Source organism: Myodes glareolus, chromosome 25 (assembly GCF_982192425.1).
Source record: "Myodes glareolus chromosome 25, mMyoGla1.1, whole genome shotgun sequence".
NCBI lineage: Eukaryota > Metazoa > Chordata > Mammalia > Rodentia > Cricetidae > Myodes > Myodes glareolus.
In genome coordinates this window covers 12,062,589-12,206,767 of record NC_142050.1, presented here as the reverse complement: position 1 = coordinate 12,206,767, position 144,179 = coordinate 12,062,589, and the positions used below count along the sequence as shown (strand labels likewise).

The window sequence follows — 144,179 nt, the reverse complement described above, 5'->3', positions numbered from 1 at the left end:
GATACACACTCATCCACACACTTGAGATGCTCATATTAAGTACTAAAATGAAAGGAATAAAATACATGCAGGTGCCCTGCCCACTTCCCTTTTCTAAGCCTGGTTCAGTGACCCCCCCCACCCCTCTACAGCACAGACCAATCCCTCTACAGCACAGCCATCAAAGGGACAGTGACTAACCTAAAAGTGCAGATTCTGTAGTTCATGAGCATAACACAGTTTGCATTTCAAATCTCTACACACAAGGCAATTTTTTTTTTCAAAATTTCCATGCATCTAACTAGATTCCTTAAATCCCATGGGAATGATTAACAACCCTTTAGCTCTAGCCATGCCAGAAAACAGCTGTTTGAAATTACATACCAGCTGCCAAAACACGAGTTTTTGATACTAGATCAGATAAAGGAAGAAGAAAATCCCAAACGATACTCCACGGTGAAAATCATGAACCACACTTTTGGTCATTGGGGCCTTTGTTTTCAGTTGGGAACACTGCTCTGCATGCACTGTTGAAAAGATTATAAACTATCATCAACTTTGGCCTTTGTTCAAACTGAGGTGACTTAAGGAGTGATTTGGCTGGTGGTTTTTTAAATACCGTATTTAATTAATAAAATGAAACAGCAATATTTTATATAAGAGCTTTATTTTTAGCTCTAATATATGACTATGAAGAAAGGAAAATACTTTCCAAAAGGAAAACAAAGCACGAGAAAACCCTTTCCTGCCATTTACCAAAGAGTCATATCATTTTATAAAGTCTTTATCAAAGTAGGTAAATAAGCAATTTCTGTTTTAACCTCTTTTCCTTTTTCTCCTGTAAATAATTATGAGAAATTCACCAACAAAATCAGAAAAGACATTATTATTAAAAGGAAGCCATTACAAAATCAAGTTAGCAAAGTTTGTTTACACTGAGAAAAAAAGCAAATCATGTACTGGGCAGTGCGCAGAACCATAAGAGTTTCAGCAAAATCTACACTAGGCACGCTGCATTTACTTACAGGTAGAAAACAAAAGTGTGGTGAGCAAATGCCCTGGATCAGTCGTTGGCATGACGCATTGAGGCATTTGCCTCTTTGAGTGTGGTCTGAGCAGTTGACAGCCTGGTATTGACTGAAGCTCAGCTTCTGACATTGGGTGGGACTTGGCGTCTTGTTATAACAATAAAGACTTAGGTTTGTTTATATATTAAGGCAGGCTGTGGTTCACTGTAATACAGAGATAGCATCAGGTCACATTTAGTGAAACAGTGATGACCGTTTAAATGGTTTATGTTATTGTGCATTTCACTTCTGAACTGATTTATCAGGTTGGATTTTTTTGTGTCTTTGTTTGGTTGCTTCCTTTTTTAATGCATTGTCATTAAAAGATTAATGGTCATGTATATAAAGGCAGAATGAGACTATAGGTATATATTTATAAAGACTATACATATGTTTATTATATATTAATACATGTATATTTATAAGACTATGTATATTTATTTCTATATTTGATTACCAGTTTAATGATTAAGGAATAAAGTATTTGTTCTTGTTTTATAATCTACATGAGGCATTAGAAAATAGTATGAAATACTGAGTTCTAATGCAAATAAGAAATCATGCAGATGCTTATGTAATAATGTTAAAAAGCAAACTGAACTCCAAATCCAGAGTGAATCCCTGGCCAAGACAACCTTCTATCCAAAACACAAATAAGTATCACAATTTCATTCAATTAAGAAAAATGTGGAGCCTCCTTTGAGCTTAAGTCACTACTCCTTCTTGAAGAAGGGATATGCTATATTCATTTAAATAACTGCCACTTTGCTCATAAAGTATCAACAGAATTCATTAAATCCTATGTCACCAAGACAGTGCTGTGGTTAACAGTGCAATAGTTTCTTAATCTAACGTTACAAATCTTTAAGACTGTGTCCTTACTTGTTAATCATACAAACTTATCTTTCATGAGTTGCTTACCTTACTACCAGACCCAAGGGTATCTTCTCATTCACTATTTGTCTAAAGTTCTGAGTCACAATTTGCATGGATGACCACTCCTCACTAAAAGTCTTTATCCCAAGGTACCCCTGACATTAATGTTTTTCCATTTCTCTAGCACATTTATAGCCCTCCCCCATTTTTGTACTAAGTGGAATGGGAATAAGAAACTCTCTTGACAGTTTCTAACTGGCAATGTCATACATCAGTTTATGTTACTCTACGATCACCCCCCTGGTACTGGCTGAACTAGGTCTTCACTTTTGGCTGTATAAGACATCAACATTTGGAGTACCCATCAACATTTAGCATCCCGGATGTCTTAAAGAACTCATTATATTCATTATTAGATGAACCCCTTTCCATTTTTATTTTTGCCACCCTCGGTTACTAGTTCTTTTGTCTCAGTTATTCAGTATGAGAGTTAACTCTTACTTTTCTCATTCCTTTTGCTTCCCTCCACTTGGCAAGCACTGTGCTTCCTCAGATCAAGGCCACCCACCCCTTTGCATCCACTACTTCACTGCTTCTTCTGATTTTCTTCAGAAGGATGTGGCTGCCTCTGAACTAGTCCCACCACCTGGCTTTTCATTTTATTCAAGATCCACCCTGTGCCTCATAAAGAATCAGTCTGACAAAAGGGTTATGAGATGCGTTAAATAAGGGGACAGATCTTAAAGTTTTCAGAGAAGGAAATTTTCTAGACAAAGGTCACAGAAAGTAAATTGCTGAGTTTTCAAAAGTCTGCTTCTTAAACTAAAAACATACTAGTTCTAAATTAAAAGTGAATTATAGTAACACTTTAGACCCTGTTTTATGGCAGAACAGAAAGAAAAATCTAACAAATGAACCTCTTAGCGATGTGGAAAGAAATATACCCGATTTTTAATCTTTTTAAAACCTATTAAAATTCTCAAGAAATCTCATTCCTTATTTTGAGATGTTCACAATTTCACTTATTCCAAACACCTGAGGCACAATTTTAAAATTTGATCATCATTTTTTAGGGCTAGAGTCCACAATCCTATCTTTCAAGTATTTAAGTACAATGCCCTAAAAACTTTTAACTAATTATATTACTGTGAAAAAGTTAGCTTCTTTGAAAAATGTTTTTAAAATATAAATGTATAATTTAGCTATTAATTACTTATGCTGAATTAGCTCTTATTTCTCAATAATCTGTCAAGAAATGTTTCTGTCCAAAAGGGCTCAGCGGGAGTCTATCTTATCAATAAAACTTCTGGAAATCACAAGTTCATAACTCTAAATTTACATGTTTTCTAAAGTTTTAGTGACAAGCTATACACAGAACAAGTGACATTTTAAATGAACAACTAGATATCATTTTGAGACTATTTTATTGCAGCTTATTGTTTTATGAATTCAAATCCTGATGGATTTTCACACAAGCAATGCATAAAATACAACCACTGAGCCCATAATGAAGCTGAGTATCACAGGACAAAAATCTAAAATAGGCTAACTCCAAAAAGAGGGTAGTTTCTTTTTTAAAATAAAATGGTCTTTATTGAGTATAAAGACCAAATTGAGCAAATTGCCTCAGTCTCCTTAAACGCAAATCAATATACTAAATGTAATATGTTAAATACTGGAAACCTTTGAAATCCTTCAAACCCAAGGATTAGGGTAGAAAGCACCTTGCTGCGTTTGCTTTGTTCCTTTATTCTTAACCTGAAAATCAATTTTTCTAGGTTTGGTGATACAAGGAATCAAAAAAGAAATTAGCTGAGATCAAGTCACCCTACAATGCAAGCATCAACCTGCAGTAACAGCTACATGTCTGAGAACGTGCCGACAATAGGAAGCTTTGTCCAGCTATTAGGCATGCCTTTAAAATCTCTATTGTTGGAAGATGCAAAATCCAGTGTTTTCTCCTGTAGTGTTAATGAGTTAAATTGAAAATTATCTCATTAGTTTTGAGCCCCCTTGCAAGGCAAGAAAATGACATTCTCATCTAGCAACTGGAGAAGACAATGAAGTGGGTGCCACTGTACTCAACTACAAAGGAAAAATAGTTCTAATATAGCTGGAAGTTGATAGGAAAAGGGTATTTTATATACATATCCTTTTCTGTTATCTAGCTCAGTCCTTGGATCACAGCCCTGTAATCTTTGCCAGAGTGGATTATTGCTTTGTGTGCTGGCCATGCACTTTCCCCTTTCATTTACTTTTAAACTTTTTAATCTGGGCAATCTAACATCTGGTCAATGGTGAATGTTCAGCAAACTTACTTGAATCATTTATTCTATTAAGTTTTTCTTTTTATCTTAAAGGTCCAATAGATCACCATTCTTTGCAAAATGCAGGGAGGTATAATTTAAGAAGTAGGAAATTTGTAGTTTCATTAAAAACAGTTTGAGATTGCATTTAAAATTGTTTTTTGCCAATCATATAGTTTCAAGTTCTTCAGAGTCGTGTTCCCCTAAAACTGGGATGTCATATTGGGGCAGAATACGTTCAAGTTACTTGCAGTTTTGTTGCAGGGTTGACTCTCAAAAGTAAAGGAAATGGCAAAAGCAAGTGCCTTATGGATATCCAAAAGAACACAGACAGACAGACAGACAGACAGACAGACACAAACACACACACACACACACACACACACAAACACACACACAGAGCTAATAATTTTTTTTTAATTGTCTAAGAAAAATCTCCAGTCAAATCAGGGCAATTTAACATCATTTCAGCATTACTAACATTGGTCTTTGTGTAACGACTGTGACATCATGACAGTGAAGTATTCATTTTTAAGCCTTAAACATTTTACCTCTATGTGTCCAATAGAAATACAATATGTAAATTAACCTATATTATCTGTATGCTGATTGGCTTGACTTCCCCTGAATGTCACAATCTCACCACCCAGCGATGAGGTATTTTACTGCTGTCTCGAGATCAAATTATTACTGTAGAGAGATTTTTTTCTGTTTCATTAACAGATTATTATAAAGCAATAAGCCTGCAGCAAGACAAGCAGACGTTTTACCTTGGGAATTAACAAAAGCATGCCTGCTACCGTTGAAGGGGTGGAGAGTCGGTAGTTGATTAAAATCTTACCCCACCCTCACAAAAACTCTTTGGAAATGGGAGAACCGGGACGCGGATGATTCTAGAGGCGTGCCTAATCACCAGGTGTCAGACTATGTGGTGTTTGTGGTGTAAGTTTTCGGTATTCATCATATTCCTGGTATTTTTTTTTAATGTCTAATAACAAAGGAGAGGAATGGGGGAAACTCATACACTCCCCAGCTTTCACATCAGCAACCTATTTATTGGTCAGCCCAGCTTGGAGGAGAAAGGAGAGGCTTGTAGCTTGGTGGGGTGGGACGTGAAGAACAGCCATGTAAAATCTCTGTACTCCCGATCCGCTAGTCACATTCGAGAAGGTAGAATGAGTGTAGATGGTTTTTGCACTGGTCGTCTGAACTTAGCTTCTCCTTCCTTACACGCAGATCCGCGTGCCTTCGAGAACAGAGGGCGACTAACAAAGATAGAACTGCCCTAGCCCGCTTCCCTTCTTCCCCCATTGACAAGATTTTTGACTGTGTTTAATCTTTTTTCCTTTCTTTTTTCATTCTTTCTTTTTCTTTCCCCAGCTAACGTGCCAAATCAAAGAGCAGCAGTGAAAATCATTTGAGAAGAATTCTCCAAGGCGCATCCAATGCTTAGCAGGACCACCCTGACAGAGAGAGGAAGACGATGTTTCGGGAAGGCGAGGGTTCGGGGCAGCTGGGGCGGAGGCGGCCGTCCCCGGCACGGAGGCTTCGTGCGCTGCCCTAGGGGAAGAGGATGGGCCTGAGGTCCGGGAAGAGCCTTCCCGAGCCCCCCACTTCCAATGCGGGGAGGGAAAAGTTGCGAAGCAGCCTCGAGGGAACAAAAGCCTGATTTGGGACCGGCTGAACTGGACAGGACCTTGAAGCAAGCCAGCCTGCTCCGGGGACAGGCAGGGGCTCCCGCTGGTTCGCGGAGGCCGGAGCTACCCTCGCCGCCGCCGCCCTCGCCACCGCGCCGCCGCCGCGGCCCCTGCGTTACTGGGGGAGACGGTGCCGCTGCGACAGGGGAGGACGCGGCTGGAGCTGAAGGAGGCTCCAACGCGCAGGCGCCGCCGAGCCCTGCCTGGATGCTCAGTCAAGGCACTCAGGAAAAAAAAAAATCAGCAATTTATAGAAAGAAGAAGCTATAGTCTGTCGGGATATCCAACACCAACAGGTAGGAGGATATACTCTCGGTTAAGTTTGGGGGATGGGGGGGTTGCACCGTGTGGATGAAACTGCAGGTTCACCAGGATACAGCCCTTCCAGAGGTTTTTTTTTTTTTTAATTTTTTTATGACAATAAACTGCATAATGGAAGTACATTCAGACAATGCATCTTCTGTAAGGCTTATTGGGAGTTCGGTTTCTGGAAAGCTTTGCAAAACTGAGGAATATCAGACTGCGAATCAACGGGAACCCTTCCCTTGCAGCAAGGAAGCAATCTCTCCCCATCTTCCAGTATGTAATGCATCTCTCTCTCTCTCTCTCTCTCTCTCTCTCTCTCTCTCTCTCTCTCTCTCTCTCTCTCCCCTCCCCCTCCCCCATCCCCGTTATAAACCCAGGGGTGGTGGATTTCAGGTTTCGTAATGTTGCATGATGTGATCGGTATTTACCCGGGGATGCACCGGTTGGAAAATTAACATCATCGGCTGCAGTTTCTGCTTGGGCTTCCATCAGCATATTCCAGGCAAGTGAGAAGTGGCAAAGGATATTCGCTTCGTGGGAATAACAGAGGAAGCTGATTTCCCTAGTGTGGCTCCCGGGCACCTAGGTGACAATGTGCATTTTGTTTGAAAATAAAGCACTTGTGATTAGCAGCAAAGATTATCACTGTAAATGAGAACGGCTTAATTGCCTAAGAAATACCAGTTCATGTTATATTCATTTGAATTCAGGCAGGCAAGGTTTGCAAATGGAAGTGCATTATCCCTCTGGGTGTGTTTCCCTGGCCAATATTTACATTAACCATTTTTAATAATCATGTAGGCTTAAAAGAGACAAGATTTGCCAAAAAGGGGGGGGGGGGGTAGGGAGAGAAAGACAAAAGATTATATCACATCAAAATCTTGGGACAGGTTTTTATTCATTTTGAAGTCTGGTGTTGAAGTCATGCCTCAAGATGAATCAACAAATACTCTTATGCAGCATGAATGGTGACACTTGACTTAAAAGGTCTATTTTGCAGAGGTTCTCTGGATGCATATGAACAGAGAAGCTTCCTTTAAAATACTGATGGTACTGGAAAAGCCCAAATATTTGTACGCAGCCTCCTCTCTGTCTCCTATCAGTAATCTCGCAGATTCCACTGCAAGGCTAGTGATTAATTCTTGGGCTGGCATATTTTACAACTGTGAGACCATTTATTCCCTTCCCTCCTGAAGGTACCCAAATCTAACCGTATGGTGTCTAGAATAGGGCATTGTTATGTTCACCTAGCTTAGGACACTAATGCAGCCAGTACCCTGACATCCCAAACACATAACTGCCGAAGCAAACAGTAGTGTTTAAATGGGAAACTTCATGTGCTTCCTCCTAAAGGGCTCGCTTCATGCTAGCCCCAACAGCACGGCTTATTAACTTAAGAACTGATAGTTCTCTTTTTTCTTCTTCAGATATTCTGATGGCAAATCAAACGGAAGGAAAGAGGAAGCATGACCACAGATTGGATCAGATCTCTTTGTGGATTACATTTTTAGTAAAATGTATGGATCTAGCTTTTCCTTGTTCTTATATCTAGATCATGAGACTTGACTGAGGCTGTTTCCTTATCCTCCATCCATCTATGGCGAACTATAGCCATGCAGCTGACAACATTTTGCAAAATCTCTCGCCTCTAACAGCCTTTCTGAAACTGACTTCTTTGGGTTTCATAATAGGAGTCAGCGTGGTGGGCAACCTTCTGATCTCCATTTTGCTAGTGAAAGATAAGACCTTGCACAGAGCTCCTTACTACTTCCTGCTGGATCTGTGCTGTTCAGACATCCTCAGATCTGCAATTTGTTTTCCATTTGTATTCAACTCTGTCAAAAATGGCTCTTCCTGGACTTATGGGACTCTGACTTGCAAAGTGATTGCCTTTCTGGGGGTGTTGTCCTGTTTCCACACTGCTTTCATGCTCTTCTGCATCAGCGTTACGAGGTACCTAGCTATCGCCCATCATCGCTTCTATACAAAGAGGCTGACCTTTTGGACGTGTTTGGCTGTGATCTGCATGGTGTGGACTCTGTCTGTGGCCATGGCATTCCCCCCAGTTTTAGACGTGGGCACTTACTCGTTCATTAGGGAGGAGGATCAGTGCACCTTCCAACACCGCTCCTTCAGGGCTAACGATTCCCTAGGATTTATGTTGCTCCTCGCTCTCATCCTCCTAGCCACACAGCTTGTCTACCTCAAGCTGATATTTTTTGTCCACGATCGAAGGAAAATGAAGCCAGTCCAGTTTGTAGCAGCAGTCAGCCAGAACTGGACCTTTCATGGCCCCGGGGCCAGTGGCCAGGCAGCTGCCAACTGGCTAGCAGGATTTGGAAGGGGTCCCACACCACCCACCTTGCTGGGCATCCGGCAAAATGCAAATACCACAGGCAGAAGACGGCTGCTGGTCTTAGATGAGTTCAAAATGGAGAAACGAATCAGCAGAATGTTCTATATAATGACTTTTCTCTTCCTAACCTTGTGGGGCCCCTACCTGGTGGCCTGCTATTGGAGAGTTTTTGCAAGAGGGCCTGTAGTACCAGGGGGATTTCTAACGGCTGCTGTCTGGATGAGTTTTGCCCAAGCAGGAATCAATCCCTTTGTCTGCATTTTCTCCAACAGGGAGCTGAGGCGCTGTTTCAGTACAACCCTTCTTTACTGCAGAAAATCCAGGTTACCAAGGGAACCTTACTGTGTTATATGAGGGAGCATCTGTAAATCTTTAGCCTTGTGAAACACTAACCCTCTCTGCTAAGCAATTGTGGCTTGTAGCCATGTCTCGAGAAGAAAATCAAGGATGGGATCAGCAGTCATAAGGATTTGGGCAACCTTCTGCAGCCTTTGCAATAGTTCACCTATAATCCTATTTTAAATCTCAGAGTGATCCTGCTGACTGCCGCCGAAGGTTTGTAATTAAGAAAGGACAGAACCACTGCCCTAAGTTTCTTTCCGTGGTTGAACACTAGGTAACGAAAGTAGCAGGTGCTAAGTATCAGTGCTAAATGCTGTGTATATCATTACATATGAGAAAACTTAAAAACAATTAGTATTGGACATTTTAATAAATTAAGTTGACATGAGGTAAATGTGTTGATAAAAGCTAATTTTAGAAGTTTGAAGACTTTAAAACATTTCATACTATTTTTGTTTTGCAAAGACTTCACTACTGGGGGAACTAACAGTACTGTAATCCTCTAAAGATGTGCCATGAATTATTGGGGTACAACACTTTAAACACGCCTTGTATGTTTGGGGGAGCATTCCAAAGCAGTATATTGGTTCCAATTAGAGTTTACCTTTTTTGTATTAATATATTGCTGTTTCTAAATGCCACTTTACTTCCCTACCAGTGAAATTGCTAGCATTGAACTGTATTATGTGTTTTCTGTTCATTCAGTAAAAGAGTTTCCAGTTTGTTTCTATTTTACAAATGCTAGATATCTGTCTGGGAGGCAACATGAATGGTATCACCTGACCACAGATGAGCAGTTCTAATGATACAGAATAAACACGTGTTGCCTTAAAGGGTTATCTAGTATCCTTCATATTCTTTAGCAGTGGAGCAAAGAGTCAGGAGGCATTGAATCAGTGACTGGCCCTGGCTGTTTATCAGGAAGTACATGGGAGAGCATTGAATACTTTTCCATTTTTCCTCACATGGTTTGAAAATGAAGGTGCACATCAGTGGGATAATGAAATTTTCTTCCGGGGTGTGTTACCCATCCTAGTGTGCTCTGAGAAGGGGACAGTTGATATTTGTTTATATTATAAGTCAGCTGTCAAGGGGAGCCCACAGCCTTGGATGACACCTGGCACGGGTTGTGAAGCATATATTCTATGGAAGGCATAGTCTTGTTTATACTTTCTGCACATTCAGTGTATTGGTCGCTTAAATTATTTCAGTTTTAACTTGTGAAAGCTTATAATATAATTTCTGGTATTTTAGAAATACATTAGATTCTGTGAGTCTCATTCTTTAAGATACAGATGTGTGAACTTCAATATAAAGTTGCATTTGCCAAAATTTATCTGTGTAGCCTGTTAATTTTGGGGGAATAAATTTTACATTTTTTGGCATATAACTTTCTTTAATCTACAAACAAGCACAATTTAGAAAAATTAGCTTTATTATGATTTTTTTATTTTTTTGTAGTTACCATATTCTGCAACTGGAAATATATGACTGACAGCAGAAAGCTGACTTAATATTTCTAAAGCATTTTTGGGTAACTTTTCAAATCCATCCCTTTATTTATTCTTATGTGGCTGTAGTATTTACAAACAAATACATGACTAATTGTTTGGTTTGGAATTTTCATATAATGATTACACTTTAGTGTACAGTTGAATTTGAGTTCTAAATCTATAACTTGTTAGATGGTTTGCAGAAACATATGACAAAGCCAGAGAAAGCTGTTATTAGTTCTATTGGCTTTCCATTGTTTTGCTTGTTTCTGGAGGGATTTTTGTTTGTTTGTTTTGTTTTGTACTTGTATTTGGAAATAAGCTTAAGAACCTCATGAAACAGAATTTCTTATTGATATAATACTTCTATAAACAGAATTTTTAATATAAATAGAAAAAAACAAAAAATTGAATTTTTTCGATGGTCTATGCAATGACTCAGTTTTGCTGAAGCCATGATTAGTGAGTACTAAAACCTCATTTCTACACCAAAGCTTATTTGACCTGAGACAAAGTTAGGGAACAGCAGTGAGGTAGATCTAGCAATAAAAGCTCCTTGTTCATAATAAAACTAGTACCAAAACACAAAAAAAGACAATGTTGCCGAAACATGGTCTCCTAACATGTTTCCATCTCAAAATTTATAGGAAAGACATGACATAGATTATTTTCGTGAAAAACGTTGCATAAAGTTTCAAATATCAATCAGAAATTTCAGTAATGGTCTTAAGGCCAGTGAGCATAGATTTCACTAATCCATACTTCTATTATTTATAAGTAAATAGATGTGTGTTGTGGGGGGGGGCATTAGGAAGGAAGAGAAAAGCAAATGAGTTTGCCTGACTCTACCTAGTTACTTGAACTAACCAGTCACTTGGTATAAATGACTAATCCAGGGAGTTAGTGACTGTCACTCTTCCCCAACTTCGCCTTTATAGGTAAAGAAAGACTGAAGCAGCAGATCAGAAACAGCTCCAGGTAACAATCAAGTTTGTAAATCAACACATAATAATAGTAATCATAAAAATGAAAGTCTGTGTCTTTATGACCAAAACATATTATCTCTTATGCAACCATTTCAATAGTCAATTAAAAAAAATGATAATTAATTCTACTTGAAATTTTTACTAATCTTCAATCCATAAAAATATATCCTTATTGAGAAAGTCGCATCATCAATAAATAATGGGTTCCCCTTGGACTCTTTACACTAAAGAGTTGGACAATCTTTACGTTGTTTTCCATCGTAGTGGCAATGTTTTTCAGTGGATATGCCTGTACTCGGTCATCTGGTTCCTTTTATACACAGTGGATTTGTATGTTTGTGACTGTGGAATCCCATGCAGATATTAACTAAGGCAGAGGTGAGTAGCTTGCCTGGTTTTCTACCTAGGCTTGATTGGAAAGACAAAATTAATTACAATTGAAAAACATTAATTGTAAATAGGAGAATAAATTGACTGTCTTCTTCAGACGTTAGCTAATTGTATTTCAACAGCACCGTTCCCTATAGAATGCGCTGATTTGTCATTGTTAACACTTGGATATGGCCTCTTTCCCAATCATCTACATTTCTATGGATGCTTACCTGAGTAGTTTGCTCATTCAGTCACTTGTTCAGTAAATTCATCCTAGGTCCTGGCTTCATGCTGTGAGGATTGTGAAAAACAGGACAGAATGAGCTTTCCTTGAGCTTAGTCAAGTGGGAAAGAATCAACAGCTATGGAGTAATGGCAATGGTGAGTTGTGGGTACTCCTAGGGAGGGGTCGGAATTAATGGCACAAGTTAAGTTTGTTTCCACTTTCTCTATAATGCCTTATCTCCGGGTTTGCCTTGGAATCTTTCATATATCGTACTCCCTCAACTCTGGGGCACCTTTTGCTATATTTCTTAATGAAAATGACAGGACCTTTGCCACTCATGCTTAGATGAGTCATCATGCTGTGTTTTGGAAATAGCTCCCATGTTGTTCACAGTTTGTGTAAAGTCACAGAGAAACCTACACGTCAAGTCTCTCCTCACCCCACTGTGCCCTGTTTACTTCCACAAGAGATAATTCAATTTCTTCAAGAGACTTGAAGGTGAATCTTTTCTGCTAGAGTCATACTTCTCTCAACTTATCATGAAAATAACTGGGTAAAGTGCAATCAAATGACAGACTTGTCCCGGTGCATTTTAGTGATCAGGGTGTCTTTCCTGGTGCCAACCAAAAATAGAAATAATATATGCAATGAGTTGTATTTTTATTATTAAAGCCTGCCACCCCTTTAAGACTTCTATTGCTCCTTATTGGGGTGAAAATCCAACTCCTGAGTGTCTTAGAGCTGAAAAATTGGTTTGGCTTCCAGCAGTTATTACTATTAAAAGTACAATGAAACATCCTCATAATTATGCAGATACACACCTTTCATCTAAGTCCTTTACTTGCTGAACTGGGCTGCATCTGGGATTGCTGCTGGGAAGTTGTAAATAGAACCCACTTCTCCATATTCACCATTAGACAAATTTGAGTTTTTATTCCATCTTATCCCATGGGTAGCATAGACTATAACTTGTTTATACACAAAATTCCACCTTATTTCAATCCCATACTAAACAGAAAAAAGGGGGGCTCTAAATAATGACATGCTTCAAACAGTGGCTAGTGATGCTAACTAAAATCAAGATTAAGTTTGTGATCTGTGAGTTATTTACTGTTCCCAAGTCTTGTGAGTTTGTTTTTCCATAAAAAAAGATTTATTAGTTTTGTGTTTGGTGATAGAGTTTATGAATATTTTGAATAGATATTATAAGTTCTATTATCTATTTATTGGTGAAATTTTATTGTCCTTTGCAATTATAGACATACCATTAATTTTGTGACTTTTCTAGACCTTCCGAAACTTTATTTACTTCACATTAAAGTGATAGAATTGCTCAATATTGAGGTATGAATCCATAGCCTGCACAGTGCTTAAAATAAAATGAAGATACCATTTGTAGATGGCAAGTAAGTTAAAAGTGTAGAAAAAAAACGAGAAACAGAGGGGAGGTTTGGGGTGAACCAGACTCACAAATAGTTTGCCTTATGATGCAATGTGACAGATTCCAAAAATAAATAGTAAAACCAAAAGCCTTTAACGTTATAAAATATTACATAAGTAAAGCCTTGTTTTTAAACAAGGAGGGAGATTTTTCACCATCTCATTTTGCCAAAGGATGCTGTCCATTAGCCGTTCAAACCCTTTGGGTTAAAAGGCTTTTAAAGCCAGTTTCCTCTCCCCAAGCCAGAAAGTTGATCAACCAGTAGATCTTCTAATGCTCCAAGAATGGGGACAGCTAGGAAAACGCCTTTCCCTAAAAGTGCCCTGTGCAAACAGGCCTCGGGGAAACCACAGGTCAGTGGGAGGATAGAGCCATTCACACCTGACCTTCACAGCCTGCTCCCTGCTCCTTCTGATACCTAAGGACATATCATCCTCTGAGTGGGGGAAATATTAGATTCTTGTCAGAAATATTAAATCTGATATTGCAATTCAGGACTTGTTTTATAAAATTTTGGATAGTAAAATACTGAAGTAGTTCAGTTATGTGGGTACCCAAGATCATTGGATGAGGAAGAAAGGTACCCACTATACCACTGGCAAGGGGGATTATACTATAAAACATGTTGAAGATGCAGTAAACATTGTGTTTGAACTAACCACAACTAATCAGTTGCATCTTTTTTATAGATAAGAAAAGAAGAAGCAATTAAATAGATGAAGCAGAATTTGTTCCTTTCTCTTCCATCAACAAATGCTTAATTTAATGTTGATTTTTCTCCCATGAAAATGACTTTACTCTCCTTTACACTAAACATTTGCTTCTTAAAACATAACATTAATGTGATAACAATTCATTATGCCCCATTTTAGATAGACTCTCTGTCAAATAATTTGGCCTTTCTGCCTTAACAACAGAAGTGGAATTACAATAGTGGGTGAATTCTAGAGCCGTTGAGAAGATTCAGTGCGGGCATTCCTGTGATGTCCTGGCAGAGAGTCCACATTTTAAATAAACTTTACTTTGTACTGCAAGGAAGTTCGTCATCTCGCACTGAAGCCATCAGCAGAGAATGAGACAATGTGATAAGTGCTGTAAGGGAGATAGGTGAGGTAAGTGCTAGAAAGACACAGGCAAGCAATTAACTCTGTGAAGGTGGGAGGAGGGAGGTGAGGGGAAAAGTGGCAACTCAACAGGCCTTGCAGGGTAATTTTAATTTCATTGGCTCAACAATGCTAATAAAGCTATTCAGAGAGAGGTGTAACAAGATGGGCAAAGGAAGGAGACATGTGAAAACTCCTGATGTGCCCCACAGAAAACTAATCAAAATCAAAGATGTGTATGTGGTGTGAGTGGAGCTGAGGGGGTCAGCATAATGGAGTAGCTAAAAACCAAAACATTTGAAGATCTAAGTTCTTATTCTGTCTCTTACTAGCTCTACAGTCCTAAGCCTGCAAGTTAACTATTTTTTAATCTCAATATGCTTATCTGTAAATTTGGGAATAAATATACAACTATTAGTTTTAAACTTTTGCTTTGAAAAGTACATGAAATAATAAGCATTTATTACAATATGCCCAGTAATATTTTAAACATATTTATAGTATTAATTCATTTGACAGTCAAAAGTAGATGCTATTAACATTTATAATTTGTGAATTTAGAAGCTGACACAGAGAATTAAGTAACTCACACAAGTTAGTAAGGACAAGGGTGGATGGCAAGTACATCATGCAGTAGTCAGCCAAGCTAGACATTCATTCATGCGATCTTCAGCCAAGCTAAATATTCATTCATGCTATATCCAGCCCAGCTAAGCATTCATTCATGCAATATCCAGCCTCACTGGATGCTCACAAATGGTGGCTGTGGTTGTTTCTACTACTGCTGCTGGTGTTAAGAACATCTTTATTGAAGGTCAGAAACTACAGAAATAGAAGGAGCACAGGAGAGACAGAGCTCTGGGCCTTTGGAATTCAGCTCCACTTTGCTTGCCTGCCTTCCTTTCCCACAGAGACTCTGAAAGAAACAGAGGACTAGGTTACTAAAGCCCACCTCTGCTTTCATGTAGGATCCTGCTATAGCAGGAAGGAGAATCCATCAGGACTTTTTTTGATGACTTTTCAGAAGGACACTCCTCAGATTTGAAAAGGGGGTTACACAACTCACACCAGGTGGACAGTTTTACCTAGATCTGGCTATTTTTCTGTACTATACAAGTTTTGTCTCATTCTCAAAGGGAAGATTTAATATAGTGGACTGTTGTAGGCTGCATAAAATCATTTCATTCAGTCTATCCAGTCTCTCTTAAAGGTCTACCTCCCAGGAACACCATTCCTAGTCCCCGTGACAACTAATGACCTTTATTTCCCTACCCTCAAATCTTTCACAGCTTCCGTGCCAGTGTTTATACTTCTGTTTAGTAAGGGGCTAATTCATAGAGAGTGGGGTAGAATTGCCTTGTGGAATTATTTATGTGGTGTTCGTGAAGCCAGACAATTCCACACCTTTATATCTACTGAAGTTTGGACAGTCGCTTGCATATCAAGTCACTCTTTGCTGATTTCAATATGTTGACTTGCCAATTTCCCATTTCCATAACGGCTGTGCTTCATTCTTTCCATTTGATGTCTTCAGTAATCATGGTCAAGGTGGGTCCATCTTCTAAAGTGATAGGTGTCTTCTTCTGTCTTCTTCCAGTTCCCATACACTGTCCTCTGTGGTTTCAGTACACGTTCATCACCCTGTGTATTGGGAAAGAATAATCAGAGTGAGTATTAGGAGCTGGTCTGCTGGTCAGTTACAAGCTATGATCAATTTTTTTTTTGACCTCTTAGTTCTCTCACTATATAATGAAATTCCTCTGGCTTGGAAAAATCTATACTTTATCTATCTGGGTCATGGATGTTTCCAGGATATTAATGCCATGGTTATTCCTATCCAACAGAATTTCCTACAACTGGCAGTGGTTTGCTGAGAGTCAGTTCGTTTGTGTAATATTTGAGCTAACTAGGTCTCTAGCTAAGCAACTGAAGACCTAAGCTGGTCCCAGCATATTGATATCAACACTGGCTACCATCTATATATAACACATTAACACACTCACTAAGCTTTTGCTTTATTCATGTGCTAACTTCATAACAGCACTTTTAATTTTAATCAGACAGATCTGATGCTCTGCTTCCATTGCAAATGACCAAATTATGGATATTTGTGTCCTGTTATTCCTTTTTATGGTTTGTCTTCAATTATAAATAATTCATGGATTTCTTTTTCAGGGAGCCAAACCTGCTTCAATTTCTATTCCAATATATGAGGAATAGAATCTAGGGAGATATTTTAATACTTACACAGTTTGTGATTTCAGAACCACCCACCTTTGAACAGATACTTCATTAGCACCTACTGTGTACTGAAAGTTGTACAAAGTACTTAATAAATCCTTTCATTAAATCTGGTATTGGCTCGGATTTTAGTCTTCAGATTTGCAAAATGAACATAGATCAACTTGTCTTTTGTTTCTGTGTTTGCTGTGTCAAATTTGCATGAAGACCCTGCCTTTCAAATACAATACAGTGCACTGGTGTTTTACAATGATTTTTTCATCACATTCAAAAACTGGGTAAACTGTTTAGAAGTAATTATGATTTTTCTAAATTTACACTTCTTACTTGGAGCAACAAAGTGATATAATTTTTATGAAACATCATTTTAGGTTTCTGAAAATTTGTGGACTTTTTGACTTTTAAGAGGATGAAGTAGAAAAGATTCTAAGTTGTATCATGGTAATGATTTTAGGTACTGATTTGGTAGATTGAATGAGAAAACATTTATGCACCCAAGGGATCATAATTCAAGAGAATAAATGTTTCTATTTTTACATGGTCTTTATACACTGCAGTGCATTGGAAATTCTGCACAATTACTGCACCAATGCCTTTAGACGTGATGTAACTCAGTTCCCTGACACAGAAGTTGTGTTCTTCTCTGTGGTGCTGTTATTTGTTATGCAGCGGGTGAGTTCGAGTGCTTTGTATTTCCATTGTGAGCATGAAAAATCTGTCATTTCCAGAAACTACAAAGAAAAAGACATTTCCCATTGAATTGAGTCTTGTTAAGGAAAATTTGCTCGGTACTATCATCTGTTTAGGAACTGAAGAGATGGCTCCGGGAGTAAGGCTGCTATCTATGCAAGCATGAGGACCTGAGTTCAGATCCCAGCAACCACATAAGCAGGCAGACTTAGCTGCAAAGGGATCTGTAATTCTAGAACTGTTTGGGGGAGACACAGGAAAAGCACTGGGGCTTACAAACTGCTAGTCTCCCCCCATGCTCAGTAAGAAAACCTGCCTCAAAAGGAATACAAGGGAGTGTGATAGACCAGGGCACTGGCAACCTCCTGTATCATACATACACACATGCATTCATACACATGTGCACAAATGCCACACACACCTACACACCACCACAAGAACAGCAATAAAAAACTTAAAAGATCAGTTTACATTCTATTAACATTGCAAAAAATGCCTTCTCAAATATTCAACTAATAATTATTCTACTTTGAACTAACAGAAATTAAATTTCCATTGATAACAATAATCATGCATAGTGTTTTTATTATAAGAAAAGTTAGATATCCAATTTTGTACCTTAGATATGAATCCATGAATATGTGTACATGAGTGTGAGTAGGAAATATTCACCATTATATCATAAATCAAGATATAATGTGTAATCAGTCACCACGAGAAGATACAGAAAAAATGAGAAAGAATGGTAGGACCTAGAGATACCATGAAAAAATTAAAATATTCACCAGCAGGGAAGTTTGAAGCACTTTCATAAGTGGTTTAGAATTTAACACCATTGTTTAAAAGGACCTCCTTGTGTTTCGTCTGTATATGGATCAAATCCAAAGCACCAAGAATTTTTGGGATAGGTGCCTTCTCATCTACCCAGATTCTTTGTTTATTTGTCATTTTTCTATGCGGTATCACTTCTTTCATGCAACACAGAGCTGTATACATTTCCCACTGAGCTCTCCAGTCTGGTCCTTAGACTCATTCTCACTTTAGCTATCATTGATTTGACCCACATATATTTTGCAGTTTTCTGAAAATCTAGACTATATGTTTGTCATGTTTTATATAACTCAATGATTTCTTTTTTTTCAAAGTTTATTAAATTATGAAAGTTTCCATTTCCGCCCCTCCTCCCAACACCCTCCCCCTCTCCCCTCCCCCTTCTCCTCCCTCGCCATCCCTAAGAGCAGTCAGGGCTTCCAGCCCTGTGGGAAGTTCAAGTTCCTCCCCCTCCCTCCAGGTCCAGGAAGGTGAGTATCCAAACAGACTGGATCCCAAAAATCCAGTATATGCAGAGGTAACAAGTCCCAGTGTCATTGTCAGTGGCTTTTGAGAAAGGCTCCGGGCCAGCCACATTCAGAGAATCCGGCCACATTGAGAAAATCTGCTTGAATCACATGCTTGTTCAATCCCAGTCCAACTGGCCTTGGTGAACTCTCATTAGATCAGTCCCCTTGAATCAGTGGGTGATCGCACCCCTCGCGGTCCTGAGTTTTTTTTTCATGTTCTTCCTCCTTCTGCCCCTCATTTGGACCATGGGGGGGCTCAGTCCGGTGCTCCAATGTGGGTCTCCGTCTGTATAGCCATCCATCGTTGGATGAAGGATCTAAGGTGATAAGCAAAATCTTCATCAGTATGAATATAGGCCAAGGCCGGTTCAGGCACTCTCTCCTCTGTCTAGAGAACAATCTGGGGATCTCTCCTTGGACCTGGGATCCCATTTATAATCAAGTCTCTTGTAAACCCTAAAATGACTCCCTTAGTTGAGATATATTCTTCCCTGATCCCATATTCATCCTTCCTCCCTCCCCCCATCTCAGTCCCCCAAGTTTTCCCCATTCCTCCCCTACTCCCTTCTCTCTAACCCTCTCCCCTTCCAACAACCCTCCCACCCACCCACCCCCATGCACCCGAGATTACTTGGGACTCTTGTCTATTTCCAATCTCCAGAAGGATAAGTACATGATTTTCTTCAGGTTCACCTTATTTAGCTTCTCTAGGATCTCGAATAATAGGCTCAAAGACCTTTAATTATGGCTAGAATTCACTTATGGGTGAATACATACCTTATTCCTCTTTTTGGGTCTGGCTTACCTCACTCAGTAAAGTGTTTTCTATGTCCATCCATTTGCATGCAAAATTCAAGATGTCATTGTTTTTTACCGCTGAGTAAAACTCTAGTGTATATATGTTCCACACCTTCTTTAATCATTCTTCTATTGAGGGGCACCTAGGTTGTTTCCAGGTTCTGGCTATTACAAATAGCGCTGCTATGAACATAGTTGAACAAATGCTTTTGTAGTATGATAGGGCATCTCTTGGGTATATTCCCAAGAGTGGAATTGCTGGGTCCTGAGGGAGGTTGACTCCCAGTTTCCTGAGAAACTGCCACACTGATTTCCACAGTGGCTGGACAAGTTTGCATTCCCACCAACAATGGATGAGAGTTCCCCTCTCTCCACATCCTCTCCAGCATAGGCTATCATTGGTGTTTTTGACTTTAGCTAATCTGATCGGTGTAAAATGGTATCTCATGGTTGTTTTGATTTGCATTTCCCTGATCGCTAAGGATATTGAGCATGACCTTAAGTGTCTTTTGGCCATTCGGAGTTCTTCTGTTGAGAATTCTCTGTTCAGATCAGCACCCCATTTTTTAATTGGGTTAATTAGAGTTTTATTGTCTAGTTTCTTGAGTTCTTTGTATATTTTGGAGATCAGGCCTTTATCTGATGAGGGGTTGGTGAAGATCTTCTCCCAGTCAGAAGGTAGCCTTTTTGTCTTACTGACGGTGTCCTTTGCTTTACAGAAGCTTCTCAGTTTCAGGAGGTCCCATTTATTCATTGATTCTCTTATTGTCTGTGCTACTGGGGTTCTACCTAGGAAGTGGTCTCCTGTGCCTATGTCTTGTAGACTACTTCCCACTTTCTCTTCTATCTGGTTCAAAGTGGTCAGATTAATGTTGAGGTCTTTAATCCATTTGGACTTGATTATTGTGCATGGTGATAGATATGGATCTACTTTCATTCTTCTACAGGTTGACATCCAGTTATGCCAGCACCATTTGTTAAAGATGCTTTCCTTCTTCCATTGCATGCCTTTAGCCCCCTTGTCGAAAATGAGGTGTTCATAGGTTTGTGGGTTAATATCTGGGTCTTCTATTCGATTCCATAGGTCGACTTCTCTGTTCTTATGCCAGGACCAAGCTGTTTTCAATACTGTAGCTCTGTAATAGAGTTTGAAGTCAGGAATGGTTATACCTCCAGACGTTCCGTTATTATATAAGATAGTTTTGGCTATCCTGGTTTTTTTGTTTGTCCATATAAAATTAATTATTATTCTCTCAAGGTCTGTGAAGAAGTTTGATGGGATTTTGATGGGGATTGTATTGAATCTATAGATTGCTCTGGGTAGAATTGCCATTTTTACTATGTTGATCCTCTCAATCCAAGAGCAAGGGAGATCTTTCCATTTTCTGGTATCCTCCTCAATTTCTTTCTTCAAAGACTTAAAGTTCTTGTCAAGTAGATCTTTCACTTCCTTGGTTAGAGTTATCCCAAGATATTTTATGCTATTTGTGGCTATCATGAAAGGTGAAGTTTCTCTGATTTCCCTCCCTGCTTCTTTATCCTTTGTGTATAGGAGGGCAACTGATTTTTTGGAGTTGATCTTGTATCCTGCCACATTACTAAAGGTGTTTATCAGCTGTAGGAGTTCTTTGGTAGAGTTTTTGGGGTCACTTATGTACACTATCATATCGTCTGCAAATAACGAAAGTTTAACTTCTTCCTTTCCAATTCGAGTCCCCTTGATCTCCATATGTTGTCGTATTGCTATTGCTAGAACTTCTAGCACTATATTGAAGAGGTATGGGGAGAGTGGACAGCCTTGTCTTGTTCCTGATTTCAATGGAATGGCTTTGAGTTTCTCTCCGTTCAGTTTGATGTTAGCTGTCGGCTTGCTGTAAATAGGTTTTATTATATTTAGGTATGATCCTTGTATCCCCAATCTCTCCAACACCTTTATCATAAAGGGATGTTGGATTTTGTCAAATGCTTTTTCAGCATCTAATGAGATGATCATATGGTTTTTTTCTTTCAGTTTATTTATATGATGGATTACATTGATGGATGTGCGTATGTTGAACCAGCCCTGCATCTCTGGAATGAAGCCTACTTGATCATAATGGATAATTTTTCTAATGTGTCCTTGGAATCGGTTTGCCAGCATTTTGTTGAGAATTTTTGTGTCGATGTTCATGAGTGAGATTGGCCTGTAATTCTCTTTCTTGGTTGTGTCTTTATGTGGTTTTGGTATCAGGGTAACTGTAGCTTCATAAAAGGAGTTTGTCAATGACTCTTCTGTTTCTATATTGTGAAATACCTTAAGGAGTACAGGTATCAGGTCTTCCTGAAAGTTCTGGTAGAATTGTGCATTGAAATCATCTGGCCCTGGGCTTTTTTTGGTTGGGAGGTTTTTGATAACCGCTTCTAATTCTTCGCGACTAACAGGTCTATTTAGATTGCTCACCTGGTCTTGATTTAACTTTGGTATATGGTATTTATCTAAAAACCAATCCATTTCTCGTACATTTTCCAACTTTGTGGCATATAAACTTTCGTAGTAAGATCTAATGATTCTCTAACTTTCCTCTATGTCTGTTGTTATGTCCCCCTTTTCATTTCTGATCTTATTAATTTGGGTGTTCTCTCTCTGCTGTTTGATTAGTTTGGCTAGGGGTTTGTCAATCTTGTTGATTTTCTCCAAGAACCAACTTTTTGTTTCGTTGATTTTTTGGATTGTTTTCTGTGTTTCTATTTTGTTGATTTCAGCCCTCAGTTTGATTATTTCCAATCTTCTACTCCTCCTGGGAGGATCTGCTTCTTTTTTTCCAGAGCTTTGAGGTGTGCTGTTAAGTCTCCAATATGTGCTTTCTCCGTTTTCTTTAATTGGGCACTTAGTGATATGAACTTTCCTCTTAGCACTGCTTTCATTGTGTCCCATAGATTTGAGTATGTTGTGTCTTTATTTTCATTAAATTCAAGAAAGACTTTAACTTCTTTCTTTATTTCTTCCTTGACCCAGGGATGATTCAGTAGTTGACTGTTCAACTTCCACACATTTGTAGGCTTTGTGGTGTGAGAATTGTTATTGAATTCTAACTTTATTCCATGGTGATCCGACAAGACACAGGTGGTTACTAATATTTTTTTGTATCTATGGAAGTTTGCTTTGTTACCCAGTATGTGGTCAATTTTTGAGAAGGTTCCATGAGCTGCAGAGAAGAAGGTATATTCTTTCCTTTTGGGTGGAATGTTCTATAGATATCTGTTAAGTCCATTTGATTCATTACCTCTAGTAATTCTCTTTTTTCTCTGTTGAGTTTCTGTTTGATTGATCTGTCCATTGGTGAGAGAGGAGTGTTGAAGTCTCCTACTATTAGTGTGTGTGGTTTGATGACTGCCTTGAGTTCTAAAAGTTTTTCTTTTACATAAGTGGGTGCTTTTATATTAGGGGCATAGATATTCAGGATTGAGACTTCCTCCTGATTAATTGTTCCTGTTATGAGTATAAAATGTCCATCTCCATCTCTTCTGATTGATTTTAGTTTGAAGTCAGTTTTGTTAGATATTAGAATGGCCACGCCCACTTGTTTCTTAGGTCCGTTTGCTTGGAAAACCTTTTCCCAACCCTTTACTCTGAGTAGATGTCTGTCTTTTTGGTTGAGGTGTGTTTCTTTTAAACAGCAGAATGTTGGATCCTGTTTTTGTATCCAATCTCTTAGTCTGTGCCTTTTTATAGGTGAATTGAGACCATTAATATTAAGTGATATTAATGACCAGTGGTTGTTGATTCCGGTTATTATTTTTTTTGTGTGTGTGTGTAGTAGAGTTTGTGTGTTTCTCTTCTTTGAGATGTGGTTGTGAAGGGTCGCTAAATGTCTGGGTTATTGTAGGCAGTGATGGCAATGTTGGATTCCTTGGGTTGTGATTTTCTTTCGATTACTTTCTGTAAGGCTGGATTTGTGGCTACGAATTGTTTAAATTTATTTTTATCCATGAATATTTTGTTTTCTCTGTTGATAGTGAACGATAGCTTGGCTGGGTATAGTAGTCTGGGTTTGCATCCATGGTCTCTTAGTTTCTGCAGTACCTCTATCCAGGATCTTCTGGCTTTCATGGTTTCCATAGAGAAGTCTGGTGTAAGCCTGATAGTTTTACCTTCATAAGTTACTTGACCTTTTTCCTTTGCAGCTCTTAAAATTCTTTCTTTAATCTGTATGTTTTGTGTTTTGATTATTATATGGCAAGGGGATGTTTTTTTTTCTGATCCAGTCTATTCGGTGTTCTGTATGCTTCTTGAACCTTCATAGGAATATCGTTCTTTAGGTTGGGAAAGTTTTCTTCTATAATTTTGTTGAATATATTTTCTGGGCCTTTGATCTGCAGTTCTTCTCCTTCTTCAATCCCCATTATTCTTAGATTTGGCTTTTTTATTGTGTCCCAGATTTCCTGAATGTTTTGTGAAGAGAATTTGTTGGATTTGCCGTTTTCTTTGACTAGAGCATTTATTTTCTCTATGGTATCTTGAGAATCTGAGATTCGTTCTTCTATCTCTTGTATTCTATTGGTTATGCTTGATTCTGTAGTCTCCGTTCGTTTACCTAGGTTTTCCATATCCAGCCGGTTGTCGGTTTGTGTTTTCTTCATTGCCTCCATTTCAGTTTTCAATTCTTGAACTGTTTCCTTTACCTGTTTGATTGTTTTTTCTTGATTTCTCAGGGTATCATTCACGGATTTACTTAGTTCTTCAAACTTTTTGTTATATTTATCATCTATTTCTATACTCATTTCTTCAAACTTTTTGTTATATTTCTCATCCAATTCTTTAAGGGAGTTATTCATATCCTGTTTAAGGGAACTCTATTGCTTTCATAATGGCACTTTTTTTCACTTCTTCTGGGTTAAGGTGTTCAAGTCCTTCTATTGTAGGGTCCTTGGGATCTGGTGTTTTCATGTTGTTTTTCAGATTGTTGGATGAGGTCTTGCCTTGGCGTCTGCCCATCTCTTACTTCAAATGCTTTCTATTGGAACTTCTGGTACTGGGTCAGGTTCCCTTCTTGGGCAGGGACTTCACTGACAGAATGCCCACCTTTCCTCAGGCAGGCTATTGAAGCACAGGCACTCCCTCTTTCCGGGATGCGCTTACAATGCAGGCCCAGCCCGCAAGGCAGCTGAGCTGGGGAAATTTTATGGCCCCAGGGGGAAGGGAGAAATATAGGAATTCGTACCTGGATGGGAGCTGGGATGGCAGGCGGGACGGGGGAACCAGTACTGCAGGGTGACCTGGGCGTCTATGGGGTCGGGGAACGCCCGAGCTCCTCTTCACAGGGACCCTGCCAGGGGCCCGAAGCAAACTTACCCCTCGGATGGCCCTCTGCTAGAAGTCCAACTCAATGATTTCTATAGAAGTAAATTCTATAGTCATTTAGATTGATGAAAATTTAAAACAGTTGTAAGTTCATTTTTCTTATCTTGCAGTTTTACATACTATCCCCCATACACACACACATGTACGCATGCACACACATACACACACACAAAAAGAACCTTTAGTTTAGGCAATAAATGTTTAACAACCAGAAATACTGTTTACATATTAGACAGAAAAGCAAAACAATATATGTTTTAGAAATTGTGTCTACCTATTGTTATCTTAAAGATGCATTTTATTTTTAATTATTTGTAATTAAATTATAATTACAAATATTGTATTCATAATTGTATACAAATATTGTAATCGTAATTATATATGTGTGCATTTGTGCCAGACCTGTGCAGGTGAATACAGATGGCCACCAAGGCTAGAAATTAGCAGATGCCTGCATGGAGCTGGAGTTACAGGTGTTCATGAGCTGCAGAACACCGCTGCTGGAAACTGAACTCCAGTCCTCTGGAAAAGGCAGCAAATGCTCTTAACAACTGAACCAACTCTTCAGCACCCCCTATTGTATTCTAAAATATTAGCACTCACTTTGGTCTTGTCAAAATTGAGATAATAACTCAAATATTATCTGCCAAAGAGGTTGTGTGTGTGTGTGTTATGAATACTTGGGAACATATTGTGCAGATGTGCTCACCTGGACTGACATGAAAGCCAAATAAGAATTTCAAGTGTTTTCTTCTATCTTTCATCGACGTATTTTTGAGACAGGATCTAGCGCTGAACCTGAACTTGCCATTTGAGACTAAACTGGTTGGACAGTGAGCCCTCAGGATCCTGCTCTCTCTACCTCCATTCCAGTGCTGGGTTAGAGATGCATGATGCCATGGCCAGTTTTTGTCATGGGTTCCTAGGATTAAACTCAAGTTCACAGCCTTTCACTGCAGGCTCTTTGCTCACGGAGCCCTTTCCCTAAGCCTCAGTTGAAAGTTTAAGAGTGATGAAATTTGAACTATTCACACCTTATTTTTCTCCCTTGTGGCTTTGGATAAATAACTTGGGTGGTCATAAAGGCTGTGTGATAATTTATAGTAACTACAATTCTCATATAATTATGTAGTCAGTATTTCACTGTATTCTGTTGTAGTATATTAACATGGGATAACATTCATATATGAGCATGTATATTATCAAGAAGAGTTCTTTTATCTATATTATAATATAGATAAAGACCTATATTATAATCTGTTACTCATCATGTGTTGCAAAATGAGAAATGAGTTAAACTATAGCCAAAGTTCCTGAAAATTGACAATGTCATCTATTAGATTTTGGAGAACAAGACAAAAATATGAGTTAAACTCATCAGAGAAGATATCAGTATATTTTCCATAATGCCTAAAGTACTAGAAAAGTGTACCTACCATAATCAGACATTACACAGACTGAAAAACCTAGGAATACTCAGCCCTAAACCGTATACGCACATAAATTTCTCCTCTCAGAGCTCAGGCAGCCCTGCAGAAAAAGAAGCCGAAAGAGGGCAAGAGTAGATCAGGGACACCTAAAAAACTAAAGCCTTCTAAATCAACACAATCGAAGTCCATAAAAGACTGAAGTAGGATGGACAGGACTGGCACAGGTCTGCACCTCATCTGTGCATACATTGTTGCTTCCATTTTAGTGTTGTTATGGGATTCCTGAGTGTGCAGACGACTGGCTCTCTGATTCTTGAGACTTCTCTTAGATTCTTTTTCTTCTGTTGGTTTATCTTGCTCAACTTTGGATAATTTTTGCTTTATCCTATTATATTTTATTTGCTATATTTTTAAAAACTGAGTGAATGAATACCAAGCCACTTGACTAAAGGTTAACAATTAAACTAACTGTCAATTATGTCTTTTGGGGAGAGGAAAAATCAGTTTTCTCCACTAGAGTGACTCTGGAGAACACTCACTCCAGGACAGGTCTCATGTTCAGAAGTAGCTGATCAACATAGAATGAACTCCACGTTTTTTTGTTGGTGGTGGTGCTTTTATTTTGTGTGTGTGTGTGTGTGTGTGTGTGTGCGCGCGCGCGCACTCTTATTTGGTTACTGTTTGGTGTCTTGTTTTTCTTTTTCTTTCTTTTTATTTTTAGATGTGGTTTTATTGTGATTTCTTGTCTGGGTTTTTATTTCGGTTTTGAGAAAGAACATAAAGTTGGGTAGATAGGGAGGGGGGATGGTTCTGAAGGTACATGAAGGACCGGAAGAACATGATTAAAATACAGTTGAACTTTAAAATTGTTTTAAATAATGAAAATTAGTTGAAAGAAAAAGCAATAAAATTAGGTCTAGAGTAATCTAAATTTTAACAGAGGTTTCAAATGTAGTGATTAGAAATACTTCTGAAACGTTAAGACTGTGACCCTTTAATTCTGTATTTCAGTTTTGTGTGTCAAGAATGTTTATCCAACAATAGCTGAATTTTATATGTTGAAAGGTACTTTAGAATATTAGTTATTTTATTTAAATAGACTTTAAGTAATGCTGTTTGTACACAAAGGCATTATTTTTTATCATTATCATGGTCATATTTTTTATTATAAATTTAATTTATGGAGACAATTGGAGTGTCAGTTGAGTAGGCAAGAGAAAGACATAAACTCATTTTTTATAGAAAAATGAATGGGTTTATTAGTGATAAATAAAGCTAAATGCTTGGATTTCTTAATTTTATAATTATTTTTTCAAATGGAAAATTTTAAGTTGTGGAGATGTAAGCCTAATTTTACAGCTGAAATTTATTTTTACACAAAAACCAGTTAAGGGATCTTTTGAGACTTAAATAATTTTAAATGTCAGAGACAGTTACTGAATTTTTATTTTATTAATATATTAATATTGAAAACATTGTCATTCTTTATTCAACTAACTGAATTTAATGGTGCCTTGTTTCTGACAGACAGACAATTTTTTAAAAATCTATTGGTAAGTCTGTGTGTATTTGTGTGTCTATTTGTGTGTGTGTCTGTGTCTGCCTGTGTGTCTCTCTGTATTTGTATGTGTTTGTCTGTCTGTACCTCTGTGTGTGTGTGTGTGTGTGTGTGTGTGTGTGTGTGTGTGTGTGTTTGCTTGTCTATCTGTGGGTAGGTATGTGTACATATATGTAGCTGTAAGCAGAGACCGGAACAAAGCATTGGATCCTCTGGAGCTGGAACTACGAGTGTTTGTGAGTCATCTGATGTGTGGGCTAGGGATTGAATGCAGGTCTTCTGCAAGAGCAGTACAACCTCTTGAGCCATTTCCCTAGCCCCAAGAAGAATCCTTAGTCTAAATTTTGTTCTATACATTCATTCACACAAAATTTAAGTAAAACCTATGTATACATTACATAGTAATGTTTTGCTATGTTCAGGACATGGTTGAGGAAATACAGAATCTAATTCAAATGGCTCTTTTTTCATAAATATGGAAGTGCTTCATTACATAGTTTATCAATTTGAAGAGCTGAATATCTCAACTCCAAAGAGGAATTTTATCATTTAAAAAGCATTGCGTTTATTAAAGTTCTCACCCACTTTAGATTTCAGTCATTAAGAATTTAAGAGGAAATCATTCCATAGACTCATATCTGAAACAGTTGCTTCCTAAATCGAGAAAGAAAGTGCTCCAACCTACACAAAAATTAATTTTGGTTTCTTAACTTTAGTAGATCAGATGGGTCTTAAAGCTACATTCTCAAACAGGCATCTTTAGGGGGATGGGAGCACTCACTCACAAACGTGTGGTAGTTTCTGACAGGATATGTGTGCAGATTTCTGCAATGATTTAGTAAAGATGCTGTGCTGGACAGCTCTTCAAATGTCCTCATGAAAGTCAAGCTGGAACAACATAGTCCATGATGGGACTGCATAATTTGGCATTTGCTCTCTTTAGCAGGAAGCAATTACATTGTTATTGAATTGGATGACAATGCTTTTTAAATTACAATGAAAGGTGCCTAAAATTGAACTCTGGCCTGAATTGCCTTTGTAACTTAGAAATATCTACAATGTAGTCTCATTTTCGGTGGATTTGGACAGTGTTGGCCAAGCAGGAGAGAGGAACAGATGTCCAACTCGAGTGTATTGCTGGGAACGTTCTTGAACACTGTTCTATGATCACAATATGGACCTTGAAGAATTAAAAGTGATCTCACGGTGTGGTTTCTAGTCAATTTTCAAAGTTTTAATTTTTGGAACTTTAGCTAACCAAGAGTGACATGGTAAGGAAATGAAGCAGAAAATATGTTCCTAGCTTTAGCTCTCCAGCCTCAAATTTACTCACAATCTTTTCATAAAATAGTTAAAGGCTGTTTAGTCTGCTCCATCTGGCTGATGATAAACATATCAGAAATACTAGGATTTTCTTTTAGAACAAGAGATACAACAATGTTTTGAATCATGGTGCTAAACACCAGGATTTCTACACTAATTTTGCTTTCAAAGTGTTCCTATTTTGCCCAAGTTTATATTGTTACACTTTGAATTTCTACTATTGCCTTTGAGTTTTTGCTGCACAGGCTTAGAATTCACATCCAATCACACTCACTTTCAGAGGAGAATCGTGAAAGTGTAGCTTCCTCTTTCACCTTCCTCTTCATCACAGACTTAGGTATGCCAGGCACCTCTCACTTGTTAGAGGCACACCCTAAAATTATCTTTGCAAGATGAATTTTTTCATGAGAGTCTTGCTTTGCAACCCCGACTATTAAGTTAATCATTGCATAGTTCAGGCTCTTCTTGAATTTGATGCCGTTCCCCTGCTTCAGCCTCCTGATTGCCAGGTAATAGGCATGTCTCATCCCAACTGGTTATATTATTTTAACGTAAGGAATTTAAATATACCTAAACATACTAGGTGTCCACAGAGGAGCAAATCATGGCCACAAAACCATGCTTTGGTTGTCAATAATAACAAATAAAACAGAGACCATGATTCCTGCCGGTAAAATGAACCGATGAATAAAGGAAGCAGCTGGTTTAAGTCTGTAGATCTTAACAGGCATTCCTAGGGGACAAAGCTACACCAAGATGAGTTCATAGTAAAGGTCAGTGTGAACAGCTCTGAAGAGAATAGATCTAATCATGTCTAAGCTTATGAGTCTGATAATTAATACTATGCAATAGTACCAGAGAAGTTTGAATTCTTATTATAGCACATCACATTGTTTCAGGAAAATAAAAGAACTGCAAAGTCATGGGTTAGAGTGAAATTTTAGAGGCTCAAGAAAGATATTTGTCTACCCTCAAAAACTTTTCAAGAAGTATGTGTGTCACCAATTCTCAGACATTACCAATGGATCGGAGTAACTTCAGTCTGCTTAAAGGAAACTTTAAGAAAAACATAGAAAGAAAAACATAGTCCAGTAATAGGCATTGTGCAACCCAGCATGTGTGTATACTGCACATGTATTCAATTTTAAATGATTAGAATGACGTGCTTTAAAAACATTTTTCTCCCACCAGGTGGTTGTGGCACATGCCTTTAAATCCCAGCACTCAGGAGGCAGAGCCAGGTGAATCTCTGGGAGTTTAAGGCCAGTCTGGTCTGCAGAGCAAGTTCCAGGACTAGTTCCATAGGTACTGGGAAACCCTGTCTTAAAAAACAAACAAATAAATAACAAAACACAAAAAATAAGAATGTTTTTAAAAAAGAGAAAAAAATCTTTCTAGATATCACAGTATTTTAATTGTGATGCTGCTAACCTTAAGTGACAGAGCAAATGTCACCTAGTCTTTCTCTGCCTCAGTTTTAAATTAAAACAAAGGTTTTATAAAAAACCCTTGATAGACTGATACACATTCCATTAAGCCTTCTTCTTTTATTCCTCCTTTCACTTTTTCTTTCTTTCTTTCTTTCCTTCCTTCCTTCCTTTCTTTCTTTCTTTCTTTCTTTCTTTCTTTCTTTCTTTCTTTCTTTCTTTCTTTTCCTCTTTTTTTCCAGATCTTGCTGACCTTGCTCCCACAATTCCCCCGCCTCAGCTGTCTAAGTGCTTGTAGTTACAGGTGTGTGAGACCATGTAGCATCAATTCTGTATTTTTAATCTAAGATTATTGAGGTAAAATTGTCACTTCTATTTACAACTATTTCTCTCTTTTTGTTTTTTTGAGACATAGTTTTTCTGTTTATCACTGGCTGTCCTGGAACTCACTCTGTAGATCAGACTGGCCCCAAACTCACAGATATTCTCCTACCTCTGTCTTCCCGAGTGCTGGAATTAAAGGTGTGTGCCACCACCGCCCGACTCTTTTACTTTTTATTGAAAATATAGATTCATCTCTCATATGATGCATTCCAACCACAGCTTTTTTTCTGCCTTCCACTCCTCCTAGTTTCCATCACTTCTTTTTTTTCCCCAGATTCTCCCCCCCCATAACTATTTCACTTAACTATACTAAAGAAGGAGGGACTCATGATTAAAATACTTTCTTCTTTCATAAATGGTACCCAAATGGCTGAAAGAGATAATGGAGATTTCAAATGCATGTAAAAACTGTACCTTCCACACTAATTCCTCGACTTGGGGAAAGAAACTTGAAACAAGACACATATACATGTGTCCTAAAATTGTGCACACTATGAAATGACAGGAAAGTACACTTTTGATGTTTGAAGAAAGATTGGGAGTCGTATCACTTTTTCACTCTTAAGAAGGTGGTAGAGAGTGACTGAACAGCACATCGGAAAGCAGAAAACAAAGATGTATCTGGATCCAGTTCTTGTGGTGATATGGGGAAAGAAAGCCACTCACTGTTTTACTTATGGTTATAAGAACCGAACAGTGGTAGAAACCAAGAATGTTCAATGAAATATCGAGAAAATTCTACAAAAGACGTCACGCCCACAATCACACATCTGTATTAAAGCATTGTGTTCTCTGTGTATCTTCCAGCCCATGAGATAACACCATTGCAATGAAGGGACCTGCTGGTGATGGATGAAAGTTAGCTGTATCTCAGTTTACAAGAGACAGATGATCACTTACAACTAGATGTTTGAAAGGTCACCAGATAATAAATAAGTATAATAAACATAATAAATAAAATACATATTCTTTCCAAGTATATTTTGTTTCTTCTCAATGGGGCTGAAATTCATGCTGCACATGAAGGGTCATTGTCAGAACAAGCATTTAAATTGTGAGTTCCCCATATTAGAAATTTAATTCTGAAAGCCTATGTCCCATCCAACCTTCTCCCAGACTTCAGAAAGACATTTTTATCCATTTTTCTCATCCTTCTCCAGGAACTTAATAGCTTTTACTGTTTTTATCTCTTTCTTTACTGTAATCAAGATTTGAAGTTACTCATGGCTTTTTGCTTCAAATAAAGTGTAAAAAAAGTATTCGATTCTTCACCTCTGTTCAGCTCTTGTGCCATCTCAACTCTTCACAGATAAGCATCTTCTCTTCCTTCCTCTGTACATGGTGACTGTTTCCTGCACCATTCTTTTCCCATGTGTTTACTTTAGTAAAATCTACTAAAGATGTGCCTTCCTTCCTTAACTTCTTCCAGATAATCATGTGATGACTATGCATGTGTCTACAGCATCTTTGCTGTTAGTTACGTCAAATATGTGACACATTTGTATACTGCCCACTTAAACAATATATACAAAACTCCTAAATATGTATTCTATTTACAAGTTCAACAATAGCTAAACTTTTGTAAGACTTTGTTTCTAAGTACTTAATGTGTATGTTGAACCAAGACATCTCTGTTCAGAGTACAGAAGTATGTCTCAATGCAGTACCAGTCACTGACACTTCCTTGCTTGATATGTTCTAGTATAACACACTCAGCTGTGTTATAACAGCTTGAGTTCATTTATACAACTGAGTTCATCACTTCTTCCCAAGCTTGTTTATCTTCCCACTTTGTCTAGATACTGGTTTATGTCACACTTCTTTTGTCATCTCTGACCCTAGACTCCTGTTGACAGTCATGAGTTAAGACTAGAAAGGACACTTTCCACTGAATGTACGACTGCAACCTGAGGACTTTCCTCTTTTTCTGTTGCTCCTTCTTCCATACTATGAAGGCACCCAGTAAATGTTGAATAAGGGGTTCCCCTCGGAGTTTGCCTTTTATCTATTTCCCTTGGCTTTCAGCTGACCTCTCCATGTCCCTATCAAATTCCTACCCTGAAATGCCTAAAAATATTCTAAGCATTATCTTCAGATAGTCAGGATCTCCCATGAGGAGCTAGAACTAGCTTTTCCTGTTTATAATTTAAATTCCAATACATAGCACAGTACCTAGCACAACATCAATATGTATTTATTGCATAAACTTATAAATGGACCCGTGAAAGTCATTGCTGATTTCCTCCATGTTTCTGACTCAAGCCATTTCACTATTCTCCCAAATCATTGTAGAATTCTTCTAACTAGATAGATTGTGTCCAGTCTTGCCCTCCTTCCACATCGTTGTTTGTGCTTCTGCCAAAATAAGCCTTATAAAAGCAAACTTGACAATGTCTCTGTCCTGTTTAAAACCCTTGAATGGCTCATTAATGGTCTTCGGATTAAATCACTTCCCTGTTATAATTTACAAAGCCACTTGTATCCTATGCCCATACATGCTATACCTGATATATTTTCACTGGCTGCTTACTCTCCAACCACCCACAATGTTGTCTGCCACTGTGAACAAATTGTGTCCTCTCATCAGTGTATTTGCACTATCTTTGGACTGGAATACTGATTCTTTCACCTGGGCCTTTCTCTTGGATAAGGCATTGTTCCTTCCAGGAAGTCATGCCTGCATCGGTTGGGTGTGGATTACGTTCACGGGTTGCAGTTTTCCTCTGCAAGAAACTATCACCACATGAAGTTTTAATTGTCAATTTACCTTACTCTATTCCATTCTAGACTTTAAGATTTATGCATCCATGAACCCTTCTACAATGCCAAACACCTAGTAAGTTCTTGTAATATTCAGGTAGTATGAATAATATACTCTAACTTTTTTTGTCTTTTCCTGAGAGTTTATCAAAGTAGTTCTTTTTTTTTACATTGAATAGCACAAGAACCTAAATCTGAAACATGGAAATATAACTTTAGGGAACTGGTAGAATATAAGCAAAATGTTCTAGGTTGAACTTACAGTGAATTAGTTGTAATTGAGGAAGACAAGCTTAAGGATTCAGTGTCCATGAGACATGAGCCCAACCACCACAGCAGAACAAGGGTCAGTGAGAGATGTGAAGCAGGATTCTTCAGAGGCAGGCTTTACTGTCAGTTCTGAGAGGAAGTCCAACATACAGAGGTTAAAGAAAGGACAGACATGGCTATGAATAGATATTTTTGGCATGCATGAATAAATAAGTGGGTGGATGAATGAGTTTAGATTTCTTCCAGTTTCCTGGATAGCATGCTCAGTTTTCATAAGGTTCAGGAGACACCATAGCAAAGTCTCTGGGAGGAAAAAGACACAGCACTGAAGAAACCAAGGAGGCAATATAAAGTAGTGTGTACTTGTTTGTTGACTCTTTTCCTGGGTTAAGACCTGGAGTGACAGCTGATCCCTCATTTTACTAAGTCCTCTGAAAAATGGTACTATTACAGATGAGAAAAATGACTTCTAGTGATGTCTCCCACCATAATCCAAATATCTTTCTTCTTGTCTCCCAAGGCCAAGCTCCTGTGCTCTTCAGACTCTCAATGTAATCTACATCATGTATGAAAGTTTCTTCTCTGACAGATCCTTTGCATGAATTATCTACTTAGGCCTCCTTATGACTCTCAGAAATAGAATCCTTAGAAAGAAAAAGTATTTTGTATAGTGTTGAATAGAAAATAAAAGATAAAGCTGAATTTTAAACTGAGATCTTCCTGTTTCTAAAATTTCTTACTCTTTGTTGTTTATTCTGCTTTGGAAAATTTATCACCATCAGAAGAGATGCTCAAAAAATAGAGGTCGTGTGTATGTGTGTGTGATCCTAGAATCTCATTGTTCTGGGATGAAAGATACAAGGATGGAAAAGAAGAACAGGTGTAGGAAAAGTGGATTCAACCTGTCCAGAAATCCACATGGTTGCAGTCATGCAGAATTGAGAGAAAAGCAAGTTAAATAGCAATCTGAGAATGAGGGACTCCTGATAGAAGTAATGAGGGTGAAAGAGAAAGAAGCAAAGTAGAGGAACAGAATAAAATCATCTAAACTGCTCATGTCAATCAACATTCCACAGGTACAAAAAATATAACCCTGAGCTAAACGGCACAAAGAAAGAAATTATTGTTGCTCTGACTCACAACTTCAGATACTGGCTTACATGGTGACTTGGCTCTGAGTTTTCTGGGCCTTTATGAGGCAGAACATCATGTTAGGGAGCACTGGGCAGAGCAATTCTGTGTACCCAATGGCAGCCTGGAAGCAGAGAGAAAAGAAATAGGCGTATGATAGACTACATCTCCCAAAGGTACAGCTTGTAGACTCACTTCCTGGAGACAGGATGGCCTAGGTTCAAATTTGAACATCAGTTCTTAGTTCTTAGTTTATATCCTGTTTGATATCAAGTGAAACATTTTTTCTTCCCAAGTCTAATTTTTTTAATTCTCAATTTCTGTCACTCCCAACAACCAATCTAGTCAAGAACTCATCAGTGGATTAACTCATTGATGAGGAAAAACCTCATGATCTAATAACTTCCTTAATGTTCCATCTATGAACATTACTACGTTAGGAATCAATCCTTAAACACAAGATCCAGCAAGGAACATTTAAGACCAAAACAAAAACATGTTTTAGTTTGTTCAGCACAAATGCTACCTATAAATGCAGATTCATTTCCACACCAGCATATACTTTCTTTTCTGTTCACCTTATATCCTATCACTTTGTGCTATGTTATGATGAGGAAATATTTTGACTGACGTAATATTTACATAATTTTCTTTACATTAACATGGACATAGCCATGGGTCATACAACTAAATGAAAGAGACATTAGTTTTTTACTACAGAAAATATGGAACAAACTAGAAGAGATTAGTATGTTATGATTGTGTCAAGCTCGTTCTCAGCATGCTTTAATTGTTTCCTTCAATGTTTGTAATGCAATCAGATTATATTAAAAATAATAATGACTGTTAATTAGAAGATTTCATTTAGGCTGAAAATAGTTTACATTTTTGATATGCTAACTGCCAAAGGGAAAATATATACCTGGAAATACAGGTAGCAGATCTAACATTCACTCTCAGTCCAAAAGTAGCAGTAAGCAGACAATGAGATGGTCACTGGGAAAGGCACTTGAGTACTTAAGTTGAATCCCCAGAAACCATGATAGAAGGAACGAACCAACTCCAGAAAGTTGTCCTTCGACGTCAACATATGTCTGGTAAATATGATCCTGCATACACACACACATGCGTGCACACACACACAATAATAAGAACAATAATAATAATGATATAAAATGTTTAAATGTTAAAAATCCCTTTGGAAAAAAGTATTAGCAGTGAATTGCTTTGCTTGTTTCTTCCAGCTATGGATAAAATAAGCTAAGAGGGTGTTTGGGTTTGTTTGTTTTAGGAGAGAAAGAATTTATTTCAGTGCATAATTTCAGGCTATACATCCTTTTTTTGGGGGGGGGGGTAGTGAAAGCGACAAGAACTAGAAGTAGCTAGTCATATCCTATATACTATCAAGAGCATAGAGAAATACAGACAGTATCAGTTCATTTTCTACTACTATACAGTCCCGAAATCTCTGACTAGGGAATGATGCTGGTCATACTGGCAGAATCTTCTCATAACAACTAATACAATTAAGAAAATCTCCAACAGTCATACCTACAGGCCAGCTTGGTCTAAATAATCTCTCATTCAGTTATTCTTCTCAGGTTTTTCTACATTTTGTCAAGTTGAGAGATAAAATTAACCATCACAATCTGAATAAATGCTTTTGTTTCTGTTATTTGGGACATTCTCAATGTTTCTAGTAAATTTTGATCAAATCCACCCCACTTTTCCTCCCCTCCATTCCTTCCTCTATTATCTCCCACCATTTTCCCCCTCCCAGATTTATATCTTTTCTTTTTATTAACTCGAGTCCACTTAGTACACCAACACAGACTAGTCTTATTTTTCTTTTTTATTTTTTTTTAAGATTTTAACCATGCAATCTAATGGTGATGTTGACACTGACAGATTCCAAGTCAAGAATAAAGAGTAACATTGGGACTTGGGCTGGAATCTAGTTGGTGCAGTGCTTGGCCTGCGCACATGAAGCCCACTGTTCAGTCCCCAGCACCATAACCAGTTTGGTTGCCTAGGCCTGTAATCACAGAACTTAAAAGATAGAAGCAAGAACATTAGAAGTTCAAGGCCATTCTCAGTTATATAGTGAGTTGGAGGCCAGCCAGGGCTACATAAAGCCCTATATTAAAAAACAAACAAACAAATAAATAATATAGTTGTAGATATGAGTTGAAGTTATAACCCTAAGTAGTCACGTGATTAGTGGTAACTTTCCCTGTCTGTGAAACGAGGGTATTTGGACAGAAGACAGCTAGTATCTCCTTCAGTTCTGATGATGCTTAGGGAACTGATGCTAATACACAGCACAACTAAGTGTTGAAATTACGATTTTCACCTTTGCTGATCCACAGTTGTCATAGTAATTTTTATCTCAGGAGTGCTCAATGAGAAAAAACTTCTCGCTTTTCCTCCCATCCCGAGTCCTTATCTATTCCAAAGCGGAGACTAAATGCTAGATTGGAAATGCAAGTCAAAAATTCCAGCAACACCTGACACAGCTCGTGTAGCACCTGCTTCTCTCTTTTGTTCATTAAAATAAAACCAACATCTCCTATGTCCATCTGGCACTACTCAAAGGTTGCCAACCTGGCATCACTCACGGGTACTAAATTCACTGACTCTTATCTAAAACAAATTTCATACTTACTGGTCATGAGCTCAGCATGAATGAAATCAGCAGATTTTGTCGTACCCAGTTAGTGACACTTAATTCCAACAAGCAAACTTTAAATTTTGCATAGCTAATTATTTTGAATATGCTTTAAAACAAATTATGAAAGCAGCAACTTAAATTGTTGGACCCAGATAAAATAATCCCGAGTATTCAAAGTTTATTTTTGACTAATAACTTGAAATATAATATAGTAAATACAATATACTGTTAAATAATTATCAGAAATAAAGTTTCAAAAATAAAAGAAAACGTTAGTATTCAATTGAATGCATAAAAATGAATTATGCACTATTAAATATATAAGATCATAGTCAATTACCCTTTTAAAAAATAAAAATCTAAATGGTGCTAGATATATATTCTTGAAAACCTTCATAATTAGAAACAATCAGGAAACAGAAACATTACATATTCCTTCAAATACAAATAGTTCAAATGAGCATATGCAATCAACCTAATGAGCTGGTGACAGTTTTCTAGAACTATTATAATACAAAAAGAAAATCTCTGCTCACTGTTAAAACGTTATCAAATTCCCATTTTGATACTTTCCTTTAATATTTTTTTGAAAAATAGCAGGAAAAAAAAGAGGAAACTCCCTAAGTCTCTTGATGTGTCATAATAAATCTTTGAAGGTAAAAACTGAATAGTCAGCTAGGCAAAATAAATTCTTACTCTTTGCTGTTTCCCTTTCTGGTTCATGTATGGCTTCATTTTAGTAAGAAAAGTTATGCAAATATCATAAAGCTGTATCAAATTTCCTGGACAAGAACATGTCATTTTAATGAAAATTTTTATATTGATCTTTCTTAATTGTTTAAACAAAGGCTAAAGGCACCCCTGGACACTGAATTATCTCATTATTTTGTTGATTCCAAAGTTAACTTTGCTATGTATAAATTCTTGAATTACTTCTGTCAACTGAGCCTTGTTGTTAATGAAAAGCAAGTATAAAAAGTCAAGAACTCTAGAATGTGGTAAAGATTTGAAGAGGAGACTTCAGAAACCCAGCTGGATGAGAAACCCACTCAGGTGGTCTCAGGAGGCTAATCATGAGCTCTGGATTCTGCCCTCTGCATCATTTCTCCTCTGGAAGGTTCAAGTCTTTGAAGACCTCTGTACTCTTAATCCTTTTGATGGTTAGATCTGGCACCCAACCATTCACCTCTTCATGTGCAACTATTTCCTCCTGGGTTGACATCCACAGCTTTAGCTTCTATTTGCTTCTGAAACTACCCCATGTGTATTGATATTTATTCCACCTAGTACAGTCTTTCTCAACACTGACTGCCTGACTAAACACCATAATAGGGCTCCACAGGAAAGATGACTCATTCCTAAAGTGCACTTGGTGCTTTTTTAGAGGACCTAACTTCAATTCCCAGCATCCTTATTAGAGGGCTCATAATAAATTGCAACTCCACTTTCATGAGATATGTCTCTTCCTGGTGTCAACAGGCACTATAACATACATACATGCACACACACATACACACACATAAAACATTAAAATGAAGCTTTAAAAATCCAAATCTGGACTTTCAGAAGTCACTTTTCTGAGAGGTAACTTTTCTCCTCTCATGGTCTTTGTGACTTTCACCATGTTGTATCATGGCCAGGACCAGAAGGTGCAAAAAGTGATAGTGTATCCCATAAACCTCATCTTCAGATACTTGTAAAATAGATCTCAGATTCAGGTGTGACTGTATGAGCAAGTGAATATGCAGATAAAGGGTTGTATTATTGGTTTTGATGTGCATATGAACCTTGTATTAGATGATGCATAGGAGAGTCACTCTAAAACAAAGTCAAGGAAACAATTGTGTTGGTTCATGCTGAAAGGAGATATTATTCTGCTCCAAACTGTTTCCTGTAAACAGAAACTGCACTGTTGTCTCCCTGCCACTCAGACCCAAATAATCACACAGAAACAACATTAATTACAACACTGTTTGGCCAATGGCTTAGTCATATTCCTAGGTAGCTCTTACATCTTAAATTAGCCCATTTCTATAAATCTATGTATTCCCATAAGGCTGTGGCTTACCAGATATGTTCCGCTATCTTTCTCCTTCAGCAGCTACATATCGCTTTGACTTCATCTACTCTTCTGTCTCTCTCTCTCTCTCTCCCTGTCTCTCTCTCTTTCTCTCTCTCTCCCTCCATCTGGATTTCCTGTCTGATTTTACTCTGCTAAGCCATTGGACAAAATAGCTTTATTCATCAACCAATAAAAGTAACATATATACAGAAGGACATCCCACATCATCTCCCCTTTTTTGTCTAAATAAAAGGAAGGTTTTCACTTTAACATAGTAAATTTACATATAAAAAACAGTTGTCAGGTAAGAATTATAGTTAAATATTTAGTCCATTTATATTTAGGAAATTAAGGAAAATATCATCTACCTTGTCTGTGTGAGTCTAAAGTTTTATATCTAAGTTATATTTTATCATAACAAAGGTAACCTGTAATTATAATAATCTAGTCTTCAACTCCATCAAAGACCCCACACGGATATAATATTACCTATGTAAACAGAAAGTGCATTGTAAGCAACCTCCAAAGTTCTAGAATTGACAGAAACATCTTGTTGACTGGGGAGTCATCGTGAATTCTTCTGCCATGTTAGGGCATCCATCTTCAGCCTATAGGCCCCAAATATCTGTCAGACTTTCTAGTGAAGCCAGAAATTTGAAGACCTCTTCTGCCTTATACTGACAAAGTTTATCAGTTGCTTTTTTCTTTCTCCTGAAGAATGTCTGGCAGTTTCTGCTGTGAAACAGAAACCCTGAAAGATATCCCCATATTTTGGAAAGTTCAGCAGTTTCTTTTCTGTGGGTCCTGCATGTCCAGTTTATATAGCATACCATCAAGCATCCCAGGCAAAAATAGTTTCATGCCCCAATGGCTAATCTTGTCACATTGAAGACAAATTTTATAATGAGTTTCTTCAGTGCCCATCAACCTCTCTCAAGTAATTGGTACTGCCAGAAGCAGACATGTCTCACTATCAAGAAAAGTCTAAGTTCTTAAAATTTTTTAAATGCCATATTCTTTAGGCCTTTGAAGTATTGAAGATTATTTATCTAACTGAATATATCTCTTTCTAGAAAAATCTAACTAACATGATAAAAATTTAATTAGTATAGATGACTATTAATCTGTATTTCTTAATTATAAATTACATTTTAAGTGATCTGTATAAGCATATAACCATAAACAAAAGTTTATATATAGATATAATTATAGATATACATATATAGAGTATAGCAAAATTGACCTTAAATTTATATCAATAGAACAAAATCATACCAATGTAAATTATTCATTTATATATCATATCCCGTCCCATTTTTGGCAAAAGATTGACTGTAATGATTTAACCATTTATACTCAACCCCTTTTAAATGAAAATAAACATTTATAAACAATCATTTTGGGAATTTGGGCACAGTTTTCTCCAAACTGCTTCCTGCTCTTTTGGGTAAAGTATTTTTTGGATCCATCGAGACCTTTCAGAAGATCTTGTTCCATAAAATCACTTTCCCCTGGAAGAAATCCACAGGTTTCTATCCTCTGTGTAAACAAAAGCAGAGCCTCTTTTCCAAAGTAACATATCATTAGATTCAAATTTTAAAGTCAAGATACCTTTAAACTATTTATATTGGTTTAGCTTAGCAGCACCCAGAATCAAATGTCTCTCTTCAATAAAAACATTTAAAGAATACAATAATATACATAATACAGACTCTGTGTATTTTCTACCTTTTCATGGACCATTATAATTTTTTATTTTAATTTTCCTTTAAGAACCTCAGTTAAACATCCTCACATTATTTTTTCTATGACTTTGTCTATCTTTCATCTTATCTGTTTTAAGATGTAAGAGCTAGTTAACAGTATGCCTAAGCTGTTGGCCAAATAGTATTGTGATTAATGTTGTTTCTATGTGATTACTACACATTCATCAAATGTGATTACACACATTTATCAAACTAACTGTGGGCCCATTTAGAGGACTTTTTTTTTGTCCTGAGCCTGTCTTTACTGAGTATCTGTAATCCTTTTCTAACCAAGAATGTTTTTTAAAATGCTAAGCAGGTATGACTAGGACTAATACTGTAGCTTTGCCTATCGGCTGGATCCCATCTAACAAGTGGAAGTATGTTCATTACCTCTGGGAGCCATGTTCACCACCCCAGCTCCAGAGATGCAGTGGATCTTTGTCGCCATTAAGCAGCTATGATCAAACTGCTCACAAACCCCACTTAAGTCCTCAATAGCAGGATCAGAGCCAGAGTGTTTCTGTCACTAGTGTGAATAAGGAAGTCATCTCTGAAAGAAGCCAAGCCTCTACTTGCTGCCAGCAAACAGGGCCTATCTGAACAAAAAAAAATATGTGGCTACCAAGAGCCTGTGATGTTAGTAATTTTTTCTCTATAAGTATTTGAAGACTTGGAAAATCCTGGTAGACAAGCTGAGACAATGAAATGTGGTCATGACAGAAGACCACAAACTGAGTGTACTCAACAGTAAAAATTTATGGTCTCTTAGTTTCAGTGTCATGGTGCCCACGGGGTAATTTTTCCTGAAGAGTATGGAGAACTGGTCCCTTGCTTTTGCCTGATTTTGGAGGTCTTATGGACATGTTTGGAGTGCTATGGTCCATAAAAACATCACTTTCTCTTTGCCTTCATCTTCACAGTGTGTCTTCTAGGGAGTGGGTGTGGATGTGATTATGTCTCTCTGTGTGTATGTTTGTGTTTGTATACATATCTGTCTGTTTCTAAATGTATTTATTTTGTAAGTATACCTGTCATATTAGGCAGTTCAATGTACTCTGTCATGATCTCATTTTGACTGCATCCACAATTTCTTCAAATAAGGTTGCATTTTAAGGCACTGAGTCTAAGACATCAACATATATGTTGAGGAAGTGGTAGGATAAAATGTAGACCATAACAGTTTGACAGTAGGACAGTGTCCCTGACTGTAAATTTGATCTTGATGTACTCTTAGTTTCAAGCATAGGCAGAAAGCAGATGAAGGTGAACATCTGTATGTATAGCCTCATTCCATCAAAACTTTTGGATAACATATTATTTTATCTGAAAACTTAGACATTCAGAGTCATATATATGGGCATGTGACTGATAAATTAATTAACAGTATACTCATCTTTAACACACAGAATGCAGAAATATGAATCTGCAAAGGGTGGCAACTTTGCAATAGCAATAATATACCCAACAAACATTGCTACCCTCTTCTAAATTCTTATGATATTTCACCATGTAACACTTAAAAAGGAGTCAATAAATATCATGCTGATGAACCATTATTAAGACTTGTCAAGATCCAAAACATATTGTTGACAATCTCTCACTGAAGATGGTGCTCAAAGATAGACCCAAATTCAGTTCTAGAGAAAAATTGGTTGTGTACAAGGTTTGAAAAACTGACAACATTAAAAATGTCAACATTGTTAGGAAAACACTCATCTTTATACTTAAAAACTTAATGATAAGAAGAATTGCTCCATAGAATTCCAAATAATAATAGGAAGAAGACCAAAGTGAAAACCACATATAACATTGTGACCCTTGAAGCTATTGTTGCCAGGATGTGAAATGTGGCCTATTACTTTGAGTTTTTATTTTCATTTTAGAAAAGACTACTCTTTTCTTATCTCTGTAGTAATTCAAAAGATGTGTATAATAGAAGGAGTCTAAAATAGTCTAGTTTACCTGCCTCACTTGGCTAGCTAGTACAGACTGGCTTTCATGTCTGTACTGACTTCCACAAACACCTTTGCCTTACTTTTCCTTCTAAGTATTGACATTTTGACTTGCATGCATGTCTATGACAATTCTTTAATTCCTGATCTTTCACACTGAGTTCTAAACATCTCCCAAGGAGGAAAATGCCTTTTATGTTAACCACTTTAGCCTCTGCTCAAATGGCAAGCCAGATTTTGTAGACTACATGAATGAAAACTTCAGGAATGAAAGACTCAGTGTTACAGAAAGTGTACCCTAAATTGTTTGACTAATATTGATAGCCTAAAAATGATAGGAATAAACATGTTATGCTTTTCTAATGCCATATATATGTCTATTTCCCACCATTCCCCAGCCTTATATTCCTCAAGAAAAGAAACAGGCCACAGTTGGCCTACAGCGGTTCTTTAACATCTCTCCATCTTTCCATCTGAACCAAGAATTTTAAGCAAACAACCATGGCAGACTTTCCACACACAACCCCTAATACATTGTGATCTCCCAGGAATGGACAAAACAGAAGAGTAAATATCTAGAACTTGGTGCCTAATTTGTTGCAGTCAAGCTGCCCATTAAATCTAGAAAGCACACAATGTTTACCTACAGCTAAACTAATGGAAAACAAGCTTTTGCCCCACTATTTAGAAGTACAAACTAGAAAATCCCTAAACAGATTCATGCCATTTATGTCCGGATGGGTTTTGACTGAAATGAAATGCCATTTTCTATAACTAGAATGAATCATTCATTTACTGTGGAAGCACCACAGAATGAATTCACAATGAATCTCAAGGGTAATATTCTATAAGTGCACAGATTTAAAATTGTTTTGCAACATGCATTCACATACAAACACTTTTCTTATGCAATAAATTTGGAACTGAAGAAAATAATATTTTGGTTTTTTTTGGGTGTTCTGTTGTGTTGTGTTTTATGTAATCTCACATATACATAGACACATTCAGAACTATTTTTTACCAATGATTTTTCCCTAAGAAGAAAATCAACTGTTCAAGGAAAATAACTCATCTAGAGTGAAGTTGTCTGCATTTAATGGAGGCAAGATCTCTGTAGTACAAGCAAATTAATCTATGTGTGTTCATGTGTGGGGGTACATATGCAAGGGGAATAATGAAATATGTAAAACTAAAAAGTTCTAACAACCATATCAACCATATCAATACCTTTCTATAATAAATGCCTGCTTGTTAAAATTAAAAACCAGTCAAGTTGATAAAGAATTTATAGGATATGACAAAAATAAAATTCATAATATGTTTACTTTTTAATTGTCAAATGATGTTAGGTAACTTGTAATAAAAATAGATTTAAATCTCACAGATCATTAAGTGTGAAAACAAAGACTATCAATCAGGGAAAGAATATATATCGGAAAATTGAGACTAAAAATAAGTCCTTAAAACAGAATACAATTTGGGATAGTGTGTGAACAATGTAAAAATGGGAATGTAATTGGTTATTTAGCTCTGTGTTAAAAACCTCACGCCAGTTACATTGCAGAGACATTTCTCCTGCTTTCTTATACAAGAGTACTATCGAGAATAACAAAACAGTCTTTTCCAAAGTAGTTTTGAAAATTACAAAAATGGTTTTCACTGAGTTTTTTCAGATTTTACTTCATATAAACTAAATACTTTAGTGCAATTCACTTGAAGCATTTCTGAGAGCAGATAAGCCACAGCAGTCCAAATACTTCTGAGTGATCTACGTTACTCCAAGAGCTATAATTAAAACAACTAGCATTCACACTGTTTTCAACAGTGTAAAGGAAAATGTTCAGATATCCTCAGAATTAGAAATGGGAAGCACTGAAGCACAGTCATCCTGAACAAAGGAGAACCTGCAGGTGTCCAAGGTCCCACTTCCCAGTCACGTCTTGTGGGAAGTACAGAGCTTCTTTTGCTCATATGGATAAACACTGGGCCCACCAGGAATGTTGAAAACATACGATTAGTCTTTCAAAGGGAGAGATATATAACCTGTTTTCAGTCCAGAAGGCCTGGAGGGGACATGGTTAATAGCCTGGTATGTTTTGAACTATCTTTGTAACTGAGACCACACTGGATCCTTCCCAAAACCCTCATTGTGAGCTTGTCCATCTATAGAATCTATCTTTTTGGAAGGTGTCACAAGTAGTTAATCTACAGAATCCATCTTTTTTGGAACATATCACATGCACTTTACAAAGAATTTAGACGTGTTATGTTTTAAGCTTAATTGTGTACACAGGATTGAGTTCTTTATCACCAAGAAATATTTCACCAAATTGTGCTGTGCTTAAATATGCCCCAGAATAAACTACTTGGGGTCAAGCTTCACAGTTTGTCCAACACCTTCTACTTAGTCATGTTGAACTGAACTTCCTTTTTGCCTTGCTGCTGGCCAGGGTGGTTACAGAGACTCTCTGCAACCCCAACATCTCTTTGCTTCATTCCACCAACCTTGCCTCTCCTCAGCTCCAATGGGTGGGAGGGAAGGAGTAGACCTCCGCAATCACTGCCCTAGAAATTTTGGTTAAATGATCCTGTGACTATATCTCAAAAAGAGAACAGTTAGCCTTAAGAAAATCCTAAAAGCAAAGCGGTCATTTAATCTTAGTGTCCTTGGCAATAGATTGTAGTTCACGTGCACAGAAGTGTTAACACTCATGCATAGTGGGGAGTGAGGAAGTAGGGTATTCAGTACTTAGAAGTTGTTTGAGATAGGATACTAAAGGTTTATGTATTTCTGAGAAGTCCCCCTAATGAAACAAAATAAATCAAAACAGTGTCCTTGTTAGAGGTTATGCTCAAATTTCTTTTTATTCTAGTCTTCAAAAAATAAAATACTAAACTTTTCATAATTTCATAACACATCTTCAATTATGTTAAATTTTAAGAAGTTCAGAGAACACAAAGAAAAATTGAAAGTGATTTTAAGTTCAATTCTCAAAGAAAAACAGTAACAGGTAATTAATTTTCCCTTTCTTATTTGCAATGATGCATGTATCAAAAACAAAATGTTATGCTGAGTGCATTTCCTAGAAATCCATTGCTTTAAATCTCATATTAAAATATTTTAAATTTTATGGAATACCTTGCCACAGCATCATTTTCATGGTTTTGTTTGCTTAGTCTTATAATAACTACATGGTTGAAACAATTTGCCAATTCCTAACAGATGCCAAATAGATTACAGTTTTTGCATCATCAGAACTTCTACCCATGAACATTCCTAGTGATATAATTTTCTTCTACTCATGGCTATCTTTAAAAAAATGAAATCTCCAAGTATAATGGCAAGCTATATTTATACCTATTGATACCTATAAGCAATTTTTCTCTTTAAAATCTAGAAATTAAGACTAGCAGATCTGATTTGCCATGAACACAAAACTCTGAATTCAGGGTTTAGTTCACTGAATATCCAAGGCCAGATCTTGAGATCAGTTTGTACAGAGGCAGAATTGGGCAGAAGCAGCAATGGTTCTCCCGTATGACCCAGCACTGTTGGTTAGCTTATTCCCAGGGAATCAGAGGCCAGAATGATTCCTAGTTGTATTGAAATGACTGCGTGCTTTTATCTCTACATTGACCAATCACTGGATGTGGGTCACAAACGGAGCAGATTTGCCTGTGGATAAAGGTTTTCTGCTTCTGAATTTACTTCTGAATCTCTGTAGGTGGGGCAGCCCCAGAGCCTGGATCACTAAATGTCCATTAAAAGAAGGCATAGACTACAAATCACAGTATCCTCCACACAGACGTCACCAGTACTTTAGGAGAAGGCCTGGCTTCCCTTGCTCATCTCTTTTTGACATTAGTTGTTTCCCTTTAGCAGTTTAAATAATGTGTCTTCTTTCTTAGCCTTTTGCATTGTTTAATAAATTGCCTATTCATGATATTGACCTATTTTACTCGTACGGAGATTTGCCAGTGGGAATGTTGGTCTAGCTATTTTTTGAGAGCTATTTATAGAGCAAGATAAAAGACATCTTGTAAACCATGCCAGTGTTCTTAGTCTGAAGTATTTGCATTTGCATTCTTTATGCCATGTAGCAGCTGGAACTTTTAGTTCATACACTCAAAACTTCTCATCCTTTCTTTAAGACTTCTGCCTTGAAAGTCAGAGGAAACATGCTGAAAACAACCTTCTCCCCACGATTCTACCAATACTGATCAACAATTTTCTAGCATTTGCAAGTCCAAAATTTAATTTATTGATAAATTGGAGCCATAGATAGATATGATGTTAACTTGTTTGTAAATACTCAATTTCCCAACACTGTTTATTGAATTCTCTATTTTCTCTGATACTATAGTTTTCAACTTTTATTGTGTCATCAATTATTACTTTTACTAATGCTCAAAGGAATTTAATTCATTTTTTGGGTCCCTACTGGAAAATAAATCATAAACAATTTTTTTCTGGTATAATATACTGCATATGCAAATGATACAGCTGTGTGTAAATATTCTAGTCAGGTTCCTGTCCTTTCTGAAAAAGAATGATCTGACATAAAATAATTAAATTATATTGATGTGCGATTCCCCTCTGTATGCTGTGAATATGTTTTTTTTTTATTTTTCCATTCAAAAATTTACACTTTCTTCTCTCCTTCCATTCCCCTCTCGCTCCCACTCCCGCACTCATCCTTGCTTGAGACAGGGCAGGGAACCCTGCCCTGTGGAAAGTCCAAGGCCCTCCCTCCTTCATCCAGGTCTAGGAAGGTGTGCATTCAAATAGACTAGGGTCCCAAAAAGCCAGTACATGCAGTAAAAACAAGTCCCAGTGCCTTTATCAATGGCTTCTCAGTCAGCCCCCATTGTCAGCCACAATCATTCAGTCCTAGTCCAGCTGGATTTGGTGAGCTCCCATTAGAACAGGCACACTGTCTCATGGGTGGACCAACCCCTCGCGGTCCTGACTTCCTTGCTCGTCTTCTTCCTCATTCTGCCCTTCAATTGGACCTTGGGAGTTCAATCCATTGTTCTGATGAGGGTCTCTGTCTCTATCTCCATCTGCCTCAAGATGAAGATTCTATGGTAATATTAGAAATAAACATCAGTGTGATAGTGGGGCAAGGCCAGTTCAGGCACCCTCTCCTCTGCGGCCCAAGTACAGAAGTTGCTTCGGCCAATGGCAGAGCAAAATACAGCCAGGCTGGAAGAGATATAGAGAGAGAGCATGTAGAGTCAGAGAGATACCATGTAGCTTCCAAAGTAGAAAAACACTGGAACCCTTTCCAGTAGGCCATAGCCTTGTGGCAAGTCACAAAATAATAAAAATGGGATAATTTAAGATGTAAGAGGTAGCTAGAAATACACCTAAGCTATTGATCAAGCAATTTTGCAATTAATACAGTTTCTGTGTAGTTATTTGGGTTTGGGCAGCTGGGAATGAATGAGCAACCTCCTTTTACAAGTGGCACCAATGTGGCGCAACTACATCCACATAAAATCTGAGAGAACTCGGGAAGGAATTCTAGACATAAAAGAACAGCATTAATCACAGCTTCTTAGTAGAAGCATTTTTTTTTTTCAGGTATACTTTGTTTGCTAGAGGCAAGCAGAATCGCAATTCCTTTAAGAGAAGGCTTCCTGACTCGGTGTTAGCAGCAAAACTGCATAGCTCTTCTAAGAGTCAGCTCCTGGCTCATGCTGATGCAGTTACAGAGCACTTAAATGGAGTTTGTAAACAGCACACTACTAGTTGCTCAATGGTGACATAGACATGCTGTGTCCCGGGAACTGGGGCAGTGAGCATGGATCCCAGAAGTGGCAGCGAATGTACCTCCACCATGTTAGACTGGGTGGTGCCAAAACTCAAAGCAGTCATAGTCCTAGCCACACCACATAGCATTTTAAGAAGCACTACTGGCCAGAAAATGATTATAGATTTTATTATGCAGTCAAGACAGACAGGCAAAAAAATAAACCTCTGAACATGTCATAGTGTGCTTTAAAAATTTACATAAACATGGGAGAGAGAGAGACAAATATAAACAGTTAGAAAAAGAAATGCAGGCAGTCATAGATTAAAGGAGTAAATATAATAAAATAAGTTCTGAAAAGTAATATAGTAAAAAAGCTACATAAAATGGAAAATAAACAGAAAGTCTGGTTTATGTATATTATTGTGTTTTCTTTAAATTTTTTGACTACAGAGAAACATTTGTTTCTGGTGGGTATTAAGTTAAACCAACATGAAGGTATCTTAACTTCAAAATTTGAGTCTAAGAATATGTTACTTTGGAAAAGAGGTTCTGCTTTTGTTTCCACAGGAAATGAGAATCTGTGGATTCTTTCCAGGTTAATGTGGTATGATGGAACAAGCCCCCAAAAAGGTCTCCATGAACCCTAAGACTATTTCACTCAACAATCAGCAGGAAGTAGTCTTGAAACCTGCACCCAAATTCTCAAAATGGTGTTTATAATTTTTTTTCATTTAGAGAGGGATATGATATAAAAATGATTACTTTACATTGGTACAGACTTTGGTCTGTTGATATAAATTTAAGGTTACTTTGTGACACTGTGTATATGTATTTGTCCTCTTGTTTAAGGTATTATGCTTGTACAGCTCATTTAAAATATAATATATAGTTAAAATTTATATTAATAGATAGTAATTTATAATAATTAAACCTGTAGTCATGTTAGCTAGATTTTCTAAATGTATGGTGATACATTTCAAATGGATAGGTATTCTTCAATCCTTTCAAAGACCTACAGAATAAGTTATTTAAAAGGTTTTAAGAACTTAAACTTTTCTTGACAGTGAGACATGACTGCTTCTGGCAGTGCCAATTACTTCAGAGAGGTTGATGGGCACTGAAGAAACTCATGGAATTTGCTTTCAATGTGGCAAGGCTGGTCATTTGGGCAAGAAACTGCTCTTGTCTGGACGACTTGATGGTATTCTGTATAAACTGGACTTTTAGGACCCACAGAAAAGTGACTGCTAAACATACCTAAAGATGGTAAGACAGCCTTTCATGGTTTCTGCTTCATGAAAGAGTCTGCCAGACATTCTACAGGATACAGAAGAAAGTGACTGACAAACTGCCAAGATAGGTGAAACAGCCTTTCAAATTACTGCTTCATTGAAAAGTCTGCCGGATACTATGGGCCTGTTGACTGAAGATGGATGTTCCAATGTTATAAAAGAACTTTAGGTGACTGTTCAGGCAGCAAGAAGTCTCTGTCAATTCTAGTGTTTTGGAAGTTGCTTACAATGCATTTCCTGTTTACTTAAGTAATATTATATCCTTCTTGGGTCTTTGAAGAGTTGAAGACAGTTATAGTTTGTCTTGGTTATAATAAAAGATGAATTAGATATGAAACTTTAGACTCACAAAGATAAAATAGATGATAGTATATATTTTTTTTTATATTTTGCCAGATACAAATAGACTAAATATTGTAATGGTAATTCTTGCTTGAACCTGTTTTGTTATATGGAATCTTACTATGTTAAAGTTAAAATCTTCCTTTTTATTTAGACAGAAAAAGGGAGATGGTGTAGGATTCCTCTCTGTATGCTGTGAATATGTTTTATTACCATTGATTAATAAAGAAGCTATTTTGGCCTATGGCAGGGCAGAATATAGCCAGGCTGGAAGAGATATATAGAGAGAGTAGGCAGAGTCAGCTACTCCGTACAGCTACCGAAGGAGACGGGTGCAGAAACCCTTACTGGAGGCCACAGCCTCACAGCAATACACAGAACAATAAATATGGGCTAATTTAAGATGTAAGAGGTAACTAGAAATATGCCTAAGCTATCAATCAAGTAGTTTTGTAATTAATATAGTTTCTGTGTGATTATTCATTTCTGGGTGGTCAGGAATGAATGAGCAGTTTTTGTTTACATTAGATATTAAGTATGAACATAATTTCCAGCTTTGAATGGTGAGCTTTATGCTCAGGGATCACTTTACCTGTAGAATGCTAATATTATTTAGAACTCTTCTACACCACTTAGGCACATTCTCTTGAAATAGCTAGGATGATTCTCTCTATTACTCTAAACCCAGGGGATTTAATCCTATTAAAAGTAATTCACATTAGCTTCATTAAAAGGATAATCCTATTTGGCCTACATACAGTTTACTCCTTTCTCTTCTTTTTTTCCCCCTCTATGCTACTTAGCTGTGCATTTCTTTTGACTAAAAGGGAAATAAAGAGAAAAGTAGAGTCCAGTCTGGACAATATGGTTTCTGCCTTCCACAAAGCATTCTGAAGTGGGTTTTCATGGCCACAATAAATCAATAATGGAATAGCAGTGACTTATCACTTAATAAAACAACTAACTGCTCCAATTCTATTCAGTGAAAGAAGTACATACTGCCTACTACATAAATAATAATGCGCACTCCTCTTATGTCTGGAAGCTTCAACTAGGGGAAGAAAAGAGTTTGGTTTGACTTCAAGCCTGTTATTAGCTGGAAGTTTCTAGAGGGAGATACCAGTTTTTCAAATGTTTCATGAATTTCTCAGTAAAACTAGACATTGCTGTGACCTACTTTACTAAAATGCAATTTCCTAGTAAATTCAATACTAGTTCCCTTGCTCAAAAATAAAATTTTCTTCTCAATGTAATAATGTTTTAACGTGAAATAAAGATCCTCTGCTTATGCCTACTTACAACCTTTCCTTCTGTGCCAATGCAGAACAGCCACGTTTAGGCTGATTCTGCCACCTTCCTGACTGTCTTCCCATGGAAACACCATGAAGCTAAAATCACATGGAGGAACTCTCCAAAATTATGCATAGTTATCCTAGGGTGGTTGGGTGAAGAATAGAAAATTCAATTAATTGTTTTGAAATAAAGTGCTTTTATTGCAATCATAGACTTGTAGCACAGATAACATCCTCCGAACCAAACACAGACAAAAATACCAGAGAAAATGATTGTGAGCACCGGCATCTTCTCTCTCCAAGCATTCTGCACTTAATTGTTTCCATTGTATCTGTCTCAAAAGAAAGATGCTTTCTCCTATAAAAGGCTTCCTTGCCTTCCATGTTCCCTGAACTTCAGCATGGGCTTCGTTGAACTTCTGGGGCTGCCTTTCCATGTTTTGGGCTCTCTGTGACTGATACACAATCCCCAAATTAATAACTTCCATTCTCCTGTTTACCACTAATTTGTCTTCCTCAAACTTCTAGAAAGAGCTCTCTGGATCCCAACTTCACTTCCTGTCTAACTTGTTCCAGAGTTCACTGAAACAGCCTCATCAATGTGCCAGTGACACCATCGTGTTAAAGACCTAACGCCGGAAGGAATAAATTATCTTCAGTTCTCTTATTGCTCTATATTTCTCTGAAATATTTTGCACCATTGACTCAACATCTCTTAATATTATCTCCTTCCTATCTAAATTGATCCTAATCAATTAATTCCTTGACTTTGTTGACAACTCAGATATTTCAAAGAATTCCATTACACCAGGCACAATTTCTCATTGTAAATTACAGTTTCTTTCATTTTTTTTAAATTATTTTACAGGCTTTACCTACAATTTGAAATTTTTATACACATATATAATGGCGAATCAATCCCACACCAGTTAGGTTTTAAAGGGGATATTTATTTTGGGGGGTAAAACTTACATATACATAAACTGTCAGGAAAGGAGCCTGGTCGCTGGAGCAGGAGCTGGAACCAAGAGGCCCAGCCGAGGCTTGCTGCTCTTCTTTTTTAGAGAAATATACCACGCCCCAGTGGGCTGGTATTTCAGCGGCTATTGGCTGACGGAGCGGAAGGCGCTCCCGCAGCACTGTGGGCTCGTGCTTCAGTGACTATTGGCTGAAGCAGCGGAAGGTACTCCCGCAACACATATATATGCATCTTGAAAATTTGCACCCAGAATCTGAAAACGTACCTGTTGCCCAAATTCAGGTCATCTTTTAAAATTGTGTTTATTTAATATTAACCCACAGATTCCAATTAGTAATGCTCATTTGCACAAGAGTGTGGGGTCACCCACTAGGACTTGGGCAGTCTGTTATTATGACCCTCTATCATACTGATTCTATGTCCAAGCAGTCTTCAACTGCCAATAGTTCCTCAGCTAAGGGTGGGACCTCAGTAGTCCCTCTATAATCCACAGGCTCCATTTTTCTCCCCACCCATTCCCAGAACTATATGTTTCATGACTTTAAAGGCAGCTTCTCATTTACAAATCAGTGTCCATTCTAAATTTATCCCTTCTAGACCATATGAGGCTATGTTCACACACAGCAAACTTTGCTATCTCATTCTTCAAATATAATTTATTAATCTTAAATTGACAACTCCCAATTTTTCTTCATCTTAATGTACCTCCAATAACTGCCTTTAACTTCAGTTCCTACAAGCAGATAATGTTCCAGATAAGTAAAAGCAATGTAATCACATGGATCTATAACCAGACTAAAGTAGATTTTACATAATTATCTTTTTACTTTTTGATCATAATTATATCATTTCTTCTATCCCTTTCCTCACTCTAAACCTTTCCATATACCTCTCATTTTCAAATTCATGACCTTTTTTATTAACTGTTTATGCATATGTATATTTAAGTATTGTGCATGTACATATATATGTATACATATATATATTATGTGTTTATATACATATATTACAGTTACAATTAAAGGATATGAAGCTATGAATTTGAGAGGCAGAAGGGCTACCTGAGGAATTGGAACAAAGAGGGAGAAATTATGTTAATGTAGTACTTATGTATGAAATTCTAAAGATGAATTTGAGAAAAGAAGGGAAATTAGACGAGAGGACATAGTCTTTAAAAGAAAGCAGGATGAAATCTGAAACAAGATTTTGTGTCATGCACTCCATCATCCTAAATATCACTTGGTTGACAGACATTAAATTCCAAGAATCTTATATTAACTATAAATATAATGATTGTGGTTACACATAGCTTTGGTTATCCAATGTTTATTTTACTTTCTTCTATAAAAATAGCTTATTTCTTCACTATTGTCAGACTTACGTCTCTGACAAAAATACTAAAGTTAGTTTGAAGGGGAAAAGATTTATTTTGTCTCATGATTTCAGATATTTCAGCCATGGTTCCCATGCTCCATGGTACTGTGCAGAAAATAAAACAGAAAGTAATGACAAGAAGCAAAAAATATTCTTGCCTAGTAGTAGATGGGGAAAGGAGAGAAATAGGACAAGATAGAGTCTCTAGAGTCTACTTCCATTGAGTTACCTTCAATTAGATCCCACTCTTGAAGTGTCCATCACCTCTAAATAACCAATCAAATTAGGTACTCATCAGTGGTTTAACCATTGAGGAAGTGATAGTCTTCATGATCTAATCACTTCTCCAAAATATCATACATGAACTGCTGAATCAGGAACTAAGTTTTCCAAATATGAGCTTTGGAAAATCCTTTCTGACACTAATCAAGCCATAACATGTCCCACTGGGACCTGGCCTTCTTTCTCCCAGTTCCTGATCTGACAGAAAATTCCAGGGGGAGCTGCCATATTTTTGCATGACCTCTTATTTCACCTACCATATATAGGTACTTGACCTTAGTGAGACAAATATTGCTCCCCTACCACCTTAGAACAAGTCACAATCACTTCCCTTTCTGGTCTGTAAAACGCAGCACCTTTAAATAGCTCTCCTGTTTGCATCCTTCATGCTTTCACATAGTCTCTGAAGAGCAGTCAGAGCATCTTTGAAAAATAGAATTAAATAATACCACTTTCTACCCAGAGCCCTCTTTTAGACTAAGCTATAAAGACCTTGAAACAGCCTTAATGACTCCATACAACCTGTGTCCTTCCCAAGCTCCACCAATGCTGTTTCCCGGTCTTTGCCACCTCCCAGTCATTTTTTATATCCCTGTTCACCATTTTTCTTAGAAAGATCCCTAGATATAGATAAGCAGCCCTATCTTCCTGTAAATCTCCTCAAACCATGGATCAAATTCAGCTGACTGCTTATCAGTCTGTGACTGCCATGGTTATTACCTATTCTTCTTCCCCAATCTTGTTTGCTATAGAAATGGATAGAGGACCACATACTCGGATTTCTGCTCTTGCTGTTCCCTTTGCGCGATAACCACCCTCTGCATACCTCTGCTTAGAACCACTTCATCTCATTCAAGTCTATGCTGACGCCATCTCCCTATATCATCCTCAGAATCTCTGTGAACCTATTTCCATAACAGAGAACACATAACATCCACTGTACTTAACACTCACTGTGCTACCCACCTCCCTTTAACTAGTACTTTAATTTTCTTTTGGCAGAAAAACTATTTACATCTGTATGTGTGTGCCTAGGTCTCTGCATGTGTGCCCAGTGCATTCGATAGTCTAGAAAGGTCAGAAGAAATTAAAGCTGCAGAAGGTTGTAAGTTACCATGTAGGTGCTGGGAACCGATCCCATGTCCTTGGCAAGAGAAGTTAGCTCTCTTAACCATGGAGCTATATCTCCAGTGTCTCATTTTATTTTTAAAAATAGATTATTTTTATTGTATGTGTATGGGTGTTTGCCGGAATGCATGTAAGCATGCCATGTGTGTACAGTGCCTGAAATATCAGAAGAGAGTTTCAGATTTCCTGAATCCAGAGTTACTAGTGGTTGTGAACTGCAAGCACTCTTAAATGCCAAAACATCCTTCAGTCCCTACTTTACTTTTCTAAGTATATTTTACCACCTACTTTGTATTTCATGCTTTTGTTTATGACCTACATTCAAATTTAAGTTATTACTCTAGTACAGAACTGACAAAAGTGTAGTAGGCATTTATTTGTTAAATAAATTAAAGAATATGTCTTTCACTTAAGATAAATTTACTTTGAAATTAATGTTTCAAAAATGCACTTCTGACCTACTATGTGAAATTCAATGTTGTGGTGGTTTTAAGATGTCCGCTATAGTCTCAGACCTTTGAATACTTGGTCCCCAGTTCATATACTGTCTGGGGAGTTTGGTGGGGTATGGAGTTGCTGAAAAGAGTTCATCATTAAGGATTGGGAAGGACAGTATTTGAAATTTCAAAGTCTCATACAATTCACAGTTAGCCCTTTTCTGCTCTCAGCTTGCAGTTTGAAGCATGAACGCCCAACCCTTCCAGCAGCCTGACAAACATGATGTCATGCTTCTGTGCTTTGGCAGTAATGAAATCCTTTTCCTCCAGAATTATAAGCCCAAATAAACCCTATCTTTTGTAAGTTGCTTTGGTTATGGTGTTCAATCACAGAGAAAGGTAGTAACTAATACAAATGTAAACCAGGTTCTGCCTAGTACACACACCATAAATCTTGCAAATGACAGCCTTCAGTTTAGCCTGATTCCTATTGGGCATGCTCACAGGGTAAGCTGAAGACACAATAAAATAAACAGAAATGTAAATAATTGCAGGCCTCCAAGTAATACAGAGCAGTATATAAATATATATTTTAATCACCTATAATAGAGACATTGTTTAGTCACTTTCCAAAACTTCTCTTCCACTTGTGTGTGTGTAAACAGTTTGGTGGCAATAAGTTCAAACTGAGGAATATCTGATATGATGAGAATACCCAATCAGGTTTGATGGATCTGAAATTATTGATTCGAAAATAAATGAGCACACTAAGAGCAGATTAATTTCCTATAAGCAGTCCACCCTTTGTTTTATATGAAGAAGCAGTTAACAGGTTGCATGGCTATAAATAACAGATTCATTTTAGTGAAGTCATTTTCATATATAAGATGTTTATATTATATATCTTTACTACACAGATTAAATGACATTTAATCATTTCCAAGATTATTTGCACGTTTTTGTGTCAGAGGTACTATTTTATATTAGAAATGTAGCTTTTTTAAATTAGTAGATTAAAACCAAAGACCTCCCTTTCTCTGAAGAACATTTCCTTGGTTAAAACAATATATAGTCCCTAGTGCCTTCTCCGGCAGAAAATCCATAAAGTTCAAATTCAATCATATAGAAAAAGCCTATTTGATTTGATGGCTAAAATGAGATAATGTAAAAAAAAATGTATGCTTTCTGGGAAATGCTCAAAGTCCTATGGTATTAAAAGTAAACACACAGGAAATTAGCAAATATATTTGCTGGTATATATTAAAGTTTTTGCAACCTTCTGTTTTCTATCCACATAGAACATTCAACTCTCCAAATATACTAAATATTTATAAGGCATTGCAAGCATTGAAGGGCATTTGGGTTGGAAACTTTATAGTAGTAGTGTCTAAAAGGAGATATAAGGAAGAAAATGTTTTCCATATTCATCTAAATGGAGCAGATGCCTACTAGTTGTAAGTGTATGTGATTAGTATGTACAGTGGTTCCTGACTGTTATGACTGTGTATGAATTGTGCTTTTTGCAATGTGAGTCCATTGTCAAACAAGTCACTTTCTTGCCGATGATGGCGTAGAGAATAAATCACGTCAAAATCAAATGAAACATATTCCATGCTTTCTCTGCAGGAATATCAGAGTTTGTTTGCCTATCCATCCATTCTAGTGCATTCTTGTGTTGTAGATATAGTGTGGGTGAGCTGAGAAGTGTGCCCAATTTGAGCAGCTCTCATAAACCTACCCACATACTAAAACAGCACTGAAGAGTCTGGCATGAGGTTGGAAAACCAATCCCTAGTCAGTTTTGTGTCATGCTCTGTTTCTTTAAGGGGAAAACATTCGAGGCAACCCAGAGGCCTTCTAAGGTAGGTTTTTTTATTGTTGTTGTTGTTGTTGCTACGTTTTGTTTTGTATTGCTTTTTGGTTTTTTGGTTTTTTGTTTGTTTGTTTTAAGAAAAATACAGTTAATGATCAGGATCCACTGAGGCCTAGTTCCCAGACTTGGTCTGCAAATACCAAAATTGGAATATACTTGGTGTCCTTCTATAAAATGGCATTGTGTTTACACATAACCTATGTGTGCTTCTGCATCTTTAAAATTCTGCCTAAACCTAATGCTAAAAGTTGCTGGGTTTCTATGTTTTCAAAGGATAAGGAGAAGAAAAACATCTTTGCATTTTTAGTAGAAGAAAAATTGTTTTTCATGTACAATTCAGTTTGGTTTTTTATCTATAATTCATTGACTCCAGTGATGTAGAACTCTCAGATATTAGATCCCAAGGGGTGACTCTTCCTCAAATGTCCAAGAAGATGCAGTCTGTGTTTTCAACAGTGACCCAATGACCTGTTCCTACAATTCCCTGACACTACAAAAAAAAAAAAAAAAAAAAAAAAAAAGAATGTGTTAAAGCTAATCTGATCTAGCTATGGTTAAACAGAAAATTATTGACCCTGTTGCCTGCCCTGTTTCTAGACAGTCATTTTAGATTTTATGAAATCTGACCATATTATTCTCCTTTCTCTGGTAAAAATATTCAGCTTTTGGGAAGTTGAAGAGGAATAACCACAAGTTCAAGGCAAACCTAGGCTGCACGGTAAGAACTTATCCCAAAAGAAAACAAAGAAGAAAAGGAAGGAAGGAAGAGGAGTGGAAGGAGAAGTTGAAAGGAAGATAAGTGAAGACCTCATTATGAACTGCTGAGTCAGGTTCCAACTGTATATGGTATAATAATCTTGACAAGGAAATATCAATAACGCTGGTATCTTATGCGATGTCCTGTTCAAACATGACAAACTGAGACATCAGTGATCAAAAACAAGTCCTTAGGTCACTGTTTCATGCTATGATTCCAAAGATGATAAATGCTTGATATAGAGAGAAGCATGTTTGTGCCCCCAAGGAAAATAATTTTCCTCATAGGTTTCAGAACTACTTCATTTTTATAAGGAAGCATGAAACAAATTATAGTAGGCTTACCAAATCTCAATATCCAGGTCTTCGATTCGGTGTCATTGGTTCTCCTGTCTGTTCTTATGCCAATACCAGGCTGTTTTCAGTACTGTAGCTCTGTAGTAGAGTTTGAAGTCAGGGATTGTGATACCTCCAGAACTTCTCTATTGTACAGGATTGGTTGGCTATCCTGGTATTTTTGTTTTTCCATACGAAGTTGAGTACCATTCTTTTGAGGTCTGTGAAGATTTTGCTGGGATTTTGATGGGCATTGCATTGAATCTGTAGATTGCTTTTGGTAAGATTACCATTTTTACTTTTTTAATTCTACCTATTTAAGAGCATGAGACATCTTTCCACTTTTTGGTGTCTTCTTCAATTTCTTTCTTCAAAAATTTTAATTACTTGTCATACAAGTCTTGTTTGGTTAGAGTTACTCTGCAGTATTTCATGCTTTTTATGGCTATTGTGAAGGGTGTTGTTTCTCTGATTTCTTTCCCAGCCCTTTTATCATCTGTGTACAGGGGGATACTGATTTTTTGAGTTAATCTTGTATCCTGATACATTACTGAAAGTGTTTATGAGTTGTAGAAGTTCCTTGGTAGAATTTTGTGGGTCGCTTATGTAAACTATCATATCATTAGCAAAAGTGAGAGTTTGACTTCTTCTTTTCCAATTTGTATCCCCATGATCTCCTTTTAGTGTCTTATTGCTCTAGCTATGACCTCAAGAACTATATTGAATAGATATGGAGAGAGTGGACAATTTTGTCTTGTTCCTGATTTCAGTGGGATTGCTGGGAGTTTCTCTCCATTTAGTTTTATGTTGTTTGTTGGCTTGTTGTATATTGTCTTAATTATGTTTAGGTATTTTCCTTGTATCCCTGCTCTTTCCAAGACCTTTATCATAAAGGGATGTTGTATTCTGTCAAAAGCTTTTTTGGCATCTAATGAGATGATCATGTGGTTTTTATTTTTCAGTTTGTTTATATAGTAGATTACATTGACAGATTTCCATACGTTAAACCATCCCTACATCTCTGGACTTGATCATGGTAGATTATTTTTCTGATGTGTTCTTGGATTTGATTTGCCAGTATTTTATTTAGTATTTTTGCATCAATGTTCATGAGTGAGATTGGTCTGTTATTTTCTTTCTTAGTAATATCTTTCTGTGGTTTGGGTATCAGGGTAATTGTAGCCTCTTCTGGGGGAATACAAGCTGGTACAACCCCTTTGCATGTCAGTGTGGCAATTTCTCAGAAAATTAGGAAACAGCCTTCCCAGTAATACCACTTTTGGGTATATATCTAAAGAATGCTCAATTGTGTCACAAGGACATGTGCTCAACTATTTTCATAGCAGTATTGTTGGTCATAACAATAACCTGGAAACAACCTAAATGACCCTCAACTAAAGAATGGATAAGGAAACTGTGGTACATTTACACAACGGAGTTCTACACAGCAGAAAAAAATAACATCTTCAATTTTGCAGGAAAGTGGATGGAGCTCAAAAACATCATTTTGAGTGAGGTAGCCCAGACAAAGAAAGGCAATTATCACATGTACTCATTCAAAAAATGGTTTTTAATCATAAAGAAAAGAAAACCAACCCACAAATCACAATACCAGAGAACTTAGACAACAATGAGGACACTAAGAGAAACTTACATAGATCTAATCTACATGGGAGGTAGAAAAAGACAAGATCTTCTGAGTAAATTGGGAGCATGGGGACCTTGGGGGAGGGCTCATATGGAGGGGAGAGGCAGGGAGGGGAGCACAGCAAAATGTAGAGCTCAATAAAAATCAGTAATTAAAAAAAAGAAAAGAAAATCTCAATAGTCAGGTGTGGCATTCATGCTTATAGACTGACTCAGCACCAGCAAGAATGAAGCATGAAGACTGTAACAAGTTCAAGGCACTCTGGGATGCAGGGTGAATTCTAGGCCAGTCTGTGGTAATAATGAGACTTAGTCTGAAAGAAGACAAATAAAAGAAAAGAAAGAAGGGAGGGAGGGAAAAGGAAGAAGGACAAGAAGAGATGGGGAGGGGCAAAAAGCTTAAAGCCCTTCCTGTTTCTTGAAAGGGTATATTTGTTTTTATAGATCTTGAAAAAAGTAAATGATTTGATGACAAAAAAAGACATGAGGCATTCTAAATGTATCATTATTTTTCTATTTAAATAACGTCTAAATATCATGTAAGAATTCATGAACTTTTCTGCTTTTTTGTAGACTCATCTTTTATAAAATTTCGTCCCACCCAAAAATTCTAGAGGGCAAGAAAACACTTGAAAATCAAAATAAGAAATCCTAAATTTTAAAAAGCTTCATATTTACCATGTAGTTAACAGTGTAATGTTGATTATGAGTTCATGACAGCCAGAATTTATCTCTCAGCATACTTTGAACAAATATAACAGACATATACACATATATATATATATATTGAAGTACTAAAATAAACATCTACTTATATATACATCCATCCAGTAATAATGTTGAGGTCAATGACTGCCAGCCTGTTAACATTCATTATGTAGGTATAAGATAAAAAATATATATTCAAAGCAGATTTTATACTATTATCACTAAAGTTAAAATGAGATGACAGACTGGCTTATAACCATAAATAGTTTAAAACTGACAGCATTCTATATGGCATCCAGCAAAACTGTCTCTAATTCCAAACTAAATTATCATGAAGTTTATATAGTAATCTAATTAATTCATGCTTCCTTAAAAATGGAATAGTAAAATACAGCAATAAATTTTATTTCCAGGCTCTGTTTTTTTAAAAGTCAGAGTTCTTAGTAGACCCTTTGATTAGTATCCAAGTAGACTGAAAGTCATATGTGTGATATTTCAGGTAATAGGCATTACTAGAACTAGTAGAACAGTTGGAACAACTTTTGACATACTAAGGAAATTATTCCATGTGATTCTAATTGAGATCTTTTGATTTATGTAGAATAAAAAACTAAGTTTTACCAACTATAGTGTTGTGCAAAAATAACTAATTGGAGAATGTGTCTTATTTTCACAGAGCCAAACTCTTAACTTTCCTCATCAATCCATGACAGGAAATTCCATTCAGTATTTACCCTAAAATACTTAAATAGAAATAAGTATCTTTAGATTTTTCTACCTTTTTGCTTTAGATGTATAAAAACTTGGTTCTAAAGCCTAAGGACTTCATATTATATGTGGTCCTGTTCTTGTTTTGTTATGTGAGTTCATGTAAAACATTTCTTAATGAATGGATAATGAAAATGTGTTATAAACAGAGTTTTATTCAACTGCAAATAAAAATGAAACTCTCAGTGCTTCAAGTAAATGGGTGTAACTGGAGAAAATTATATTGAGTGAGATGATCTAGACACAGAAAACAAACACGTCCGGCCTCCTTAGCTTTATTCCCTAGGGAAAGGTGAGTGTGCTATCTGCCCATTCCACAGCCCCATGAGGAAGGACAATCAGATCCACAGTCCTACTATGCAGGACCATTAGATGCCATAGGGAGTCAAGTCAAAGCAGAAACTCAGTTTATTACTGTGAGTGTCAGTTTATATAGGTTAAGTGATGTGGTGTTATGTGGGGGTACCTCCAGCCAATGAAAGACAGCCAAGGTCTCCCTCTGACTCCAGGGGCATCTACCTAGATTTTGCTGTGTAATCCCCCCTTGGTAGCTTTGAGACTATTCTTAAAACTCAAACCAGGCTTTTCTTTGTCCTACATGCCCTGAGATAATTTTGGCCCAAGGAAAGGGAATGTCGTGTTCCTTTCATATGTGAATTTTAAAATCCGATTTCAAGTGTGTTTAACTTGAAGTAGTAATAGAAGGTCAAAATATAGAAAAAGGCCATTGGGTAGGTGAGCGCCTTATTGGAGGGGTCTAGCAAGACACATGTAGCATGCAAACAAAGAGGGAGAGTATGAGAGGTTTGAAAACAGATTGGGTAGTTAGGATAGAGGAACTAAGGGCTAAGTCGAACAGGGAGATTCACCTAAACAAAGAATGTATGAAATCCCCAAGGACATCTCTTGTTTTGTTAGCTGTCCGCATAAAAAAGAGAGAAGGCTGGAAGGGATCAGACATCTTGCAGAAATGGGCTGTGTTGCTCCTGAAAGCCATCAGTTATTAAACAAAAAGTCCATTTACATGTGTAGGACATCTCCATATGAGGTGTAGGTTAGGGAGACTCAGAGGTTCCCATAACAATGAAAGTCCTTGCCACTCCCCAAGGTGACTCAACAGAACTAGCTGAAAAGACCCTATTGCTGAAGACACCACATACCTTGCATACAAATACAAAGTAATACATGGTTTAGTATTTCACTAATATGTATAAAATTTGCTGTAGCATTCCTATCAACAGGAGCCTTTAAGTTACCTGCCCTCTTAGGCATATACTATATATGCCAATGTAAAGCATGTGTCTGGCCTCTTTTCTGGCTGCAGGATTCTGTTGCTGTTCCTCATTCCAGCAGAGGATTGTGATCTGTGAGTTTACTCATAAATAAATAGCAATCTATAATATTTATTTGGAGCTTGTTTTCTTTTTGGAAAAACTGGTTTTGGGGCAAGGAACTGCCCATGTATCGACCACTGACAAAATGCATGATATCCAGACAGGACAAGCAGAATACAAGAAAAAAGACTTGCCAAGACAAGGTAAGATAGTTTTGAAAAATTTCCCGCCTCTGGAGATGGTCTGTCAGTTACCTTAGGCCTTAGCCAAAATTGGTTGCTCCAATGTTGCAAATGAGACTCTAGATTATTGCCCAGGTAGCCAGTTGTCTCTGTCATTTGTTATACATTTTGTAAGTTGCTTAATTGCACTTTCTGGTTACTCAAGTAATATTATTTCCCTTCTGAGGTTTTCACTGGGGTTGAGGACTAGATAGGTGTAATTACTTTCCTCTCATGACTTGGCCAAGTTATTTATTATACAAGACTTAAACTCATTAGGATAGGGTAATTATTGAGACATTTACTACATTTTTCTTGCTTGATATTGTTTATACTGGTTGTAATTCTAATTTTTATACCTGATATTTGTTCTTATAACTTTGTGTTGGACTTAGAACTTTTTTATTTAAACAAAAGGGAGCGTGCTGTAGGAATTTCTACCCCAAGTAGCTTTTAAGTTACCCACCCCCTTGGGCATGGCCTCTTATACTATATATGCCAATGTAAAGCACGCGTTCGACCTCTTTCCCAGCTGCTGGATCTGGTTGTTGTTCCCTGTTCGAGCAGAGGATTGTGATTTGTGAATCTACCCCTAAATAAGTAACCCTCTATTATACTCAGTTCTGAGCTAGAGTGGAATTTCTTTTAAGCATCATTCTTCAGAAATTGTCATGTACTTCTCACAAGAAAATGATTAAAAATATATGTGAGCTACATACTTAAAGTCTTTATCAACTTCCTGTCATATTTATAGCCAATTGAAAATTCATTTTACTCTCACAAAGACTCTATAAAATCTGCACTCAGCCTCCTTCTGACTTTGTTTTATCCTTAAAATACTCTATGTATTTCAGTCATATTGATGTACATAATTGGATATTAGAAGATTTCCAAGGGTTATGATTAAATATGCCAATAAAAAACAGAATTTTATCTGTCAAATGAGAAACAGCTTTCACTTTTGCAGATAAATGCTTTTATAACAACAAAAATGGCCTCCTCTGACATTTACATCTTTTCAATGAGGTGTCTTCTCCAGATCTCCATTAATTATCAGTTCAAATGACTCAGTCTTGTTAATATAAGTAAAATGGTTTCCTCCTCCCTGGCATTCACTCATTGAGCATCATTACTGAGCATCTGTTACCTGTTACATCATTCCCAGAACACTACACTTTGAGAATATAAATACAAGCCAGAGGAAGAAGACCTCTACAATCATCAAGTATTTATTCTATTTAAAAGGAAAAAGATAGAAATATAAAATAAAGCAAACCTGCCTCAACTTGATATGCAGGCTTTGCTGACTCCTCATAGGAGGCCTTACCCTTTCTGAGGATTGGATGGGGTATATAGAAAAGAGGTGGTGGAGGAAAGGGAAAAGAGAATCGATGGGAAACTGTGGCTGGCATGTAAAATAATTTTTTTTTAAATATTTATTTATTATGTACACAGTGTTCAGTCTCCATGTATGCCTTCAGGCCAGAAGAGGGCACCAGATCTCATTACAGATGGTTGTGAGCCACCATGTGGTTGCTGGGAATTGAATTCAGGACCTCTGGAAGAGCAGTCAGTGCTCTTAACCTCTGAGCCATCTCTCCAGCCCCGTAAAATAATTTTTTTAAAAAAAGCAAACAAACAAGCAGAAACAATGAAAGTGCCTGTGTGGTAGATGCTGTAGCTACTATAAAGAACCATCCAGTATGTCGCTGCAATGGGAGGCAGAAAAGTAGCACTATGGTTTAACCTGAAACCTTAAAGGATGAGTAAGAGTAGCAGTGGAAAGGTTTGGGCAGAGGGGACTAGCAAAGGAACAGAAGATAGAAAGAATGAGTGCTTGCTTGGAACACCCAAAGTACAGCAATATGGTTGATCCACGTAGCAAACACCAAGAGTAAAATAAAGTTAAATGGAAGCTGAGTGCAGGTTTCAAGAATAAAATAAAATTGACCTTATTATAAATGTGACAGAAAGTTGATGAAGATTTATGTACTCTCTCTCTCTCATGCATACACACACACACACACACACACACACACACACACACACACACATCTTTTAAATAGTTTGTTTTCATATGTGTAAGTACCGCAGTATATGTGTAAAGGCCAGATAAGAACTTGAGGGAATTGGCTTTCCATCATCATGTGGGTCCTGGAATCAAAGAAAGATCTTCAGGCTTCTTAGCAAGCAACATAAACTGCTAAACAATCTTGCCAGTCACTAATATGCATTTATAAAGGATTATTTTGTCTGTTGAGGTCTTCACCAAATAGTCACAACAGAACACAACTCTCTCTTAGGTCAAATGTATGTAAATTTATACAGCTAATACTCAACACAACTAACTATCCCAACGGTATAAACTTTTGAAGATTTATTACTCACAATTTTTAATAGACGTGAGACTTCATAAAGCTTTATTCTGTAATTGCCTTCAGAAGTTCTACTTCTGCACTGTCTGCACTCATTGCATCATGATGCAACAACTTCGCGGCAGCAGCAACTCTTCTACCAAGTTCTTTTTAAACTGTTTAAGGAAAAGAACCAATTTTTTGCTTTTTCTTTAGTTAATTTTTAATTAATATTTTCATACAACAAAAATTAATAGAAAAACTAGTTTTAAACAAGAGATGTAGTCTTAATTTGTCAGTTTTAAAAATAATCATATTAAAATAAAATTATATTAAAATACTTAAAATTAAGAGAAACATAAATAAGGGGAATATAATAAATCATAAAATAGTATAAGTGGTTTGCAAAGTGTGTGCACAGGTAAGTAACACAGCCATTTTCTAAGTATTTGTATCTTGTACCACTCCACAATTTTAGATAAAGTGTATAAAGAGAAATAATAATTTACTATATTAATTACTTGTTTACCTTTTTTGTTTGTCTTGGCACTTGAGGTAGAATCTCCCTGTATATAGAACTCTACCCTAGAACTTTCTATGTAGACAAAGCTAGCCTGAAATACCTGGCAAGCCTCCTGCATGTTAGGATACAGGTGTGCATCACCATTTCCATTCAGGTCAAATGCATGGATGTTCACATACTTTGAGCAAACACAAATATAGTTCAAATTTTTAGTACAATAATGTAATTAGAATTGGTAGTATGCTACATGTAAGAAATTATGTGTTTCTTAATGGTCTCTGTTTTACTTTATAATATTCTAGATAGAGCCATTGGTGGGAATAAAGGAAAGACTTTAAAACAATTTTGATGAGTTTAGGTTTTTAGCTTTGTCTTACCATATGAAATGATGCCAGTTATGTTTTCAAGATTCATCTTTAGTCCTTCATCATAACCACTTCTAATAATTAAGTTTAGAATAGTATTACTAAAACTCAAACTGGTCTTCTTTGCTTCTTGAGTATAGGATGCACATATAGATACATGAAAGGAATCTGCTGATCATGATCTAGGATGTTGTGTTAAGACCTAAGCGACTTATAAAAGAATATATTTAATTTGGGGCCATGATTTCAAAAGGCTAGAGTCTCTGATCTTCATGGCAGGGAGCATGGCAGCAGGGAAGTAGGCTTGGCTCTGGAGCAGTAGCTGGGAGCTTACAGTTGATTCACAAGCATGAGGTGGAGAGAGCTAACTGGTGATGGCATAGGCTTTTGAAGCCTCAATGACTGTTTGCAGGGACACATCTTCTCCCACAAGATCAAACCTCTCAATCCTTCTCAAACAGTTATACTAACTAGGTGCCAAGCATTCAAATATACGAATCTAAGGGGGTCATTTTCATCCAAACCACCACAGATGCTAATAGCAATGCTGAATTGAAGAAAATGCTTGACAACCCTTATTTCTATTTGAGCTCCTTTCTCATCACAGAACAATGGTCATAGATTCCTGTATCTACACCCGTATGTGAAAAGTTTGAGTACTGTTCTAGACTGCAGTTTCTATGAATGAAATAAGTGTGCAGATTTTCAAAAATGTTAATTTACTGTAGAGGTTTGTTTTCTTCTCATCACTATAGACCCAGATACTAGAAGTAGCAACACAAGAGTCGATGTTAAATTGCAAAGAGCCTTCCAAGGATGGAAAAGGAGTTTGTGGAAACTTTTGTCTCTGATACATGGACATATCCAATAGGCAAGATTTGGTCTAACACTGGATTTCTTACTGCATTTCTTTATTTGTAAACACTTTCTTAGTCATACCTATCAAGCAGACATATGAATTACAGTAATTTTCTGAGTAAATATCTATTAGAATAGTTTTTTTAAAAGAACATCACTTAATACAGTCTAATAATTTGCCACTTATTAAATCAAGTGACTGCTGATACAGGGAATTAAACCCAGTGGTAGGATAGGTTTCTATTCTATTGGTCTGAGTGGGTTAGCTATGTTTATCGCGCCTCACTCTCTATTTAAAGATAAGAGGTAGGCAGTTGAAATCAGTTTTTGTGAAGTATTATTGCCATGAGAATCAGAAAGCATTACTAGTCATAGGGAGTTATAAATATTCATTAGTATATCACCAATTGTAATTATTTTTACTTTTAGAAATTATTGGCATAAGACAAATGAAAAGAATGGGATTATTAAATGTGAAATTATTTTAGATGTTGTTCCCTAGTAGACTTTAGTCACATCACAGTATTTTAGCTCAATGCTAAAAACAAGAAAAGTATCCTCTTAACTATGCTACCCAGAGAGACTAGGGAACAAGGATGGGGAAAGGGTTCACTCACTCTTCTCCCTGGGAAAGAGAAATAAGAGAAATTTTGTAAGAAAACTATGGGTAAATAAGGATGGAAACATGATGGATCAAGCTGGGAAGGAGGGAATGGAGGGGAAGAATACTTAAAGGGACTCCTGGAAAGACAGGGTGCCTTTCAATGTCAGATAGAAACATGGTGCAAGAAAATCTGCCAGGAGTCTACAATGATGACATCAGCTAAGACTTCTAGTGATAAAGAATGTGTAGACTGAACTGACCATCTCCTGGGACCAGGCAAGTCTTCAGGTGAAGAGATTTAAACACCAACCAAGTCACATAACCTTCCACCTACAGTCTGTTCTGCCTATGGGATAGGCTGTGGTAAGGACAGTCTAGAGGTTGAGGGAGCGGTCATCCAATGACTACTCTAGCCTAAAATCCATTTCAGGAGAGTAAACCCACCCCTGACACTGCCTGGAGCACCAGAACCCATAGGTTGGAGGCCTCAGAGATCTGAGATAGAACCAAACACTACTGAAGAAAAAAAAATGTCAATGTAATGATGCCTAACATAGACTGATACCTAGCCCAATTGTCATCAGTGAAGCTTCATCCAGCGACTGCTAGAAACAGATGCAGAGAGCCACATCCAAATTAGGTGGAACTCAAGAAATCCTATGAAATCCTACAGAATAGGGGAAGAAAGGATTGTAGGAGCAAGAAAAGTTAAGGACAACACACACACACAAACCACCTAACAGAATCAATTAACCTGGGTTCATAGGGACTCACAGAAACTGAACTGATAGCTAGGGAATCTTCGTTGGACTGACCTAGCAACTCTGCATATATGTTATAGTGGTGAAGCTTTGTCCTCTTCTTGGACTCCTAACGGTGGGAACAGAGGCTGCCTCTGATTCTTTTGATGACTTTCGGGACCATACTCCTCTTACTGGGTGGTCTTGACCAGCCTTAATACATGGTGAGTTACTTAGTCTTCCTGCAACTTGATATATCTTGTTTTGTTAATATCCATGGGAGACCTGATCTTTCCTGAACAGAAATGGAGGAGGAGTGTATTGGGAGGTGGAAACAGAGGGGATGCGGGAGAAAGGTACTAGGAGAAGAGGAGGGAGAAGAAACTGTGGCCAGCATTAATTAATTAATTAATTGTAAAAAAATTAAAACATCCTTTTATATTAGATGAAATAATCAGTTGACTATGACTTTATGTCATTCTTACTATGTTTATCTATAAAAGTATATATATATATAAGCATATATATATTCATATATATATACACATCAAAACACAAGTAGTAATAGTGGGATGTAATAGATATAAAATAATAATACACATACTTATTTATGTATATAAGTTACTTTTCAAATGTGACAATAGTTATCTTTTATATTTGCCAGCATGCACTATCAAAATTCAACTTACATAATATAAATATTGAAACAAAAGCTAGGGATAGTTGTAAAGGTAGCATAATAGACAGAAGCCAATGTTCTAGTTGAAATAGAGATCAGAAGTGAATTTCATATCTTGCCTCTATAGCAAAATAGCCAATCATAGTAAAAGATTAACTTGTCGCTGAGAAATTATAATTAATTATTAAGGAAAACTGAAAGGGAACAGATGAAGTTATACAATGAACGTCTAGTTAATCCATACACAAGTGAAACAAAGGGAGCATTTTAGAGAATTGAATAAGTTGTCCTTCTGGTTTGAGAAAACCACCATCACATCATGTCACTCTTTTCTGTGATCCTCATTTAAACACACATCTATGACCATGGAGAAAGCAAGCACCTCCTAAGATTATCCATTAAAGCATCCTAATTCAGTGTGTGTCAAACTGAACAGTAACCCAACTGTCATTCCTAGAGATTTCACACATCATTCGTATCTATTTTCTTCGGTCATTTATGCCCCTAATTAAGCAAATGTGAAGTATAAATCAAATTGGAGATAAGGTTTTTTCCAAACATTAGTAGATGCTGTTTTCAAATACTATGAAAATATTTATAGCAAAAATATTATTGTGTTGACCTCATCAATGTTTTGTATCATTATGAATTCAAAATGAATTGCAAAGATTGCTGTATTTTTCCTTCAATGTTCATTTTTATATTATTTAAATTTGAACTGAAAATATTATGAGGTCTTAAGGAGAGATAAATAATTTGACGATGAGGAGTAACAGGATTAGATTAGGTGTAGTTTGCTGTACAAGCAACCAACTATACTAAAAGAACTTCATATATCACTAAGAAATCATGTTCTGTGATGGTCAGTTTCAATTCTCAACCCTGTGAGATTAAAAATCACTTGGGGGATGAGCTCTGAACTGGCCTGTAGAGAATTATCTTGGTTAGATTGAGTTAGGAAGACCTCCCCACTGTGGGTGGCACTGTCCCCTGGTTAGATTCCTACACTATATAAAAAGCTTGCCTTGTGCTTTGCTTCCTGAGTTTCAGTACAGTGTGATCAGTTGCCTCAAGCTTCTGATGTCAATGCTTCCTTACCATGATGGACTAAAACCTCAGGTTAAGAGCCAGAATAAACATTTCTACCTTCATTGGTTTGTTTTGTGAAGAATGTTATATTTTCATTAATTATTTGAAAATTTCATGTGTGCTTACCATATGTTTGGGTCACATTCACTCACTACCACTTCTCCACAGACTCCTTCATGACTCACTCAGACCCCTAAAAAATGCCTCTCCTAACTTCACTTCTTTTTCTTCCTTTTCATAACCCGTGATATACACTTGCTGCTGTCTGTGCAATCCTGGTGTGAAGCCAAGCCCTAGAGAATTTCAACCTAACAGTGACTACACCTTTAAACAAAGGTGACTGTCTCTCTCACAGAATCTGTCAGCTATAGATGACTCCTTAGTTTCAGGTGGGGGCTTGTGACCCCCTCCTCACTCCACAGTAGGATGATGCTGACAGGTCTTGTGAAGTCAGCCAAAACTGCTGTGAAGTAGCAAGTGCAATGGTTCTGCAATGCCCAGAAGACACGGCTCCAACCCTTTCCTGTCTCTGAGTCTTGGAGTCGGAATTTGGTATAGATGTGGTTTTTGGGGTTGAATACTCTACAGACACTTGTTCTTTGCACTTGAACCAGTTGTGAGTTTCTTCTAGCCATCATCCATTATACAAAGTAACTTCTCTGATGAGGGTTTTAGACCTATGAGTAAAGAGATATGAATTTAAAAGGCAGTGTTGTTCTTTATAAACTTAGCAAAATAATAGTAACAGATTCACCCTTGGAGCCTAAGACACCCCCAGCCATTGAGTCTTGGCTAGATTTTCCATACCAGGCATGCATTCCCTCTTGCGGAGCAGGGTTTGTTTCCAAACAAAAAGTGCTTTGTTATCCATGTAGCATTCAGGTTACTAGTGCACCGGTCCTCATGTCTTGTCAGATCAGTAGTTTCTGTAGTTTACAGCATTCACTTGTGCATGAGACAGTTGATGACCCTTTTCCCACACCATCCTACATAGCACCTTCCAGTACCATGAAAGTTGGCATCATAAAAGAAGCCCCAAATCAATTCTAACTTTGTTTTTCCATGCCCCACCCCTAAAAGTGATATCTTGTTAATTATCACTTATTTCACCTCCCCAGTCCTAGCCTCCCAGCCCTCTCTCCACTAAAATCTTCCTTTCCATTATTTTTCATTTCCCCTTCAGAAGTTGCTTTTTATCAAGGTATATTATCACAGCAGCAGAAAAAGAAGCTAAGACACCATTTAAAATAATGAAGCAGAGAATCAAGGACATATTATTTTAGCATATAAACCCTTCTCATTTTGCAAGGGTTTCTTATATCAAAGAATATTTTTCTAGTAGCAAGAAAGCAAAAATTCTCTGTTCAAATTATATTAAGGGATAAGATCTCTATTCTCAGGTTGCTTTTTCTTTCTTTCTTTTGTTATTGAGGGAAAGGAAGGAAAGCTATATCATAATGATCCTCACTAGCTTCTTATTGTTATCTTTTTCTGAAGCAAGCTGTTGATTACCTGATACCTGCAACCCTTAATCATTGTCAGCTACAACTTAGCAAGCAAAAGTTCCTATTTGCTGTAAATATCTTCTTTATACAATTTTTAATTTCCCAGATTTAATAAGACTTAGGTCAATACAAACTTCAACTGTAGTTATTTGTTAGCTACCAAAATATATTTCTTAAAATTACACTATAAAGAAAATGGCATAATTCCAATCAGTGTAAAAACAGAAAAGAAGGCATGATATCCCATGTCCCTGGTATATCCATTATTAATTCACAAATCTTCAAATTTAATGACAAATATGACATTATATTTGGGATCCTTTAAAAAAACAACATATAGTCAGTTGCTAATAGGGAGTTTTGAAAGTTTCTTTTTCTTTTCTTTTTCTTTTTCTTTTTCTTTTTTTATGATTCTGTAAGAGCTTTTATAAGATATCAGAGCTCCTAAAGATAATGACAATTTACACATGTGTTCTAATTTTATAAAGCTTTCAAACATAATTATGAAAGATTCTGAATTTCCAACCTTAATTTTGATTTTTAAAGTTCATTGAAAGTAACATGCCTAGAACAATGCTTATATTAATTAAATTCTACACTGAAGAACAGGGCTTTTCTCTGGCCATGTGTAGTAAGTACCCTCACACTATGCATTCCTTTTAACCAGCAGGCACAATAGTGAAGAGGGAAGAGTTCAGATTTCTGTAAATTCATAATTGCCAACCCAATATGTCGCTTTCTATTATATGAAATTGGTAATTTCAAAAACATAAAAAAATTAGAACTCTCATTGCTTCCCACAAGAAAGTTCAGCAGTTTTAAAAATTCTTCTAGCCACTCTGTCTTCTGTAAAGCTGAGCACAACTTTGCTCTTCCTCGTTACAGTGAAATAGAATTCATCTAAGCAGTTTCCTTTCTGCATAAGGAAAGGCAAATAATTCAAGTAAGCTATTTCTTTTCTGTGTCAATCTAATCAAGGAGCATCTGCTAAATCTTTACAGCTATGTTTTATTTTATTTTCCACTTTCATGTATCAGCCTATGTGGTACGTGTAGGTTTGTTTGTTTTGTGAGGAGGTATAGGTGTATTAGAGGGTGAATACCTGTGAGTGAGCATGTGGAGATTTGGTGTAAGAGGTTCTTCTTTCTATGTGTTGCTTTCATTAGTTGAATAAAGAAACTGTCTTGGCCTTTTGATAGGGCAGCACTTAGGTAGGCATGGAGAAGACAGAACTGAATGCTGGGAAGAAGGAGAGTGAGAGAGCCACCATGTAGCCACCAGGTCAGACATGCTAAATCTTTCCCTGTAAGCCATGATCTCGTGGTGAACACAGATTATAAGAAATGGGTTAAATCAAGATGTGAGAGTTAGCCAATAGGAGGTTAGAGATAATGGGCCAGACAATGATTTAATTAATACAACTTCTGTGTGGTTATTTTGGGGATTAAGCTAGCCAGGTGGCCTGGAAGAACAAGCAGCCCGCTCACTGCTGTTACAGAGATCTGAAATTGATGTTTGGAATCATCCTCTCTTGTCCTTAAGCTTTATTCAATGAGATGGGGCTTTTTAAACCCAGGACTCATAGTAGAGTTAGTTAGTCTTGCTTACCAGCTTGTCCTGGGGAATCAAATCTCTGACATCTAAGGCTGGAATTACAGGGCACTCATCATACCCACCTAGCATTCACATGGGTTCTGGGAATTTGATCTCTGGCTTTCACACTTGCATGGCAGGTGCTTAACGAGGAGGCAATCTTCTCAGCTTATTTTTTCAGGTATTATTATTATTATTATTATTATTATTATGTGTCCTTTATGCACTATACTGTTATGATTCAAGTCCATCTCTACGGTCAGTTTTGCCTGTTTAGTGACACCTGTTACATATGTATAGGCCAGCCACAAAGAATTTATCAAAACATCTACTTAAGATCTAACTGGCTGCATTATGCCTAACAATAACTGAAATAGCAAACATGTACAAGCTAATATTTTTATAATAAGTATTTTTAGTACTTATTGAATAGAACAAACTAATACCAGGTTTATTTAAGGTCATGTCCAAGTTAATTGCTTGCCCCTGGTAATCAATCTACCAGTGGTTAACTTGCCCCAGACTCTACACTCATGCACATACAGGCAACATTAAATAAACTCAGTGGGTTTGAAAAAGAGGATATGAAAGTTAGATGAGAGTTGTATTAGGGGAGTCACTAAGGGAAGCTTGAGGGAGGGAGAGAGGATGGCTATAATCAAGATATATTGTCTACATGCAAGAAATTTCAAAGAATAAAATAAAATAAGAATAAATTTAAGACACCTCTTGTTTGGTTAAAAAATGTTTTGTTTTGTTTTGTCTTATACCCAGTAGGTATTTCAGTTGTTAAAATGTTTGGACTGCAAGCATGAAGATCACAGGGCCACATAAAGACCTAGGCAAGATGGTGTATACTTTTTATCCCAGTATTAGGGAAGCAGAAATAGAAGGTTCCATAGGCATCACTACCAACTAGTCTAGCCTCATTTGTTGAAGTCCATCAGAAATCCTGCTTTAAATGAAGCCGACTGTGCTCCTGTGTGTGACATATGAGATTATCCTAAGGACTCCACATACATGCACACCCAAGGTCATATACCAGCTTCCTCCCGGGGTTGATCCTTTCAGTCCTTCAGGAATGCTCATTAAGCCTCAGAAAATTCTAAAGGGAGGTAAAATATTCCATCCCGTAGAGACATGTCTTAAGACTCAGGAAGTAAACAACATAGAATACGAAGGAAGTCCCTGAAACTGAGCAGACACATTAGGCCCTTTTTACCAAAGATTACATAAGAAATAAAGACTGATACAATAGAAACTTAGACCACCTAAGCTTCCTGGAAGATACAGATCAACTGAACTGCCTGGGAAAGAAAGTCATCAATCTGCTAAGCTCCTAAAAGTGGTGTGCTGAAGTCTAGGGTTTCAGTTTTCAAAAACTGCCATTAATTTTAGGATGGACTTTTAGTGATGCGGTTGTCTTTCTGTTAATCCAACTCCTATAAGCAACCTCTCACCTATATGCTGTACGTAACCCAAATAAATTCACTGGTTCATCATGTTGAACTTTAGTGATATTCTTATTTTTCTCTGGGGTAAGTGTTAGAGAGGTTCACATCTTTCCAAGAATAATGTCACTCACACAACACCTCCACCATGAACATACATATATACATACACACTTGTACATGCAAATATATATGTATGTCTTCCTTTGCAAAGAGGCAATGCATGCATCTAGATAAGAGTTCAGATAACAAAACAAACACAGAGTATAAAGTCAATATCATCCTATAGAGTTATTATGACTGAGATGAAATACCATGATTAAAAGTAATGAGGGGAGGAAAGGATTTATTAGGTTTACACTTCCACATCACTGTTTACCATTGAAGGAACGCAAACAAGACAGGAACCTGGAAGCAAGAGCTGATACAAAAGCCAGGAGGCATGCAACTTACTGGCTTCCTCCCCATGGCTTGTTCAGCCTTGTTTCTTATAGAACCCAAGGCCAACTAGCCAAGGGTGACCCTACCCACAGTGATCTGAGCCTTCCTTCATGAATCACAAATTAAGAAAATGTACTATATGCTTACCTACAGACGGATGTCATGGAGGCATTTTCTTTTGGTGGGGGGAGGGTCAGAGAGAAGGGGGCGGTGTTGAGATAGGGTTTCTCTGTGTAATTGCCCTGGATGTCCTGGAACTCACCCTGTAGACCAGACTGCTCTCAAACTCACAGAGATCTGCCTGCCTCCCAAGTGCTGGAATTAAAAGCATGTGTTACCACTGTGCAGCTGCAAAGTGGCAATTTTTGGATGATTTTTTGTGATCACCCATTTGTCCTTTAAAGATAATTAAGATTTGTTCATTAAGTATAATTATGCATAAAAACAAAGGCACATTCCCTGATGTGTATGTAATTGGACTTGGTTTCAAGACATTATCATTCTAATTGGTTCTCAAGTTTTAAACATGCACCATACTCTCTCCCAGAGCCTATCAGGATAGAGAAGTCTGGACCTCATCCCTTACCTTTCACTACCAGTAGTTTCAGAGTTCAATTTAAGCATTTATATTTAAATGCTTACTACTAGGCAACCGTAGTAAAACTAGCCAGTCAAGCACTTGCGAAAACCACAGATCTTTATGAAGTGTTCTAAGCAGCATTTCAGAATTTACCTTCCTAAGATAGTCGTTACATCTTGAGATTAATGGAAGCTTAACACTGTGTACTTAGTGGGTTTCAGAAAATGTTTTTGCTTGTTTAGTTCTAAAACTGAGAATAAAAAAACTCATTATAATTTTTTAAAATTATTTGATATCTTGTCCTCCTCATTTACCAGTTCAGAACCATCTTAAACTTGCTCTCAGAGAGCAGTGGTGCATAAGGTATACTTGGGTTATGGAAGTTTTTTGCTAAGAGGTTTCTTTTCAATTCACTTTTATTTTATTTGGTATTATATTTGCTACAAATAACCACAGTCATCCTGGCAAAGGCAATATCATATAGTACAGTATACTAAATTGAACATCAATTTAATTATTGATTTCAGATTAAGCATTATTTTGATACTAGTAGAGAAGGATGTTTGAAATAAAGGGTGATTCAATAATGTTTTGGTTTCAGAATATTACTAAGTTCGTGTTGTTAAGATCTTTAATTTACCATTTTTAAAAGTAAATTTGAGTATGGGTATGTGCAAATGGCATGTTTGATTGAGTAAGGCCATATGCACACCAATAGCATATGTGTAGTCGCCGGAGAACAAGACTGCTGTCATCGCCATCCACCTTGCTTGAGGCCAGGTCTCTAGTTATTTGCTGCTATACATATCATGCTAGCTAGCCTGCAAGCTTCCAAAGATTCCCCCGCCTTCGTCTCCAGGGTTGTAGTACCGGGATGGCAGTGCAGATATCTGCTACCCATTCAGCTATACATGGGCTTTATGGATCTGAACTTAAGACTTCAAGCTTGTGTGACATCTAAGTTACTTTTCTAACCCCACTATAAGGCATCACGATCAAGGTAACCTATGGAAGAAGGAATTAAATTTGGAGTTCATAGCTTCATAGGGTTAGAACCCATGATCATCATGGTGGGGAGTGTGGCAGGTAGACACAGCACAGTAGCTGTACCTGTGGGCTCACATCTCGACCCACAAGGCAAAGACAGCTAACTGGGGTTGGCTTGGCCTTTGGAAACCTCAAAGTTAGCCTTCTATAACACACATTTTTGAAGAGGCCACACCTTATCCCCTCCTCCCTACCACCAAGCCTCCAACCCTGCCCCTTCCCTCCCCCCCAAAAAAAACTTAACCTGGGACTAAGTATTCAAATTTAAGCCTAACAGAACCATTCTCCCAGGTCTAAGTTTGGTGTGATCCTTATCTCTATATTATTAACTTAAGTAACTTGTATCTTCTGTTTTTTTATATCTATAACACATAACCAATTTAATTGATGAAATAGAGTGAGATTAAATTCTTTCCAAGAAATACATAAGCTTTACCAAATTTTGAAGGCTAGTTAAGAAATGAATAGGCCCTCCTCCTCCCTTTAGAAGGGGAGTGGAGAGAAGAACTTAAGGGAATGGGATAGTCATGATGAGGGAAGACAGAGACAGAGAGGAAAAAAAGAGATATTTTGATTGAGGGAGCTATTATGAGGCTAGCACGAAACCTGGCACTAGAGAAATTCTCAGGAATCCACAGGATGACCCCAGCTAAAACCCTAAGCAATAGTGGAGAGGGTGCCCGAACAGGCCTTGTCCTGTAGTCAAATTGATGAATATCTTAAATATCACTATAGAACCTTCATCCAGCAATTGATGGAAACAGAGGCAGAGAGCCACAGTGGAGCATTGGATTGAGCTCCCAATGTCAAGTCGAAGAGTGGGAGAAGTGAGAATATGAGCAAAGAGGTCAAGACCATGATGAGGACAGTCACTGATGCAGCCTACCTGAGCTAATGGGAGCTCACCAACTCTGGCTGGACAGGGAAGAAACCAGCATAGGACCAAACTAGGCCCTGTGAATGTGGCTGACAGTGGTATGGCTGAGGCAGACTGTGGGGTCACTGGCAGTGGGACCTTTTTCCCTACTGCTTGTACTGGCTTTTTGAAAAGCATTCTCTTTGGAGGGTTGCTCCACCTAGATATAGTAGGAAGGGCCTTGGTCTTTCCTCAAGGCAATGTTCTTTACCCTCTCTGAGGAGTGGATAGGAGGTGGAATGGGGGAAAGTGAGAGAAAAAGGAAAGAGGGAGGGAGTGGGAACTGGGATTGGTATATAAAATGAAAAGAGATAGTTTTTAATAAAATAATTAAATAAACAAAATAAAAAAAGAAATGAGTGGGCAAAGAAAAAAAGGAGTTCAATTTCCTCTATCAATCTATTATAGTAGTCACATGACTCCCTCTGGTGGCAAATGTAGCATTAATATTAATTTATTTCTAGAGAACTGTGGGTATGTATACTATTAATGTAAAGCTAATGACTTTCCTTTTTGTGAGAAACTGTCTTTTCTCTCTTCATGATACAATCCAATGTGACCACTGGAAGCTGTCAAAATGATCAACTAAGTCAATACAGGAATAAATTAAATTTCTTTGTCAAAAATAATTATGGAATCTATCAAATTATTTACACTGCCTTTTAACAATCAAACAAGCATTACAGCAATTAGCTAAAGAAAATAATGTACCCAAAGCCAATCTCAAACCCTCTTGACAAAGTCCATTTACTATCAAATATAATGTTGATTAATGCTTGTGTCAGCATTTAGAAAATGTTCTGAAAGTTTAATACACACAAGTCACCCAGAGATTAATGAAAATTCTACCTCTGCCACCTAGTGGAGGAGAAACCCAAATCAGGTTACCCAAATTCTGTGAAATGTGATTATTTTATCCAAAAGGCAAAATATCACCTTTGAAAACAATTGAAGACAATTTAAAACCTAACAGTGCGTTAATAAACGTGTTATCTATTGTTATATATTTTATTCCTAATTAACAATTTGAAGAAAAGAGAATGGCAAAGGTGATTCTATTATGCTTGCTCCAGTAAAAGGCTGGCTCAACTTACTCAGGGTTTAAGGTCACATAGGATTTCTCAGACTTGGTTTCTGAGACAGTTTCTGTCAACACAGGCCTCTGACCCACTCTACAGAACTAAGTCCCCATGAATGAAAATTAGAATCATCCTGGTGGATCCTAGTGCCAGGCCAGGAACCACTGATCCTTCATCTAGGCCAGCTTTAACAAGATGCAAGTTTCAGGTTCATCCAGATGAACTCAAGACTCCAGTTGTCATTGTAAACTTTAAGCTGCATGTCTAAGCAAGAGTCTCAACCTGAAAGCCTGCCTACCAACCTCAAAAGATAACCTGCCGAAAACCTCTACAAAGTCAGTCTCTGAAAATTCAAATATGTACACACTTTTTCAAATTCTTAGATACAAAGGTGTAATTAAAGTAATCATGATTTATAAGAGAAATAAAAGCACAAATAAAACTTCAATAACAGACTGCAAAAAACGGAAATTTATAAACTTTCAGAAAAGGGATTCAAATAATTGTCAACAAGAAGCTTAGTGTTTTGCATGAGAATACAGATAAAAAATGATGTAATAGAGAAAACAATATCCAACAATATTAGAATGTTAAGAAGAAGAAAGAGGTTGTTAAAACTTTAGAACTGAAAACACAATGATTAAAATGATATATACTGTGATGGGTTTAAACAACAAAGTCAACAAGGCAGAAGAAAACAAATCAGTGAACTCAAAGGCAAGTTCTTTAAAATTTCCCAGTCAAAGGAAAAACTAAAAACTATGAAAAAGCCTACAGGATATGTGTGGCTTCATCAAGCTAAACAGTATATACATTATCAGTGTCCAAAAAGGAGCAGAGAAAGAGAAATAAAAATAAAGCTTACTTAAAGAAATATTGACAGAAAGCATATCAAACTGGATATATGAATATCCAGATATAGGAAGTATAACAAAACCATAATCAGAAAACGTGAATAGATCGTCACTTCACATATTAAAGCTAACATGTTTAAAGTTAAAGAGAAAGGATTTTGGATGCAGAAAGGTAAACAATACTTAACATCTACAAAGGAGCCTCCATAAGCCTACCAGAGGATTTCTCAGCAAAACATCACAGGAAGAAGCAGAGCCAAAGTGCTGAGAGAAAAAAAGGGGGAGAGAAGGAACTACCATACTAATCCAGAATAATTACCTGGCAAGATTGCTTTCATAAATGAAAAGGATTTCCAGACAAACAAAACCTAAAGGAGACCATTGGTAATAACCTGACATTTACGAAGTGAAAGAACACTAGAAAACAATAAGAAAATGTACAAAAGTATAAAACTGTTTAGGTAAGAATATAATCAAATGCAGAATTCTCGAATAGTTTAGTGATAGTAATAAATAATTTAACTCTATAAGATAAAATAAAAATTATTAGAAGATAAAATTATTAAAATTATATATAATATATAAATTAGATGATTTGTGACATCTTAACATAAAAGAGGGAGGAAACTGTTTAAGTTTATGGCAGAAGTTATGGCTTAGATGGACTTAGAATATATTTTATGTGAACTTATAGTAACTTTAAAAATTTCCAGTAGATGAATAAAAGAGAAAGAAATTAAATCATATACTATAAAAATAATCACATTAAAAAGGAAAACATCAAAAGAGGAATACTGGAATAAAATTACTATAAGACTGTCAGAAAACAATTAATGAAGTTTGAGTCTTCATTTACCAGTTATTAAATATAAATAAATTAAATTCTCTAATCAAGGATGGCTGAATAGGTGTACCTTAAAAGTGTAACTATGCTTCCGGCATGTACAGGGTCTGCACAAAGCCTGCACTGGGTCCTTGGCACATTTATTGTGGTTTCCAGTTTAGTGGTTTTATAAGTGTGCAAATAATTTTATCTCTAGTTCTTGTGTCTTCTCTTGAGTTCTTTTCCCTTTTTTGGTTGCTTTTGTTCGATTCTAATATGTTTTTTTATTTTATTTTATTATTATTATCCCTTAAAAAACTGTTTTCTAATATGTGATAGATCTAGATGGGAGGAGAGGTGGGGTAGGTACAGGAAGTTATATATAGAGAGGAAACCATAATCAGGATATATTACATGAGGAAATATATCAGTTTTCAATAAAAAGAAAAATCGAACTATATGCTACTTATAAGGGACTCCTTTAAGTTTAAGACTAGACACGGGATGAAAATAAAAGGATCTGTCTTCATTTCATTTATGTTGCTGTTATTAAACAGTATCGTGACAAAAAGCAACATAAAGAATAAAGGATATATTTCAGTTTACAATTCCAGGTTATAGTCTATCATCACAGGGAATTCATAGATTCATGGTGATATAATCTCAAAACAGACAGTTGTATCATATCCACAGTCAAAGGCAGAGAGCATTGTGTGTACAAGCTCACTCCTTTCCTTGTGTGTGCTCAGTCTTACAAAATCCAGGACGTCCTGCTTAGGGAATAGTTCCACCAATAGTGGGCTAGTTATTTCTATGTGCATTAACTTGGTTAAGTAATCTTCCCTGCCCAAGACATGCCCACATGTAGGGCAAGATAATGCAAGCAATGCCTCATTGAGACTCTCTTCGACCGCAGCTAACTATTTCAGCCTTCAAATAACTATTCCATATAAATGGGAACCAAAAGGGGTAGAGTAGCTACAATTATATCAAAATAAAATCACAGAAAAATAGACAAAGAATGTCATTATATCATGACAAACGGTCATTTTATCAAAAGCATCTAACCACAGTATGGATCTATATATCCCAAAATAGAGAAAATAAATATAAAGTAAGTGTTAACAGAACAAGGAGAAAAATAAATAACAATACTTTAATAAGAGTAGGAGGTTTCAGTACCCAACTCTCATCTGAACAGAAAATCATAAAAGAACAAAGGATTTAAATGTCCCCAAATGATCTAAGAGACATGCCAAAGAGGGGAAGAAATATGCATTCTTCTCAGAACAAAAGGGGCAGTCTCTGGGCAGATTATACATTACTCTGCAAAACAAGTCTTTAAAAAAAATCAATACTATAGTATGATAATCATACTATAGTATGAAGCTAGAAATCAGCAACAACAGGGAAGTTAAGTGGCTGTGGTAGAGCAGGCCTTTAGTCCTAGCACTCAGGAGAGACCCTATCTAAAAATCAAAGGGGGGGAAGGAAGGAAGGAAGGAAGAAAGGAAGGAAGGAAGGAAGGAAGGAAGGAAGGAAGGAAGGAAGGAAGGAAGGAAGGAAGGAAGCAGAGCAGTTTTAAAACTAACAGGTATGTGGTAATTACACAAAACTCTCCTAACATCAGAGACAAAAGAAGAAACTCCAGAAATTTGGTATGATAATGACTTTCATGTGACTCCAATGGCACATATGACAAAAGAAAAAACAGGCAAAATGAGATTTATCAAACTATAACACTATTATACAACAAAGAAAACAATCAACAGAATGAAGACATACCCTCATGAAACGGAAGCAGTGTGTGTAAGCCTTGCATCCCATAAGCAGTTAACACGCAAAATAAAAGGGGAACGTCAAGAGCTCAATGGTAAGAGCATGTATAATGCAAATGGGAATAGACAAAGGACTTGAATAGACATTCTTGTAAACACATAGAAGTAATCAATATGAATATGTGAAAAAAGTTCAATGTCACTATTATTAGAGAATTACAAGCAAAACCTACAGAGCTATTGGTTCCGATATTTTAGAATATCTAGTGGCAAAAAGAGAAAGGGAAACCATATGGAGTATAATAAAAGGGTTCTTTGTTTAGGGGGAACTCACAGATTCCAGTCGTCTATACGATTGGGAAACAGGAGCCAAATTTAGCATCCAGGTGTGTGTGTGTGTGTGTGTGTGTGTGTGTGTGTGTGTGTGTGAGAGAGAGAGAGAGAGAGAGAGAGAGAGAGAGAGAGAGAAAGAAAGAAAGAGCGAGCAAGCAGACAGGCACATACTTTTTTGGTACCCAAAGCACACCCAACCTGGTCTAGCCTCTCAAAGGTCATTGGCTAAAGGAGGTTCCCCATCATATATATTTTCATATTTCTTAGAGAATTTTTTAGACTTTAAATATTCTCACCATGAAACATTAGTTTATTCGATTGGAGACATGTTAAATTAACTTGACCTAGTCATTTTTACAATATATATTAATCAAACTTGCACACAGAAAATATAAACATATTTATTTCTCAATTAAAATTACAATATTTCAACAAAGAGAAAATTGAGATTTTTGCCTTATACTTATTTGAACTCTTCAAGTCACCTGATTCAGATGAGGTGGAGGAATATTTAGCCTGATATTACAATACCCATCTTGAGTTGTAGCCACCACAATTAATCCTAAGAACCCCTGCTCTGATTCTCCAAATAGTTTCTCAGTATAATAAATGAATTAAACTAATGGATAAGAGAAGTTTGGGATGAGCCTTTGACAGAATCAACATCAGGAACACACCTGACATCTAGTATTTTAGGTTGAGCTCAACCAGGTACATGTGGGCTGAGGTGAGAGCCATTAGTAATGTGGCCAAAATATATCCTTCTCTTTCCAAATCTTGATTTTGTTCAATTTGTCTGTTTTTTGTAGTCCCAGTCAATATACTTTTTTTCTGAATGAAGAAATATATAGAATCTCCGGAAAACTAAACCTTTATTCCCTGAGCAGAAGATTTTTAGTAACTTCTTAGACTTACAGTAAAGGAAATGTAGTAAAGCTATTCATACGACTCCCGCTAGAAGCTTGTTATATTTGTAGAGCAGAATTAATTGGCCACATAACATTAAATTTGACTCTGGCTTAAATGAGGCACATCTGTGTAAACAGTTTTGATGGGTCATTTGGCTTCAGTCTTCTGATTTTTTTTGTTTTGTTTTGATTTGGTTTGGTATTTTTCTTATTGTGTGTAAAGAGCATATGACACAAGACATGGCAGTGTCCTTTCTGGGAGCCCACAGTTTTGAGTCTGTTCCATCTTGACTAGAGGTCAGAGAGTTCAAACCCATCCTTGCTCCTCAAAGCCAAATAACAAGACGTTTGGTCAAAGTTTTGGCTACTGGATGTCTTGCTCCTCAAAGACCAGTCAACAGGAGGATGCTTGACTTAGGTCGTGATCCCTAGGTGTTCTGAGATGTAAGGAGGTAATTATGCTTGCTTATTTCTTGTATCATGGTAAGGAAGTATTTTGCCCTCTCCTTTTGCTTGGGGTATGAAAGAGCTATAAGAAATAAACTTGAGACTGTTGCAGTAGTCACTGCAAGCCCTTCCGACTCTGTGCTTCAGTCTCTAGTCTACTCCTTTCCTCAATCCTCATACCCCTTTTTAAGCACATCATTGGCTAAAGGAGGTTCCCAAGTGGTTCCAACAGCCCTTCAGATGAGAGTTTAGAAATCACATCCCAAAGTCACTGCTTTCTTTTCTATGTACAAGGCCACCTCTAGTTCAGATTAACTAAGTCCATTGATCACAGAGTGTTGAGTTTATCAATCTTGCAAAAGTACAGAAAGAACGAAAAAAGCAGGAAAAAGAGTAAAGATATTGTCTTCTGAGGAATACTCATTAGGTCACACACTTGTGAAACTGGGAATCCTGCTATTACACCCATGTCTGGCAACTGGCAAGGACCAGCAATAGTCTCTATGCTGCCTACGTTGAAGACCACAAGGAGCGTCTGTCTCAGTTGGAGCCATAGGTGTCAGTCAACTCATGAGGCATGTTTTAGAATTTAAACATCCTGTTTTTATGGTAAGTTTTAATTGATGAGTGCCGCTACACTGTGTACCATCTAGTTGAATTTGTAGTCTTAGTTTTGTTAAGTGTTTCCTGGCCAACAAGCATCTCCACCGATGCAAATAATCACAATCAGACCAAATCAGACCAAATTAAATGATACCCATGTTTAATGGGTGCCAACACTCCCGGGTGGCCCCAGAAAACACAGGGGGAAGGGGGAGGAAAACCAAAAAGACCACCGGAGAAGGAAAAGAGGAGACCATGTGTTTATTCTCTGGGGGCAGTTTAAATAGCCTGTGGGAGTGGTCTTGACCTTCCCTGGGGAGGGGTCACCCGTTAGGCGAGCTTCTTGACCCTTCCTGCGGGGGGCGGGGGGGGGGATTTCACCATTTGACTGGCTTTCTTGGAGGTAGAGTTTGGACTGAGGCAGGTCCCAGGGGAGGGAGCTTTGAAATGGAACTTTCTGCTCAACATTCCAAAAATGGATGCCTGGGGCTGGGATGAAGCCCCCTAACTAAACAAAGCAGACTCTTTTTATAAAGTGGTGCCAGGGAGCTGAAGTGATGCTTCCAACCAAACAAGCTTCATAGAATTTGTTTCTTCCCAAAGGAAGTATTTATAATTTTCTTAAGTGATAGCTTTAACCTAATAACATCAGTGGTTAAAATCTTGAGAGTTAAAAATTAAAAGTTAAGGGGTTTCTAACAAGCCAATTCCCAGCTTATGCATAATTTGTTCCCCCTCCCCCATGGTTAGTGCCAGGTTGAACAGATGAAATAGAAATGCAAATATCTCTTCTAGAGTTGGCTTCTCAGATAATTTCAAGGACCCAAGCGGAAAAATTTTCATTTTTGCTTAAAACAAGACAGCCTCCATTTACATTGAAAAATGTTACCATTTTCTAATTGTGAGAGTAACGGATACTGCATTAAAATTCCGTTACATAGTAACTGTGTGAGCTTGAGTAAGCGACTCAATTTCTTTGTCTGTAAATAACAGATAAATGACGACTAAGCTATAAAATTTAGCACTTGTTTGATAACTTAAAATATTCTGTCCACTTTTACCATTATTGAATGTGTTTCTATTCTTGTTAGACATTGTGAGTACTGACTTATCTTCCTATATAATTGTGCATATAAGATTTAAGTGTATGACTCTGTGTGTGTGTGTGTGTCTGATGCTAGGTATCAAATCTGAAGTTTTGCATATGCTAGTCAACCACTCTAAAGCAGAGTGATACCACAGCTCTGAATGTGCATACTTAATTTGTAGGACCAGACTTGCACACCAAAGCTTAAGCAAAGACATGCTTTTTAAATGATTTTTCCAAGTTGTTTTCTGTAAACTCTCGGTGTCAAAGCTGACTTTAATTTATCTGACAATCCATGAAATGAAGTGATAATTAACTTGACAACTTCAGCTATCAACTCCTTTAAAGATCTTGTGTGAATGTGTTATCCATTGTAATCTTTTGACTTTTTAAGTTTTAATGGGTTAAAGGATGGTTCATTTGGTGAGATACTTATTAATATTTTTGTCCAAAAAAGTACATAGCTCAGTGCTGTTGTATTGATTGAAATAAACTGTATAAAACATGGACTGGAAAGACAGTCTTCAAGAGTGATGAAACACCAGGGTTTAACCTATGATCTGTAACTCTGCTGTTGTGTGGAAGGCACTGATGCTACGTGTTTAGTCTCCAGAAAATTAAAGATGTAACAGTGTTTTCTATGCAGCTTGTCTGTGCCAAAAGCTGGAACATCTGCAGCAAAGACGGTTTCCACAACAGATTCCTCAAGGTCTACATAAACCATCAGATAGAAAAGTGGATGTGTACAAATATACAGGATTGCATAACGTTAATGCTAAAATGTTTAAAAAGCTTAAAGCATAGGCCTTATTTGCATGTTTGTCCCTTAAAGTTAACTTAGGCTGAACCTTGGACCACACTTAGCCAGGACTATGACATTCTCTGCTGTGGGATACTGATATTTCATCATCGGACATGATGTTGAAATAGTTCACTCCTGACAACAGGGAAAATTCAAAGAATCTGTTGGATCAAGAGGAAAGTTTATTGTCTTTTCCGACAAGTCACCGCACAAATTCAGAATCACAGAACCAGAGTTTTGTCTTGTTTTGTTTTCCTTCCACAAATACAGGAATGAAAAAACAAAAAACCACATTTAAAACAGAATCATATGTATGAAACACCATCATTATATTTAAAACATTTTTACATGGCACAACAATCAAAATTCTCACTTCATTTCCCACTTTTATTTAAAAGACTGGTTTAAAATTTAACAGAATTTTCTAACTCATACACCTAATTCAACATAGCATTTTTAATTTTTTCTTTTCTTTATAAATGAATTTATTTATTTTTATTTTATGTGCATTGGTGGTTTGCCTGCCTGTATGTCTGTGTGAGGGTGTTGGATCCCCTGGAATTAGAGTTATAGACAGTTGTGAGCTGCTATGTGGGTGTTGGCAATTGAACCTGGGTCCTTTGGAAGAGTGATCAGTTCTCTTACCACTGAGCCACCTCTTCAATCCATTTTATTATGTTATGATTATGGTATATTGGGCTGGGAGTGTAGCTCTTCATTCAGTCCTTAGCACACATACATCCACAGACACTCCACATACACATATGATAACTATACAAATTAATGAGATCCAGTGTGGTGTCTGTATATATACATACAGCGAGTAAAACATTTCCCCTTGATTTGCATTTCAACCAAATTTGCATTTGGAGCCTTAAGCTCTTCTCCTACAGCTCTTCATAAAATATACAATAGGTTATTAGGAATAATAACCTTCCCACTGTGCAACCAAAGACCAGAACTTCCTCATTCTCCACAACTGTCCTTAGAAATTTTTACCCTGCCTCAGTCTACCCTTCCCCCACATCTACTCATCACGTTCCAGCACTCTTCTTGGCTTTTATTTTTAGCTTCCCCATATGAGAGAAAAAGTGTGGTCCATGATGGCCTGGGTCTGGCTTATTACAATCATGGTCCATTTTGATACAAATAGCAAGATCCTTTAAGGATGAATAGCAGTATTGTATATCCATATACACATACTTTTATTCATCCACTGAAAGAAATCTAGTTAGAGTTTATATATTAGTTACTGGGACTAGTGACATCATAAATGCAGGAGACCAGTTTCTTTTTGCTATGCTGGTATCATTTTCCCCCGAATCTTTATTTATAAGTGTAATAACTAAGTCAAATTGGGCAGATCTATTTTTCTTTTTTGAAGAACCCACGCTATCCTGATTGACATTATTTTATCTTAGCCTCCTCGCTAGCATTTGCTGTTTTGTTTTGTTGATAATAGCATTCTAACTGGGAGGAGAGTCTTTCTCCTGGTAGTTTTAATAAGCATTTCTTTGGAAGCTGGAGAAATAGGCTTTTGCCTATATCTGTTGGCCACCTTTAGTTCTTTGGAGACGTATCTATTCACAACAGTCCTCCATTTTAAGTTTGGTTATTTGGGTTTTTATTGCTGTTGTCAAGTTTTTTTTTAATTCTTCCAAATCTATTTTTTTAATGACTGTTTTTCTTTACACACAATTCTTGTTACTTATGCCAAATGAATTAGAACTTAAGTGAACAAACTATTTTTCATAAAGAAATGGATGTTATAATGTATTATATGCCTAGATCACAATCCGAATCAAAATGGCCTGCCTGTATTATAAAGCAATAAGTCAATCTGCATGCTAGCAAGTTACCCTGCTGTATGCTAATGAATAATATTAAAAGACAAAGTTTATTGCCCAAAAAGATAGCACTAGCCAGAAGAGTATTTATATTTGAACTCAGAGCCCAGTTCCTCATGGTTGTTATGAAGAGCAGCTGAGTGTGTGTGTCAGTCCCAAGTTTGGTGGATATTCAGGCCCTATTTTCCAGGACTATTGGCACCCTAATCTATTTCTCAGAGGGAGACAATATATCTTCCAAATCTATTTTCTTTCAAACATTCTTGAAAAGATAACAGTGAACAAAAGACAGTCTGTGCCTTGCATAGTAGACATACAGAGAACTCTGGGCCTACAGTATCACCCAGGGATTTCTGGGAGAGTTCGGAGGGAGAGTGCAAATCCCTTCCAGGACCTTCACAGTGTGAGAGAAGAGAGCCTCCTCACCTCAGCAGGTTGATAAAAGAATTGAGTTTGCAAGCAGCTCCTATCACTTAAGGAAATTCCACTTCCACATCCTTCCTTTTTTCTATTCCTGTCTTTGAGTTTCCTGGAACATCTTGTAGTTAAGGTCTTGGCATCCTGAGACCTGACTTGAAAATCAATTGTCACCAAAACAGTTTATATAGTAGCAATCAGATTCCCAGGCTGTTCCTCTTATTGCCTCCAAACTCAGTCTCCCCAAAGGCCCTCTTACCCCATAATGGATTTGATTTATAGAACATTCAGCTTCAACTGCATGGTGAATTAAATAACTTCAGCAGGCTAGACGGAGACCATACCACCATTTATGAAGTCTCTGGGGTGAGGAAAATGTGTTTTTATTAATGAATGCATTTAACAAATGTCTTTCTGAACCATGCCTCTTATTAGATTACATTTTTAATATAATAATCCAGTTTCTAGAATGTTATTGGAATAAGTTTACTTTTGCAACTGTCTGTGAAGCATGGCATTATTTTCAATGGCTGCAAAAATGGTATCCCCAGCCAAAAGTCTGGGAAGAAATTAAGCTCAATTTCTAGTAGGGGATTAACATTAAGGGTGGATGTGCCAACATGCTCTGTCAGCTTTTTATATATCATCTCCCAAGAGAAGTGTGATGTCCAAGAAAGAGATAGTAAAAGTAAAGAAATTAACGACATTTCACAAAACTCTTGCAAAAATAGGAGTTTGTTTTATGCCAGAAAGCCCAGGGAACAATCTCTCCCCTGTTGGAAATGCTGTGCCCTTGAGAGGCTTTCTGGATATTCTTAGCTTACTTTCATACTCTGTTCTGTTCCAGGGCTCATGCTATGCAATGAGGTATTTCCATTTGTCACCAAAATGTTCTCTGAGACATTTTGCCTTCCAGTTTGTTTTTGCTTAATTTCCTCCTATTACACACAGCTAAAAAGGAAATTGACTATGTATTTTCATATCTGCGTTCCCATTTAGAGCATATTGAGCATCTTTGCATGTTTTCCAGCAACTTATTCTTTTAAGATTGATGCTTTTTTCTGATTGAAAATTATCTAGTTACTTATATTTTTCCCATATGGAAAGACAGCAGTCAACTAGCAGAGCTATGAGTCTTTCAAGTTGTGAGAGGGGCCACCGCCATTTCTTCATACTAGCAGATTGCTAACATTTTTTTGTTTATGAAAGTGACAAGTTTTCATTTCTTTGCCTCCTTTAGCTGTCCTTTTTGCTTTCTATATTCATAGGACTTTATTACATGGTGATCTTGGGAACAGAAATTTCTTGGTCCTAATAATGATTCCTCCATCACTTAATGTTTTTAAACCTGTTTCTAATAGTCCCAAAATGTGATTTTAAATTATGAAAATGTGTTATTTTAAAGTGCCAAGTTACTGAAGTGCTCTAGAAAATAATCTTGAATGTTACAGAAAAGCTTGTATGAAATCTAAATAGGAATTATCTCAGCATAACTCCCTCTGGGGTTTTTATTTTTACTGATAATTATTACTCTTAAAAAAAATTAGAACACTTGGAACAGCATACAGAACCTGGTGCTTCATTTTAAGTAAACTTTTAGTAAACCTGCATCCTTACAGTGAGAGATAAGAGTCTGTATGATCTGATGATCTTTTGATTATCTGACTGGAAAACTATTAAATCAAAAACTGACAATTAATGATCAGTGCTATGTATTTGTATGCCAAATTGCCTCTGACAACAACTTTAACAATATAACTTCCAGAAAGTTCTGAGCTTTCTCAGAGGCAGTTTGTTGGTTCGTATGTCTTCGGATCCTTTACCAATTCCTGTTTCTGTCAGAGGTAGAGATATACAACATAGATTCTGGTATACTATTGAGTGTGCTCTCCTCGTTAGCCATTTTATCTCAAAGGCAATAAGGAGTCATCAGACGATTATACACAGATGAGTGATATAAATTATATGTTTGAATGAATAATTCTAGATGGTATATTAGGAATAGACTGAAAAGATAACTAACTGTAGGACGTGGTCTGAGATCAGAAGTCTAGTTACGAATCTGTCATAAGATACAAGTCAGAAGTGACTGGGTTGGAACCAGGGTAGATAATGGAAGTGGTGACAAGTGAGCGGAGACTGAAATCTGAAGGTATTGTGACACCACAGACAACAGGAGTTCTCAATCTTGATCTAGATCCAAAACTGGAGCACAACTCAGGGTCAATGACTCACTGGTCTATTGGACTATCTGGAGAAATATTGGGTAGCTGTAGAAGTTTGTTATCGGTATAGTGGATAGAGATAAGATCTGATAATTAATATCCCAAATTGTACAGGGCAATCTCCATAAATTGTGAGTCATTCTGAAGCTGAAAATCCACACTCATGATACCCTGTGAATAGCATTCTGTGTGTTGCCTCCTGTAACTTGTAAAAGAACCAGTTACAGAATTGTGACACTAAAGTGAAACTATTGTTCAGATGGCTATGTGCTGTGATAACCTTTCTGAATGCTTATTTTTCTCATTGGTAAATAAAGAAGCTTCTTTGGCCTATAGCAAGGCAGAGTAAGGCCAGGTGAAAAAGTTAAACTGAAAATACAGAGAGGAAAAGGAGGGAGTCAGAGATAGAGGGACACCAGTCGACTGCTGGAGGAGCAAGAAATATTAGCTCACAGGTAAAGTCATATGATACGTGGCAAAACATAGAATAATAGAAATGGGTTATTTCAAGTTGAAAGAGCCAGCTAGTAATAAGCCTGAGCAATAGGCCAAACCATTTGTAATTAATATTAAGCCTATGAATGATTATTTCAAAAGGTAGCTGCAGGCCTGAACAGGACAAAAAAGTCTCCATTTACAGCTATGGGAAAGGAAAAATGCACAAAATCCATCTTGCAGGTAGACTCAAAGCCCAAGTTAGATAAAAAAAAAAAAACCTTTCCAGAAGACCTACTCAAGGAATAATGAATTAATCCACTTAGAGCAGGCTTTGCCTACCAATGAATCTACAAGGGAGACAAAGTAAAGACTTTGGCTTATACATCAGATGTCTAGCCACTATAGAAGCCACTGCAGGAAATATTCATGAAAATTACTTCTGGTTCTTCTGCCTATGAGAACAACACAAGAAAATATAAGAAAGAAAGTATAAATTCTGTTGTTTATCATAGCAGGGAAATGTGGACATAATTGTAATTATATGGAATTGATTTAGAGTGGGACAATTCAGCGCTTCTATGACCTCAATTCCAGAAGACATTTCCAACTCTAGAAGTATGCTAAGGAAACTTGCTTTGGGATAATGCTCTTGTACGCTGTAAAGATTTGTCACTTGTATTGGTTTAATGACACACTGATTGGTTAGAAGCCAGACAGGAAGCACAGGTGGGGTGATCAGACCAGGAGAATTCAGAGAAGCAGAAAAGCTCAGTCTGCAGTCACCAGCCAGATGCAGAGGAAGCAAGATGAGAATGCCTCACTAATAAAAGGGACCAAGCCATGTGGCTAACATAGACAAGAATTATGGGTTAGTTTAAGTTGTAAGAGCTAGTTAATAATAAGCCTAAGCTAATAGGTCAACCAGTTTATAATTATAAGCCTCTATGTGTTGCTGGGACTGAACAGCTGTGGGACCAGGCAGAACAAAAACTTCTGTCTACAGAAATATACCCAGGTAGGATTTTATTTTCTTTTTGCTTTAGAGCATTTTGTTGAGAAACGGATCATAAAACTTAATTTTAGAAGACAAAACTATGAGAGTGAGGCTAGTACACAAATTATATGGGTATGTTTATTGACAATATGACAAAGATAGGACATCTGTCCTATCTGAATATGCAATGCAGTGAAATCGTATAGGTTGTGCTTGTTACTCATGTATTCATTGTTGTTCAAGTTAGTTTTTGTGAAATGGACACCAATCAGAGTTACCTTGGAAGAAGGAACCTCAAATGAGGGAATTTTCTTCCTCAGAATATCCTGTAGGCAAGTCTACTGGGGTACATTTACTGATTAATGTGATGGGGAGTCAGCATTCTGTAGGTGGTACTACCCCTGGGCAGGCTGCCCTATATAAATGAACAAACTTTGCAAGACTTGAAGAGTAAGACAGTCAGAAGCATTTCTGTTTGACCTCTACTTCCATTCCTGCCTCCAAGTTCCTGCTTTGAGTTCTTTCCTTGGTTTCCTTTCATGATGGACTGTAGCTTAAAAGTTGGAAAAAGAAACCTTCCCTCCCTAAACTGGTTTTGATTAGTCTTTTATCATGGTGGCAAGGAAATAAATTAGAGGTGTTATTAGAGTCTCCATATTTAGAAAGCTTCAAGTGGAACCTAGTAGACACTAAGTCAATAAAACAAATCTCAAAAAAGTCCTCTTTTTACTTGACACTAGCTTTTATCCTGTACGTTGTTTTAATGTTTTTTCCATTTTCTTAGCAACAGTTTTGACATTCTGTGATTATCGGTTAAATATTAAATCTTTTTAAAGGCAGAGAGTTTCACGATGTTCATGGAATTGAAACTGGACAACAGCTAAAGCCATTTAAAAATAAATTAAATCCTTCAAAATAGACTTTCAAGGGGCACTTGGCTATTTTGCCAAGTTAACTCTTTTTAAGAGCATTTTACAAAAGTCAAATAATAAGTGATGGATGCCCTGTTGTTCTCTTTTGCAATTTTGTTAGTTAAGTTAATCCTTCAACAGCTTTGGTTTGTTTTTCTGTGCATTCTAAATCCCAAGAATTAGCACAATCATATGCAAACTCTAACCTAGATATTTTTAATTAGGACATAAATTAAACTTCCTCCGATAATTTAGACTGACATTTAAGTTTTTATTCTTCAGTATAAAATAAACAAGGAGGCTGTAGAGATGCTAAGTAATTAAGAGCATGCACTGTTCTTGTAGAAGATCTGGGTTTAGTTCTCATCACCCAAGTAGTGACTCATAACTTTCTTAAGTCCAGACCCTAAGAATATGACACGCTTTTCTAAACTTTATGGGCACTAGGTCCACAAATATTGCTATTTTGTGCATACATTCAGGGAAAACATGCATACAAAAAAGAAAAATAAATAGATCCTTTAAAAGTAAACAAACTAGCAAAATTTTCCCACAAATATTCTTGTAAGTTGACATTGTCACCATTCACATGAAAAACCTAGTCCTTACTCAAAGTCACAGTTGTCCTTCTTATATTTTAAGGGTCTAACAGGCAAAATCCACCCCAAGACCAACTTCTTTATGTTGTTATTTGGTGCTTAAATATTATCTGGGTCATTCATTCATTTCTAATAGTTCATTGAGTAAAGAACACCTAGATGACATCAAAGTACATTACCTCAAATTAAAAACCTCCACGAAAAAATCCAACCATCTTGGGTCAGAACCAAAGCCTATTTGAGAAACTTGTTATCTAGACAGATGAGTAGACTTCCAGTAGAACTGAGGGTCCTAAATTCAGAGAAGCTTCAAAGTGGCAAAACAACTTTAAGCTAACTTTCCAAATAAGTGTGTTCAGGCTTTAGCTAACTCAAACTTGCCTGTATTTGAACCATTTTCCTGCTATTTAAACCTCAACTGTTTTTTCAGAGGAGAGTCATGCTCTTGGGAACTTTGTAGATTGATCTGGATCAAGAATCAACTCATTCTGGGTTTCTGGCCTTCCCCCTCAATCCAGGCCCAGCTATGGGAATCCATATTTTACATGTTAATGAACTTGGGTTTGGAAAGGGTAAGAATCCCTCAAGGTCAAAGCATAATTAGTGACAGACCTGAGGTTTAAACCACAGAAGCTTGAATTCAGAGACCATTAAAGTCACCACCATTCTGCTATAACGACACTTTAGGTAAATGGATATCCAGAGAGAATGGGACTAAGGTTGATATTCTAGCCCACCAAAAGGGAGACTGAATAATGATAACTATGTGTTACAATTGGATCATATCAGAGCAACTCGTAACTATCCTATATTCATAAGGATGGCTCATACAAAGATGAACATGTTTAAATTCTTTGAAATTATTTTGTAATAAAAATGAATGCATCTATTTCACATTCACTTGGTTTGTATTAGTTTGAATCAAATTTACAAGAGACCTCAATGTGGGGAATTTAGGAAAACTTAGTAAATATGAAGAAAATAATGAACTACAATGTCAATATATAATTGATTATATAAAAGTAAAGGTTGTTCTATACATCAAGACTTATTTGAAAATACTTGTAATAATGTTTTATCAACCTTACGTAATCTTGGTGGTGGAAAGTCCTGCTCCATAGTTAATAAGATACAGGTTTCAAAGAAACTGTTCCAAGGAAAATGAGTAAGATCTAATCTTTTAATGAAAACAGTTATCATTAAAAGTCCAACATTTTCAATTTCAGAATTACTAAATTGTAGTTGCGTTATTAGTACTGCACTAACCAATAAGACCTTAAAACATTAAACTTCTTTGAAATCCAAAGCTATTAAATATTACTCAAGAAAAAAAATGCGATGGCCCACATCCATAATCTCAGCACACAAGAAGCTGGGTCAGGAAGAGCAGGAGTTTGAGGTCAGCCTGAGTGACACGGCCAGATGCTGTCTCAGTCATGTAGCCCTGTGTTTAAAACTAAATGAAATTAAGACAAGTGAACCAACAATGCTGCCCTGCTGACCTCTTCTGACCTGTACTGATCCCAGCACTCACACTAAGAATGACTATGTGAGAAGCCTGGAATCCTTGTCTCTCTTCATGTCCACTATCTACGTGAGTATTGTAATGAATTGTATCACTAAATGCAAGTGAATGCTTGAAGTGCAAAGCAAATGACTTTTCATTCTCTATATTTATTGAGACCTTCAGAAAAAACAAATGACTACAACGCAGCCCACCTTTGACTCCCTTTCATCCGCCTTCCCACTCCTGCTACACCTAGGCTCGTTTGCTTTGGCTCACAATCCTCCTTCCTTGAACTTGGTAGGTCACTGCTTCTCCTTTCCACTGTGGACATGCACAGTGACACAAAGAAGCCTAACTCCTGCTCCTTACATTAAAGTGCTTTTACAGTCGAAGAACTGAGACGGTCCCATCAAAGAGCCAGTAGAGGAAAACCGTAGCACTGTTTGCTTATTTTATATAGCATAATTCTTTATTGACTTTTTGGAAATTTCACATCAGGTACCCCAATCCCGCTCACTCCCAGTCCCTCCATGTCCAACCCTCACCCTCACAGTGTCCTGCCCCAGAAAAGAAAATGTCCCCCCCCCACACACAATTAATAGAAAGCAAACAAAACAAAAATTTCCTGTTCCTCTTCCTTTCCCACCTCTCCAGCACCCCTTCCTTCATCCTACTGGCACTGGGAACTACAGTTTGTCAAGTTCTATATATTCTTTTGTCCAATCAGCCCCACATGCAAACGTTCATTGCAGTGAGTCATTGGTCTGGTTCAAGGTGTCCGGCACACTGTTATCATGCACCCACACCGACACTCCTTTCAGATATCCTGCTGTTGCCCTGAGTCATGGAGATCCTGGGCCTATCGTTCTACGGGACCAGTCCCTTCACATGCTCCAACAGGTCATAGATGAGTAGATCGACAGTTAGGGTGGGCCAACCCAAAGCCTAGGATGCAGGCCTGGGTGGTATATGAGCTGGTCAATCTTGGCTGTGGGGATTGCCCCTCTCACACCAGCTCTCTCATGACAGGGAGGATCAATTCCTGCTACAGTGTCCAGTGACAGGCGGGTCAAGCTATTGGCCAGTGGGGACTGGGGCTGACTCAACACAGCCCTCAGTTTTCAACTTGCATGGTTCCTAGGAACTCCTGTGGTAGTAAGGGTCATGGACATCAACACAGATTTCAGCAGCAGCAGGACCACGGGCCCAGTCACAGCAGTAGGCAGCAGCTGTGCCCTGATATCACCATGACCCTGATGAATAGGGCATCCAGATCAGTACGACCCCTGTGGTGGCATTGCCCTCAGATACAAACATGATGTCAGGTGGCTCACCAGACCCCAAGCACCTGCACTGCCCTTGGTGAGAACAGGAGTGAAGATCAACTCAGACTCTGGCTGCTGTAGGGGCCATGGACCCTAACACGGCCCTAGGCAGCTGCTTGGCCCGGACATCACCACGGCTCAGGAAATTATATCATTTTAAAAAATCAAATAAAACTATTGTTTTATATGAAATCGGTATCAATTATTTTTCTTTATCATATTATCTTAAATGTCACCAGAAGTCATATATAATTTTCTTATGCTCTATATATTTCAGATGTGATGTTTATAGTTAATTTTGGCATTTCTGTCACATTTTTCTTACCAAGTTTTTTTAACAGTATATGAAATAGTCTTTGAAATATGAAAGAATGATTTTATATTCTCTCTCTCTCTCTCTCTACTCTCTCTCTCTCTCTCTCTCTCTCTCTCTCCTCTCTCTTTTTCCCTCTGTCCATCTGTGTGAGCCGTGAACTATAAGCTACCGAAGTCTTCTCTTGTAGGATCCGGAGACTTATATTTTCTTAGGCTGCTGTAAAGCTGTCTTACCAAAAACTGTTTCTCTGACCCTTTTCTCTGTGTGTATGCGTAGTGTGTGTGCTTTACTGGGGACTGAAACTAGAGGTCAGAGAATGCAAGGCAAGCATGCTATCAGTGAAGAATATCTCCAGACTCTTCGGACTTCTGTTTCTAACACAATTTCACTAAGTTGCTCAGTCTGGCCCGGAACGCACTCGATACCTAAGCCTTGAGCTTCCAATCGTCTTATTTCTTCAGCCTGCTGAGGAGCTGGAGCAATAGAACTGTGTCACTGGGTCATTTCAGCAAGCCCATTTTCAGAGTGTGTACCCAAGAGGATGCCTTTGGCAATGCTTGAAGGATACTTTCTGCTCCTGTTCTCATAGCTGCCAAATCAGGACGTGGGAGAAGCCATGAGTAGCCAGTGTGCTTCTACACACCCTCATGGAGTCCTGAACTCCATCAATGTCCGAGTGCCACTGTATCATAGAGATTGTATTTTAGCATCCTCAAGAGACACTGTGCACGCCTCTCAGGAATTCCCTGTACTATATCTGTCACATGCCTAACAGATGTGGACCCACTGAATGGTGAGTCATCTCTAAGATTAGCTAACCTTATTTTCTCCTGATGTGTATTCCCTTCCATAAAATTAAGATGATACTGTGATGAAACATTCAGTAGGAACAAAGGCAACTCTCAATGGGCCATGTCACTGTCTTCTCAGCAGGATATTCTCACAAGGCCCAGTTCTCTGCGATGAGTGGTTTCTCAGGATGCTCGTAAGTAACTGACAACAGTACAGCAGGACATCCTGCTCTGCTGTTTCTGCCTCAGGCGATGACATCACAACATCATGCTTCTCTCATTAATGAAAGGCAAGGAAGTTGACTATTAGATCTGTTTTTAATTTAAAGAAACCCAGCGTTGTGGCCAAAATATAAAACCAAGAATATTAGTTTCAGTATCTGAAACCATAGGTGGACTGACCCAAGAATCAACTGTTTGACCTCAGAATTCAATGAGGAACATAGTCTGGTTTTTCTTTTCTCTAAAAAAAAAAAAAAAAAAAAAAAAAAAAAAAAAAAAAAAAAAAAAAAACTATAAAGCTATGAAAAACACTATATGCATTTTTCTGTTTTTCATGAAATATTCATGGATAATGACAGGTTTGCTAAAATTATGTAATCAGCTATGTTGAAATTGGTGCTGTTATAATTAATGCTCATTTGAAGATCCTCGGAGAGGAAGAGAAGATTCAGCTCCAGTTTTGTAATGATCTGAGGTTATTCTCCTGACTGCTTTTCCAAACACCTGGGCTAACACCTATGTAAATCAGATTATGCTAATGTGTGCATATTAATGAAGGTCAAGCTTTATTGTTCCCACAAGTAATCTAAAGAAAAAACTCATTTCCTGCTTTGGACAATATTATTACCAACAGAGTCTATTCTTATGTACCAAAGAATATTAAGAAGTAGAAACCTCCCCTATCAATGCTTTCAAAACCTGATCTGTCTTATTTTAAGATGTTCTTGATTGCTATTTCTGTTTTTCTTTATATGCTATAATTAATCTGTGACAACAGAAGATGCCCTATCTTTGGTCTCTAAAAGTCTGCAGGGAATCACTTTTCCTTTGAACTAATTTCCACATGGGTAAAGGAAAGATGACCCCATCTTCAAAGTGGCCTTTCTAACAGTTAATTGTTATAGATGTTATCACAAAAATAAAAGAAAGAGGAAAAGAAAGAAACAAAGAAAGACAAAATGGATGAAGAGAGAAAATGATTGTCAGCAAGGACTAGAGAATCGGTAACTTTATACACTGTTGATAGGAATGTAGAATGCGGCAACCACCATGGAAAACAGTAGATGGTTACTCAGAAAATTAATGTAGTTACTATATTAGTCAGTAATTTCAAACAATACCCAAAAGAATTGAAGGCAGGGTTTCTCAAAATCACACACACACGCACACACACATATGCTCACCTATATATATAGCAACATTATTTAAAATGATGAGAAGATGGAAGTGATCCCACAGCCCATGGATAAATCAATAAATTAATTAATGCAGCATATGCATACAGTAGACTATTATTCAGCATCTAAAAGGAAGATAATTCTGACATATAATAAATGAATGAACCTTGAGAACATCAATTATGCCAAGCAAGACAAGCAAATCAGAAAAATGCCAATCTATGGTTTCACTTATCTGAAGTATCAAAAACAATCAAACTGAGTTAAATGGACAGTAAAATTTGGTTTGTGAGGAACTAGAGAAAATGGAAATAAAAAGATTTGTATTCAATAGGTATAGACATTTTGACTGACAGGCAGGAGAGCTCTTGAGATATTGTGAATGCACATAATAGAGTGGACCGTTTGTTAAGGGCTGTAATGATGGTAACGTTAGTGCACAGTGTCACTGCTTGAAACAGAGGACCCTGTATCCCTGTAACAGAGCTCAACAACGATCCTCTTACTATAATTTCTAAAGACAGAATGAAATGATATTACATACCTCTATCTGGTTCCCAGAGTCAAACAACACAGTAAAATTTTAGAAAGGTTACAAGCATCTTCCCACTGAAATTGGTCCTAAATCCTGCACTGGAGACAGAGATGAAAGAAGAAAAGAACTTGTAGTGAACTTAGAGCAATTCGGGCCCTCCTGTGAGGAAAGAACCTTTGAAGAATAAGAGACAAGGGCTTGCCATTTACCATCCATCCTCATGTCTTCAGAGCCCACAGTTGTGATGGGAACGGTGGTGAGGATTTCAGGAGGACGCATGAGAAGCATGGTTTCTGTCATCTCATATTCTTCCTTCCCTTTGCTTCCCTGGGGAAACTAGAGAGAGAGAGAGAGAGAGAGAGAGAGAGAGAGAGAGAGAGAGAGAGAGAGAGAGAGAGAATATGAAGGCAAGGAAGCCACATTTCCTCTCAAGTCCCCGCCCCGACAGCAGCCATGATCACCCATTCTTTGGAACATTCAGGAGCAGAAAACCATTTAGAAGAATGATTTTTGGCCAGGAGGTGGTGGCACACGCCTTTAATCCCGGCACTTTGGAGGCAGAGGCAGTCAGACCTCTGTGAGTTCGAGGCCAGCTCGGTCTACAAGAGCTAGTTCCAGGAAAGGCTCTAAAGCTACAGAGAAACCCTGTCTTGAAAAACCAAAAGACATAACAACAACAACAGCAACAACAAAAAACCCTAAAAACCAAAAGTAATGAAACATCACCTTTCACGATAGCCACAAATAGCATACAATATCTTGGGGTAACTCTAACCAAGGAAGTGAAAGAACTATTTGACAAGAACTTTAAGTCTTTGAAGAAAGAAATTGAGGAGGATGCCAGAAAATGGAAAGACCTCCCCTGCTCTTGGATTGGGAGAATCAACATAGTAAAAATGGCTATTCTACCAAAAGCAATCTATAGATTCAATGCAATCCCCATCAAAATCCCATCAAACTGTCTTTCTCACAGACCTTGAGAGAAAAATAATCAAGTTTATATGGCAAAACAAAAAACCAGGATAGCCAAAACAATCTTATACAATAAAGGAACTTCTGGAGGCATTACCATCCCTGACTTCAAACTCTATTACAGAGCGACAGTATTGAAAACAGCTTGGTATTGGCATAAGAACAGAGAAGTTGACCTATGGAATCGAATAGAAGACCCGGATATTAACCCACAAACCTATGAACACCTCATTTTCGACAAGGGAGCTAAAGGTATACAATGGAAGAAGGAAAGCATCTTTAACAAATGGTGCTGGCATAACTGGATGTCAACCTGTAGAAGAATGAAAGTAGATCCATATCTATCACCATGCACAAAACTCAAGTCCAAACGGATTAAAGACATCAACATTAATCTGTCCACTTTGAACCTGACAGAAGAGAAAGTGGGAAGTAGTCTACAAGATAAAGGCACAGGAGACCACTTCCTAAGTAGAATCCCAGTAGCACAGACAATAAGAGAATCAATGAATAAATGGGACCTACTGAAACTGAGAAACTTCTGTAAAGCAAAGGACACTGTCAGTAAGACAAAAAGGCTACCTTCTGACTGGGAGAAGATTTTCACCAACCCCTCATCAGACAAAGGTCTGATCGCCGAAATATACAAAGAACTCAAGAAACTAGACACTAAAACTCTAATTAACCCATTTAAAAAATGGGGTACTGAACTGAACAGAGAATTCTCAACAGAAGAACTTCGAATGGTCAAAAGACACTTAAGGTCATGCTCAACCTCCTTAGCGATCAGGGAAATACAAATCAAAACCACTTTGAGATACCATCTTACGTCTGTCAGAATAGCTAAACTCAAAAACACCAATGATAGCCTATGCTGAAGAGGATGTGGAGTGAGGGAAACTCTCATCCATTGTTGGTGGGAATGCAAACTTGTGCAGCCACTGTGGAAATCAGTGTGGCGGTTTCTCAGGAAACTGGGAGTCAACCTCCCTCAGGACCCAGCAATTCCACTCTTGGAAATATACCCAAGAGATGCTCTATCATACTATTGTTCAACTATGTTCATAGCTGCACTATCTGTAATATCCAGAACCTGGAAACAACCTAGGTTCCCCTCAATAGAAGAATGGTTAAAGAAGGTGTGGAACATATACACATTAGAGTTTTACTCAGCGGTAAAAAACAATGACATCTTGAATTTTGCATGCAAATGGATGGAAATAGAAAACGCCTTACTGAGTGAGGTAACCCAGACCCAAAAAGAGGAATATGGTATGTACTCACTCGTAAGTGGATTCTAGCCATAGTTAAAAGTCTTTGAGTCTATAATTCGTGATCCTAGAGAAGCTAAATAAGAAGGTGAACCTGAAGAAAATCATATAGTTATCCTCCTGGATATTAGAAGTCGACAAGATTGCCAGGCAAACATGGGTGCACGGGGGATGGGGGGTGGAAGTAAGGGGAGATGGTTAGGGAGAGGGGAGAGGGGGAGGATTGGGGATGGCTTGAGGAAATGGGAAGCGGGGGAGGGAGGAAGGATCGTTATGGGAGCAGGGAAGTTTATATCTCAACTAAGGGAGCCATTTTAGGGTTTGCAAGAGACTTGATTCTGGAGGGGTTCCCAGGCCCAAGGAGAGGTCCCCAGATTATTCCCTGGGCAGCAGAGGAGAGGGTGCCTGAACTGGCCTTGGCCCATACCCATACTGATGAATATTTTGCATGTCACCACAGAACCTTCATCTGGCGAAGGATGGAGATAGAGACAGAGACACATATTGGAACACTGGACTTAACTCCCTAGGTCCAAATGAGAAGCAGAGGGAGGGAAAACGTGAGCAAGGAAGGCAGAACCAGAGGGAACCTTCAGCCGACGATGGATGGCGATAGAGACGGAGACCCACATTGGAGCACTGGACTGAGCCCCCAAGGTCCAAATGAAGAGCAGAAGGAGGGAGAACATGACAAAGGAAGTCAGGACCGCGAAGGGTGCGTTCACCCTCTGATACAAGGGGACTGATCGAATGAGAGCTCACTAAGGCCAGCTGGACTAGGACTGAACGAGCATGTGATCAAACCGGATTCTCTGAATGTGACTGACATGGGGACTGACTGAGAACACTACAGGCTAGCAGGCTTTTCAGTGTCTACAGTCCTCCTGGGACAAATAGATCTGGTTATGAAGCATGCCCTAATATGTTTTATATATATCAAAATTATATATATATATATGAAAAGTCATCTTCCTGACCACCCACAAATATATGTGTCCATAAAATTGAGTTGTAATCATGAGATTACATATACACATAGCATGAGATTACACACTACAATGGGGAAACACCAGGCTGCTTTAGAAAATGTGAGCAACAGTTTCCAAAGCCAATAGTCCTGCAGGCCTTGCCTGGGCAGGATTAACCTCTATCAGAGTCACTCCCCTTGTGAGTTGACATCTGAATTATCAATTGCCATATGTTGTATCTTTTGACAGCCTCTGACACTGCCCAAAGGAAACTGCAACATTAAAAGGTCCTTACCTGGATATATTTAAAATATTCTAACAATTATTAGAATAGCAGTAAATTCACATGAAAATTACCTGAATTATTCAACTTAGAAAAAGGGAAACTTGGGGAAAATAATTATAGTTTCAAGATATATTAGGCTGACATAAAATATTTTCCCACAAGCAAACTTACACCAAAATTTTTCCCTGACATAGATGAAGAAAGTGAGATGTTAAATAGTCGTTGATAAACGCAGAAGAATAGAAACTTTTCTAACTTTTGGGGCTTTATTTGCTTGGTTTGAACCTTGGGCTTTCAGTATTACTGTTCTTTTCCATCTTTCCATTGTATCTACATCCAAACAGAATACAAGGAAAGGGACACGATAGAGGCCACAAGCTTAAAATGAAATTCAACAGAGCAAGGAAATTATGAATTACTAATTAATCAGAATTATCTTTTCAGACAATACATTCTGCAGATGGTAAACTATCATGTAGGTTCAAATAAATAAAGTTCAATAGCAAATCTTTATCATAATAGTAGAGAAAAGTTTCTTTTTCACAGAACTCTTTTTGTTAAGTATTATATTCCAAGCTCCCATGTAAATCTAACCTGTGGTTGGTACAAGTCAGTCCATGAGAATGCTAGAAAAGCTACCTGTGAAGACTGTGCTGAGGCAAAATTAACCATGTAGATAAGAATATTAAAACAACACATTTTGAACTGCTAGTGGTGGCTTGCTGCTACAAAATGGTTTGTGATCTGGAAAGGAAGGTATTTGTCCATATTTCATCCTATGATTTCTGCTTAAAATTCTGTCTTCGTTGCCATTATTTATCCATGTGTCATTGTACATGCATTTAATGATATAACTCAGGAGGTTCAGATCAAAAAATTATGAGTTCAAAGCCAGATGGCAATGGCCACCTATAGCTTCTATAATTGAAAACAATTACTTGTCGAAATTTCTAATGATTTTGCTAAATCAGTGCTGCTCGTCCAAGTAATTTGTGACTTAGAGGAAAACCATGCTCTGGTAATTCATAAATCAAATTCCCCTCCTCCTACTGGCACTTATTCCATTTGAATGGAAACACTGAAGAACCAGCCTGCTTTCACCTTAGACTTAAAAACCATGTTAGTAATGACAAAATAGCTTCATTCTGCCTATAGTTAAACCTCTATTTCTCAAAGACTAGGCTATGCTCACCTGTGATCTTCACTACAAATGGTTCTGTGCCTCAAGTTCCAGGACTGGCAATCAAGTCAGGCCTTACTTTTCTAGAGACATTTGGTCATCTTATAAAAAAAGGAAAACTTGAGGACAGGTTTGGCCTACTATCAGGCTTCATTATTAAAGGAAAAGCAGGTTTCAGATGTAACTTTTACATTTATAACACTTGTTTTGCAAAGACTGCTCTTAGTAATCAATCTCTTATGTATATCTCATGATAAAAATAGAGTAAAAAAGTTTTAGGTTTATATCAATTACAAAGGTCTAAGAATAATTTAAATTATAAACACCTGAGGATATAAAAAGTCTAAATAAATTATGAGGAACTAAGAAAAGGGCTTAAAGTATATAAGTACAAATTGCTCTATGTTATTGTTATACTAAAACTTTCAAAAGTTCAAAGTTTTAACATTATTCAATGTAGTTCTGATAAACTGGTAAAGCACTGACTTCTATGATCAGTCACAAGCTCAAGACAAAATTTCCTATGGTTGTCTTCTAGGTATGAACTTATAGATGCTTCTTGTCATGCTGAAAACAGCTCTGTCAAATTTATATATCCAGTTCTCTGGATAAAAAAAATATATTCATACTTTTAAACCCAAAGTCATAGCTTTTACTGCGACTCAAAGACATACGCGTCTACTCCAGCTCTTTCGTAGACACTTGATAGCTGCTTTTTCTACATTATGGATTTCAATACAAATGACACACAATGGTGATGGAAACTTCAAGGAGTGGGGAAAAAGAATCCTAAACTTGCATCCACTTCTCAAGAACAAATAGACTCCAGATAAGTACTTTTGTTAATCAGCAGCCTAGGCTTCTTTGCCTAATGTCTACTCTTGAGTGAGAAGCTATAATGCAAATGTTCCCTTTAAGTTCTGTCTACACTAACCAAACATTAACAGATTATGTTGACCAATGCATCTTTGGATGCATTATAAATTTTGTATCCACCCGAATAGAGAATTCTAAGACCCTATTAAGGATTTAACAGGGACACCTGACAAGGGGGTGGTGGTGATGAACAACCAGCCTGCCTCCATCTTAGGCTTAAACGCTATCTTAGTAAAGATTAACTAGATTCATTTATTTTGTGATTAAACCTGTTTCTCAAACACAGATCATGCCCCACTGTAACCTTAACTACAAATGGTTCTGTACTGAATGTTTCAGCAATGGCAATCACAGCGCTATTTCAAAAAATTGTTCATAACCATTTTTTAACTCGACCTTTGTTTCAAAAGGTTATATGGCCACCTATGGCTACCTTGGTATGAGTTCCTGTTGCTATGACTACCTAGTTATACCCACCTTACAACCCTGTCTTTGTTTTATGAAATTGTTAGGAGTAATTGTTATGTTTATGTTCAGTCCTCTGCCTATTTTGCCCACCCAATCCCCGTTTAGAAACTCCCTACCCCTGAGTTATAAACCCAGCATCTTCCTCACATCCAACACTGACCTCTCAATCCCTGACTAAGGATGAAGCAGCTAATACACAAGAATTTTTAAAAATGCTTAACTATTTGCTTGCTTTAATTAATTTGGCCATGATGATGGGTCAGTGTTCTTTCTCCTCCCTTCTTTGGGATTAACAGCAGTTCCATACTCACAGAAAAAAATCGCAAATTTGTGGCCTGTTGTGCTATATAAGGTAGGGAAAAAAAGTTGAATCTCGGAAGATAGAATAATACTTAAAGAATGTATGGATATATGCATTTAAATGAGAGAATGAGGCAAGTGGTGGAAAGAATGAACTAACCAGAAATGCAATGCAAATTCCCAAACTGGGCTCGCAACAAAATTAAACAATCGCTGATTTTATTTTATTTCATATTTTGTATTTCAGTTGTTATGTTCCTTAAGTTTACACACATATACCCAAAACCTGCAGATTACCTTTGTCTTTGGAATATAAGAGTGAAAAAGTAGAATGTTATCCATTGCATATAGTTTTCAGTTTCCTGTGTGCCCTGATAACATCCAAATTGAATTATCATTGCTAAAAAAAGAAAAGGAGAACTGTTTAGTGCAGAGATGAAGAGCTATGATTCTAGGAGCTACCTTAAGAGATCCTTTGAATAAAAAATGGCCATTTGCTATGTAGTCAGATGGACTATCTCAAATGTCATCATAGAACCTACATCCAGCAACTGAGGGAAGCAGATGTAGAGAACCACAGTGGAGCATGGGGTTAAGCTCCCAAAGTCCAGTCAAAGAGAGGGAGGATTGAGAATAAGAGCAAAGAGGTCAAGACCATAATGGGGCAACCATTGAAACAACTTACCTAAGCTAATGGGAGATCACCAATGCCAGCCTGACAGCAAGGGAGCCAGCATAGGACCAATCTAGGCCCTCTGAATGTGGGTGACAGTTGTATGGCTGGGCAGACTTTGGGGCCACTGGCAGTGAGATCAACATTTATTTCTACTGCTTGTACTGTCTTTTTGGAACCCATTTTGTTTGGAGATATACCTTGTTCATCCTAGATGTAGTGGGAGGACCTTAGTCCTGCCTCAAAGCAATGTGCTAGACTTTGTTGACTTACCCTCTCTGAGGAGTAAATGGGGGATGGGATGGGGGCAAGTGGGGAGAGCAGAAGGAGGTGAGGGAGAGGGAAATGGCAGCCATAAAGAAAGGATTGCTTCTGTGGTCTTTGCTTTCTACAATGTACAAAGGAAAAAATAAACTAATTTTTCCTCTTTTTCTTCTTTCCTTCCTTCTCTTTTATTTCAAATTCTGAAATATTAGTCTGCACAGTTTGCTTTCTTATGGTTCAGTAACCCACAACTAATCACCTTATTAAATTACTAAGAGAAACATTCTAGAAATAAAAAATCCAGACGTTTCCTGTCTTTCAGAAAGGTGTGATGAAATCTCAAACCACTCCTCTTCATCTGGCCAAGGTGAAACATCGCTGTCCAGATGATCTTGTTAGTCTGCTGGGAAAAAACACAGTACACTTAGGGATCATTAGTAGCTGCACTTTCAACTTCCATAGGGTTCTTGGCAAAGGTCCTCCATGGATAAGGGGACATGGATGTACTACAGCTCAGTTATATATAATGGCCAGAACAAGCATGGGTTAGGTGTTCTCTTTTTAAATCTAAGTCTTTTCCCTAAAGACTCCTCACCACCTCTAGTAACCTATGCACAAAACACTCAGGTCCTACCCAGAGCAAGTTTGGAGAAACAGCCCACTGAAGCATGTAAATGTATTTTGTCCCCTGTCAAATATACAGTGGAAAGGATGAAATTACACTCTGGAGGGCCATACCTGACAAATATCAGATGGCTGGGTATTTTATTTTTATTGATGCTTTGTGGATTTCACATCATATATTTCTATCCCACTTATCTCCCTGTACCCTTGCTTCATCCCTATGCCCCCTCTAAAAAAAACCAAATTTAAAATAAAAATCAAACAAAACAAAGGCACAAAACAAAAATAAAAACAAAAACAAATGGCATGAACAAATGAAAAAAGAATCTTACAATCTGAATACTCTTCTCCCAATCCTTACAAAATCATCAGGAAAATACCTGTTTCTTTTATGAGCTTATTTATTTGTTTGTTAAATTTATATTTGGTGCTCTTTTTGTAGTTAATTTTAATATACTTATAACTTACACCATTAAATGGGGGTACAGACATTTAGGATAAAACAAAAACTTTCTTTGGGCTCTAATATTCTACTTAATTACATAAAAATATTTGTGCTGGTGACAAAATGGAAAGACTAGTCTGGTTACAAAGTGATAATTTCAGTTAATTATGATTTTCATTAATATTGCCAGGAAGTACTGCAAAGATATTTAAATTATATTTTTTCAAGATAAAAAGATTGAAGTCAATTATATGTGTTAGCAAGTAGTTGGAGAGAGATTGAAGAGGACAGGCAGAAAGAAAAAGGTCAGAGCTAGAGAGAGCAAGAGCATAGGAGAGGAAGAATGGTGGGGAGAGATGAAGAGGGAGTTGTCTAGAACATAGAGATTCCTCAAACAGGCCTGTGGATTCCTATATTACCTTTTGTGTGTCTTATGATAAAGCAAGTCGGCAGAAACAGATGGTATTGTACTGTAAAACCATGCCTATGAAATTCTAGCATGAGGTAAAGAAACACCACCCAAAATGGCAAAGGACCAGCTAAATAAAAGTGTGATACTTATTAGAGGTTTCACCTTGGTTTCCCAGTGTTGCTTCTCAACTAAGAATGGCAGTCTCTCTTGCTTTTCAGGAGTTCTGAGAGAAGGGAGATAACACATGAGTTGTGAAACTACTCTGTTTGGTGCTATAGATCATGGGGACACATAGGAAGCAGTTCTCAAAAAAAGCAGAACATAACCACCACTCCAAAGCAAACAATGAAAGTCTTGTCATAGGCAGTAGCTCTTAAAAACCCAAATACAGATGACTCAGACGAGAACTGTCCAGTTGTTTTGGAGAGCATTTTCATTTCCCTTGCAGAACTTTCTATTTCTATCCCAATCCAATTTTCATACTTAAATTAATGCTACTGTTGAGAAATATTACTCTCCACCTACTATATTCTAGTAAAGGGGGTAATACCTTGTGCTCTGCAGTGGAAGGAGATAAAAAGAATATTTGAAGTTCACAGATGTATACAGTAGAAGTTACTCTGGGCCAAACTGTCAAGATTAAAATATAATTATTTCTCTCATTAAAGGCATGACTGAAGAAATTACTTAACATTTCTATATCACACATGACAATGGCAGGCCCTGTAGGACTGGATCAACTGAATAAGTGTATATAAGTACTTAGGACACTGTCTAGAATATAGAACGCTCTAAATAAATTTGACCAGTAGTACTGTGATGACAAAATTAACTATTGTGTAATTTTTGTAACTTTGTAGATGGGACTCATTAAAAGTGTTCTAATAATTTAGTTTTATAAACACAATGAAAAAATTGATAAGTCAATGAAATTAAGATATCAATTGTTATGGAATAATCTTTTTGTACTGTGAAGATGTGTCTTTGCCATGGTGCCTTCTGATTGGTTTAATAAAAAAATTGACTGGTCAGTAGCTAGGCAGTGGATAGAGGTGGGACACAAAGGGACACTGGAAGGAAGAAGGGAGGGGTCTTGGAAGTCACCTGAGACTCAGAAGCAAGATGAAGGTGCCTTGTTGAAAGGAGGTACTGTGGAGGACCACAACCACATACTCCATTACAAGATGGTGCTGGCATCCGGTTTCACCGCCAGGTGAACAAGATAACGCACATGTGCTTGGTAACTTCCCACTGCTGTCCCTGCCTACTCCCGAGGCATCATCTGGGATAATGGGCAGCGGATCAATCCAAGAGTGACACGTCTGAAGCGAGGACTGTTTCCTATATAAGGGATGGGTTCCCTCATTCTGGGTCTCCGCTTTGGAAGCTTATACTCTCTCTCTCAAGACGCATTAAAGCTTTTCTGCAGAAGGATCCTAAGTGTCCCGCGTCATTCTTGCGGGCAAGACGGTAGCGCGGGACATCTGGTGCTGAAACCCAGGACGCCGGGGGACCCTAATCATTGCTTGCACTGCCGGAGACCCCTTGGACACAAGGAGGATTCAGAACTGCAGGTCTGTTTGCTCAGAGAGGTATGACTATTCCTGGACTTTTCGATTTTGGGCTTGACTTGTTTCCGTATTGGGAAGGTTTCGTAGAGGCCTTGGTACTTCTTTTAGCAGTTCTCTTATTTCTCATCAGGAATTGCTTAGAAGATAAATCCTGCCAGGCGGTTGTTGCAGAGGGACGAAGTGTATTGGAGGAAGTCCAGGATAGCATATCAGAAACTGAGTGCAGTGAGAGGTTGGACACGCGCAAGAAAAGGACAGTCCCAGATAAGGAAAAAGGACCCCCCCCGGTGGTTCTAAGAAAATAAGAATGGGGGAGAAGACTGACCTACAAGGTCAAAAGCTTTCTGTTACCAACAATAAGAAAAAAGGAAAGAACAGTAGTTTATATTCTCTGCAGGAGCTCGAAGCTCGGCAAATTGAAAGTGACCATGAAAGTGAGCATGAGAACAAAAGTTCTGGCTCGGGAGAAGAGGTAGAAGAACTAGATACAGAGGAGGAGGCAGAATTAGAAGAAGAAGCAGCTAGATATGAGAGGGAAAGATATCCCCATAATGGGGCATGGTCTTCCAGCGGTAGGGCCATGAGGTCATCCCAAATGGTCCATCTGCCTCCTTATGAGCCATGCCCTCCCCCAACTGCCCCTCCAGCACCTCCTTATGAGGAATGCCTTGGGCCAAAGACTTTTTCATTTATCCCTGACAAGGTCAAGAGAAAGTTGCACCTGGTCTTCCCCGTTTACGAAGGGGAGAATGGGCGGGTGCATGCACCTGTGGAGTACAACCAAATAAAAGAGTTAGCAGAGTCAGTCAGAAAGTATGGAGTGACTGCTAATTTTACCTTAGCCCAATTGGACAGATTGGCCTTGACTGCCATGACTCCGGCTGACTGGGAGACAGTTGCAAAAGCGTCGCTCGTCAGCATGGGTCAATATTTGGAGTGGAAAGCCCTGTGGCATGAGGTGGCCCAGGAACAGGCCAGAGCTAACACTCAGGCCTTAACTCCAGAACAAGAACAATGGAGATTTATGTGGTTTGAAGCACTGAGACCTCCTGAAATGTTGTAGTGAATACCCCTAAAATACAACATCCCAATTCAGCAGGAAGTAGCCAGAGAGACTAACAACGCCCAAATTCCCTGAAAGATTGTTGAAATGGGGTCTTTTCAGTGGTTACAGAGCAGCAAGCCTGCTTCTCTGAGTTCCGCTCCACTCCGTGCACCAGTATGGACCTAATACGAATGCAGCTGCGGCTAGAAGGCAACTGTTGCAGAGCTTTGCTAGGTGGCTGTGGTAAAAGGCACATTGCGTCAGCCCAGTCAGTGCCTGGCCTGGTGGGTGCCACAGCAGTGCCGAGAATAAGAGCAGTGCCACAAGCTGCCAAACCAGAAGACTTGCAGTGTACCTGAAACTGTGAGGGACTCTGAGGTTGGAGTGGCTCTGGTTCCACTTGGCTATGCTAAACTGTGCTGACTTCAGGCAGGACTGATTGTAATTATCATAATAAAAGCGCAAATAAGGTTTAAACTGGCAGTAAACAGGTAGTACTGTATTACCTCTATTCATCTCAGGCCCAAGATATAATGATAAGAATGGGCCATAGGCCAAGAAAGGGCTTGGGTCGCTCCAAGCAAGGAATACGGGAGCCAATAAATCCTAAACCTAATATCAACAAACAGGGCCTGGGTTTTTCCTAGGTGCCACTGGGGCAGCACGGCCCATACCATGGAAAACAGAGACCCTCAATCAGTTATCTACCACAGGGCTACGGCCCTGGATCAGCACGCTACCATAGATGCATCTATTAGAGGTGGAATAATGGTTCTTAATCAAAGAATTGACCTAGTGCAAGAACAGGTGGATATCTTATGGCAGCTTGCCCAATTGGGCTGTGAATGGAAAACTCCAGCCTTATGTGTGACCAGTGTACCATATGAGAACTTTACAAAAGCGGCTAACTTGTCCCGAGAATTGTCTTTGTATCTTGCAGGAAATTGGACCGAGAATTTTGATGATTTGCTGTCCTCCTTGAGACAGTCCATCGTGACAATCAACTCCACGCGAGTGGACATAAGCTTGGCCAAAGGATTCCAGTCCTGAATTATGTCCTTCATCTTCTACTTCAAAGAATGGGTTGGGGAGGGAATGTTTGGAGCAGCCCTATGCTGTGGAATAGTGTTTCTCCTCTGGATGGTCTGCTGATTCAAATCCCAAAGCCGTAGGGACAAAGTGGTTATTGCACAAGCGCTGGCTGCCCTGGAACAGGGAACCTCTACTGATGTGTGGTTATCTATGCTGAAGCAGTAAGGTTTAAGCCAACCAGCTCCTGCACCCCTAGGACAGTGGTCCATTGCATAGGGTGGAGTGCTTGGCTTAGCTAGCCCTGAAGGTTGTCTAGCTGAAGAGCATCGCACAGAGAATGGCCCTCTCTGAGAGATATGTCGCCCTGCATAAGGGTTTCCTGCCGCATATTCCCTTTCCCAGAAAAATGGCAGAGGGCAGGCCGGATAAGTTCCAGGTGTCATGAACCTAGGGGCAGATTCCATGCAAGCCCATTATAATGTTTCCACTTTGGGAAGTGCGACCTCTATCTTTGCCTTCTGAGGGAGTTGCCTTTCTGCAAAGAAGTAAAAAAGGGGGAGATGTGGAGGACCGCAACCACATACTCCATTACAAGATGGCGCTGGCATCCGGTTTCACCGCCAGGTGAACAAGATAACGCACATGTGGCAGACAATAGAAAAGCAATATGGGTTTAATTTAAAATGTTTAAGAGTTAGCTAGTAATAAAACTGAGCTATCAGCCAAGTATTTATAATTAATATTAAGTCTCTGAGAGGTTATTTGAAACTAGTTGGTGGGATGGAAACATCCACCTACAGTAAACATGAATACTAGATGGAAGTGGAGACAAATCAACTTCATTTCCCATTAACTAGTTAAGTTATGGTGGGAATATTAATTTATTGTTTAAATTTCAAAATTCAATTAAATTGAAAAACATTCACTAAAACTGCATCTAACTTCAAGACTCTTAATCACTAGTATTTCTAAGGCAGACTATTTATGTTAAAATCAGTTACTTTGGAATTTTTTTTTCATTGTGGAACATGGGAAGAAAAATTGGGTTATTTAGGGAAGATACATGCATCTGTAATAAGGTACCGTCTTGGTAATCAACATTTCTGGCATCTCAAAAGCAGTTCCCAAAGGCCTTCTTTTGGCAGAGTTTATCACTGTCTAGAATCCTTTGTCGTCTTCTATCGTGAGAGCCAAATATTATTTGAAGTGTCCCACATTAGAAATTTTATACGTTACAACAAGAGGTCCATCTGCAGCCACTAAGTATTGCTGTAGAAGACAGTATAGTGACTTTGGTGAAAAAAATTCCAGGTACCTCTGTGCAAAAGTTAGCTGAACTGGCTCCCTCACCTCCATGGTTACAGCTTTCTACAAACATTACTTGTTTATGACAACTTAATGTTTCCATTTCAACCCTCCCTCCTTGCAGAAAACTTCATCCTGCCTTCCGCACAGGTTATTACAATGGTATCTCAAAAATGGTTAAAGTGTCAGTATATAGGTGCAAACTCAATGGAAGGCCTATTATACATAGCTGGACTCCTGTTTGGGGAAGCCAAGTTGTTCAATTCATTAACTTCATACCATAGTCTGAAACTTTCTCTAGATTTGGTGCTTCGAATCTTAGCACTAAGGTACCCCTATTATCTTCAGCCCTTAATGTAATGATGTCATTGTTACCCATACATTTTAGTATGTTGGATATGCTGACAAGGTTCAGACACACAGCCAGGATGTGGTCGCAGTGGTACTTGAGAAAGTCCTTGGAGCACAGGGTGAGATGCAAGAAAGTTCCATGCTCTGCAGGTTCACACCACTGAGCTCATGTCCCAGAAGGCCTCCTTGATGAGGTCCCTGAGTGCTTTCAGTACATTCTTCATGAAGGAGCTCTGGACCAGACGTGTGTCAAACATGGTGACACTAGAGAGCATTACAGAAGCAAGATCTAGCCACTAAGGACTTTTGGATCAGGATGGGAAAGTCACAGTAAGGACACAGAGCAGATGACCTGACCCATGAGTTTTAATTCTAAATATGACTTCACAGCTGTTTTCAGAACTGTAGCAAAAGCAACTTAAACTGCTAAAAATCTCAATTGAACTAGCGTTATTGCAGATCTGAAATATGAAAAAAATGAGGTGACAATGGCCAAAAACTGTTCTGTGAGAAAAGCACAATTCTGGCCCTAGAAAAACTGCTCGTTTTATATGATAGCTTAATATCCCATATAAAATGCGATAGATCCAACACCTGCTCCTAGGACAGGGATCAAGAGAAATGGATATTGGACAGATATGTGTAATGACAATTTTCAAACGTAAAACCAGAGTGAATGCAGATGTGTCATAGCTGGTAACTTGATACTGTAATAAAGGGAAAAGAAAGTTAGATTTTTAAAAAAAAAAGTTAGTAGACATGTAAAGAGAACTAAAAGCTGTGGGACAAGGACTTGAAGTTACTTTTTTCTTTTTTTTTCTTTATTTTACTTTCCAACTGCAGTTCTCTCTCCCACAACTCTTCCCGCCCCACCTCCTTGCCTCCCCTCCAGCCCTCCTCATATCCACTCTTCTTGATAGATAAGGGTTCCTATGGGGAGTCAGCAAAGTCTGGCACATTAAGTTGGGACAGGATCAAGTACCCCCACTCCCCCCCACTCCACATCAAGGCTGAGCATGGCATCCCACCACAGGGATTGGGCTCCAATCAGCTAAATCATGCACCAGGGATAGATCCTGGTCCTACTTCCAGGGGTTCCTCAGATATTTCGAACTTTACCACCGTCAACCACATATGTAGGGCCAAATTCAGTCCCTCAGAGGCTCCACAGCTGTCGGCCGTAGAGTTGATGAGTTTCCATGAGCTTGGCTCAGCTGTCTCTGTAGATTTATCCATCATGATCTTGACCACCCTTGCTCATATATTTCTCCACCCTCTCTTCCACTGGATTACTGGAACTCAGCCTGGTGCTTTGTTGTGGATCTCTGCATCTGATTCTATCAGTTACTGGATGGAGGCTCTTATGATGATAGTTGGGGGTATTAACCAATCTGATTACAGGGGAAGACCAGTTCAGACACTCTCTCTACTATTGCTAGGAGTCCTAGCTATGGTCGTCCTTGTGGATTCTCAGCAATTTCCCTAGCACCAGGTTTCTCTCTATCAAGATCTCTCTTTCATTGCTCTTCCACTCCATCCCTTCCTCCTTTAACCATCCTGTTCTCTCACGTTCTCATCCCCCAGACCCTCCCATTTATTGCCCCCTACCCCCAGTTTTCCCAGGAGATTTCATTTAATTCCCATTCCCAGGATGATTCATTCATCCCTCTTAGGGTATTCCTTATTACCTAGCTTCTCTGGAATTGTGCATTGCAGTCTGATTATCTTTTGTTTTATATCTAATATTCACTTATGAGTGAGTACATACCATGTTTGTCTTTTTGAGTCTGGGTTACCTCACTCAGAATAGTTTTTTTCTAGTTCTATTCATTTGCCTGAAAATTTCATGATGTTATCATATTTTACAGCTGAGTAATACTCCACTTTGTGAATGTATGACATTTTCCTTATCTATTCTTCAGTTGAGGGGCATTAGGATGTTCCCATGTTATGAATATTAAAAATAATGCTGCTATGAATGTTGTTGAGCAAGTGTTCTTGTGGTATGATTGAGTATCCTTTGGGTATAAGTCAAGAGTGGTATCATTGGGTCTTGAGATAGATTGATTCCCAGTTTTCTGAGAAGTCGCCATAATGATTTCCAAAGTGGCTGTACAAGTTTGCATTTCCACCAGCAGTGAAAGAGTGATCCCCTGATATCACATCCTCTCCAATATAAACTGTCCTCAGTATTTCTGATTTTAGCCATTCTGACAGGTACAAAATAGTATCTCAGACTCATGATGATTTGTATTTCCCTGATGATTAAGGATGTTGAGCAATTTCTTAAATATCTGTTGGCCATTTGAGTTTCTTCTGTTGAGAATTCTGTTTAGCTTGTACCCCATTTTTTTAATTGGATTATTTTGTATTTTGATGTCTAGTTTCTTGAGGTCTTCATACATTTTGGAGATCAGTTCTATGCAAGATGTGGTGTTAGTTAAGATCTTTTTCCATTCTGTAGGCTGTCATTTTATCTTGTTTACTGTGTTCTTTGCCTTACAGAAGCTTTCAGTTTCAGGAAATCCCATTTATTGATTGCTGTTCTCAGTGTACTACTGGTGTTATATTTAGGACGTGGTCTCCTGGGCTAATGCACTCAAGACTGCTTTCCAGTTTCTCTTCTGTCAATTTCAATGTAACTTGATTTATGTTGAGGTCCTTGATCCACATGGACTTGGGTTTTGTGCATGGCGATAGATATGGATCTATTTCTACATTTTGATATCCAGTTACTCCGGCACCATTTGCTAAAGATTCTTTCCTTTTTCCATTGTACCATTTTGGTTTCTTTGTCAAAAACCAAGTGTTCATAGGTGTATGGATTAATGTCAAGGTCTTTGATTCTATGCCCTGTGTTCACATGTCTGTTTTTATGCCATTACCACGCTGTTTTTATTACTGTAGTTCTATAATACAGTTTGAAGTCAGTGACGGTGGGTGATGCCTACCAAAGTTCTATTATTGTACATGATTGTTTTATCTATTCTGGATTGTTTTCTTTTTTCATATGTGCTTGAGTATTATTCTTTCAAGGTCTGTGAAGAATTGTGTTGGGATTTTAATAGAGATTGCATTGAATATGTAGATTTCTTTTAGTAAGACTGACATTTTTATTATGTTGATCTTACCTATCCAAGATCATGAGAGATCTTTCTATTTTATGAGATCTCTTTCAATTTTTTTTTCTTTAGAGACTTCGCATCCAGAACTTCCTAAACAAACTGGACTTAGAAGTATTACAACAACTGGGTAGAACCATAATGTTACTTTTAGCGTTATTTATAGGAAAGAAAAATCTGCCTGGAATTGACTAACTTAAATTATAATAAATAGAATGTTTGAGGGCAGCATTTACAATGACCAATTTCTTAGTAAGCTTGCAATGACTGAATCTCATATGATGCCATCAGAATTTACTGACAAAGATTTAAAGAACTGAGAAGCATCCCAACTGAATGCATCAGCATCTCATAGTTTGTAACATCTAGATAGATTCATGCTGGTCTTATTTTATCCATTAACTTCAGTAATGTCCACTCTGCTTCTACCTCTTTCTTGTCTTCAGAAATCTTTTCACCACAAGACACCAACGATTACAACTTACATCTCTCTTATCCTCACAAAACCAAAATATGTGAGTAAAGTATGAAGTTTATGTGATCATATCATTTATTATGATGATGTTAATTTTTCTATAATTGCTGACTTTCTCAGTAGTTTCTGTGCTCTCAAGATTTAGTCTTGCATAAGTGTTCTTTTCCTTTCCCATCTCCACACCATATCCAGTTCAAGTCTCTTGCCTAAAGGGAAGGGATCATGACAGCTCTACATTTAAAAAAAGAGGTCATAATTCTGAAAGAGAGCAAGGAGGGGTATATGACAGGGTTTGGGGAAAGGAAGGGAAAGGCATAAATGATTTAACGATACTAAATGTCAAAAATTAAAATAAAATGTTCTTAAAATGAAATAAAACAAGAACAAAATTGATGAAGATCAAATGTTTGTCTTTTGGCACAAAGAGTATGATTGAGTGCAATAGAATGAATTCCTCAACTTTTCATGACTGTTTTCTTTTAGTTATCTCCTCAGAAGAGTGCCATTGCCATTTGATCTCCAGAATAAAAGGATTATTTACACACACACACACACACACACACACACACACAATTACAAAATTTGTCAGTAAGAAAAACAACATTATGAAAATAAGTGAATATAGACAAGTTCAAATTGTCTCTTTAAATCATAATACAAACTTCAAATTGAATTGAGTTGCATGAGATTTTCAGGGTTTAAAGCAGGAATTTCAAATGAAGTATTAAAATAGTATAAATTTTAGTTAGAATGTTACTATAAGAAACTCTAAAAATTAAAGATAACCAACATATCATAACATTATATACACGTATGAAAAATGTCATAAAGAAACACTGTATCTGTTGTGTTTTGAAAGCAATGACTCCACGTGGAGAGGCATTATTAGGAGGTTTGGTTTTGTTGAAGTAGGTGTGGCCTTCTTGGAGGAAGTGTGTCACTGTGGGGTGGGCATTGAGGCCTCCTAGGTACAAGCTACACCCAACAGTTCACTTCTTGTTGACTGTGGATCAAGAGGTAGAACCCTTAGATCCTTCTCTAGGACCATGTCTGCCTGCACACCATCATCAAGAAAATGAACTAATCTCTGAAACTCTAAGTGAACCCCAATTAAATGTTTTCCTTTATAAGAGTTGTCATGATATCTCTTCACAGCAACAGAAACCCTAAGACAGCATATATAATTAATATATGCTAATGTAATATTTTTAAAATTCCAAAGAGTCAAAAATAATACAAATAGACACATTCCTCAGACTCTGTTCACAAAGACCCACTTCACTGCCCACACCCACCTCAGTACCCACCCCGTTGCTAGTCCTCTGCTCCTAACTCCAGAGGATTTCCACTGCTGAGGTACAGAGCACACCATTCACAAGAACAGGTGAGTGAGCCACCTGCCAGCTGAACTGCCACACTCCTTAGATTCTGTTCCCAAAGACCCATTCCACTGTCCACCTCCTAACCCACCAGCCCCTTCTAATGCTGTGTCCTTGGCCCCAGCTCAGGTGGATTTCCATTGCCCAAAAGCAGGAAACACCAATCATAAGAACAGGTAGAGAGCTGGGTGGTAGTTGTGTATGCCTTTAATCACCACACTCAAAAGGCAGAGGCAGGCAGGTCTCTGTGAGTTTGAGGCCAGCCTAGTCTACAAGAGCTAGTTCTGGGATAGGCTCCAAAGTTACAGAGAAACCCTGTCTTGAAAAACAGAACATAACAAAAAAATAACTGGTAGAGGCCATGACAGTTTGAAGAACAGGTGCAGGCCAAGCAAGCCTGAAAAAGAGAAATGTGAACTCAGACAGAGGCTCTTTGTCAGAGCAGAGGCTACTCCCACAACTAGAACCACAGATGGGCAGCCCATCAGTTGACTTCCTCTCCTCACTCAGTTCCCCCAAACCCCACTTCCTTCCTCATCACCATATCCTACCCCTCAAACTGCTCTGAGACCCCCTACTGCAACAAAGGCCATGCTAGCCACTAGAGGTCTAGTTCCCAACTTGAACAGAGACTCCTTACTGGATCAGAGGTCATGATAGCTGCCAGAAATTCAGGCTGCAAAGATCCAACAGCAAAAGAGGAAGTAGAAACCAAGAAACAAAATGGCAACAAAGACAAACTCAGAAACCAGCACTTAGACCTATAATCATCCCAAACGCCAATGCCTAAATGCAAGTGTAAGAATACAATCAACAACAGTCAAGGCAATGGCACCTCCAGAACCCAGCTAGCCTACAGCAGAAGACCTGAATATTCCAACACATCTGAAGCACAAGAAAATGACCTTAAAATCAACTTTATGAATATGGGAGATATGACTGGAGTTGAGGGCATTTTGAGAGGAAAGGGGAAACTAAGGGGGATGGAAACTCCATGAAATCTATGCAAGTAACCCTAGTACAGACTCCTAGTAATGGGGAACAGGGAACCTGAGTTGACCATCTTCTATAACTGGGCAAGGCTTCTAGTGGAGGGATTAGGACATCAGCACAGCCACAAAACCTTCGGTCTACAGCTTGTCCTGCCAGCAGAGTGTTCTGGGACTGAAGTTTAGAATTGTAATCAAAGGGACCAGAGAGACCTCATCCAGTAACTTCTGGGAGCCGATTCAGAGTTCCACAGCTAAATATTAAGTGAAGCTCAGAAAGTCTCTCAGAGGAGGAGGAAAAAGGATCAGAGGAATTAGGGGTCAGAGCCACCATGAGAACAGGTCCACAGGATCAACTGACTGGGACTCACGGAGACGCACAGAGATCAGAAAGACTATGTCTGACCTATGTCCTACGTATATATGTTATGGCTGAGTAGCTTGGTATTCTTTTGTGATTCCTAATCGTGGGAGCAGGGCTTGTCTCTGATTCTTTTGCCTACATACGGGACCCTTTTCCTTCTATTGGGTTTCCTTATCCAGCCTTGGTGGAATGGGTGTGCCTGATCCTATGGTCGTAATTCAGCTTGTTAGACTGTGTTTGGTTGATGTCCCTGGGAGATCTGAGGTCAGGCAGGGATGAGAGTGATGGTGGTGAACTGCAGGGAAACGGGAGGTAGGGAGAGATTTGGGGGAGGGGAAGAAGGGGGAAACTGTGATCAGGAATAAATGAAAGAATAATTTTTTAAAAGGCACAATAAAATAAACATCTAAATACCAGAATGACCTTGACCTGACTTCAATCTCAGCTATCTTGTAAACATACACCATGTCGATATTGTTATATTTTTTACCTACTCACCCAAATTTCCATTTTGTTAAATGTTTTGTCTCTTTTAATTTCAAACAAAAGCATTAAATGTATTGATTTAACTTCAAGTTTTTCTACTTGCTTTTCATCTATGCTTGGGTTTATGAAGGAAATTCACCTTTGTGTCATTTGCTTTAATCACAAGCAATAATAGAACTACCTTCCTGATAATTCAAGCCTGAAAGTATCAAAAGTTTTCGTTCTCTTCTGTCCATTATAGGGGTTATAGATAGTGGGGAGATATTTTTCTATGAAAATGGTTAAAATAAGTTCAGAGAATAATGTATGACAGTGTGACTACCTTGTTTACTGGTTCATAAGTTTATTCTGAGTCAAATGTTTGAATCTAGAAATTTTTATGACTGTTGTAATTTGATCTCAATCAAATTAATCAGTTTAATTTAAAAAGAAACATAAGACATTTTAGAAATTGAACTTAAAACATTAATAATTTATTTAGACTAATGCAAAAAACATGCACCTAAACTAAACATTTCCTGAACATGTTAAAGAACTGCAGTAACTATCCAATATTCTGATAACACTGTTTTATACTTTCATAAATATACTAGATAAAACTGTTATTTGTTTTCTTATTCTTCTTTCCTAAAGAAAGAAAGAAGGAGAGAGAGAAATACATATAAATATGCATTTTTATCTACACACTCTGATAGTTAGAAGATTGAAAAATGACCCTGTTCAATTTTAGGTACATGTATTTTTTTAGATTTCTTTCCATTCCTTTTCATTTAGCATTATCTCATCAAGGTGGGTGCAGCAAAAGATAATTTCCCAAAATAATCAAGTTTTGTGGGAACAGATTTTCTATTTAATGTTTTCATTCATCCTTAGGGGGGAAATTCAATGCCACGACCAGAGAAATCACTTAAACGGTTACTGTTTCTGAAACAGTGAAATCCAGAACCACAGAGTTTTAGATTCTAGTCAGAAATAGCGTGAAACATCAAATGTATGAACAAAATTAAATCTTTTCAATGAAAACATTCTGTGAGGCTTAAAAAGCTAATCCATACTCAGACAATTTATTTAGCAGTTAGGGCTCTTGGCCAATAACCGGCTATGCCACCAAGAAGCTTCCATTTTAAAATATATCTATGGAGCTCATATCAGAGAAGATACATGTATATTTAGGAAGGGACAAGTTGGGGAGGTAAAAGATATTTTAAGACAACTTCAATTCGGGTTTTTCTGAGAACACGAAGAATAAGAAGGTTGCTAGAAGCACAAGCCAGTTGCCTGGGTATGTAGGATCTTAGATGTTTTATGATACCACTGAGTGCATAAGGGCGCACAAAAAGGAGCACACACAGAGGGTGCAAAGAGCTGTGCTCAAGATATCCCATTGGCTGTTGCCAAGGAGGCTGGTAATAATGGTGTGTGGTGAACAAACAGAAGGACATAAAAAGGGAAGACTGTGCCACGTATCATGAGAAAGAAACCTGTGAAATGCTTGCTTCTCATTGGTCATCACTATGGAGACAGTCTTTAAAAGCCTGGGATGGAAATTAAATTTAATATGCACACACACACACACACACACACACACACACACACACCTGACAGAAATAAGCCTCAGCATAAATAATATTTACTGTTAATTCATAAGTTGTTTTCAGAATCCCTTAGCAAAATATATCATGGAAATCCTCTTAGACACCCAAAACATACATATTCACAGTATTTAACAATCTTTTTTTTCTAAATCAATAATTACTTCTTACAATTTTATGTCTAGGTTGCATAGCAGTGTTATTTCCACCAATATCAATGGTTCTTCAGAACAAATTAGTATTTCAAATAGTGAATTCAACATTCTACTATATAGAAACTTCTCAGGAGCTGTGATACTCTGATATTTGGCAGGTAGATAGATTTCAAGTTATTGCTACACCCCGATCCGTGTTTTGCATGACGTCTTATGACAAGGCTCCTCTGGCACCCGCATTATATGAAAGAATCTGGTGTGTTTTAATCTGCTGCTCATGAGACATAAAGTGAGTATTTGTCTTTTAAATCTCCTTTTGCCTTTCTGCATAATATAGTAGTTTCCCCCAAGTCAATTACTAACATAAGAATTGTCTTTGGAATACATTTCAGTTGTTCCTTTGTCCTAATAGCCTGCCATAGATGTAAAGGTTTAGCTTATAGAGTATGATAACACAAACCTGTGATCCTAGCTCTCAAGATGTTGATGGAGAAGAATCCATAACTAGTTCCAGGACAGCAAAGGATGTACAGAAAGGTCTTATCTTAATAATGAATTAAATAAATCATAGGAGTATTCCATTTTTTAAAAAAAAATTGTGGAAGAGGGTCCAGAAAGACTGTAGGAGCCAAAGGAACAGGCTCTAACAAATGATCTCAGAAGTTACCCCTCAAGTCTCAATAACATGGCTGCCAAAACATGTGTGCAACAGGGATAACATCAGTGAACATGCCAAAGCAGATAGGGAAAGATAATAACGTTTCAACCCTAGACAAAAAATTACAGACAATTAAAGAATGCAGAGAACGGAAAAAAATAGTCTTCCGCTAGGAAGTGCACACCAGCTGACTACTTCAGTAAGAAATGGCCAGCTCTGAGAATCTACATACAAGTAACATCATATAGACTGAGCAGGTTACATTTGGGAATATGTTGTGTATATATGTATATATACATGCATATGTATATGCACACAAATACATGTACGCATGTTGCAACAATTATTGTCACACCGTGAATTTCAAAGATAGCCTGGAGGGGTACATGAGAGAGTTTGAGGCGATGAAGGGATTGGGGACATGATATAGTTATATCATAATCTCAAAACTAAAAGAAATAACTAGAAAAATAAAAACTATACCAGGCAAAAAATGTCCTAAGGTAAGCATATATTATAGGGATATATATATTGCCTCCCAGAATCTGAACATTTATCACTGGTTTTTGTTTACTAAGACTTGCAGGTAAGGGAGCACAATCACTTCTTATGTGGAATAAATTTAAGTCTATTTTTCTTCTTTCTGTGACATTAATGTATTAGATAATATAATGGAGAAAAGTGCACGTTTTAAGTTTATTGACATTATGAACTTGAATTCTTTGGGAGGCATGGAACAAGTATCACACTTCTTATAGCGAGAAAACACAGGCAATTTTTACTCTTTTCAGTCAGGAACTGCTCTCGCCCAAAAAAAGGAGGCTTAATAGAGAGGGGAAAGAAGTTGTAGATACCAAAACTAATTTATTACCAAAATCTTATTCCTTAAAATAAGAAATTCCCCAGCCAACACAGGCACAGTCTTCTATTGCAAAACTCCAAACTACTAATAGTGTATATACACTGTGAATCTCAACCCAACCTACTCTTCAAACCTCACACTTTGGACTTCAGCCAAAAAAAAGAATTATGTCTTCAATCTGGGAACTAAAGACAGAACGGTCAAAACAAGGGCAGATTCTCTGCTAAACTAAGCAACCAAATTTGAACCCTTCTGTTTTCCAGATGCCACAGCCAAACAAGTGACAGTCATAGGAACTTAAATGAACGTTCCTCCTAAGTCAGTATGTCCTGGGATCCTTATTTTCTTTGCTATGGATCAGTATTACATTTCAAAATGATGAACTCCCAAAAATAAACCTGGGGAAGCAAGAACTCAGCGTATCTTAATATTGTGATAAACATCTGCCACATTCTGCTCCATAATAGAATAATAGGGGAGAGAACAATGGAATTAAGAAGGTAGGCTAGCTCTTGCTAAGGTAGCAGAGAAGATTCTCCATGTGCTCTTTAAGATCTTGCACAGGACTATTTCTTTGACATCTGAAACTTGAAATTTTACCTTGAAGTGTGACTGATTTAATAATTTTAAGTACAAAAATAAATCTGATGTTATATAAATATAAAATATCATTGTTGACACTGATTTTTTATACTGATTGAAGCGAGATTTCAATAGTGTGCAGAATGAGTGACAGCAGTTCATTTGAAGAATGAGTCTTGTTTTTAAGATTTACTATAAACATTAACAGCAATTATGATAACAATAGCTTGGTATGTAAATTTCAAATTGTTTTAAAGGTATAAAAGTGTCATAGAGAGTACCTCCACTTCGAGCATTGATTTAAAAAAAAAAAACATTGAACATGGTCACTGGTAACTTTAACCCCAGTGCTACAGAGGACAAATGCAAGAGGGTTCGTGTGGCTTGGCAGCCAGCCTAGCTCCAGTTCACTGAGAGACCCAGTCTCAAAAGAACAAGGCAGAGAATAATACAGTCTCTCTGTGTGTGTTTGTGTGTGTGTGTGTGTGAGAGAGAGAGAGAGAGTGTGTGTGAGAGAGTGTGTGTGTGGTGTATGTGTGTGTGTGAGTGTGTACCTTATATCTATGTGTATCTTATGCATGTGTGTGGTGTGTTAGTGTGTCTTATGTGCATGTATGTTTGCATATCTGAAAACAACTTTTGTCTTTTCAATCAGTTCAATCAGTTTTAACGTTTCAATCAGTTCTCTGCTCTCACAGTGGGATCCAGAGACTGAATTCAGGTTTGTAAAAAAGGCATATTTATCTGCTGTGCACCTTCACGACCCTCTAATATTTTCTTATTTCAGTTCTTCTGGAAAACAAATTGTGACACCCAGAAATCTTTTATTAACTTCTTAAATCTGATTAATTTAAAATTTTTTCATCCTGAAAGATGTTTATCTAAATCAATAAAATTAATACTTCATATACTCAAAGAGAAGAATGATTTCTGATTTGTGATGGAGTTCGATATTAAAAGTCCTTTGTAACTTAAAAATATCATTAAATGAAAACACATGTAATATACTTTACCTGCTGAACATAGTCAATTTAGCCTAGCTTATCTTTGGTAAGCTTCAAACACATACATTGGACTACAGTTTGGCAAATTACCTAAGACGACCCTATTTTGTTTTTTAAAAGCATTGATTTTTCATGTATGTTATTGAAAACCATATTGAACATGAAAAACAGAATGGCTTTATGAAAACTTTTCCCACCATTGTAAAACTAAAAAAATCCTAACTCTATCCATATTATTTAGAGAGTATTTTACACTCCAAGAATACCAAGAGAACTATCTATCATTTGTTTAATAAAATAGCTTTAGTTCTTCTGCATTTAGTACATTTATTGGCAGTCTTTTTTGCCCTGTGCAGTCTTTCTTCTGCTTTTAAAATGTTTTATTATCAAATGTGTGGGAAATTCTTAGGGCTTTTTGCTAGTATTTCCAATTATGAAATTATAATCAGCTCTCTAGTTCAGTGTTAAATGAACTTACTAAAGCAAAATCAATAGTTAAACTCAGATTTAGAACTTTATTACAATTTAGATATTTGCATGTATTATATATGTACAAACAACATCTGGACTGTATATATTCATACGTTACTATAAGTTGTATATATATTATGCAAGTCTATGTTGTACAGGCATATGTGGACAATCTCCTCTTTAGCACAAGATAGTTTGTAAAGCCCCAAAATACTCATATAATTGCTTCCATGGGTTGGAGATCTTGCTCAGTAATTAAGAGAGCTTTCTGCTCTTGCAGAGGACTTAAGTTCAGTTCCCAGAACCTATCACAGATAGCTCTCAAGAACCAGCATTAGGGCCTCCCAGTCCCCTGGTCTCCCACAACTGCCCTCATGTAATACACACTCCCCCCACACACTCACAATTAAAAATAATACAAACCTTTATAAAATGCATTTTCTATGATACTGGTATCATTAAAACCAATCCCATATACTTCCCAGTATTTTCATTATAGATATTTTTAGTATTAGAAACCATTTATTTATTAATATAATGTAAAGATGGTATATTTCATTGAATAACTATACCAGAATAATTTCCCTAATGTTAGATATCTATGAGACTCTAAGATTTAAATTATATGACTTTTTAAAACTAACTATCCTTTGGATTATGTCCTGATTAAAGCATCCTACACACATATGTTTTTAAGGCTCCTATTGCTTATTTATAATTTTTTCTAAAGTCTATTATATAAGCAAATGAGAATCAAGTAAATGATATTGAATGTTGTTTTTAATTATGTGATTATAAAGATTACATTAACAATTAAACTTTTAATTTTCAACTTTTTGATTATTATTAAAACTTCTACAGGTTCTTAGTCAAACTGTGTTTAATAATTTTATGAATTACCTGTGTCATTTGCTCATTGTAAAAGTTTTCTTTCAGGGTTGTGTGAAGGCCTTAAACCTGTATAATAACCAGGTATCACAATAGGAGCAAAAGATATCATATGAATTATTTTTTAATTAAAAACCAGAAAACACCACAACATCCGTGTTTCCACATTGTTGATTATTTGTATCCCAAATCCCATTCAAGATGCTGCTACTCTGTTTCAGCTATATATGTTTAATGCTTTCTGACAACTGACCATGAACATATGTGAACATACATGGTACTGAACATCTGACTTCACCACATCGTGCTAACAACTAGGGCATCATGCCACTCAGAAAATCCAAGGATTTTACATCCAGCCAATTATGTACAAAACTTATTCAAAGTAGGGTTTAAAAGATTTTTTTTAAACTCAACTTAGACTGGAATACTGAGCAATGCCTCACTACTGTCGAATATCTTTGGTGAGGTTTTTAAGTTTTACCTTGGCATTCTCCTGCTGGCTTTGACGGTGAGCTTTGCACTGCGTTTGCTAGTCCTGTCTCTGAGAAACTTTGAGGTACTTTTGGCATTTAATCTGCATTGTAAATGCAGTCTCATTTCTCCTTCTGCACATCTCATTTCTTACTTTCATAGGCTAGTTCCCTTTTCTTTCAAGCATCAGTAAAATGTAACATTTGCTAACAGGAAGGTCTACTTATTTTCCTACATGCATGAGACATGATATGCTTAGAGAAAAGGCTATTAAAGAAGCGTTTTTAAAACTGAACTCTACATGGGAATAATACAACACTCAGTTTTAAAATGTTTCTACTTCTTTGATAATTTACCTCTGTGATCAGCTGCTGGAAGCCTTCCTCTCTTTTTTTGTTTTTTTTAATTACTTTATAAATAATACCAATCAAAATTCCCACTTCCTCCCCTCCTCTCACTTCCCTCCCACTCCCCCACACACCCTCCCCCCTCCAGTTCTAAGAGAGGGCAAGGCACCCAGCCTTGTGGAAAGTCCAAGGCCCTCCCCCCTCCATCCAGGCTTAGGAAGGTATGCAGCCAAAGAGAATAGAATCCCCAAAAGCCAGTACATGCAGTGGAGACAAATCCCAGTGCCATTATCATTGCCCCCTCAGTCTGTCCCAATTGTCAACCACATTCAGAGGGTCCAGTTTGATTGCATGCTCCTTCATTCCCAGTCCAGCTGGATTTGGTGAGCTCCCATTAGCTCAGGCACACTGTCTCAGTGGGTGAACCAACCACTCATGGTCCTGACTTCCTTGCTCATATTCTCCCTCCTTCCGCTCTTCATCTGGACCTTGGAAGCTCAGTCCAATGCTCCGACGTGGGTCTCTGTCTTTGTCTCCATCTGTCACCGACGAAGGTTCTATTCAAGATAGTCATCAGCTTGACTATGGGACTAGGCCAGTTCAGGCACCCTCTCTTCCACTGCCCAGGGTCAAAGCTGGGATCATCCCCGTGGACTCCTTCCTTTCTCATCTATAAAGTAATAATTCTAAAATACGCACATAATCTAAGATCAAACAACAGTAATCTATAACATAATATATGTATATAATCGTGTAAAAATCCACTTGTAAATGCATCTACCCTTTATGATGCACACCTACATTCATATTTGGACCGAACATATATTTCTGGAAGGTTCATTACGGTTTAAGAATAGTTTTCTTACCCTGACAGTAGATCCACAGAAGACTCAGGCTCTCAGAGTCCCCCTAATTCTAAAATGATAGCGCATGATGTGACAGGGACAGTGATGAATTCAATTAGCTTGCTGTGAGTAGGGCTCAGGATCTGAAAGATAAAGGAGGGGACATTCATTGAAATTTTTGTTTTCCAATATATTAAAATGCCCTTTTTCATTGCACTGTTTAAAGAAATTGCTAACACAGAATAAAGAATAACCTAAATCAGTATTGCGCTACACCATGCAACTGAATACTGAAAAAGAAAACTGCCACACAGCAATATTAACACACACAACATGCATACATGTAATAATAATTAATTAAATATGGGGACAGTAATTGAAAGAGAGTAAGGAGGGGTATACAAGAGGGCTTGCAGGGAGGAAAAGAAAGGAAAAAGTGATGTAATTATAATCTCAAAAACTAAAAGGAAAATTGTATGTAAATCTATTTCAGAATTAGGTTATAGATTCATATGATGGCATTCCTTTTACTTCTCTTCACTTTTGTTTGGGTCTAGGAACTGCACCAGAAAATGAATCTTCCTGCTCACTTTTACAAAAGTGAAAAGCAGCCGTGATGATGACAGAGTACTACTGTGTCTGGCTAAGGTGTAGATGTCTGATGTCACTGGTGTTTTCCCACTGGAGACACACTTGAGTGACATCTTCCCACCCCATAACACAAGCTCGAGTGACGTCACTGGCGTCGTCTTCCCCAGGAGACAAGCTTGAGTGATGTCACTGGTGTCATCCATCAACTGGAAAATCTAGAGAGCTGGGTCTCCCCAGATGTGATCCAATAACTACCTACTTTGCTTAAATTTGTGAATATGGATAGTTAAAAGGTAATTAAAGTGAAAATCCAAGGTTGAAAACAACATTATGTTGTTGTTGTTGTTTTTAAGGGTTATTTTTTTTGTTTGTTTTGGGAGATTTTTTTAAATCAGAGTCTAGAATAGCAATAATTTACCAATCTTAGTTATTAAAATAATGTTTTTAATAATAAATCATCAAAAAGTTAAAACATGGTATATAGAATAGCTGAGAATTCCAGATAAAACTAGCATAGCAAGGGTGGCTTGAAGAATAGAAACAAGTTTGGCCGGAAGGCTCAGTGGGTAACGAAATAAGCTGCCAAACCTGGTGTCTTGATTTCAATGCCCAGAACCCACATGGCGAAATGAAAGAACCAGTTCGTCCATGCTGTTTTCTGACTTCTATGCTTAAAATGTCACACTCACATAAACACACACACACACACACACACACACACACACACACACTCACACACACACACACATTCACGGGCACACACATATTGTGACACACACGAATGGAAAAGAAGTGCTAGTAAATTCAATTTACATTGAGGGCTTCTCCCTGGCGTGTAGAAGACCATTTTCTCAGAGAGTCTTCCTCACATTGTCTTTCCTCTGTGCATACTACATGAAGTGATGGAGAGAGAAAGGAGGAGAGGAAGGCAGAAGGAGAAGGGAAGAGGCAGGGAGGGGGTGGACACAGGAGACCAATGAGCCGTGTTTCTTCATCTTTGAAGAACTTCAGTACTGCTGGGTGAAAACTCTGCCATTATGGCCTGACATAACTTTTACTACCCACTTAAAGACTGTTCTCCAATTAGCCAGACTGGAAACTGAGGCGTCATCTTATTAATGATGGGGCAGGAGACTATTCAATTGTAACACCAGGAATTTATTGAGATACACCAAATATGGAACAAATCTTTATTTAGGTCAAACTAGCAATACTCTACAAATTTCCTAAGTCCCAGTATTCTCATATTACTAGTATTTTATTTCTTCCTCTCAAGATAGAAATGCAAAGCTAATAACCCAATCTAGCCAGAAAATCAATGTTGAAACAAGAATCTGACTAATCCCATTATAAAAGAATTTCTATCAATTGTAACACCAATTTTATAAACTCTTGATGTGTTTTTAAAGCACTGTACAAGAATTTCATGCAAAGAGAAAGTTTTCCTTTTACTAACGACAATAAACTAGCTAGTATTAGACTGAGATTCTTGAATTCATTAGTATTCCAAGATGAAAGTAAAAATTAAGCCTTAAAATTGTGGGTAGAAATTTACATAACAATGTGTAAATTAAAACGAAACTTGAACCTGCATATATTTAAGGAAATTGCTGGTAATTTAACTGTCTGCTCACACACAAATCAACAATTCTCAGGAAAAAAATAGTCAAAAATTTAGATTCTCAACAATGTATCATTCAAAATATCTACTATGCAATTTAAAAAGTACTAGAAATGCCAAGAAGCAAAACGTATAATCCCTAGTCAAAAGATAAAAGTGCCAATGAAAGATCCCAAGCTGGCCTAGATGATAAAATTACCAGGCAAGTACTTTAAAAGAGATAATGATACAGGTATCATGATGATGATATGTCCATGATCAAAGGTGATCAAAATGAGTGAATAAGTGCACGAACCTCAGAAGAAACGTAAAATTATATAAAATAATTAAATAGAAATTGTAGATCTAAAAGGAACTATGGGCATTGTGAAAAGTATTTCCAATTCATTTGTAATACAAGACAGAAACACTGTAGAAGACACGCCCTTAGAATTCCTTCAAGTTCCAAGTTCTAATATTGAATGGAGGAGGAGATGCAGAGCCACGGGAGCTTTCCTAAGTTACCAGGACATGTGTGAAATGGCAGTAAGGCAGCTACAGTGTGAATGGAAGTTTAAGTCTTTCCTTATCAGGTAAAATATAAATCTATTCTGGGACTGAGTTCTCTGAGGATTTTTTTCAAGAGAAGTGAAAATGTAAGTCCACACTCATATTTGCACACAAATGTTAAAGCAAAATAAATCAAATGCCTATCAATGAAGCGTTTATCAACTGAGATCTCTTTATGGAATGAAATACTGCACAACAATACAGAAAGAAGATGTAGTAATGTACTGCAAGGTAACTAATGAAAACGTGTTTTCTGAAAGAAACCAGTAAACACACACACGCGCACACACACACACGCACACACACACACACACACACACAGACTACGGCTTCTTTTATAGACAAGTTATTCCTATAAACACTCAGTTAGAATTAGAATGTTTACTATGTAAAGAATAAAGATTGGCAAAAAGGGGACTATGTAACTTTAAGGAGTGATGAAATGCTCCATATCTGATTTAAATTAATGCTCAGATGTCTGTATTCATCCATTGCTGTCAAAAAGTTCTATTCATATTTTATCATGAGAAAATGGTGTAAGAATAAGTGTGAATTATGTTCACATAGAATTTAAGTTATCTAGCAGCATTAGAGAATACATGATCATACTGTATGAAAAGCCATTACTATATAGAGTTCTCCATGCAATCAGATGCCATAAATAACAAATGCTAAAAATAGAAAGCAATGAGAATACAAAAGGAACAAGGAATTTTTCAATCTTACAGTACAGCACTTACTTTGAAAAGGGGAAACTCCAAGGATACTTTCTGTTCCTTCTTAATTTTCTTTTTTGCCTTCAAGTTTCAAGTTTGGGTTTTAAGTGGAAGAAAATTCTAACTGGTCCCCTACTTCAAATGATTTGGCTCAAGTGGATTCTAGCAAGGAAAAGAATATTGCTACAACATAAGAGTAAGAATTTCACATTCAGTTCTGCCTACTGCATGGCAATTAAAAACAAGCTATACATTTTAAAAGATAATTCACATTTAGAGAAAAAACTTGCCATTAGAATTTCATGGTTAAAAATAAGTAAGTCATTAAAGATATTCTCATCTCTCGCTATATATTAGAGTCACCAAAAGTGCTTTTGGAATATTGTAGATTAATGCTTAAGCCTGAATTTTGAGGGTTAATAACCTTATTGAAGTATGAATTTCCTGAAAGGTAATTTGTTTTACTTTTTATATGTTTGATTATTAATTAAAAATGTGATGGATAAATGAATAATTATGGGATAAACTATGATAAACTAATTAAGAATGTAGGTTTTACATATAATGGCTGACTTTCTCTATTAGATTGTATTTATTGTTTTTGTACATACAGATCCACATGGCATGTGTGTGGAGATCAGAGAACTTCTTTTAGTAGTCTGTTCTCTCTTCTCACTATATGGGTTCTGGGGATGAAACTCAGTTCATTAGGATTGACAGCAAATATTTTTACCCACGAAGATAACTTGACAACCCTCCCAACTTCTTATAGATGTGGAAAACAGGAGTAACAAATACTCATTTTACAGAAATGTTTGATAATTTGCACTCGATTGAACTGAAAATTGTTTTTCCATTTTTATGTAGCCCTCCTATGGTTCAGATTCTGCACTCAGAGGATGGCACACATATGCGACTTCCTAATGACCCTGCATTTGAAACAATTTTCTGATCTAGTGTATTAGAATACAACCTACTAACAAGTATTGGGTATTAGTTTATTAAAAAGCAAATATTTTCCATTCCTTGACATTTAGTAAACACTCATTTGTGTCATAAAAGTATTTGTCAGGATATACTGCTGCAAAAATAAGGAAACAAAACATCCTTAAGTCTTTACTCTCTGGTGAAGGATAAAGAAAACAAGTGAAAAACGGGAGCCAACTGTAATAATTGCTGTGAGGAAATGATTGTCCTGTGAAGGGGACTCTTAGTTTGTTGGAAGCCACTGCTTTATATTATGTGACTAGAAAATTACCCAGCAGGGAGGACGGATTTACACTGAGATATTAACAATGGGAAAAAAAAAGCTAAGATAAAAGTGCTAATTGTGGAGAACTCCAAGCAGAAAAAAAAAACAGTGTATTCAAAATACTTAAGGTGGAAAAGAATTTAACGTGTTTACGGACTTGAGGAAAAAATTCAATGACTGGATCATAAATGAAAAAAAAAACTTGAAGGTAGAATAATAGATGGGAATAGAAAGTCCACAGCTTGGAAAGCATTATAAGTGGCTAGAGTATTTTATACGTACATACACTTATAATTAGAAAGAATAGAGTTTATACTATTTGGAATACAATATTAAAGTATTGCTTGGGTTTGAGCAGGAGAATGGCATGATGCATCTTATATATTAAAGAGGTTATTCCATTTCCCCAGTGTTGAATACACTAGGGAACCAAGCAGAGGTTTGGGACCTAGTAAAGGCACGGTCGCAGTTTAGGAGATAGACACTGGTGATGGGCAGTGTTTCGAAGCAGTGGCTGTGAACATGAGGTAGTGAGCAGCTTATATATGTGAAGAGGGTCGAGAGGCTTTGCTGAGGAAACATGTGTGAAGGAAAAGAAGTCAACATTGACTAAAATCTTCTACTGTACAAGATAGAAAGACTGAGGAAATAGCTGCATGGATGCGAAAAATAGATCAGTTTCAATATGTATAGTTGAGTAGAAAAGGATCCTGGAAAGAAAGAGAAGTGAGAAAATACTGAAATGGAACACAAAAATTAATAGTCACAGAGCACAGCAAAGTGAAAGTTGCTAGCAATTTTGGCTAAGCAATTCCAGTACAATTTGGGGAATAAAACTCAGATTGAAAATGCTGATCACTGAAGGAAAAATGAGGCTGCTGAGGAAACAGTAGTAAATAAGTCATTCAGGTTTTGTTTTGAAAAAAAAGCAGAAAATGAAATAAGATATGGAGGAGATCTTGTGTCAAGAGGAGACCCTGAACCATAGCTGTAATTTGGTGGAGGTGCTCTGATGTAATCAAGAGACTGATAGCCCAGGAAGTGAAGGTATAATAACAAATGAGTAGGAAAGCAGCCTGGTAAATGAGGATATTCTCAAAAGATTGACAGCCAGTACAGGGCAAACTAGAGATGGAGAGGAGAGAACGTAGCATGGGTGGAAATACAATCACAAGTATATGAAGCAGCAGCCAGGGAGTCCAAGAGGAATGATGAATCATTTTCTGAGGAAGAAGCATGCTTGGAAATGAATGGCAATAAGCACAGGGAGACTCCATTTTTCGTGGAGAGCATGTGATAGCTCTTTTTCTGAAAGAGCATGTGATAGAGGACTTTGTATTGTGTTAAGAAACAATTGCAGCAGTCAAAATAACGATCAGGTCACCAGAGCACTGACACAACGAATGAGTTAAGTGATACTGCAGAAACAAATTCATCATCTTAGAAATGGGTTATTTTCTTAAAGGAAGGGAAACCTTTAATTTCCTGTTCATTTTCCTTTTGTTCTGTCCTTCTTTTCTCCTGTCCTCTGTTCCATCCCTTTCCAGCCTTTCTGCCTTTGGCCATGACACAATAAAGGCTCTTGACAGATTGCCCGTGTGGAATGCAGTCCCCAGCGTAAGGGAAAGAGAGAGAGTTGGTGCAGCACTTCTGTTAAATATTTAGCAATATTAAATGACTAAAATTGGTTATGAAGAGTCCAAATACTGAAGAACAAAGTCAAATTTTCTTTGCCTGTTCTTTTTTCAATTACTGTGAAAACTTCATGAAAGTGTTACACATCATTTGGGGAACCTAAACCTGTCTTCCTAGGACATTGTCACTCATACTTGGCTACAGAATAAATGATATTTTTCTTTGAGGTGAGAGCTGTGCTTTCTTATCAACACCAACCTATTGATTGTGGTTTTCCCAGCTTCCAGAAATATAACAAATAAATCTGTGTTATACAATATCCAGTTGACAATACTCTATTAGAACCATTCATAAAAGACTAAAATATAAACATAGATGTAAGTATAAAAATATGTTTTGTTGTCTTTGAAAGCTATATTGGATAGTACAGTCAGGGAAAAGTAAGGAAACAAAATTTGAAAGTTCTTTTTTTTAGCTCAGTATTTTGATAGTAATAATCATTAATACTTTCTTGAGTTACAAACATCAGAAATCAACTAGGTCAACTTAACAATAAAATAAATAATGAAATGAAGGTGTTGTATAATAAAATGATACAGAGCTCTGGTAAAATTTAACAGCATAAATGACTTGGGAGCTTGGAAAGAGACTAGAATATTATCCGGTTTTTCACCAATCTCCCCTTTCCCTTTCTAATCTGCATGCTTCTTCTTCAGCCTAAATCACTGAAATTTGATAATTCCAGGAATTATCCAGGATAACTTCAGGAATGGTATGTAGAGGTAGAAAGGATAGTCGTTCTCTGGAAAAAAAAATAACTGACAGAAAAGGTAAAACTACAAGAAGAATTTAAAAAGTAGGCAGAGGTACCTGGAGATAGATGTGTATTGGGGAGAGAGAGAAAGAGAAAGAGATGAATAATGTCCAACTCTTCTGGGAGGGAATATAGGACATGAGCTGGAAAGAGGCTGAAGTATTTGATAAGCACATTAGTGTGGGAAGTCCTTCTGTATATGTGTTGCTTTTATTGGTTTTTAAAGACGCAGATCTCTGCCAGTGGCTTTTTAAAATAGAACTAAGCCAATGACCTAAAACAGATTTGCCATCAGTTTGGAGTGCCAAACGTGGCTTAATTATATCCACATAAAAGCTGAAAGAGTTTGGGAAGGAACTCTAGGCACAAAATAAAGAGTTTAGTGCAGTTTCTTGGTAGTCACAAATATTTTCCCCCACCATGGGCTCACAGCCAGCAGGGACACCTAAGCTCCTTTAAGAGAAGTGCAGTTAAAAACTGTATGGCTTCTTAAAAAAATGGCAACTTCTGGATTCACCAGTACAACCTGCTCCAACTCTTTTGGGAGGTTTGGCTATGTAGCATTTGAATGGGGATTGTGAACAAAGTCTTACAATTTGCTTAATGGCAACATAGACCTGCCGTGTGCTTGAAAATGGAGCAATGTGTATGGTTCTCACTCAGAGGCAACGAACAAGTTTCTGTCCTATTGGACTAGGCAGAGCCAACAGAGTTAGTCAGAGCCATAGAGTTAGTCCTAGCCATGCCTGCATAGCATTAAAAAAAAGAAAAGTTCTCCTGGTCAAAAATAATTACAGATATGCAGGCAATAAAAATAAATCCAGATGGAAAAGACCTCTAAATGGGTAACAGTATTGGATAAATATACATAGGCTTGGAAGCGAAAAGATAGAGTACAGAGTTATAAAAAGAAATAAAGTGTTTTAAAAAAAATAAAACAAAGTCTTTAAAGAGACAGAGTACAGTCATAGATTAAAGGAGTAATGAAAAATAACTCAGATAAAGATGTAATACACACACAGAGTCTGGATTATGTATATGATTGTGGTTTTTTTAAATTTTTTGACTGCAGAGAAACATTTCTTTGTATGGACTGCTAAGCTAAACCAACATATATATTTTAAAGGTATCTTGACTTCAAAATTTGGGTCTAAGATTATGTTGCTTTCGAATAAAGGTTCTTTTGTTGAATGAAAACCTGTGGATTCCTTCCAGACTACTGGTTTGATGGCCCAATACCACATAAAAGATTTCCATAAAAACCCCCAAAATACTTCACCCAACCAAAAGCAGGAAGCATTTTGAAGAGAACTATGTCCAAATTCCCAAATATTATTTATAAATGTTTATTTACATTTAAAGGGAAATATGCTATAGAGATTTTCATTTTTATGGATCTTGGTTTATTGATACAAATTTAAGATCAATTTTGTACGCTTGTACAACTCATTTAAAAATGTAATGTATAATTAAGAAATACAGGTTAATGGATAGTCATCTATAATAAGCAAGCTTGTATTCATGTTACTTAGGTTTTCTAGATATAAAGAAATATATTTCAGTTAGATAGATATTCTTCAAATCTTTCAGAGACCTTCAGAATATGGCATTTTAAATGTTTTAAGAGCTTAAGACTTTTTATGACAATGAGACACATCTGCTCCTGGCAGCACCAATCTACTTCAAGAGGATGATGGGCATTGAAGAGTCTCCTTATGGAGTTTGTTAGCCATTTGTGCAAGAAACTGTTCTTGCCTAAGCTACTTGACTGGACTTGAAGGACCCACAGAAAAATGACTGCTGAAGCTGCCTAAAGAAGGTGAGACAGTCCTTCAGGCTTCCTGCTTCATGGAAGAGTCTGCCAGACATTCTTTAGGACACAGAAAAAAGTGATTGACAAACCGCCAATATGGGTAAAACTGTCTTTGAAATTTCCTGCTTCATGGAAAAGTCTACCGAATACTATGAGCCAGTAGGCTGAAGATTGGATGCCCCCACGTTATAGAAGAATTTTGGATGACTGTCCAGGCAGCGAGATTTCTCTGTCAATTCTAGAATTTTAGAAGTTGCTTATAATGTACTTTCTATGTACTTAGGAAATATTATATCCTTCTGGGATCCTTTATGGAGTTGAATAATAGATAGTTATAGTTTCCCTTAGTTATGATAAAAGATCAAGTATATATAAATATTGTAACTGTAATTCTTGTTTGATACTTGTTTTGTTATATCTAATTTTACTATATTAAAGTTAAAACCTTCCTTTTATTTAAACAGAGAAGGGTAAATGGTGTGGGAAGTCCTTCTGTGTATGTGTTGCTTTAATTGGTTAATAAAGAAGCTGCTATCAGCCCCTGATTTAGCAGAATAGAGTTAGACGTGAAAACTAAACTGAATGCTGGATGAAAGAAGGCAGAGTCAAGGAGATGCCGGGTAGATGCCAGAGGAGAAAGCCATAAGTCTTCAGTTGGAACCTTGCCAAAAGGCCATGAGACTCGGAGTAAAATATAAAATAATAGAAATGGGTACTTTAAGATATAAGAGCTATCTTGCAACATGCTTAAGCTATTGGCCAAGCAGTATTTAATTAATACAGTTTTGTGTAATTATTTTGGGTCTGAGCAGCCCAGAATGAACAAGTAGCCTTCTCCAATAGCACATCATTGCCGACCTTTCTCAGAACACTGTAAGCAGAATGCCCAGGTTGGAAGTCAGGTCACACTGGGAATTGAGAAGTACCTGGGAGAGAAGGGGAGAGCCTAGGGCATGCTCTTTGCAAAAACTGTACACTAACTCAAACACCTGTCAATCAGTTTATAATGATTTGTTCTTTTCAAATCTATTTCTATCTCTGTATTGGTAGGAGTAAAGTAAATCAATGGTAAAGCTCCAATTAAACCACAGACTACTTACTCACATATTTCCAGAGGTCTCCTTATGTTTAGGCAAATTAATTTTGTGGCCTTTTACAAAAGTATATTCAGTGCTGTAATTTCTCAACTTTATTTCTACTGGTTTCTGTGTCTCTAATGATTTCTCCCACTACCATTCCTTTTTCCTCCATCTCAACTCTCAGACACATGACCTTTTTGCCAATCTCATTAAAGCCTGCACTCATTTGCTCAAGTTTCCTATCAATCGAGGTAATTGCTTCCTACACGAAACTCAGTCTTCCATTAACTAGCTCATTACCTTAAGTTAAAAGTTCAGAAACTTTCTCAAACTGAAATCACTGCAGTGTCCTGAAAAGAAACTACTTTTTGAAGATGCAAGTCTATCTGTAAACTAAGAATATTTAAATTGGATTTGCTGATGGACAAACCCAACGTTTGTCAATCTGGTTCCTATTTGTACCCCCCTTTTCCTCCCTCACTACAGGGGCACATTTGCTACTTCTTAAGTCATAACAGTGACTGGTAAGCATGTTTTTTTTATTGAGGGCAAGCTCAACAAACGTTCTGGTTACAGTTCTACCTGTGATAATGCTCTTTAAAAAAGGAATTCTATTAAGATACCTAGAGTTCTCTTTTCAAATAAAGACAATTAGCTCAACAAACATTTCTACTCATTGTCCATGCTAACTCGTTTTATCGTTCAATTTGATTGGCTGATCTCACTAATTTTAAACATCTTTAAAAGTTTTTATTTTTTTTTTGTTATGTGAAAAAGTCCAAGAGTCATAAAGTTTTTTGGGGGGAAATTAAAGATGCAATAAAAGAAATGCTCAGAATCCATTATGCTTAAGGATTAACTTAAATTCTTCTTTGGTAACCCAGATAAACATTTTCTCTAATAGTCTACTTAAGCTCAAGATGTACATCACTCAAGTGGAAAACATCTAAAAAGAACTAAGGCTGGGCATGGTAGCATGTGCTTGTAATCTCAGCACCTGGGGCCAAAGGCAGGAGCAGTACTGCAAGTTCAAGACCAACCCATTCTACATAGCAAGATACAAGTTAGCCAAAGATATATAACCATGTCGTGTACCTCCCGCATGCAGAAAAGTTAATAAAAATATAAAATAAATAAATAAATAAATAAATAAACCCCAAATGCATAATCAATTGCTCTGGCTAATGTGAATATTTTTTATGATTGTATGCAAGAATTCTTTCTATAGCCTAGATACAAGTATTTGCAAGGTATATATGACACCAAACATTTTCTCTCATTCAGTGCCTCACCAGTTTGCTCCCTTTTAGGAATTTTATATACATTATATCCACAAGTGCTATTCACATGACAGTAAAGTACTAAGATTTTCTTCTTGACCTTTTGTAATTTGGTGTTTTATACTCGAACTTTGTTGTTAATACTTTCTCTTTCACAGCATGGGGTACAAATTGAAATACGTTTTCAAATGGTTGTCCAACTAGCTTGGCTTAGCTTTTTTCAAAATAGAACATTCTTTTACCACTAAAATTACATTTGCATTTTAGTGGGGAAATCCAGGAATTTATTTGTGTATACCCAGCATTCCCAAACTTCCTCTCATGTTCTATTGATCTATTTGCTTACATTTGTGCCAATGTCACACTTCCCTAATTAATTAATTAATTAATTAATGTTCATGTGTACTAAATATTCAAATGTTCTGCTTTATTCTGCTTTGTCAAAACTGTTTTGGACTTTCTATTGTCTTTGTATTTGAACTTTTGAATAAATTTATCAATTTCTACAATATAACAACAAAACCCTTGGTAAGACTTTGTTCTATATTTATTTTATTTTTGTGTATAGCATCACATGCATGAAGTTCCTTTGGAGGCCAGAAGAGGATGTTGACTTCTCTGGGACCATCACCATGATGTAGGTGTTGTGAACCAAACCCAGGTCTTCTTCAAAAGTCACAAGTGATCTTAACTGATGAACCATCTATTAAACCAAACCTAACTAGTTTTTTTTTAAAAAAAATAGGAATCTAATTCCTGAATCTTTAAACAGATTGTAAAGAACTGAAATTGTTAACATTGGGAATTCTGACCATGATTAAATACATTTTTTATTGACTAAAATAAATTTGTTGGGAGTTTGGTTTTGAAGTCAAGAATCTTATGGAACCACTAAGTAAGTTGGAAAAATCATGTTTCCTGACATAGTAAATTAAATTCTAACTATTTTACAAGAAAAAAATAGCAATAGCAGTCAAGTTCAAGAAAAGCATGGCAATTAAATTTGACATATGAAATCTTGTAATTTCTGAGGTAGTGTGAGATATGGGGAACAAAATTTACTCTTAGGGTAAGACAAAAATGTTTCAGTAGCAAACACTAAGCTCTAAAAGTAAATGATAAGGGAAAGTATAAATTAGCTTCCTGCATACAGGAAAATTTTAGTTTCTCAGGCTCCTTGAGACATTTGCATCTATCCATTTTTAACTGTTATAACATTTTGACTGTTCAGTGCAATCACAGCCAAAGGTCACTTCTTAACCCACATATTTGCAATGTAGGGGTGATGATGCATCAGCTGATAAAACCCAGCAGACCACAATCCCCCTGGAGTTACAGGAAAAGCTTCAAGTTCACGTGATTTTCTTCCCTAGACCCTTCTATTCAAGAAGTAGAATTCTTCACTAGAGCCCTCTATTCAAGATGTAGAATTCATTCTGTTTCAGATTTTGAAATGTCATTTACTACAATATGTTAAATAGCTCCACATAGCCCAAAGAATCAAAGAGGCAAATCTGGACTGTCTCTCCAGACCCCTATCTTCAACAAGCATCTAAGAGACACAGCAATGACTCAGGGGATGCCTGGCTGCCTCTGTATTTGGCTTACAGAGGACATGTCAGGTAGTGAGAGCAGAACTTCATCACTGCAACCTAAGGGACTTACACTTTCATGGTCTTCCTCATCAGACCAAACTAGTCACTCAATTTTCTGCTGTTTTGTGTTCCATTCCTCCAAACAGGTGCTTCTTTCAACAGGGTTTATAAGAACAGTGGAGGTTTCTTACAGTGTTCCCTATGTTCGAAGTTCCCCAAGACTAAAGAAGCTGCCCAAAAGGAACTGAGCAGCAGGGATACAACATTCTTCAAGGAACTCTCTAGGTTAATGTCAGCCACAGAATCATTTTAGAATGGGAGCTAAAAGAAATCGTTCAAATTTTATTTGGAAGTGTCTTCTAAATTTTCGTTCATTGCTCATTGGGAGGACATAAAATTAATATATTCTTCTCTACAGCATTAAAAATAAAAACTACATTGAAAATTTATTGATGCTTTTCACTTAGCAAAGTTAAGAATTGTTTAGTAGAAAGTTTCTCTTAATTACACATGCACTGAGATTGTATGTACATGTAACATGCTTTAAATGTCCTGGGTCACAAAGTAAAATGCATTTGTTTCCTGACTCATGATGAAAATATTAGTAACTATGTAAATTGAAATACTACTCAAATACAGACTCTTCACTTGACATTCAATAGTGAGGAAAGAAAAAAGTAAAATCTTAGTTGTGTGTAATGAAAAGGGGTTAACACAATAAATGTATGTCTTTTTCACACACATTCAGCTCCTGGTCTCATGGGTTGTTTGAAAGTTGTGGTTTTTCTCACATTAGACACATGGTCTACTGCTGAACTATAGACAGCTCTTTTAAATTTTCATATTTTTAGTTTGAGACAGAGTGTTGCTAAGTTTCTCGGGTTATCTCTGAGTTCACTCTGTAGGCCTTGAATTTGTGAGTCTTCTGCTTTAGCCTCCTGCATAGCTGAGTTTCCAGGCATGCACCACCAGGGCTAGTATCGATCCCTCAGTCGTATCATTCATTTTATTGGCATAAGCCATTGCTATTTTTCTACGCAGTCCTATTTCTATATTAGCTCACTGTGATTATCTAATGTATTGAATGAATTAGTATGCCACAAAGTGTTACAAACTTAATAGCAGCACACAGAATGAGGTATTAATAGCTATCACTTGTACTTAAAGCTAGTCTTAATGTTTGATATGTGAGCCCTGGAGAAACAAGAAGTCTGTGTTATTTTGTTTTGGTATCTTGTGGACTCCAGCAATTTTGAGCCTATATTAAGAACTGAAGAAGCAAGTCTGGAGAGATGGCTCAGTAGTTAGGAGACTATTGCTCTTCCAAAGGACCCAAGTTCAGTTCCTAGCCACCGCGTCAGGTAGATTACAACTTCAGTTCTGGGAGATCGAAGGCCTCTGGCCTCTATATACACCCATAATTTAAAATAATAAAAAAAGATTCTTTGCAAAATAAATTGCAAAAGAGGTAATTGAATAAATTATAAACATAATCATGAAAAATATTCATATTTCAATAGGACTTTAAAG

The 144,179-nt window shown here is 37.4% G+C and overlaps 1 protein-coding gene and 2 pseudogenes across 4 annotated transcripts; 2 read left to right on the top strand and 1 right to left on the bottom strand.

Moving 5' to 3' along the window:
• Positions 1 to 4,907: 4,907 nt before the first annotated feature.
• Positions 4,908 to 10,261, top strand: Gpr85 (G protein-coupled receptor 85). Of its 4 annotated transcripts, none has more exons than XM_048448975.3 (4): positions 4,908 to 5,170; positions 5,609 to 6,221; positions 6,609 to 6,733; positions 7,659 to 10,261. In XM_048448975.3, the coding sequence occupies exon 4, from the start codon at positions 7,829 to 7,831 to the stop codon at positions 8,939 to 8,941; it is 1,113 nt and encodes a 370-aa protein (XP_048304932.1). In that variant the 5' UTR covers positions 4,908 to 5,170; positions 5,609 to 6,221; positions 6,609 to 6,733; positions 7,659 to 7,828; the 3' UTR covers positions 8,942 to 10,261. The 4 variants fall into 4 exon arrangements, with proteins under 4 accessions (XP_048304932.1, XP_048304933.1, XP_085540079.1 ...); XM_085683953.2 differs by lacking the exon at positions 4,908 to 5,170 and adding an exon at positions 5,277 to 5,398; XM_048448976.3 differs by lacking the exon at positions 6,609 to 6,733.
• A 29,275-nt stretch (positions 10,262 to 39,536) lies between these two features.
• LOC125409833 (small nuclear ribonucleoprotein E pseudogene) lies at positions 39,537 to 112,682 on the top strand (annotated as a pseudogene).
• A 1,831-nt stretch (positions 112,683 to 114,513) lies between these two features.
• Positions 114,514 to 115,268, bottom strand: LOC125409832 (DNA sliding clamp PCNA pseudogene; annotated as a pseudogene).
• Positions 115,269 to 144,179: the final 28,911 nt, after the last annotated feature.

What these genes read in the sequence shown, in the direction of transcription:
- Gpr85 (XM_048448976.3), top strand. Translation starts at nt 7,829, where the DNA reads ATGGCGAACTATAGCCATGCAGCTGACAACATTTTGCAAAATCTCTCG.